Raw genomic sequence first — 144,179 nt, forward strand, 5'->3', positions numbered from 1 at the left:
CAGATGTGGGAACAAAACCCATTTTGCTTCGTTTCCAGGATGTCCAGCATTGAAGAGAGAGTGTAAAATCTGCAATAGTATTGGACATTTTAGCAATATGTGTAGAGACAGACGTGCACAATTCCAAAAGCAGGGTCCAGTTTCAACAACACCTGTATTAATACAGTCCAAAAGCATGGTTTTGTTGTATCTGTAGTGGGTGATGTTCCAAAGCACATAAGTCCTCCTAAACGTACTTTTCAAGTTTGCGATGTAGATATTTTGCTTATGGTAGATTCAGGTTCCCCTTGGACCATTATATCTCATGAATATTACATGTCATTATTGGTAAATGTGTTGCCGTTAGACACATTGGAAGAGCCAGACATTATTGCTGAGAGTTTTTGTGGGACAAGGATTGACATGATTGTTTTTTTTTCTGTTTGCTTACATTTCAAACACAGAGTGGCAAATGTCAAACTATATATTTCAAAAAAAGGGGTAAATGTGTTGGGATGGTTGGATCAATGGAAATTTGGTATCATACTTAATGCGAGATCTATAGAACCAGTTTCCTTATGTGAGGATCATCTCATGAATTCAGTATCAGTAGTTGAGAAGAGTCAAGTAGAAGAAACAAATGTTATCGTTAAGGATCAAGTAAGCAAACTCATCAGAAGTTTTGGGAAAGTTTTTATGGATAAGTTGGGTAGGCTCAAGGATTTTTCACACAGAATTGTACTTAAAAGTAACCATATTCCTGTTGTACAAAAACTTAGAAATGTACCCATTAACATCAGGGATGAGCTCAAGGAGATGTTAGATGAATTACTTAGAGAGGGCATCATTGAACCTATAGAGTCATCAGAGTGGGTTTCTCCCATAGTTTTGGTGCGGAAACCCGATAAAAAGTTGAGAGTGTGTGTGGATTTGAGAGCGTTAAATTCTAATATCATTGTGGACTGCCACCCTTTGCCACACATTAATGAGCTTGTATCATTTTTGCATGGTGCTAAAATATTTTCTACCCTCGATCTCAGATCAGCATATCACCAGATCGAACTCTCTGAAGATTCTAGAAAATACACTGCGTTCATCACTCCACAAGTGTTAAATGGTAGCGGCAGTCGTAGTTGGTAACCTTTCAAGTATTGCCCGGCGGTAATCGCCTCTTATACCATTCGATGATAAATCAACAGAGAGGCAGGCGCCGGAGACTGGAAGGCAGGAAACAAAGTTTTATTCTCCCCGGAGGAGAACACATCAGGTCAGACAGCAAGGTATCGTCACGAGGTGCTCTAACTGCATCTCAGAGACCTGGTCTCTTATACACACGTTTATGACTTTATTGCAGGTTTATCATACATGGCACATTCTTGAGATCACTTTGATGCATGAAAGAACATCCTCAGAATCCCCACTTTAAGCTCGTTCCCACACATATCTACAGTGGAAGTCCCCACCCCACACACAGTAGGAGATGGCTATCACACAGCTGGACATTCCGCCAATTCCCGGGGGTGTGTGCGACTGGTCGGGTCTCAGGGGGTGGGGGGCCTTGATCTACTGTAATCCCTTTGATGTGGGGTGTTTCCTTTACAGTAGGGGCAATAAAACTGCGTCCACAAGGCTAAGTGATGGCCTGGGATCAGTTCGGACGATCAGGCGTGGAGGAAGGGGTTACCGAAAGGATGTATGACCATGTAAGGGATGTCAGGCTTGGGATGTGGTTCCATGGCAGGGTCGCGCAGAAGGAGAGGGTTTTATGGCCCATGTATGAGAGAGCGGGGGTGGCCGGCGCGTGGGGGATGTTTGCAGCGCCTGAGGGGCGTGCTGGTGATCGGCGATGAGCGGGGAGAGAGAGTGGGGTGCCTAAAATGGCTGCCGTGCGTTTTCGGTGCGTGGCGCTGGGGAGAGGCAAGATGGCGCAGATACTGTTCAGTTGCAAACTAAATTTCCACAGTCCTCCCTTTTAACATATCTCGCCAGCTTGTCTGGCCGACATTCACCTTCGTTAACCTTTTAGCCATAATATCGTAAATGTTTTCATGCGTTCCTTAAAAGTACAGAGTCTTAGGACAGGCGGGAGCAATCTGACACAATTGTACATAGTTACATGTGGTTGACGTGACAGTCGAGGAGGTAGCGTATACAGAATTTCATTAGCTGCATCAGATATCAGACACGGAGATAAGTGGAGGGAAACTTGCCTGAACACAAACTCGGTACTTGAAAAAGGTTCGGTAAAACAAGGGATAATTACGCTCATTTACTTAAGGCCTAGACTTCACGTGGATCAAGCTAAACAGCATAGTCATGTGTACGGTTGATGCTATGCAATTGTCATTTATAATAAGCTAATGTTTCCTCATTTATTTAGTGTGTAGCTGGAAGCGACCGATAAAAGATCTTGGAAACTTGATTGGGAGGTAGTCAAATCAAAAAGTGGTTGGGAGAGGAATACAACTCAACATGGGTTACAGTCGGGGGGGGGCGGGTTCTGCTTTCCAGTGTCTTATTGCAGTGAGCCATCACTGGTAAGCTCTCTCTTCTTCTTTCGTTGGCACTGTTGAGCACCGGCGGTGGAGCTAAGGTCCAGCTCAAATCCAGATTATTATTTTTTTTTTTGCGTTGCAGGGTGTGATCATCCTTTGCTCTTGGATCACAGTCCTGTTCTGTCCTGTCCCTTGACTGGTCTTATCGTAGGTACCTTGAGACGGGGTACCCGCTTCTCATTTTTCTTTTGTAAGGTCAATGTCGAAAAATAGGGGTGCTTTTGGGAGGCCGAGGGAAGAGGGGGTGGAGTGGGATCGGATCAAAGGGCGGACCAAGGAGAGCAGAATCTTTCAGCATTGGGCCCATCAATCGGGCCCGACGGGTTGGGACTTCAGGCACGAGCTGATCAGCGAGCAGGGGGCTTCGGGATAGCCTTTCGTTCTATTGCTTTCCATGCTGTGAATGGTGCCTCGTCCCGCATCCCTTTGCTTCGTGGCTCCCCCTTGGTCGATGCCATAGATGTTCCATGGTCCGTAGCCAGGCTGTGCGTCACGTCCGACCCCTCTCTTCCGATGGCCGCAGGTTATCTTTGTATGAGTACAAGAAACAAAATCTTAGAGAGTTGGCAGGGAAGACATTTACACACTTCATCCTCTCTCCCAACCACCGAGTAGTTGGGGAAATGCTTTTATCGGTCGCTGTATGATTGATGTCTATTAACTCTTATGTCGGTGTGTGTTACTAATTTATTAATCATTGCTGTGGTGCAGGTTTCTGTGGGTGTTCCTGTTAATTTCCATCGTCTGGCCTGCTAGGTGTCGATTCCTGTGCCCTATAATCGTGGCAGGAAGCCTGACATCTGTCAACTTTCTGGTCTATCAAAAATTCGAACCGGCTTCTCCGGTAGAGACTCGTTCTTCTTAACACAAGTTCTGTTAATACACATTTTCCTCCGAGGACTGCTATGTTTATGAAAAAGTGCGAGGTGCTACTGTCATGGATTCACAGATATCTATTTCGGGGAGGGACACAAGCTAAACATTTTTCTTGCTGGAGACAATAGGTAACCCTCATCAGCTTAGGCGATGTACCTTTAGAAAATAAAGTCATCAGCTGTTTTGTTCGAAATACTCTGGGACGGCTAGTACAGAGCTGGGGTGATTCTGGGAGGACGGGGTGCTTAGACATTCTAGTTCGGAGCAATTGGGCGGGGGCAATTCTGGGCGGTGGAGATGGTGTCGTTAGAGCTCTAAAAACGAAAACCACTGACAAATAGTCCCCGTGATGAGGGCCAGATTGGGAGACATCAGTCGTCTTACCTGTCCTTTCTTTCTCAGCCAATTAAGTTCAACATTTTGCAGAAAGGAGAGGTAGTAACGTGGTAAAGTACGGTCGTTTTTGTTTCTGTCAATTTGTTCGAACACCGCAGTGTTTTAGGCCAATTATATATCTACTGGGGTGGTACAGTGTCGTCATTTATTTAAAAAGAGGGCAAGGGAGCCTTCAGCGAGGGAGAGAGAGAGAGAGAGAGAGAGAGAGTGAGAGTGAGAGAGAGAGAGTGCATCATTTATTGAGAGAGAGAGAGAGAGAGAGAATACATCATTTATTGAGAGAGAGAGAGAGAGAGAGAGAGAGAGAGAGAGAGAGAGAGTATATCATTTATTGAGAGAGAGAGAGAGAGAGAGAGAGAGAGAGAGAGAGAGAGAGAGAGAGAGAGAGAGAGAGGGAGAGAGAGAGAGAGTACGTGCGCATCAAGTAGGCTATTTGATAAACGTGCGACATAAAGAGAGAGAGAGAGAGAGAGCGATAAATGTGTATGATTATAGGCTACTTGGTGTGCACACAACGCAGAGCAGCACGGGTCAGTTTTACGTAAAGAAACATAGGCTGGAAAAACATAAATTCATCGTTCACGTACACACAAATACCGGATAGGACATGACAGTACACACACCAAGCGCAGAAACTGAAGACGAAGACACAGAGCTAATTAGGGAAAAGGGGGCCTTTCTTTTCCTGTCCCTTTTTCTACGTGTGCTGTGTATTTTTCAGTATTTTCCGTAATTCATTTTGGGGGGTGTCGGACTTTTTACTCCCCTCCCTTTGGTCGATAGACAAGTGTCTCAGTCCATACGACGACGTTCTCTCCAGCGACCCAGGCATATACAATACGTACACATTCATACCGTACAATCAGGGCACATACGCACAGTTATACCATACAGTTTTTCACGTTCCCAGTGGTGGTCTGTGCTTCACGCACCATCCCACAACGTTTGTCTATGTTTTTCCCTACATTGAGCACGGTGCGGTCCATGTTCACTCCATTCTCCAGTCGGAATTCCGATGTGGCCTATAGGGAAGAGAAGAAGGGGGGGGGGGTGCGCAGCATTCAAAGTACATTAGCGCGCGTAGACACGAAAAAGTTCTACTTACCACGTACCAGGCTAGCCGCAGGAGTGGGTAATACCACAGACCTATTATTCTTTCTTTCGATTATACAAAGATGCTCTATTTCATTCATCTCCTAAATTCGGGTTCTCTGGTCGTACATTTATTTCTCAATCGGTCGTATATTGTGGTGCAAGATACCGTACCTTCCATTCGGCATATACCTTAAGCTACAGTCGACCATTTTCTGACAACTCTTGGAAAAAGACAGGTGTGACGGGTACAAATTCCGTTAATCAAAAAATTCAGGCAAATAGGGTCTGCATTATCTGCTTTCTATTGCTTGGGAGTAACAATCATTTATTCAAAACCTTTACCAACCTAGATGATTTGTCATGACGCTGATTCCGTAATTCCTTTAAGAAGCCCTTTATTTAAAACAATGTCAGTATACAAATACGGGCCTACAACCGCTACAGGCTGGCCACGGTGTGAGAGGCGTCGAGTATCATGAGCAACACTACTTTAGCATAAATTCAGTACCCTCCCCGTCCCTCCGACCATCATGTGTGGAAACATCGCATACATATCTTTTTTTTTTTTTTAACACAAATGTCAAGTAACCGGGACGCCATAAGGAGTTGCAGGCCCCTCCTACATTGGCGCTATTTTGGGGCGAGGTCGGGTGGGTCCAGTGCACAGTCTAAGTCTTCCCACTAACTAGCTGCCGGACCAGAATCCCTTTCGGTAGTTCGAGAACTTTCATTAGCGTCAGCTTGCGTCAGCATGGCGTCACCGCGGTCTTGTAGCAATGCCGTGGTCCGTCCTTGGGGCGGGACAGCAGGCGGGTTCTTCCGCCGACGCCTTGAATCAGTCTTTCTTTTACGGCACCAAACGGAGGCAAGATGGCTGCCGCCCGGGGCAAAGACAAGTTAATGTGGAATAAGCAAGCAAATAGCGGCAGTTGCCCGCACCGGAAGTCCACGGGAGTTGAATGTCAATGACTCCCGCAGAATCTGCAAAGTTGAGAGGGTGTTTTTCAAGGGTGGGGCCCACGCCCGAGCAGACAGGCTTCCGAGTCCAGAGCCGTCTTTCGGTGGGCCAGGCCTGAATCTGAAGACCCGACCGCCAGAGTCCAGAGGCAGCAGCAGCAGCAGCTCTTCGTTACAGCCACCGGGGTGGGTCCCCCGATCACTCGGCTGCGGGGGCTCACTTCTCGAGTCAAACGCTAATGGCAATCTTAGTGGACCCGCGCCTGAGTGGTTGCCCGGCAGGCAAGACGTGAATGGCTGTCCTGCTGCAGCTGGCCGGTGAGTGCAGGGGCGCCTACTCATCTAGACGGCGAGTGAAACGGCTGGGTGCAACTCAGCTGGCCGGCGAATGAAACGGCAGGGTGCAACTCAGCTGGCCGGCGAATGAAACGGCAGGGGTGCCTTCTCTGCTGGCGAGCCTCCACCTGGGGAGGCGGGGGAGGCCCGTCCGCGTCGCTTCCCCCCTGCCAGGGCACCCTTCGCTGCCGGTCGAAGCAGAGAATGGGAAGACCAGTACAACGTGGTGGACTCCACCTTGGCGCTGCCAGGGCCTCGGCGCTGCGTGTAGCCTCCGGCCTGTTCGCACAATCGTCCGCCACTGATGCCGCCTCACAGGCCGATGGATTTTGCAGGTCTTTTATAGCCCAAAGCCAACTAAAAGGACCGCCCAAAACAGGCCAATGTTGCTATTTCGAAGAAGGAGGGGCGAGGACTGTCATGTAAATAGTTGTTTAAAAACATGTTTTAATGTGTTTACCCTGTTGGCGTGTTGTTATACCTATAAGTTATTAAAATGTTATAATTATACTACTTTGTTGGAGTGTTGTATATATTTGCAATCTGGCAACGAGCACGAGGATGTTACTGCGCAACCGGAAAATAACATAGCCCAATTGTGCGCGATCTAACCCAGTTCGGTGACGTCGATAGTGGGTACCAGCAGGCTTCCGTTGGTGCAGGATTTTGTCGCGTTTACTAGGCGGGGTGAGCAGTAAGGCAGACATGTTTTAGGCAGTGAGAGCGGCGGAGCCGAGCTACCTCGTGGCTACCTCGACCGTGGGCTTGGCTCCTCCTCCTAGTTTCATATTCCTCGTAAAGGGCTATTTCCTAGCGTTTCTTGTGTTTGTAGGGTCAAAAAGGATCCCATCAGCGGTCTACTGGTCTCACTAGATTATTTTTGTTTCTTTATAGCGATTTTTATGCCCTAGCTTGCTGTAAGCTACAGCGACTAATCCATATTTAGTAAATATGTCCTTATTAGGGGTGTCTTCCAGTGGAGCTGGATGGTTCACCTCTAATAAGCGGTCCGGGCAGAACCAACTACCAATCAGTGGGGAGAAGATAGGCATGACGGGATACAACGGAGACAAAAGTCTGCACTACCTATCTTTTCACTGCTTGCAAAGACTAGACAGAATATCTCTATTCCACGTTATTTGCAAGCAGAGAATACCTCCAAAGAACCAATATCGAACAACTAGTGTTCGGACAATCAATCAATCAATGGTGAGAAAGAGATAGGCACGACGGGTTACAATGGGGACAAATGTCTGCGTTACCTACCCTTCACTATTTGCAAAGACTAGACAGAATATTCCTATTCTACGTTATTTGCAAACAGAGAATATCTCAAAAAGCACTATCCTTCAAAACAATCAATGTTCGGACAATCAATCAGTGGGGAGATAAAAATAGGCACGACGGGTTACAATGGGGACAAAAGTCTGCGTTACCTACCCTTCACTATCTGCAAAGGAAGAGAGAGTATTTCTACTCTTCCCCGTTTGTAGACAGCGAATATCTCAAGGAGAACAATCAATAAGTAATACTAGTATTTTCAATCAATCAATCAATCGTGTCGCAATTTGTCGTGTTTCACGACCTTACCCGGACCGCATGGACAGTTTCTCGTCTTCCGCCTCCAGCGCCCGATCATCCTCTACTCTCCGTTATTGCCGCGGCACTCCTGATGGTTCCCAGTCAGGACCGTAGATCACTCGAGAGAGGTCTGTTCGGAACCAGTGAAGTTCGGATGATCGGCTGCCAGAAGAGGGTCTATCGGGCAGGAGCTCTCCCGATCGTTGCAGTTGTTCACTCTGTCGTCAGGACCTCTCCCACTGGATCCACGTGTCGCTGATGGGCCCCACGTTTGGGACGCCAAATGTTAAATGGTAGCGGCAGTCGTAGTTGGTAACCTTTCAAGTATTGCCCGGCGGTAATCGCCTCTTATACCATTCGATGATAAATCAACAGAGAGGCAGGCGCCGGAGACTGGAAGGCAGGAAACAAAGTTTTATTCTCTCCGGAGGAGAACACATCAGGTCAGACAGCAAGGTATCGTCACAAGGTGCTCTAACTGCATCTCAGAGACCTGGTCTCTTATACACACGTTTATGACTTTATTGCAGGTTTATCATACATGGCACATTCTTGAGATCACTTTGATGCATGAAAGAACATCCTCAGAATCCCCACTTTAAGCTCGTTCCCACACATATCTACAGTGGAAGTCCCCACCCCACACACAGTAGGAGATGGCTATCACACAGCTGGACATTCCGCCAATTCCCGGGGGTGTGTGCGACTGGTCGGGTCTCAGGGGGTGGGGGGCCTTGATCTACTGTAATCCCTTTGATGTGGGGTGTTTCCTTTACAGTAGGGGCAATAAAACTGCGTCCGCAAGGCTAAGTGATGGCCTGGGATCAGTTCGGACGATCAGGCGTGGGGGAAGGGGTTACCGAAAGGATGTATGACCATGTAAGGGATGTCGGTCAGGCGTGGGATGTGGTTCCATGGCAGGGTCGCGCAGAAGGAGAGGGTTTTATGGCCCATGTATGAGAGAGCGGGGGTGGCCGGCGCGCGGGGGATGTTCGCAGCGCCTGAGGGGCGCGCTGGTGATCGGCGATGAGCGGGGATAGAGAGTGGGGTGCCTAAAATGGCTGCCGTGCGTTTTCGGTGCGTGGCGCTGGGGAGAGGCAAGATGGCGCAGATAATGTTCAGTTGCAAACTAAATTTCCACACAAGGTTTGTTTCAGTACACTCGCATGCCTTTTGGGTTGGCGTCCGCAGCTTCCGTATTTCAAAGAATCATGTTCCAAATTTTCAAGGACATTGATGCTTTTGTCAAGTGTTTCCAAGACGATATCTTGGTCTTTTCAAAGAATACACAGGAGCATCAAACACATTTGCAAGAAGTGTGTAAAAGACTGGAACAAAGTGGTTTGACTCTCAAAGCGCATAAATGCAAGTTATTTAAAGAATCTGTAGAATATTTGGGACATACGCTTTCAGGGGAGGGTGTGGTGCCAAAAAAATCTAATGTAGAAGCCATATCCAAAGCCCCGTCCCCAGAGAATAGAGATCAATTACTCTCTTTCGCAGGAATGTGTGAGTACTACAGTAAGTTTGTTGTTAATTTTGCCACCAAGATGGAACCTTTGAGGAGACTTTTGAGGCAAGGAGTGAAATATGTGTGGGGTGAGTCTGAACAACGATCTTTCGAAGAGATCAAATATGATATTGTCAATGCACCCACACTTAAACCCTTTCGCATCAAATCTGAATGTGTCATCACGGTGGATGCAAGCCTTTATGGTTTAGGTGCGGTGTTGTCACAGAGAGAGAGTAAGGAGGAATGGAATGTGGCGTTTGCTTCAAGGACTCTTAATGAATGTGAACGTAAATATTCCGTTATTGAGAGGGAGTTGTTAGCTTGTGTTTGGGCTATTGAGCATTTTAGGTTATATGTGTGGGGTTCTAAGTTTGTTTTAAGAACGGATCATAAGCCATTAGTAAACATTTTATCGGTTGGTGGAGGGTGGAATTCCACGGCCAGAATTGCCAGGCTCATGTCAAAATTGCAGGAGTATAATTTTAGTACGGTATATGTTCCGGGCAAGAAGAATGTTACTGCTGACTGTTTGTCACGCTTACCGTGTAAACAGAGTGAAATTAATTCTGTACGTGAGTTTGATGTGGTAATGACTATTGATGATGTACCTCAAGGAGATTTTCAAGACATTTCTGAAACCCGTTGGAAGGATTGTGAGCAAAAGGATGCTAAATGGTTATTGCTTAAGGACTACATCAAACATGGTTGGCCAAGAAAGGATAGAATTGGTCCAGAGCTCATACCATTTTTTAGGGTTATTGAAGAATTAGAACTTGATGGTGATTTTATTTTTAAATCAGGAAAGTGTATTCCACCAGAAGGAATGTATGAAGTGATTTTGGCAATTGCTCACAAGACACACCCGGGCATTTCATCAATGAAGCGTTTAATTAGATTGTTTTTCTGGTGGCCAGGCATTGACAGATTTATTGATAAGACAGTCAGGGAATGTCCTGAATGTGTATCTAGTGAAAGGTCACTTAAGGTGTATACTCCACCGCTTAAAGTTGTAAAATGGCCGTCTGTACCGTGGAAGAAAATAGCTTTTGATATTTCAGGTCCTTTCCACATTCTTCCAGAAAATTCACGTTATGCTTTAGTGATAGTTGATTATCACTCAAAGTGGCCTGAAGTGAAATTTGTCCCGAAGGCTACCACTAGTGCGGTCATTGGATTTTTCAAAGATGTTTTTGCCAGAGAAGGGTGTCCTTCATGTTTAATTACTGACAATGGGGTTCAGTTAACATCGGGAGAAATGGGTGAGTTTTAAAAAAAATGCAATATCACTCATAGATTTACTTCCTTATATGAACCACATGAGAATGGACAAGTAGAACGTTTTAATAGAGTTCTGAACGGATTTGTCACGGAAGCGGTTAAGGTTGGATCAGATTGGATTAGCGCTTTGAGAGAACGTTTATGGACTTATAGGATTACACCACATTCTACAACTGAAGTTAGTCCATTTAAACTTTTTAAAGGAAGAGATCCGGCTTCATTTGTTTTACCTTGGTGGTTAAAAGAAAAGTCTCATTTTTTTGATTCAGATAAGGAGAATTTGGAAGTGGTTGCTAGACGTGTGGAAGCTAAACAGATTGTAACCAAAAGGCGGTATGATGAGAAATGGAAAGCAAGGCCTCATGAATTTCAAGAGGGAGATTGGGTGAGGATATTAAAGCAGGGTTTAATTTGTAAAGGTGACAATAAGTTTGGTGATCCTATTCAAATTAAAAAAGTTTTTGAGAACAGTGTTATGACACAGGATGGCAAAATCTGGAATGTGGGTAAGTTGGCGAAATGCATTAAATCTTATGTTGCAAAAGATGTATCACTCAACAAGAGTAATGATCACAACAAAGGTGATTCTGTGGCTCACAGAGTCAAAGACTGTAAACGAGAAACTAGATTACCCAAAAGATATGCAAACTATGTGTAATCGCTGTTGGTGTTATTATCATGTTTCATTGTTGTGTTTTCATTCTTTTGTTAAATAAGGGAGATATGTTACATGCTGTATAACTAGGTGCATGTATCTTTAAGTCAGGTTCTGTGTCGCATGCCACTGCATGCGACATGTGATGTTTTCAGTAGGGTTCCACATTCTAGTTAGAGACCTGGGGTTGGAAGAATAACTGTTGGGCAGAGTTGTTGGTTATCTGTAGCTGCTGGATTGATTTTGAATGTGCTGCCAATAAACTTCTATTATTAATTATACTACATTTGAAGAGCTATGTTTTCAACACCATCACAGCACTGCCTTCGCATCAGTGCATCACCACCAGGGAAGCACCAACTCAGCACCAGCGCAGCCCCAATACAGCATCATCGCAGCCCCACCACATCATCAGCACAGCACCAATACAGCACCACTTCAGCATCAGCAAAGCACCAGTGCAGCATCACCTTTGCACCAGCACAGCACCACCTCAGCATCACAAAGCACCACTTCTGCACAAGCACACTACCACCTAAGCACCATGTCAGTATAACTCAGCATCGCATGAGCATCAGCACAGCATTACCTCAGCACTAGGACAGACAAACTAGAAGACATTCTATGTTATTATTTTTTTAGGGTCGTTCAGTTGTACATAATGTCTACTTAGTTATAAATAAGGTAACAAGAACGCTTAACACTTAATTATAACTTTCTCAACATGCTGCACAGCAGCCACACTGCTCTACAACATAGCTTAAAGACATTGGTAAAGCCAATAGCTCTGGCAAAACACTTTATAAGGTCCCAGAGGCGAGACCTATTTTTGGCTATGCCAAGGCTTGTTTTTTTCCTGCGGTTTTAAGTAGCCCGAACTTGACTCGAAGGTATTGGAGCGCTTTACATGAGCACCAGTTCAAAATTTGCGAACATACGTGACAAGAATTTTCAATTCTATTAAGGACACGGAGGCGAGGATTATGCTTCTCATTTCTTTACTAGAAATTTGCTCAGCAGCCAATCATGTTACAATAAACTAAAAAACCACAATACCCATGAACCCACTGGGCATCACGTAACAACCATAGAGAATGCATGTATAAATAGTCAGCAAGAGAATATCACATCCTCTTTCTTTGGTAGATCGCAACAGTCAGAAGAAGGAAAAAGTGCAACAACTGGAAAGAGCTTGGAGGAAAACTTGGAGCTTGAACACTGCAACTGAAGACCAACAGGATGGAACAGTTGATTTGATGCTTGAATCGACATCCGAAAACTGGAACCAGCAAGCGTCCGAAAGATAATCCAAGACAAAGGGAGAGGAGCGCAGCTCACTTTGGATCAGAACCTGAAAAAGATATAAAGTCGTAATACACCATTCCAAAATGCAAGAAAAAACATAGGATACTTAGGGAGGGAAGAGAAAAAACAAGGAATTTATCCAAATATATCAGATCAATATATCAGAAAATATATAATTGAAAAGTCTTATATGCAAAGGTATATGTGCAAAATACATGACAGAAAAAATGGGTGGGATAATCCTCGCCTCCGTGTCCCTAATAGAATTGAAAATTCTTGTCACGTATGTTCGCAAATTTTGAATTCTATGTCAGGACCGGAGGCTCCGATTATGCTTGTTCAAAGCTGAGCCACCACAACAGAAGCAATATCCAGAATAGGCTTATAATAAAAAGTTTTAAACATAGAATCAGTTGACCAATCAGCTGCTTTCATAATATCTATTAAGGTCACACCCATAGAAAAAGCCTTGGAAGCCATAGCTCCACGAGCTGAATGTGCACCAAAAATAGTAACATCAATACCTGCTTCACTCATTAACCATCTGACCCATCTGGCTAAAGTGGCCGGGGTCACAGGGCGAAAGGGTTTTTGCAACGCAATCAACAATTGACCATGCATATCTTGTCGAAATTGAGCAGTACTTACCTCATAATCCTTAATGCATTGCACTACACAGAGTTTTGGATTATTGGGAAAACGTGGGTAAGTGACTGAAGCAGTATTACACTTAGTACGTCTGGAAATGGAAAAAGTAACCCCTTCAGGAGAAAAAGTACGACCTGCAAGATCTAGCGCGCGAACATCAGACACACGTTTGCAAGAGACTAGACATAAAAGCATAGTTAACTTAGCTGATAATTGTTTGCGGGATAAAGAGTCGTTGGAAGGCCAAGCCTCCAAGAAACGTAAGACAATAGACACATCCCACAATGCAACATACTTAGGACAAGGAGGTTTTACCAATCTGATACCTCTGAGTAATTTGGAAATCAAAGGATGTTCACCTGCAGGTTTACTATTAATAGGAATATGCCCCGCCGAAATGGCCGAACGGAAATTGTTGACAGTCCGATATGCAAGGCCTGAGGAAGCAAGGGAAGCTAAGAAATTCACAATCAAAGTGACATCTGTATTAGAGGGATCCACTTCCCGTTGAGCGCACCAATCACACCAACGTTTCCATGCGGCTGCATAACGTTTGTGTGTGTTGGGAGACCAAGCTTCGTTGATAAATCTGGAAGCGTCTCCCGAAAGGCCTGAGACTTGCCAGCGATCCCCGAAACCCGCCATGCCACTAGAAAGAGTTGACCCGACTCTATTAGAGGATGAGGATTGCCGAGGGGATCCAATAACAGATTCCACAGTTGGGGAAGAAGAAATGGCACTGCACAAGACATCTGCAGAAGAACCGGGAACCAAGCCTGAGCCCTCCAGAGAGGGGTGATCAGAATCAACTCCGTCCGATAAAATTTCATGCGAGCCAGAACCCTGGAGATCATGACAAACGGGGGAAAGGCGTAACACAGGAGAGACGGCCATTTCTGTAGAAATGCATCCGTGGCAAGAGCCTCCGGATCCGGACGCCAACTGAAGAACTGAGGAAGTTGAGTGTTGAGGCGAGAGGCAAAAAGATCGATCTGGCAGGGGCCCCACACACGAGACAGGAATCTGAACACCCGAGGGTGAAGTCTCCAGTCGCTGAAATCTCGAAGATGACGAGAATTCCAGTCTGCCACCAGATTGCTGTGACCCGGCAGGTATTCCGCAATCACCGTGATGTTTCTCTGAAGACAAAAGTGCCAAAAATCTTTGGCTATCTCTGCTAGAATCTTGGAACGTGTCCCCCCTAGCTTGTTGACATAACGGACCGCTGAGACATTGTCCATGCGCAGGAGAATGCAACAATTCGTCATGCGAGGAGATAGACAACGGATCGCAAAGGACCCCGCCAGAAGTTCCAGGCAATTGATATGGAGAGATAATTCCTCCGACGACCACCGGCCTCCCGTGGAGATTGGACCGCAACGGTCTCCCCAACCCCACCGACTGGCGTCGGATTCTATCACCACCTCCGGGGACACTCCGAACAGGGCTCGGCCATTCCAGGACTCCATGTGTTCCAACCACCACAACATCTCCCACCTCGCTTCCTCTGACAGAGGAATCTGATCGGAATACTTGAGGCCTTTCTGGAGATGACGGATTTTGAGTCGCTGAAGCGCCCGATAATGGAGAGGACCCGGGAAGATGGCCTGAATTGATGAAGCTAACAGACCGACGATCCGAGCTATAGACCTCAACGACACAAGCTGTTTGTGTAAAATCAATCTCAACTCCCGTTTGATTGACCTGATCTTCTGAAGGGGCAATAGCAGTTGGCAAGAGAGGGAATTGATCAGGAAACCCAGAAATTCTATCGACTGCGAGGGGTGAAAAACAGATTTCTGAGGATTCACTAGAAATCCGAGTGACTGTAAGAGATCTATTGACCATTCCAAATGGAGCACTAACAGACGGGGACAGTGAGCCATGATAAGAATGTCGTCCAGATAAATTATCAGACGAACTCCCCGAGCTCGCAGTGACTCTACCACAGGCCGCAGAAGCTTCGTGAAGCACCAGGGTGCTGACGAGAGGCCGAACGGGAGAACCTTGAACTCGTACCAGACACTCTGCCACTGGAATTGAAGAAACCGGCGATGAGGACCGTAAATGGGAATCGACAAATAAGCATCCTTCATATCGAGGCGGACCATCCAGTCCCCTTCCTGAAGAAGATCCCTCAAAAGATGGATGCCCTCCATCTTGAAGTGGCGATAGACAATCCAGCCGTTGAACTCTTTCAGGTTGAGAACTAACCTGGAACCGCCTCCTTTTTTCTGAACTAGAAAGACGTTGCTTGAAAAACCCTGAGGATGAGGAAAAGACCGGACAATAGCCCCTTTCCTCAGGAGGGAGTCTATTTCCGCGGAAATAATCGCCTGATCGTGAAGAGAAAACATCAAGGGAGAAGGAGGGAAAGGTTGACTTGGGCAACTGAAAAACTCTATTCTGAAACCTTTGACAGTCTCTAACACCCATGCATCGTTGGAGATCAAGAGCCAATTGGGAAGGAAAAACTGAATCCTGCCCCCCAACATGACCTCTGTAACAGAGATCAAACTCACCTGAAGCGGAGGAATCGTGATGTCCTCCTTGATGACCGCCGGCACGTCCTTTGCGGAATTGGTATCGACCTCTACGGGAGGGGTAGAAGGAAGGCTTGTTGGAGGCGGAGTTGGGGTCCTGACCTCCACCACGGTGGGACTGGAAACCACGTTGGTTAGATTGGTTAAAGCCGCGGCCGAACGATCGTCCCCTATATCGTCCGGCCCTCCCAAAAACCGGGCGAAAAGCCCGTCTAATAGAAGCCTGAGCCTTGTCCAGACCACTGAAAGTGGCGACAAATTTTGTAAGTTCCTTGAGAAAAGGATGTCCAAACAATAAACCCTGCGCCAAAGGGCCGGATTCAGATGAGGAGAGCTCAGCCAATTTTGGGTCCAATTTTAATAAAATAGAACGTCTGCGTTCCGAAGACATGGCACAATTGGCATTTCCCAATTGACAAACAGCTCTTTGAGCCCAACCAAGGAGGTCGTCAGGATCAATGGCGGAGGAAGACTCTTTGGCCTGATAACCTAAATCCAAAATTTTGGTGAGAGGTCCCAATAAGTCCAATAACTTATCTTGACAAGAGCGCCAAGCTCTATCAATGCCTCTCTTTGGGTCCTTGGCATATTTCTTAAGATATGTCACCATAGTCGGATCCACCTCCGGAGTGTCTGCTAATTTGTCTGCTAAATCAGGCCGTGGACATTCAGAACGGAGACGGGTACGCACATCCTTGTCAAAAGGTTGACGAATGTGTGCCTGGACGTACTCCGCCACCTCCTGAGACGGGAGCCAAGAGGAAGAATTAGGATGTATGATGTCGGAAGGATCAAAGGTTAGAACCTGGGGATGCGATGGCGCATCAACAAAATGTTCCTTCAGGGCTTTCTTACGAGGAGGAGGAGAAGTGACCCCATGATCCGAGGAGGAAGAAGTAGAAGTACTATCATCGTCTGTCTGACGAGCTGGAGGGGACGAAGGCTCCATGGGAGGCTGACCATAGGAATGTTCAGAAGAAAGGGCCTTGGCCAGTTTAACAAAATCAGATTTATGTGGATTGGATAGTTTGGAAGAGTTAGCAGACCTGGAGGACTGTGAAGATTTTGACGATTTTGAAGATTTAGAAGATTTAGAGTTAGGTAGCCAACCCTGTTGCACCGCATATTGGGCCAAATGACGTTTCAATGGTGTAATAGCGCGAACCAGCGCCTTATTCACGGACGTTTGAACACCCATGTCAAGAGCCTCTACCAAATCCTGCTCCATAGAGCCAGAGGCTTCCTCATCATCATAATAATAGTAAGCATCCTCCTCAAAATATTCAGCCATGGCAGTGCCTGGTGTAAATAAAGCCCACAAGAGGAAGGATATCAACAAATAATCACGTATGCCAAAGCACAATAAAGGGGGAGCGGCAGAACCCCGTAGGCAAGACCAAACAACAGGTTTAATGACCTGGAATTATTTAAATATTTGAATGTGGAGGGAGGGCTTGCCAAGCACAATAATAAATAGCCACTCTAGGCAGAGCCTATGCAAAATTATCCAGCCCCAACTGTGTCTGAAAACAGCAGGACGTCAACAGGGGCAGTAAAAACAGGCTGTGGGCATATGAGCAAAGAAGCGCTGCTCTCGCGCTGAATTTCTGAAGAGAAACGATGTTTGTCAACAAGAAAAAATGGCCGCCGCGCATGCGCGGTAACGACCGCCTGAATTTAATTAAAGAAAGAACTACGCGGCACGCGCGTAGCCTTTCAGCCCCGTTTTCTCCCTCTCCACGTGAATAATGAGGCGCGGGCGCTTAGCGCCCGAACCGGGGAGGTAGACACACGCTCCCTGCAACGCGCATACGCCGCCCATACAATTTAGCAATACTCGCGAAAATTGGAGTCAAACAGAAAACACGTACAGCGCTAGCAATACATGCAAAACAGAAATAACCAAAGCATTGCCATAAGTAAAAACAGGTTAGAGTAAGCAAAATGCACTTAACTGGCTGCGGAGCAGCAAAGAAAGAGGATGTGATATTCTCTTGCTGACTATTTATACATGCATTCTCTATGGTTGTTACGTGATGCCCAGTGGGTTCATGGGTATTGTGGTTTTTTAGTTTATTGTAACATGATTGGCTGCTGAGCAAATTTCTAGTAAAGAAATGAGAAGCATAATCGGAGCCTCCGGTCCTGACATAGAATTATGTTACACAAGGAAACATTCGTTTTTGGTAGGCACGGGGACTGGAGATTAAGTGATTTGGCAGAATCACGGGGTGTTGTGCCCACAGCGAGACACAAGCCTGGTCCCCTTGCTTCAAATCGTAAATCCTTATCTACCGTCTAGTTGCACCTTTAAAATAATCGTGCTCTTAAAAGCAAGATGTCGAAAACCTTAGGTAAACAAAGCAATACGGAAATTATACTTAATTTCTTTGGAAACACGAGCGCGATTTGAATGCACTCCAGAAAGTATTGTAATGTGTATATTATCGTGTTCATGAATATATATGTATTATGAGTGGGGTTTCTTTATAGAAAAATAGAAGGCATAGAAGGCTTTACCTATAGTGAAAAGATTAACAGTGATTCCGTATCTACACCCTTTTGATTTTTTTTACAAGAAAAAACGAATCTATCCCTTTGTTTTTGGTGACGGCGGCAACATTCTATTATGGCCGCCAGTTGCAATGTGTCTTTCTCCGTTTGCGTCCTAGTGTTTCACCCTTGTGAGGAACGTGCGTGAGGTCACGCTGTGCACGCACGTGGACCAGGCAGCCGGCGGGATTCTGTTGCTGTCCATTGAGTGTGTCACTCCTGTTAAGTTTTCAGGCACAGTCATAACCCAGCAGTGTGGAGTCATGCTGAAGGATAAGCAATGGAACATCCCGCCTAACGCGCCGGCGTGCATGGAGATGCATCTAGGGGCTGCACATTACCGGCCCGGTAAGTAAGGGTGTGTGGAATATATGCTGTGGCCAGGTAAATTACTGCCTGTGTAGGTATTGGTGCTCGGAGCTTGACGGGTTCAGTTCAGGCGATATGCTGTGTGAAACACAGAATTTTAGTTTACTTGTTTTTAGCCACGCCTATAATTACATCGGTCACATCTCTTGGAGTTCTAGGTACGCTTTTCTGGTCATGCTCCACACCTTTTTCATCACATTTAACATTTTCGTTAAAGCGTCACGTGTCCCGTAGTTTTCAAAGTCCCCAGTCTTAAGTCATTTTACTGCAAGGGAGCCTGTAGTGCATGTTTAAAAGCACATTTCTAATGCCCTTACTGCAGTCGCATTGTGATGGCTCTGGTCATTTGTAATAAAAGAAAAATGATGTAACTGCCTAATTGTTATACATTATTGCATTTGGGCTATGAATTCCCAAGACTTGCTGCCAATGCCATCAGCAATGTTGATAGGCAAGTCATGGTGCGTCAGTGCAGTTACAATTAAAAGTTTAGAAACTGACCAGCAGAAAAGAGATCTATTTGGTAACTTGTTTATTTTTTGTGCATATTTAATTACAGTTAAGACAACATCCCCCGAAGGCTTTAAACTTGAGCTACAGTATTTTTTAAATGTGACGTCTAAATTTGTCACAGATTCCTAACCGCTTTTAGTTGGGTTTCATTTCGGACTGTAGTTTCTAGTTTTATTCTTCATTTCTGCATTCATGCTTTTTCACATGGAAGAGCTTAGCATAGGAACGTCAACTCTGCTGGGGCAGTTTTGCTGTGTTCTTGGAAGCATCCAGATGTGTCCCTGGTTGTGGGTCCTACGTTTGAAGAATAAAGCTTCCCCACGTTCATCTTTCGTCTCCGACCTTAACCTCTTCCATGCTCATGACGTCTCCCGGCCGTCATGAGTCACGATGGGCGTGTGCGGACGACGGCTGGGAGACGTCATGACCACGCCCGCGATTGGAATGTCAGCTCTGCGGTAGCGCTGCGGCGGAATTTGCGCCGCAGCGAAGAGGTTAATTCTTTCCTACCCCTGCCACATGTTTTGGTACCAGGAGTGGGGTTTAGAAAAGGTCCGTTTCACGACGGAAAACGGAAAGTTTCTTCCACTTTGTGAGGAGCCAAGACGCTCGACCCACCGACATCTCTTCCTGCAATTTATTGCCTGCTTGAAGGTAACCTGATTTTTACCGGGCTGGTGAATTTCTGATGTAAGTCCAAACTTTACTTACTTTACATTGCTGCAGTTTGGCCTCAGACATTGCCTCGCACCCTCCGGCATCATTCAAACTTCCTCCTGCATTCTACATGACGTCTTCCTGCGCTCGCTTCTTTCCAGAATCTTGAAGTTGAAGCGCAGCGTTCAACAGGCGTGCGTCTGATTTCATCACGCACGTCCCGTACGCTGGCGGCCATCCTAATTTTCTTCATAGTCCCATTATGGCATCACACCCCACCCTTACCACAACAGAGTATGCATGCATAAATAAATACACAACACAACTTTTGTTTGGGAAAAATATTGCTGCAGGTTTATTCCATACAAAAGTATGCAATATGGTGGGTTATCTTACGGGCGATCCAAGGGCAGGCAGCTGTACCAACCTATGCTGCCCTGCCCGCCTGATGAGCCAAGCACTGTGGAGAAACCAATCAGCGCTACCCTTATGGGGGGTGATCCCCTTACTGGATCACGTGACACATTGGTCCCTTATTACTCACGCCCCTTTCAGGGCGGAGCGTAGCAAGGCAAACCCCCGGTTGTTCAGGCCTACAACCGCACGAAGGACTAACAGGGCGCTGACATAGTTGTTCCAGGACCCTCCACACGAGGTTCCTGTGATTTGGCTCTGGCACCCCTATTGTGCTCTTGCAGAGGTAACCTTTCTGTACCCATATGCTTCCAGATCGCCCTGTAACTCCGCCACAGCTCTGGAGGCGGCCACTGTCGCCTAAAGAGTCCCCCCCCCACCACCAAAACAGTTCCTTTCTCACTGCAACTTTACGGGCCGTCTTCATGTCCAGTGGGAACAGATCCAAGCCCACCTGTGCCAAGTGCACCCCAATTTTGTCAAAATAACCTTTGGTGTTCGCCCGGCATGGCTCATGCCTGATGAAGCCAAAGCCCCTTGCTCTGCGAATTTGCGCATGGAGCGGTTTATGCTTCTCTGGGAAAGGACCAGTGCCTCGCATGCCCTGCAAGGCTGTGATGGCCTCCCAGGAGGGGGTTCTACTCTTAAACATCGCTATCTTCCTTCAAGCTGAAGTGGCTCCCACCTCCTGAACCCTGTAGTTGCAGCTCTCTAGCCTTATGTACACCCTACCACCTGGTTCAATGGAACCGCAGCACACTCGTTTATAGGCCCGCTTCCACAACCAGCCTATATACTTGGCTATGTGGACGGGGCATTTCGTGCATCACTGAAGCAACCCGTAACCCGACCTGGGAGCAGAGTGCACCTCTTAGTTGAGGTTGACCCAACATGTGCACAGACCTTCTCTATAATAATCCATGGCGAAACAGACTGTTTTCCGCCTAGCGCACACTGTTGCAGTCACAACAACAATTTGGAGAGAACTTGCGCCTACTACTAGACTTGCTTAACTAACGCTCTATCACAGATGCCAACGTGCCTGCTAACCAGCTGAGATCCCTGATACTCGATAGGTCTTGCTCCCACTCTATTTATGCAGTTTCCTGCCATGTACCCTTCTGCCCTTGTATGGGTGGGAAAATACCTACGACATTGCAAAACCCACCGAACTCGCATTTGCAGGCAGTTCGGTGGGGGAGAGGGGTTCTTAGGATTGGCTCTGCTGCATTGCCTGGCCTCCCAGCCCGCAAGCACCCTCGTCTGGTAGCAGCCTATCTGCTGCGTTGCCCATGCAATATCTGCACCCTGGCGCAAGCCGTCCCGTTCTATACCTCTGCTAACAGACTACCTTCAGTGAGGCAAGGGTGAACGGTTGTATGTTGTGTGTCTGGCCATAAGAACCTTGGTTTTAAAATTGCTGCATCTGTCACCCCCACAATAGTGGCATGTGCAGTTCTATTGCCTTCTACACTTCAGGGTGGGACTAATATACCCCACGAGACCACAGAATCGTGTGTATCTTACCAATGATCCTAATAGGATCTGAGGTTCCCGGTGTCAGTTGGTGACTATCCCACTGGTGTGGATAGAATCCTTCTTACACATATTTACTGGTTTATGCCACATGGCACCCTGCTGGTTGGTGATCCGGAACCTCCTACCCAGCATAAGCTGAAAATCCTGCGTTGCCATTACGCCACCTGTGTATCTTGGGTCACACTCCTGTGTCACCTAACCTTGGTTCTAGAGTGCACTTAATCTGCACCGTTGGGCAGGTGATTCCACAGCCTTCTTTGATAGCTAGACCCTGGTGAACACATTAATGGTGTTGAATCTGGTTTGAAACAAATATGCATTATGCCCTCTATTTGAGACAACTCACCCCTTCGTGGAGAGATGGCTACACAGGTGCCTGCACAAGTCCCCCAACGGACAAGTTGGCCCTGACTACCTTGCTTTCTGGTGCCAGATTTGGAAAGAGCCTTGCCTTCAATTGCTGCCCCCTGGGAAAACCACAATGCCCGTGTTCGGTCTGCGACGCGGTGATGCCCTCATGTAGCCTCGAAACCCCTGTTCAAACAAGAGTGCCAACTCTAACTAATTAAACCCACACCTAGACAATGGGTGGAGTCTAGCTATCCCCAAACTTCTGATGTTGTAAACCACGGTCCCATGTCCTGTTTAGTTTAATGTAGTAATTAATGGCACTGACAACCACACTGGCCTAATACTGGGCTGTGTAAATGCGGCCCAGGGTGATCTTAAATAGTCTGCTTGGTGTGGAAGGGTGTAACTTTACCCGGCTGAAGTGCAATCCCTTTAACAATTACTCCTGACAAGATGTGCCAATGCAGGTAGAAGAAAGTTATCCAGCCCGCCTTACTTCCTGTCACCGTTATCTGAGTAAATTAGTGACAGAAGCATGCTTGGACTGGTAGCTGATACGGTTACTTACGCCTGCAAAACGCTCAGCCCGCTAGACAATTGTTTCCATTGGAAGGCGGTGCCAAACAGACCTCCAAGCACTTAAGGCGGTACCTCGGAGTAGGGCTCCAATCCACCCGATGCCCTTTGGCTACGGTACCACATCTGTCTGTAAGCCGCTCAGTGCTACTGATGCCTGGCATTCCTGACCCACACCCAGCTCTCCCTGATACAATCCGCTCATGGCTGGGACTCAACGGTGCGGCGAAAGACCGAGACATACTAGCCTGACCTTAGCTCTTCACCAGGCTCCCAAACCAGAGCCTTCCACAAACCTAGTGGCCTAACATTCTCCCTGTGGGGCGGCTGCGAATGGACTGCAAACAACTCCTAGGCATTCTCTACCAACAATGTAACTAGAGTTTCTGGTTGGTTAGGGTATGCACCAAAGCCTGGCTGAACCCGCCTCTCTAGTCAGGAGAAGGAAGTACACACTTAAGCTGACACCTGCCCACCCCGTAGGTGGTTAGGCAGAGATACCAGCTTATCCTAGCGGCAAATATAATGTGCCAACCGCACTCCCACAGTGGCACACTATGCACCCTACAGAAGAGACTCCATACCAGGTTATTTTAATTACCCATTGTATCGTCCATCCAAGAGAAACTTACTTCCATCTGCCCCTATTACCCTGTTCTATCAACCTCATCATGACATCACAGGGATTACCTAACTCATTGGGTCAATCGGACCACCATCCTACAGCTCAGTTAACACAACCCTGTAGTTGCTGCTAGGAACTGTCATTAGCAGAACACCTTATGCATCCACTCAATCAGCAGTGTATCCTACTAACACTTGTAGCAGGGCGCATATCATAAGTACCTCATGGCCATCTGAGACATCACATATCTCATATAACGCACGGACACACAGACCCTTCTGCGATTAGAATTACCACCTCGTGTGCCTAGCAGCGCCCGGACGCATCACGCAGACCAGCCAGTAGAAAAGCCGGTAATGACCGGGGAAAAGCCCAAAACAAACAAGTGTCACTGACACTAAGTCTAGCCAGTGTGCCGGTTGAAAAAGACTAAGATTTCCCTCCTCCGGTCCGAGGCCCAGCACACGTTGATTTCATTGGTCAGTTCCCAATAGTCTCTGAGCTCTCGGTCGGCCGTTCTGGTCATCAACCACACCCACTCACCCCATGTATAGCAGTCTGCGGCGCAGGACAAGCCTCACGGCCCGGCATAAAAGCTGCGTCAAAACACCCCGCGCTGCTGCTCCAATCCAGTCCAGTCACCCCGCAGAGATCGGCCCAAACTCTGCCTGGGGTGAGCCGAGAGCCAAGGTATGATGCCCCCTGGACATCTCAGATAAGACCCTTAAATTGTCTAGCGGCGCTATAACGCCAGCAGCTGATCAGCAGGGGCCGCACTATAAGACTGCCTCCTCTAAAGCCTGAGGCATAAGTGCATGCAGCTTGGTCAAATACATGACTGGTGGCCCTTGGCTGTATAATCCCCCCCAGAGTGTGGCAAGACCCATAATTTGCCTTCCCAAACAGAGAACCGAACAATGCCAGACTTGTGTTACAAACAGGCGAGTGTTCTAGATGTCCATTTCTTGAAATCAGGCAATGACAACTCCTGGGTGCCCTCACGCCGCGTTAAGATGCGTGGTAACCCATTCACTCTACGTCGTCACTAGACATTGCAGCCCACTCTTTGCCAATAAGCCGATACAAGAGTCATAAATGATTTCCTTGTCACTGTTGGCATGATCATTCTCGCTCCTGAGGCTCATGAATACGAATTCCGGAGAAAAGCAAGTGTGTAACTCTTTACTGCTCCCCCGTTGCATCTCACTCAGTCATGCATGCCTCAAGCACACATAGGCAGGGCAGCCTGCCCCAAAGGCACTGCCAGGGGCCTCTAGAGAAATCAAACTCCATAATCTCACAGGGGGTACAATCCCTGCTATAGGGAAACCAATTGACACATGTTGGCATCTGTCCCCCCTATGCTTAGTCTGCACTATGCACTAACCTTTCTCCATTACCATTTACGAGACAACCTGCTTGATTCCAGAAAGCCATTTACCCTGAGGGCAAAGATCCAAACCTTACTAAATGTGTGACTAGCTGGCACAGTAGCCTATAATGCAGTGAAATTATGTAACAGCACCAGCTGACTGATACCACGCTACAGGGATACTGCTCCCTGCCACAGACCAACACATAGGTGGCGAGCATGTCAGGAACCAGGGCATCATACCTGTCCTGCACCAGCGACAATCTAACCAAAATATATACCAAGCGCAAGGCAGCAGGCGCGCACAGCTCACCGCTAGGAACATTGCCCCTTCAGGGCACACAAGCAGGCCCACCCGGCGAGAGCATAGCCAACCTCACCAACGACCTCAGAACTGGAGCGGCGCCCTTATACAAGTGCAAGCATGATACCAAAAGCGAGGCCCAAGGTGCGCCTTTTAAATCATCACAGGCCAAACCCATTAAATAGGGAACACCGGAGGGTACTTATATGGTGCAGGGCAGCAATGTCCTCTAGTCCTCTTACCCTCAGGTGACGCACCATGAAAACACGCAGCCACAGGACGCACAGAACCCGAAACACGTCTGTCCCAGGCTCCAGCAAGCACGCTTCGATGTCTATTCTCAATTATACTGTGCTTTCAATCCCCTTTTCAGGTAGGCACACTCAGCCCTAGCACTGTTATCCCGGGGTACAACTCGTGTCTTGAGCTCTATCCGCACTTCAGGGGGCCCATCCTCACCCAGACTGACTGCATGTCCTGCCATACCCAGGCAGTGCTGGTCAATACGCTGAGGGACTGTCGTTCATTAGACTTGCAGCCAGACGCAGGGATGTGATAGGGCTTTGTGTTCGCCTGTGGGGCAGTTGAAACAGGACCGGTGTCCACTCCTGGGCATTCTCTAACCATATTGTATATGGAGTTTCTGGTTGGCCAGGGTATGCACCCAAGCCAGGCAGAACCCCCCACTCCTGTCAGCGGAGCCAGCGAGGATAATCTGCCGCGACTGAACACTGCAACACAGCCTGTGCTGCCACGAACCAAAACATGCCTCAACAGGGCCCAATGGCCAGCCTGACCTAGAGCAAAGGAACCTGCATGTGCATGTCCAGGGTAAAAGGCACCAGTGTAGCACCAGTGCGCACATGGTGCACTTGTGTCACTGCCGACAATTCTAGGGCCAAGCGCCGCGTTGGATTCCCATAAATGCAATCACTTGCCGGTTGGGCGAAATCATAGCGAACGAACATATCTGTTGAAGGCTAACAAATATGCATGTCACCGTTGTAGAGTACAAGGCACGGCGTTGAGAAACCGGAGCAGTGATGCCCCCAAAACACGAGTGTGATTTCCACAATACAACGTGACTGAGCGGGAGGGTATGCCCTCAATAGCCGATCTGAAGAGAATGCTCGCCTAAAACATGAGGCATTGCCTGCTTCTCGCTCTGCCAGAGCTGCTCGGAAATGACGCAACAGGCCATAATCCCTAGTGAAATAACATCCTGGCTCCCAAAATTCCGTGCGCGACCCCGCCCCCTCACGCTGGCCCTCATGTTTCCAGCCCCCGGCACCCTTATCAACCATGTGCCTGGCGGTCACTATGTTACACCCTGTGTTGAAGCAGAGGCCCCACCTGGGAATGGTTCCCGTGCAAGCAACCTACTGGGACTCGAGACGGCCGAGCCGAGCGCCACGATGTGCTGCTGCATCGAGTTCCCGTCTGGGAAGAAAGTTGGACATGCACAACTTGCTCGCAAATTCCCCCCCCCCCCCCCCCCCCCATAGCAACGGAAGTCAGCGGAAAAGTCCCAGACCCCACACGACCTGGGGCATCTGTTTCTCTGGGAAATAAACGCAACGTCGTTGCATGATAAGCCACACCGAAAACACCGCACTCCACGACGTGATATCTTTTGATAACAGAATAATAACCCTGCCTCGGAGCTGCAGCTCCAATGCATAAAGTGTGCCACTCATACCCATAGCGCCAGGCCTGAATCTTTGCAGACAGCCTACAAACAACCTGCCAGCCCTGTCCGAGGTGCGTTTCCAACAGGCTTCCTGGTTTACCCCCTGGCCGAAAGCCTCATCCTGCCAATGTACAGCGTCCTGCCTGCCAACCACGTGGCACCTCACAACGCTCAGTTCGCCCTGGCTACTAGATTGTTTGAAATCAACTCCTAATCCTTATGTATTCACGCATTCCTATACAACAAAACGCCTGGCCTTACTCGCGTCCCCTCGCACCGTAAAGGAAGCGCAAGCCGGTGAATCTACCCCCTTGCACTCAGTCTCGGCAGTGTCGCACCTTTTCCAAGCAACCAGTACACCCGGGGGAGGGGGTGGCTCCTTCCCGGTCCTCCATGCTGTGCCCATCAGCACCTTACAGTGCAACAGCTCTAAATTAGGAGCATAAACCGGCCCGCAGGAGCACATAACACACAGCTCTGGACCCGCTGGCAGATAATCAGAAAGGACAGCTGTGAGTTTTGTGGGAAAACACACAAGGACAGAAGAGTCCCGCCCGCTCCCTGCATGCCCTACACCACTGTCAAATCAACACTGAAACCTGTGGGCCATGTGTCTTGAGGCCCGATGCGAAAACTCGAAGGCAAGGGGCCTCACTACTCACTGCTGTCAGTGGAGGGACCTTAAGTCCTCCTACAGTTTGGCCCGTGCTACCAACTATCATGACCTTCCCTCCCCCTGCCAGGCCCAACGATGTGAACCATACACACCTCCTTCGTGCAGGCAGGAGCGGTTGGGGAGGATGAGCTGCCAATCCCTCCTTCATACCTCTGTCTGAAATCAAAAGCCTGCATCCCATAACATAATGACAGGGCTTAACAATTACATTGGAAGACATTTATACGACTAAGGGACAGGGACACGGACCGACCCCGCAACAGGGCGTGACACCTTCCCCTGTGCTGAAAACCGGAGGAACGCTCCACAGCACCGTGTCTACCGACATCAGCGCCCGACCTTGCTGGTGAGCCACAACAAACAACTCACGCTTCCAATCATTACTGAAACCGTGAACATGTGGACATCGCAAGGTGCAGGGCAGGGGCTTTGCGCACCCGAACCCTGTTACCCTACGCTCAGGGAGATTAAGTGATTGCAGCATCAGGGGCTGTATGCGCCTCTTGGCAGGCTCGAACCCAGGTCCCCAGCCTAAAAGCCGACCACCCTAGCCACTAACTCTCTGTCCCAGTTCTGCGGCCTGTGCTACAGCTGCATCTGCGGCTGGGGTGCCAATGACCCGCCCAGCAACGACGCAGGGAACGATCCAAGGAAGAGGGGGGGGGGGGGGGGGGGAGTACGGAGCACAGGCTAGCTCACCACCCACTATCCTGCCCTCCATCAAAACAAAACGCAACCGCACAAGCGTGTCCGGCGCAAAGAGCAGACGGTATGTCAATAGGAGGTGGAAACAAGGCAGGCAGCCTTCCCACTATCTAACTTCGCAGCGAGTGCCACGGCCAGGAACCACGGCCCCAGGGGACACCAAGGCCGAGCGGAACCACATCGCGGGCCCTCCGCATGCCGGCCCCCTCACAAGCAACAAGACACAACCTCTGTCCCCGGGGACTGCAGGTGGGTTGAGAGACAACGCCTGGGCACTAACCCCAACAAGCCAGCGTATCTCGCGCACAATGGCCCCCACAAAAAGGAGGGGGCGGGTAACTCACCGCCACATGTGCTGAAGGCACCCATAAATACCCCGACGGGGTGAGCGGAACTAAAAGGCCTGAACATGCGGCCCGATGCACACTCCCGCGCCGCCAGACCATCCCAGTGCATGTCTGGAATGCCGGACTGGCCACCGGCCCAGGTGCTCAGCGACAACGGAAAGGCCCCAAAAAATCCTCCCTGCTTCCGGAACTCACTGCGCATGACAACCACCACCATGTCCTTCGTACACGACACCCGAGGCGCGGAGACTGCACAACGCCGACCACACTTCCCCAGGATTCGGACCAGCAAGACGGCTTGTCCTGCGCAAAGAGGACGCCAAGATGGCTGGGGGAGGCATAAATACCTCCCCCCTCCTCTACGTGCCGGAAGTGACGCGTCTGGTAAGGGGACTCCTCCTAGAGTCCCCTATTATTAGTGGGGGTGGGGAAATGCCCAAATGGGACTAAGAGGGGCTGCCCGTTTAGGGTGGCCCCCTGCGGGGGCCGCAGGCAGCCGCAGTTTCTTCTCCTCAGCTGTCGCGGCATAATTTCTTCCCCACAAATGATTGCCGCATCGTGATATCGCTTTCCGATTGCCGCAAATTTCATTTTCTTGTCATTTTAAGCGGATGCAGTTTACCCAGGTGAGACATTTCTTTCGTTTTCAATCAATACAATAGTGTGTTAAAAAATTTTTTTAAAGTCCATATGGTCTCGCTTCAAGGTGCAGTGCAACCGCCTCCCTTTCTTTAAAAAACAGGAAGACCTGATGTTAAATGGAAAGACTGGTTGAGGATCTTTGAGAACTACATCACAGCTATTGATGCTGTAGATTGCTCCCCTACTAGAAAAGCAGCTTTACTATTTAATCATTTAGGACTCGCTGGTCAGAAATTATTTGATAACTTGCCTATGATACCTGCTCCTGGAGAAAACTCAACATGGAATGTGTATATTGAAGCTAAGGAAAGTATGCAATAACAATACACAGACTAAACAAGTGTTTTAGTGGAGAGACACAATTTTTCAAAATGCATGCAAGCCTCAGACGAGACAGTCGAAGAGTACATTGCCACTTTACGTGTTCTAGCTGCGAATTTGAAAATAACATTGATATTTTCATAAGGGACCAATTTGTTTTTCCAAGAAAGTACAGGAGTGGCTACTGACCTGCAAGAACCCTACCCTCAATGAAACAATTGATATTGCTAGAAGCATAGAGAGGTCAATTGTAACATCCCAGGCTATGAATTCTGAATTATCCACGCATACTAATGCGCTTTATTCACCCCCTGTCAGTATAGTTTCTGATGAACCTATTGTAGCAGTTATTCCTAAAGTACTTAAGCAAACAAGGGGTGTTTGTTATAGATGTGGGTCAAAAAACCATTTAGGCAATCATCCTACTTGCCCAGCCTTAGGCAAAAGATGTGTGCGTTGTCGTAAAATTGGACACTTTCAAGGTGTTTGTAGAAGTGTGCCAACCAATTTTAACAAACCCAAAATTAATTATGTTGATGTCTCTACACCTTCTGAAATGGTGAATGATTGCAGTGAAAGATTTTCTAATGTAATGCTTACTGTTGATGTCCCGGGTAAAGAAATGGTCGAGCCCGTCTAAGGCCCTTTTTTCAAGCCTTGATAGATGGAAAAGGTTTGTGTGTGATGGCTGACTCGGGTGCACCAGTTACCATTTTAGCAGATATTACATTTAATAGACACTCGCCTGCTGATACCATTCTCAAAACTGCTAACATTTGCCCTAAGGCCTTTGGGGAACAAGATATCAGTTTGACAGGTTATTTTGAAGCTGTACTTGAAATTTTAGGTCGTCAAACCATTCTAAGTTTATGTTGCAGTTAAAGGCAGAGATATTGTTGGCTGGATGGACTTAGCAAGGTATTTACTTACGTCCTGGTCATGAAGAACCTATTGTCCTTGGTGATATGCCTGTTTTAGTTATTGAGAACCATGAATCAGCCTTAGAATCTCTTGCTTCAAAGTTCCCTACCGTTTTTTCTGATAGTATTGGTAATGTCAAGGGCTTTGAGCATACCATTAAACTCAAAAAGGATGCCATTCCTATCATACATAAAGTACATCCCGTATTTTTAAGTGCGAGAGAAGGTTTAAAAGCTATGCTTGATGATTTGATTTCCCAAGGTGTCCTCTCCAGAACTGATTCCTCGGAATGGGTTTCTCCGGTTGTTTTGACCAGAAAACGTTCAGGAGATTTGAGGCTCTGTGTGGATTTGAGATCCCTCAATCAGAACATCATCGTAGACTGTCATCCTCTCCCTCGTATTCAAGAAATGATGGCTAACATGAATGGAGCTAAATTTTTCTCATCAATTGATCTACACTCGGCCTATCACCAGGTGCCTTTATCTCCAGAATCTCAAACTCTCACCACCTTTGTGACTCCATTGAAGCCTTTAAATATTTGAGGCTTCCCTTCGGACTTGCCTCCGCGGCAAGCGTTTTTCAAAGACTGATGGATTCTGTTTTCAGTGAAGTACCAACGTTCAAGCTTTTCAGGACGACATTTTGGTCTTTACTAAAACTGAAGAAGAACACTTGTACTGAATAGTGTGTGTGAACTTTTAGGTAAACATGGCACGACTGTTAAAAAGAATAAATGCAAAATATTTGTGCAAGAAGTAGAGTATTTAGGCCATACAATTTCAGCTGATAAAATCCAACCTAAAACTTGCAACATTGATGCTATTCGAGCGTCTCCACCTCCTTCAGATAAAGATACTTTAAGGTCCTTTTTAGGACTGTGTGAATATTACCCATGCTTCATTCCAAGCTATGCGTTACAGGTTCAACCTTTATGTTCGCTCTTAAAAAATGGTGTAACATTTTCTTGGACAAATCCAACAAATTAAGTTTTTAATGAAATTAAACTCCTAGTTTCGAATGCTCCTGCACTTCAGTCCTTTAATCATAAAGGAAAATATTTCATTATGGTTGATGCCAGCATTTAAGGAATTGGAGCTGTTTTCAAACAAATGGTTGATGATTGTGAATATACTGTAGCTTTCGCCTCACGCACCCTCACTCCTGCTGAAATTAACTATAGTACCATTGAGCGGGAGGCTCTTGCTTGCGTCTGGGTTGTGGACAAATTCAAGACTTACATTTGGGGCACAGCTTTTGATTTATTTACTGATCACAAACCATTATTGTATTTGAGTGGAAATGGTCTTGGCAAGGCTTCTTCACGCCTTGTAAGACTTTTTTCCAAATTGCAAGAATTTCACATGACAGTTAAGTATATTCAAGGTGGTAAAAACTTTACAGCTGACTGTTTGTCTCGTATGCCTATTTCTTGTGAGGTTGATGTTGGTGGGGATGAAGAATGTGTGAAAGCCATGATTGATGTTTTACAAGCTTGTGACGGAGTCCTAACCGAGGATGAATGGATTTCTGCAACTGGTCAAGATGAAAATTTGCAAAAACGTATCAAATTTAATAACCAAGGTTGGCCTACTGGTAAATTACAATGAGAAGAAATTCGCAGTTTTGCTAGTTTGGCTGCTGAGATTTCTTGTTCAGGTCAAATTTGTATGCATGGTTGTCTTTTTATTCCTCCTGCTGGATTGCGTGACCGCCTGTATGGTTCTAGGAACGTCAGCTCTGCTGGGGCAGTATTGCTGTGTTCTTGGAAGCATCCAGACGTGTCCATGGTCATGGGTCCTACGATTTGAAGAATAAAGCTTTCCTACGTTCATCTTTCGTCTCCGACCTGAATTCTTTCCTGCCACATCCGGTCATCGGTCAAAACAATATTTTTTTAAGTTGCTTTGTAATTCTATAACCTTTCAAAGGAACCCTGTCTGCGGCCTCATTCCTCTCTGTGGTCATGGAACTCCTTGATTACTTGCAATCTCCTTATAGTTACGGCATGGGTTAATTGTGTTTATTGACAGTCCATTTCTAATATTGAATATAAAAAAGGTGGTCTAAATTCGAACATCCAAATGCAGTGGACCAGAGAAGTATTTCAGAGAACACACAAAGTCATTTTGTGTTAATATGTGGATCACTTGAAGAATCAGAAGCTGTAGTGTTGATTTATATTCCAGTAATCTTCAGATATATTTGTGGCAAAAACATTTCCATTCAAAGTTTATATTGGCTTGCATTTCAGTACAATAGTATTTTGTTTATACTTTTGGCAGGTGAAGTGGTAGAGGAAAATGTGTATGTGAAGCATTGCCTTTATTTGGAGGACTGCAGCCTTTATAACCCCAAATTCCAGTTTAGAAAGGTGCTGACTTTATGAAAGTATTTCCATATTATGTACATTCAATTAAGCTTTCAAACCAAAAAAAGAAAGATGCTGAAGACTTTAGAGATGATTACAGACTCTGTGTGGTCGGTACAGTGGATTATGCATCTTACAGTATTGTTTATGAAGCTATCCTGCATGTTGTGTGTGTTGGATGGGGTACTGCTATCTTGTGGTATGATTACATATGGGATAATATACCCAAGTTGTACATTCTAGTGCTATTGCGTGTCCTGGAGGAGTTATGTTTCTCTGTAAAGATCTAAAGCTGTGGTCGAGTGCCTTCAAGTGTTCAAGGGCCTCTGAGATACCCTGAAATATCTTGTTTAATATAAAATTGAGCAAGAACTCATTCAATAAGTATCTGTTGCCCTCTTTAACTTGCACCTGGTCAAGCATGAATAGATCATCCCGTTCAGTTTTTCTGTTATTATGACTTGAAGGACAACAGATCTCAGAATGCACAGAAAAGTGTGAGCGACGAGAGACCGTGCTGACATCTAACCAGGGACACCGACTTGTCATAGATTGCTTGGGTTCGGCATTTATTTTCTTTTGAGAGCCCCCTTCATCGATTTTTAATAGATTTGTTCCAAGAAAAAAACCTAAGCCAATTGCAAGACATTGGGCTTTTTTGAATCTTTGTGACTCATTTGTTTCTGCCAGTTTGGATAACACAGACTACTGGAACAACCATGAGGAAGTGGAAATTTCTATCCTCGAAACATATCAGATTTTACTCGACTGTTAATGAAAAGAAATGATCTTTGGAAAGGACTGACACCACATTGTGAACAAGCTGATCATCGTCAATAGCAGCTCATAAAGTGTATTTATGTAAAACATTTTTTATCTAAGCAAAGTGTATGACGTTTTTCTGCTGATTTGTTTTGTTGAATACACTGCTGAATGGAAATTCACTACTTGTGTCTACATAATTATTTGGACAGATTTGTGTTGTGATCGTGAATCATCACTCTCCAGTATGTTTGCTTAAAATATTGGATTGGGTTACTAACGTAGAGGATAGGTGTTTTGGAGAGCCAATGGAAATAGCATTTCCCTTTATTCTAAATTAGCCACCCAGGTAGATGACCACAGGTATTGCTAGAAATCGTATACATGAAACATTAGTTTCACAAGTGAGTGTTCATTGAAACAAACTTTATTACATAACAAATATGTATTCAATATAATTGTGGATAGGAGAGAATAGAGAGTAGTTTTTAGGAATAAAGCATGGGGAGACAAGTTAGAGCAATTACAAGAACGGAATAACATTCTCAACCTCACCCATGCAAAATAGTGCTTATTCCTTAAGAGATATAAAGTTTGTCAATAGAATTATATAGAAAGTTAGGGGTCTGTAAGTAGACAGAATAATTATCCTATTCCGTGATCCTACAGTAGTCCTGTATTTTGTTAATATACAGTAGTGAGGTTCTGCTGCAAGGAACATTGCCTAATCAGTTGTGTTACAAGCCTTTTTGTTTGCCCTGCTACCCTCTGATTAATAGATGGTTTTGGTAGTGGACTTTGCCATATAACATTTAGTCATAAACGGTAGATCAATGTAGTCTTTATGTGGGTGGCTTATTCCGTACTGATTTTGCTTCTTTACCAGATGCTTTAAAAAAGTGAACAAACTAAATCTTCCCAATTAATTTTACTTTGAATCATTTTTTTACAGTGAGTCTGCAGCTTTCCAGCCATTCAATAGAAGTTAACATTAATTCTCAGCAACCACTTCTGGCCATGTAAAGAGGCAGCTGATCAATTTGAGCATACTGATTAATGGCTAGAAGGTGCAGAGTGATCAACCATGTTCAGCTGTTGTGGGTCCTAAGCGAGTGGTGTAATGAGAGGTTGATGCTTAATGCGATGGGAATCCGGTCATGAGTAGGCCTAAAAAAGAAAACGGTGTTCTCACAATGCATTTTTACTGACCAATCTATTGTATACTGGAGCTCAAAAGTAAAATCCTAACTCAGTTCTGCCCATCGCATGTCTGACCTTGCGTGACTTGATGGTAGTCTGTTTGGCATTCTTTGTCTCAAATGGCGGCAACCTATTGTTCTCATGTACATTAGGTTGTACTGTGTGTCATAGCGTTTTGCTCTTGTGCCAGTTTTGTTAGTTATTAGTCTATTGGGAATGTGTAGAAAGTGGTAAGTTGTCTGTTTTAGGATCTGGGACCTAAAATAACAAATGTTCTCGTTTCCCCAGGCATATTTTGTTGTCGGAACCCTCCTACTAAATTCACGATTCTCAAGTTTGCACTAGAAATTCTGTACAACTGTTTTTATTTGGGCTCAGTTTTTATTTAGTGTTTAAATAATGCCATCATACCTGTGACTATCTGCGATGTATGGTACGGTAGCAGGAGGCCATCAGGAAGCGCTGACAAGACAAGGAAGATTTAAACAAACTGGACTTATTGGCTGGAGGGTGCCTTTGTTATGTTATGTTATCAAGGATTTGTAAAGCGCTAGTACACCGGTTGGTTTCTTGGCGCTGAGTACTACAGGGTTACCGACCCGGAAACAGTTCATTCATAAGCTTGGATAAATAGCCAGGTTTTGAGAGACTTTCTGAAAATCAGTAAGTTATCGCTAGACCTGATTTCCAGGGGGATGGAGTTCCATAGACGGGGGGGCTAATGTTGCAAACCTGCAGCCCCCTTGGCGCTTCAGCTTGAAGGTAGGGACAGTCAGAATTTGGAGCTGGGCCGAGCAGAGGCTACCTGAAGGAGTGTAGTGGGAAATGAGATTGTTTATGAATTTAGGGCTCTGGCCATTCAGGGATTTGAACACCAGGCAACCAACTTTGAAAGCGCAGCGCTGGGGATCCAGTGCAGCTTCCTGAGAAGGGGGAGGCATGTTGCCATCTGGGTTGTTTGTATACCAGTCTAGCCGCTTGGTTCTGTACCATCTGTAGCCATTTTGTAAGGCCGAGTGGTAGACCAAGGTACGTTGCATTGACATAGTCTAGACGTGACATTATACCAAGGCTATCGGGACCTGTACCAGAGCTGCCTGGGTCAGAAGCCTGCTTATCTTCCTGATTTTGTGCAGCTGAAGGAACATGTGGAAATCACTGCGCCTACATGCGATTTTAGGGAAAGGTCATTGCCTATGGTGACCCCTAAACTTTTCACTGAGAGTGAGGGATCTGGGGGGGACCTAATTTGCTTGGCCAGTACTGTGGGCCCCATTGATTATGGGCACCACCTGTCGGAACCAGTTCGGTTTTACCTGGGTTTAGTTTTAAGTGATTGTGGTCCATCCATTGACGGATGAATGTCCTGGTGTATTGTAAATCCGATATTGACTGGGGGGAGTTGTCAATAGTGAACAAAAGTTGGAGGTCGTCGGCATAGTTGAAGGTGCCCACCCTTCTTTCTCTCAAGCATCTGATCAGAGGGAGAAGGTAGTGGTTAAATAGGTGCGGGGAGAGCGCAGAGCCCTGTGGGACCCCGCATGTGGTTTGAGTTTGGGGGCTGTGAACAGGCCAATACAGACTGCCTGAGTGCGGTTTTCCAGGAAGGAGATGATTCATTTAAGGGCGAGGCCCTGGATGCCTGCCTCACTGACACCGTCTGCCAATATATTATGGTCGACCGTGTCAAATGCGGCCGAGAGATCTAACAGCACGAGGGCCTGCGGGGTGCCTCTGTCCGCCTTTTCACCTACGGAGTCCTGTACCGCCAGTATCACTGTTTCTGTAGAGTGGGCTGGACGGAAACCCGCTTGGCGTGGGTCAATGAACTCCGTCTGTTTCAGTTAATTGGACATGCATTTTGCTACATGGTCTTCCAGTAACTTGGCCAGAAAAGGGAGCAGGGAGATGGGGCGGTAGTTTGCCAGCGTCTTAGGGTCGGCACTAGGTTTCTTTAAGAGGGGGACCACTATATCCTCCTTGAAGGCATTAGGCACACAGCCCTGGGACAGGGAGTTGAGAAGGGCGAGGGCATGGTCCGGGACGGTGGTGAAGGCTCCTTTTAAGACATCAGGGGTGCATTGGTCCATAGGGGAGACAGATCTGACTTTTGCTAGTAGGTCACACATGGTCACTGTCAATGGGCAAAAAAGAGTTAAGGGAGTGGGGATTTCTGGGCATGGGGGAGACGGCTTTGGGGGGCCTTTGGGGCTGAATGCCTCTACACGGCAGCATGTAGCTCCCTGAAACAGTACAAAGGCACTGGATCTACCCACCTGCACTTGGGTAGCTGTAGGAAGGTGGAATCTGACTGCATGGTTGCCCCCACTTTTTTCCTGGTGTTTGAATGGTTTTTGACTAGTCTGGCTGGGATCCTGCTATCCAGGACCCCAGCCTATCTGCTTACTCCCTTAAATGACTGGTGTGCATATTAGATGCACTAGTGATTGGATACTGTGGTGCCGTATAAGCCCCTAATAGAAGGTACCTTAGGTACCAAGGGCATAGGTACTTTACAGGTCTACCAGGGGATGAAGCATGTATTATGCCACCCCTGGGAAGCAGACTAAATCTGACACCTCAGGCCTGCTACTGCAGCCTGGGTGAGGTAGTGTTAGCACTCCTCACTGAGGTATAGGTTCCTATAACTCACCATACACACACATATAAACCTATCCGTCACCCCTAAGGCAGGCCCTGTCAATCCTGAGGGCAGGGTGCTTGGTTTACAATGTGAGGGGGTGCCTCTGCCTGAGCAGGGCCCCTCTGCAGCTGGCAGGGTCTATTCCCTGTGGCTGTTTGTGGATGCGGTTAAACCATATACTCTTAAGTGCATTATAACCTCCCGGTAAATGCTAACTTTGGAATGACTGCATCAAAACATGTCGTGTTTGGTGTCAAACAACTTGGAATCATACCTCCACACCAGTAACTGGTGTGGGAGTATGATCCCACCCTTCTAGAGGGGACGACATATACCCACTGTGGAAACGCGGTAGAATCTGAAAGAGCCCTGGCATCACAAAATGGATGCCACCAGCACAGACACTGGGCGGCCCTCCTGCTGCTGACCGAAACTCGCAGTGGAGGAGGCCCAACAATAGGCATCCTGTCACAGGGAGGTGTCACCACCTTCCAGACAGGATTTAATGTATTGGAGCTGGGTGGGTGCACTCTTAGAGTGCTTTGAAGTCCTGCACTGGGGGAGCAGTAGGCTCCTCTGTGCATATGCCAGCTCAAACCGGTTCAGGGGCTACCTGCCCCTGCTCTGGTGCAAAACTGGACAAAGGGAAGTGGGTGTAACCACCCACCCCCCTTACCCTCCTAGAGGAGTGGTCATAGAGCTAGTACCTCCCTTTCTTTCACTATAAGATGGGTACACCTTGCCATTGCAAGTTAGATAACCCTGGACGACGCTTTACAAGAAGAATCCTGGTCCTTCGACGTTCCAGTACCTTTGGAAGACGGAAGAATGTCCCTTGGAGTCAAGGAGTGACTCCCCTGCTTGGCAGACACCAAAACTTTGAATCAATGGTCGCAAACTTTCCCGCTCCCGCCGGAGTCCGAAGTCCCTGCAGCTCCGGAAGTGGATTTCCTGACTTCTCGGTGGCCATTGTAAGTCCCCAGCAGAGCTGAGGTGAGTGGACCCCACGAGTGACGAGGAACCGCAATACCTGGGTACCGTGCACTATTGTCGAGTGCAACCCCTTCGCGACGTTCTACGAACGTGTGCTTTGGACCATTTGTGGCCCAAGCCTCCAGCAGGTTGTGCACCGAAAATCAGAGGCCTACCCTGTCCCGAGTGACCGTGGGCTCCTGTAATGCATTTCCTCACGAGGTGTCTTCGCGATCCCTTGCCCGTTGGCTTGTGGGTCCCATGAAGACTTTCTTATCGAACCAAAGGGCTCCCCTGGTTACTCCAGGCCTGCCCTCGCTCACCCTCGCTGGTTGAGTCCCTCAGACCTTGCTAGTCTGCACCATTTGACTTTATTCACTTTTCACGAGACTTGCTGTTGCCAAGGCTTGTTGGCTCCAATCCGGTTGCTGACACCTCAGTCAGCTGCAGACGTCGTGGGACACTCCGAATCCAGCTGCTGGTCATCGTCAATATCTCCTGGACCTCGTGAGCGAAGAGTCAAAACACCATCAAGCACCTGAAATCACCGACATCCATGGGCATCCATCTTCCTGGCCGGGTCACTGGCAAGTGACTGAATACTGTCCCTTCTGCTTTCAGGTCTTCTCCATCGTGAATCCAGCCCTGGATTCTACTGGACACTTCTTCAGTTTTCGCAAGCAGCAAATCTTCTTTGGCTTCCATAGAAAACAGCGACGCGACCCGACACCTATGCACCCGGCTTCCCTGGGTGAGATAACTCGTGTACTCTGGTGCCCTAGTGTGTGTTGGCCCTCGAATTACTTACCTTGTAAGTGGCTTGCTTGTAGACTTCCTCGAAGTACCCTAAAACTTTAAAAATCCAACCGCGACTTGCTCCATTGTAATCAATAGGGAACCCGCGGCTGTGTTCTCACACTGCACGCATCCCCCGTGGGACTTTTCCTTACCTGCCTTGGGTGGATTCGTGAAGCCCCAGCGATTCTGCAGGCCCTAGGCCTTGTACCCTTGCAAGTCGAGTTTCCTAAACCTCTTTTTAGGTCTCAGCTAGCGAAGGCTGCGCTTGCGCAGTCTCGCTCGCGAGATTTAATGATTTCAGTACGGGGCTTGAACCCGCCCCTCTTCTCCATTGGCTGGCTTCCTAAACGGAGGCCAGCCATTGGAGGAGAGGGGCGTCTGTCCGTTTAAGCCCCGTCTTTTTCGGATTCGGGGGCGTGTTTTTTCGATTCTTTCGGTCCTCTGGAATGTAAACATTCCAGCCAATGGCAAGAGGAGCGAAAAGAAAAACACGTCCCCGAATCCAAAAACGGCGCTGCGTTTCTCCGAGGCATTTCTGCTTGACCTCGGAGAAAGGCGGTGGTGTTAATGGCGTCCTCTTCCCCTGCTCTCGGCTCCCGTGTTCAGCTGCTGCTCTGGTCTCCTCCCCCCTGTCCTCTCAGGCTGGCCCCTACTAAGTGTAAGCAAAAAAGAACATATTCAACACGGTGCATAAAATACTGCTGAAAATGCGATACAAAATAGAATTTCAATACCTTATTCCTGTACGCTCACTTTTTATGTTGTTTTCAGCAGCCTCATAAACTGAGCCATTCTTACGATTCCTTAAACAGCTTTTCAATAAACCGGGAAAAAATCTGGCATTGGTATCTAGTTGATGTAACAATGAGGCACGCCCTTACCTCAAGCCAGCGAGGCATGTTTTCACAGAAGTATTTCCAGTACACGAGAATTGCTCGATGTAAAGTTGGAGACAGTCCAGCATGCAGGGCTCGTCAGAAGCTCTCCAGCTCCCAGTCGGGTCACGTGTCCCACCCGATGTTACGAAACTCAAAAAAGTTTGGACTCGTGTTTTTTGGCAGATGCCATTTATTTGACTAAAGAAAAAAAAAATATTTTTAACCATCACATGTTCTCAAATTTGAAGCACTTCTGAAGGATTTTCAGAGATGGAAACGCTCTTGGAAAACACGAGTCTCTGGGGTAATGCCAGCTCATAGGAAATGTGCATAACAGGCATTTCTAGGTTTCTTAAGGTCTGTATTCAACACCAGGAGCTGCTTTCACTTGCAAGATCACAGCGAACTGCTCTGTTTTTCGAGGCTGCAGGACACAACATAATGACCGAGCCTGCAGGAGTAAGGTATTGTCATACTGAATTAGCATATTTTGGAGTGATGTTGCATACGTTTATATATGGCCCAGCAAATACAGCGGAAATGTTAGCTATGACTGGGAACTCGGTTTTATAGACTTGGGAAGTAATTTGATTTTCTCTTTCAGTTAGCCGAGGTTATACCCAGTTTATTCATCTAATCATCCATCATCAATAGAAATCCATTTATTAGATTGGGCATTTTTGACTCATTTTGTAATAGTTTAACGAGCTGCACGGTACTAGAGAGTTACCATAAAAAAAATAAACATATTGTGTCTGATAAAACTATCACCCTAAGAAAAGCAAGATGCATGTATAGATTTGAAAGGTATTGTCTGGATTACCTATATTGCAGAGTTTTATTTTATATAACGCAAACTTGACCCGAATCCAATCCGGTATCAGAACGCTGTTCAGTGTCATTACCGAGACTCCAACCCAGTTCCCCAGGTCCGAGTTTGAGCGCCCTGCCGTTAGGCCAACTCCTCTCCCAACTCTTCGACACCCACATTTGCACTATGCATACGTGTAAAAAAAATTGTACCTGCCAGTCAGTGCATTCGTCGATACAAATGTCAGTGAGCAACGTCATCAGCATGGAGGCAATTCGTGGAATCTGGAAATGTTTCAAAAATATCATCGATTCTGTTGCGGTTCAATTAATCGAGATCATATATTAAAAAAATAAATACATTGCATTTCGATTGTGCCTGAGACTGTGTAGCTAATGTACTGGAACTGTTTTAGATTTCGAATACATATTGTAACCACATCGTGTACTCACATTTGGTTCTATTTAAACTTATTTCAAGGTGTGCAGACAAAATAAACATTTCTTAGATGTATTTGAGTATTTTTGATAATTTGTAAATTAATACATTAAAGACTGCATGTGTTGCTAATTTTCAATGCACAACATTTATCCTGATAATATTTATTTTTAGGCAAAATCACACAATGTTCACCGTTGATAAATCCCCCTGTATGTGATTGCTTCAATTGCTGTAACTTTTGACTCTTCTCCTTTGAAGGTTATACTTGAACCTTTCTAATTGGTAGAAGTAATTGCTAATTATGTTATGTATTTATTTTTTGAAACCCTCCTTCCGTGCACTTTTGTACATCTGACGTATTGAACCGTATAACTTCAAGGCGATGATTGTTTGCAATGCCAAACACCCACATTATTCGTTATTGTCACTTGGAAGTGGCAAGATGGAAAAAAACCAAGAATAATTTACTAGGAAAGGAGCGGGTGGGACAATGAAAGGTTGCACAGAGCTCCCAGACCACTGACAGCAGAGCTGCACAGATTTTAGAGAATCTAACAGCAGAGCTAATGCTTAGATTATTAAGCAGTATGTTCAGACAGAAGACCTTTTACACCAAACGTTGAAGCACAGGGCTAAGATAATAATATTGATAACTTCCTTGACGGCTTTTTTAATGTGTGCAATGAAAAAAATATTCACATCGGAATTACTGACATGACTGTAAAGTACTCTGGCATCAAGGAGGCTAAGAAGAAACTACTGTAATATGAAGTTTTCCTTTCAGACGTTTGTGAAGTTAAACTGCCACTTTGTGGACCAATTCCTTTTTAGGTCTCGGCTAACGAAGGCTGCGCTTGCGCAGTCTCGCTCGCGAGATTTAATGTTTTAGAAGTGGGGCTCTAACCCGCCCCTCTTCTTCCCTCTTCACCATTGTCTGGCCTCTTAAATGCTGGTCAGCCATTGGAGAAGAGCTTTGTCTCTCCAAAGAAGCTGCTTTGGGGCGGAGCGGTTAGTCCGATTAGCCTAAGGCCGCCTTCTGGTGATTTTGATCACGTGCTTCGATTCTGTTCACACTATCAGCGAGCCGATTCAGACAGACGGGCTGAAAGAGAGGCTGATCAAGTCCTGATGCGAAGCAGCGGGGAGTCCATCTGAAGGAAGGAGATTTGCTGTACTACAGTGGAAATTTCTGATGCAGGGTACGTAGACGTCACAATACTCAGCCAATAAACAACTGACATGCGTTTATTAGGCCAGTGGCGAGCCACTGCACAGCTTCACAGGCCTTGTGTCCAATGAATGACCAACAAGAACTCCTCTTTCTCCAATCATATGATGAGGGGTTCCCTAACCAATACAAAGTATGCACACATTCCGATGACTAATCCGATATGTTTGCTCTTGTATGATTGGTTGTGAGTACCTTGGTGTCCCCAAAGCTGCGGTTCTTCGCTCTCCCGTGAATACGAACAGAAGTCTGTGAAAGGAGTATTAACGGAAAATTAATTCCAGTCTCAAATAAAGGGCTGTCGAGTTACAGAGGGTGGGAGACCTATTATTAGGGTGCAAACCTTGCAGGGTTTCCATGTGACTGTTAAGAGCAAGGTGAGACTTTAAGTAGGGGATGCCAGATTGCTGAAATACAGTATACTGTATGTCATGAGGACTCTGGTGTTTAATGTTCTTCCTAGAGAGAGATCGGAGTTTTGTCTAGTGGAAGTTTTGACTCCTGGAAAGGTAGCACATAGGGTTAATGTGCCTGCAGCAAAGAACATGTACCATGCAGATCACAAAGTGCACATAATGTAAATAGGTCAGTAGGCTACTGCGTGTGTTTGTGTAGGTGGCTCTGTGGGTGGTTCTATTTGTGTGTGGGTTGCTCTGTGAATGGCTCTGTGGGTGGCTCTGTGTATGTGGGTAGCTTTGTGTGTGGCTCTGTGTGTGGGTGCAAATGCAATAGGTCTCGCATTTGAGAGTGATTAATCTATTGACATTGTAATAATGCTGTTTCTTTAAATGTTTTAAAAACAAAAACATAAACAAAAATAATGTCATGAGCAATGCCAATAGCTCTAACTTTAACAATACTGAGACCATTGCATTGTAAATGCTTGTTTAGTGTATGGTCTGGTACGCCCCTAGGGCCCCAGCCATATTTGTGCTTAACTTATTGTGAAACGTTGATATTTGAATGTGTTCCTGGCTTCTAATCTCATAAAGAGATTAGTAGAGTGTGTCTAGAAATAAATACATATATATTTGATATATATACCTGTGTAGTGTCCTTTCATTTGGTAATTCAAGAGATTATAAGGTAAAACAAGCTGCTTTACATTCCTCTGAGACTTAGCCTGAAGGCTGCTCTCCACAGCTACCACTAGGATAGCTTTCTTTAAAAGGTTGTCTTAAACTATCTACCATAAGAGTCGAATTGGACTGGTGCAAGGTGGCCACTATAACTAGTGACCAGCATATGCCAGGCCAACTTCTCACAGTAGCCATTTCTGCAAGGTGACCGGTCTCTCCTGTGGGTGAGATCACATAAAGTGACGTGGAGAAGGAAAGTCTTTTCCTAGCACTGCACATAGAAAGTGTCTCCCTGACATTATTTCTCACTCCTAATAAGTTATTAGAAGCGAATAGTGATGAGATTGTCTTATTTCAGGGGCATTCTGATGGTTAGATTGCACCTGTAATAAGAAAGTAAAGTAAAATGCCTTTGAGGCGGGCATAAGTATCTTCTTGTTATTATAACAAGGATATCTCAGTCAGTGAATGCTGTTAGTATTTATTTGTGGTTTCTTATATAGCACTTCTCAGCTCCGCGCCAGAGCACTTTACAATACAAGTGAGTACAAAAGTGCAGTAAAGAAAGTTCATGATTTAAGTATAGAAAGTTAAATCATAAAGTAGAGAGAAGTACAAGTATTATATTATGTAGTATACTAAAGCAGAACAAAGTAAATTCAAATGAACGTTTTGCTGATTGGGTCCGGTATGAAGCACATCGGATTCAAAGAGTCATGTTGCATAGTTTCAAAGAGGAATTAGTATAGTGGAAACTGATAGAAGCAAAACTGAAAACATTTAGAAACTACTATCAGGAATCTATTTAGACAGACCAGAATCAAGCACGATTTTGAAGTGGGGAAACCTATTCTATTCTTGGTGTACCCCTATAGTGTGGCCCTTATCTCTGAAAAAGGAAAGACTTGGAAATGACTGCACAACTCTGGACATTGCACCACTAAACTCCAGCCACATAAGCTGTACGATCTTGAACACAGTATGAAACACGGTGGCAGCTGTCTGAAATCTGCATATTCGCATTGCTGTTTGTGTACTGGACGACATTGTTTTGCCGTTCATTATTTGAGGGCATCTTTTGACTATTGATCATTGTAATTATTTACCTATAATGTTGGGTCGTGGGAAGACAATTTTTATAAAATAAAATTGAGTGGCAATCCTCCTTAAAAATAATTATGTTGCATTGTAAGCGCTAAAGAGCATAGATCCCCCCCGTCTATTATCTTCATGTGTCTGTAGTACATTTCACCTATCGTTACGTCTAGAAGTGTTTCATTCTAAGCCAAGGCTTTGTACTTTAGTTTATAGTACACCGTACACTTAGATGTGATTTTATGACTGCGCCAGATGGGGCAAGCCAGTGATGAAGGCTATACCTAATTGGTTTATTGGAAAAAGTTAAGTACAGTGTACACATAAAGCTGCACGAATGCTAACACATCATTTAGGCATCAGTCGTGTACTCTGAGAGCAATCTATACTATTATAAACAGCAATTACATGTTTAAGCAAGCATTTGCAATGCAATAGGTCTCGCATTCGCGAGATTTTGAGCTCTTGGCATTGTAAATGCCAGTGCCTTTTGTTTGTGTTTAAAAAAAAAAAAAAAAAAAAAAAAACCTGCAATAAAAAAATGCTGATTGCATAAAATCTATTGCATTACAAATGCTTGCTGTTTAATATTATTTGTTCCATTAATAAGGGTTTCCTATAAGAGCTCTACATGTGAAAGGGTGAAAAACCCCTTCGACTGTTACTATTAAAAAAAAAAAAAAAAAAAAAGTTCATGAGAGGATGAAGTGAAACATGGCTGGGGCAAGGGGACAGTGGTGGCAGACTGCTCTCCATTGGGTGGAAACGATGCCGAGAAGGCGAACTGAGTAAATGCAGGTACGTTTCATGACCTGTATCCCAAGATCTTAGGCGACCCCTTTAGTGGCTGAGAAGAACTGTTCACACGGAGGAAGAATGCATTCCATTACAAAATGCAGGCACGTGCACCGAAAGATTTTTTTACCTGCAGCGAAGTGCAGTCGACTGGACCGGCGCCCTGCCGTGTCCCTCCTGCTAACATTTTCAGTCCGCAGGTAGATTTCCGGACAAAGTGCCAGGGACTTGTGAAAAAGATTGCTTCGGCTCTGCCTTACATAGTTGACTCCATCTCATGTTTTAACAGGGTGAGTCAACTTTCTGAACTGGGGCCCAGAGGCTATTTAGACCTTTTTCCTGAGAGTAGCGCGCCTTCTTGATGTATTTGCTCCAAGCCCTCTGGGTGTCATAGTGCCTTAGCTGCCTCCTAGAAGGTGATGCCATGTTGAAAGGAACTTTATGAGCCTGATCACCTAGGGGACTGTCTGAGAAACAACTGCATATAAAAAGGAATTGGTCAAAATTATTCAAAGAAACTAGCCACTGGAACTGGGAATTTGTCAGCGTCTAGAAATTCAAGTTATTTTCAAGCTCTAGAAATCCTCTTTCCTGAACCCAGTCCATGTAAGCCAAAGTCATCAAACCAGTATCATTCTACGGTCATATTAGGTACCTGTTTACAGATGTAGAATTCTAGACACCAGCCTACGACCTTAAGCCTCCTGCTCCCAGGATCCATTCACCTTTAGAAGCCGCCTCTCTAAAACAGGGCCCTCATTTGCAGCGTTTTCACTCACTGAATGAGAATGACGGCCCTGTCACCAAGCACCACTGGGGGATGGTGCCAAAAATAACACAAGTAGGTACATTAAGGCGCATGACGTGTCCTTGCGCCTTAATGTAACTACTTATGTCATTATTGTATGTGTGCTTGTGATGAGCTGCTGCTGCCTCATAGTTTGTGATCTGGAAGGTGGCTGGTCTGGGAAAGAGGAGGGCTTGAGCCTGCCTAAGGCAGGCAGACAGACCGAGGAAAGCAGCCAGCTGAACTCCGCCTCCGAGTGCAGTGTGTATATTGAGGGCACTTTGCAACTAGACACATCAAGGCGCCACCACATGTGGTAAAATTGCACACAGGGCACAAATCAGCCCAAAAATCTGTTACGCGGCAGGTGAGTTTTGTCCCGCACAAATGGGAAAAAGACCACCCATTTGTGCGCGATATAGCACAATCTGACAACTCTGATGCTGATCCCGTTATGCCTGTGATTAGCACGGGGGAAGGGATCAGGCAGAACAGGGTAATAAAGAGGATCTGATGTAATGGCTGGAGCTTACTGTCTTTTAAAGGACAGCGTGTAAAGCCGTCAGTAAAAGATCCATTCCCGGAAGGCGTGGCCTAAAGAGGACAGGGTGGCAACCAGGAGTGACTAAAAACCCTCCGGTACAATCAACGAAGTATGCTCAGAATAATCACTGACGACAAACGATGCATGCCAATGAAAATTGCAGGCGGAGCTGACACACGACTTCTGGAACCGTATTGATTCCCAAGATTCTTTTAATCAGGTTGGGAGACCTATTGATTAAAATTGTTTTCTTTGGTACTTCCAAACCTGTTTTAAACTTCCTTCAGGTTACACACCTCAACCCACTCACTCTTCTACACTGGTTAGGCCCCTCACCCACACGGCACTGTTAGAAATGGTATCTCTGGTTGGCTAAGGCTTGCGCCAAAGCCAGGCAGAGACCACCACTGTAGTCGGGGCCAGGGAGTTACACGCCGACGATAACCCCTGCTCACCCCCTTGGTAGCTTGGCACGAGCAGTCAGGCTTATCCCGGAGGCAATGTGTAAAGCGTTTGCACAAGACAAACACACAGCAGCAACCCACTAGGCACACCACAAAAGTTACTCCACACAAGGTTATATCAAAAATAGCCTTTGTATTATCATAAAACACATTAGATGGTAATCACGCAATATACACTGTGCCAACTTGCACTGGGCAATATTTACAGGGGATTATATACACATGACTGGGCCACATGGACCACTGTCAGAATCATCACTTAGTAGAAATAGTCAAAGTAAGATTTATCATCAACGTAGAGCACAACCAGTAATTGTAGCACAAATAGTAAGTGTAGCACAACCAGTAACTACTGGCACAATAATGACCTCCGCATTATCACACTAGGCATAAAAGGCCCCAAACCTCATTAGCATAAACACATTACGCACTAGGTACCACCTTCAGGCAATAACAGTGAGCATAAATCACATCACGCAGTAGACTTCTCATTAGGCCTTACATTACGCATAAATCACGGTGCCTAACATTACCCAACAGTCCCCAGGCCAATCTGGCCTTCCACTGGAGCTCAAATGGTTAGGGCCTAGCTGCAAATACACAAGCGCTCAATTGCGCTGGACAGAGGAGTGCATCTCACTCCTACCTCACTCAGAAATGCCCCCAAGGAATGCTGGCCTAAACGTTCTAACCTAGAAACAAGGAAACCCTACTCACAAGGAGCCTGGGTGAAAGATTATAAACGGAAACAATGGCTCATGTGGATTAATGCTCAATAATGTGATTTTTGTAAAAAGTCACAATAAATACAAGGGCTAAATATAACGTCAGAAAGAGAAGTTAGCCTCACACATCAGACAGTAGGTAGAAAAACAATTTTTATATATGTATTTACAATAAACGAGCACTTTGAAAAATGCAAAACCAATTTCACAATATACAAATAAGTCTTAATAAAAAAAAGAAAAAACAATCTCAATACACATTTTATAAAAAAAGAGAGGAAGAAGAGAAAGGTGTCCCAATGAAACCAGTGACTAAACCCAAGAAAAAATTACAGCAAAAAATTATAACGTACAACGGTTTCAATTTGTCATTACAAAGGCGATCAAAAGAAAAGATAGAATAATCAATAACACTTGTTCAATTCAAGTGTCAAAAAATATTTTTGATTCACCTGTCTCGTCAACGGCGTTTCGACCCTGTCTGAAATAAAGGGTCTCTTCAGGACAATCTAATGTGGGAACACTTGGGGCCATATGTATGAACACATTTTCCCATAGACACAGAATGGGTAAAACCCTTTGATACATCTGGCCCCTAGTCGGCAAGCGTTTCGAATATTGTGAATATCTCGTGTCACCGTGCTTAATGTGAAAGAAATTACTCACAGGGCGCCCAGGCTGGGTGCCCTATGACGGACGACTCAAATGGAAGCCGGTAATTAATGTCAGTCTTGTTTGCATAAACAGACTTGGCGTAACAATCAATGCGTGTGTTGGGCGAACACGGAGCCTGCACAATAGCTGTCTTTTGGTTTGGTTGATTAGAATAAACGGTCTCTATCTGCTGTTAACGAATAACTCCACCGCCTAAACGTGGCAGCTGCCCACTACTTGCTGGGCAGCTGTGAAATCACAAAGATGGGCACTGGCACCCTCTGTCCTCCACTGGGACTCTAACAAAATAAATGTGCCCCAAACGTTGCAGCTGCCTGTGCTTCGCAGGGCAGCTGTGGGAATGCCCCAACAGTCCTGGCACTCACTGTACTGCTTGGGGAGTTCCAAGATTAGCCAACCGTTGCAGCTGCCCACTGTCCGGCGGGGCAGCTGTAGAGAAAATGAGCCCGGGCACCACGGTGCCTCGGGGAGCCCCACGTCACTGGGCTCCTCTGGTGCCAATCCCTGCACCTGAAATACGTTTAGAGCCAGCCCCACTCACTGAGGTGGTTCCAGACTCCAGCGTCTTCTCCTCACGTCCGGTTATCTCTGTGTGGCACACGGGGCTTCCCTCACTGATACGGGAGCCCTGCCTCACATCTAGCACCGTGTCTGCCTCTTTTCTTCACCGGCTGCGGGCTTCCCTCCGGCCGCCTCTTCACCCGCGCCCCCTCCTGGGACCCGGGACTTGGATGTGGAGCACGCAAGGCTCCTGACTGGCTCCAGTGCACGTCCCAGCACGGGGTGGGCTCCCGCTTGGGTCTCGGGATGCAGCACCTCTCCTGCTTCACCGAGGCCCCCTCCTGGGTCCCGGGACTTCTTTTCTCAGCTTGAGGAGGCGGGGTAGGCTCCCGTCCTCCTTCCGGACTCCAAGCTTCCTGCTGCTTGCAGATCGCCCCGCCCACAAACGGGTAGCTCCGCCTGGTTTCCGGGTTGCCGCGGGCAGCGCGGCGGCCCCTTTGTGGATCCTCTGTGTTCTCGGCGGTGGCTTCACGCAGGGGGGGGCACGAACCGGTGGGGTGGGCTCCCACTTTGGTTTTTCAATGGTATAAGAGCGGGGTGGGCACCCGCTGCCAAAAACAAGCTCATAAGCGGGGTGGGCACCCGCCAGCAATCACAAAATGCGGGCTGGGCTCCCGCTCAGAAGCCAGCAATGCGAGGGAATTCCCACGTCGGGATTCCCTAAATCTTAACGCAGCACAGCGCTGCAGATCACACAAGCCTCTTCCTTTTCTGGCAGGATTGGAGTCCCCTTCCCTGGGGCTCCAGTACTAAAAATATAGCGCTTTTCAAAATGAAAGCAAAGCTCTCACAGGCGCTGAAGTCCAAGAATCTAGGGGGCAAAGGCTGGGCTCGGGCAGGCCAGAACACAGGGAGGCAGTCCCTAGTGGCGGTTCCTCCTGGAGCCCAGCAACAACAGGTTCCCCCCCCCTCCTCCCCCCCCTCCCCCCCCCTCAAATCAAGAACAGCACAAGCACAACATTTCAACATTTTCATGTGGTCACAGCCCCTTCTTTTATAGGACATTTTCCTTTGTCTAAAAGCATACGGCTGGGGGGAAAACCAGATGCAACTGATTCAGGGGGGGATTTGGAGCACTCTGTTTACCCAGCTCCTTTTCCTCTTTGTGAGGTGGGGGCTCCGTGATCAGACACACCACAGGGGGCGGAGCCAGCATTGTGGAGGGAAAACACAGCCAAGCAGAGACCACCACTCTAGTCAGGGCAAGGGAGTTACACGCCGACGATAACCCCTGCTCACTCCCTTGATAGCTTGGCACGAGCAGTCCGGCTTATCCCGGAGATAATGTGTAAAGCGTTTGCGCAACACACACACAGCAGCAACACACTAGGCACACCACAAAAGGAACTCCACACAAGGTTATATAAAAAATTGCCTTTGTATTATCATAAAACACATTAGATGTTAATCGCACAATATACACCGTGCCAACTGCCACTGGGCAATATTTACAGGAGATTATATACACATGCCCGTGGTCCATGTGGCCCCGTCATGTGTATATAATCCCCTGCCACCTGACCACGGCCACAAAAAAGGTATATTTCAACAATGGTATGACCTGGGAAATTCGGAACTTCACCAACTGCAACACATCAGGAGTTGTATACATGATCACCTGCACAAGCAATCTGCACTATGTAGGAATGACGACCAGAAAAGTAAGCATAAGGATTGTAGAACACCTGAGTAACATCAGGTGCAAGTGGGCAATGACAAAAATGACATCATACTTTATTGAGCAACAACACAGCCCCAATGACATCAAATGGGTGGTACTGGAACATATTAAAAGCAGTGACAATCTTGAACATAGACTCCTCGAGAAGGAGCAACGTTGGGTATTCAAATTACGCAGCGACAGACAAGTTCAGCTCCTTAGGTAAGAAACATGAACAAGTCAAGGACCGAGTTACCCTATTTCACCTGTAAGACACCACAATGATGACGCGCCTATACCAACAGGCTAGAACCCCCCCCCCCTCTACTTGATCAATTAGAGATACTACGTTAGGAAATCGTATGTATTAACCGCACATGCTTATTAGTTGCAGCACGATTCTCTATCCCTAATTTAGGTCACTTAAGGAGTGGTAGGCACAAGGCTGGACCCTGTGCCTGTGCCTGTCCTGAAGAAGAGCTTAGGGGAAGCTCGAAACATGTTGACGTTCACTAGGGACACCTGACTCATTGTACCCAGGCCCCCTAGAGACTCACCCCCTTTTTAGGTCTCGCCTGAGCCAGCGCTTATAGCGCTGCTCTGGCGAGAGTTATAGTAAGCGGGTTTTGGAAGTGCTAACCTAGTGCCTTTTTTCAGGCCTCCAGCTTGCGTTTGCGATGTCGTGCACGCGCACAGCTGCTATCCTGGTTTCTAGCATTCCTTTCCTCTCATGGCCGGCTTTCCTTCCCCTCTATCACCCCTGTAGGAAGGTGGAATCTGACTAGATGGTTGCCCCCACTTTTTTCCTGGTGTTTGAATGGTTTTTGACTAGTCTGGCTGGGATCCTGCTATCCAGGACCCCAGCCTATCTGCTTACTCCCTTAAATGATTGGTGTGCATATTAGATGCACTAGTGATTGGATACTGTGGTACCTTATGAGCCCCTAGTGTATGGTACCTTAGGTACCTAGGGCATTGGTACTTCACAGGCCTACCAGGGGCTGCAGCATGTATTATGCCACCCCTGGGAAGCATTCTCAATCTGACACCACAGGCCTGCTACTGCAGCCTGTGTGAGGTAGTGTTAGCACTCCTCACTGAGGTATAGGTTCCTATATCTCACCATACACACACATATAAACCTATCAGTCACCCCTATTGCAGGCCCTATCAATCCTGAGGGCAGGGTGCTTGGTTTACTATGTGAGGGGGTGCTTCTGCATGAGCAAGACCCCTCTGCAGCTGGCAGAGTCTATTCTCTGCTGCTGTTTGTGGATGCGGTTAAACCATATACTCTTAAGTGCGGTAAATGCTAACTTTGGAATGACTGCGTCAAAACATGTCGTGTTTGGTGTCAAACAACTTGGAATCATACCCCCACACCAGTAACTGGTGTGGGAGTATGATCCCACCCTTCTAGAGGGGACGACATGTACCCACTGTACTACACGGTAGAAATCTTCTAGAGCCCTGGCATCACAAAATGGATGCCACCAGCTCAGACACTGGGCTGCCCTCCTGCTGCTGACCGAAACTCGCTGAGGAAGCCCAACAAAAGGCATCCTGTCACAGGGAGGTGTCCCCACCTCCCAGACAGGATTTAGTGTATTGGAGCTGGGTGGGGTGCACTCTTAGAGTGCTTTGAAGTCCTGCACTGGGGGAGCAGTAGGCTCCTCTGTGCATATGCCAGTGTAACTGGACAAAGGGAAGTGGGTCTAACCACCCACTACCCTGACCCTCCTAGAGGAGTGATCATAGAGCTAGTCCCTCCCCTATCTTCACTATAAAATAGCAAGCATTGCCAATGCAATTCAGATTACCCTGGACGACGCTCTACCAAGAAGAATCCTGGCCCTTCGACGTTCCACTATCTCTGGAAGACTGAAGAATCTCCCTTGGAGTCAAGGAGTGACTCCCCTGCTTGGCAGGCACCTATAACTTCAATCAACGGTTGCAAACTTCACCGCTCCCGCCGGAGTCCGAAGTCCCTGCGTCCCCAGAAGCGGATTTCCTGACCTCTCGATGGCCATTTTGAGTCCCCAACGAAGCTGTGGCATCTGGACCCCACGAGTGACGAGGAACAGCAATACCTGGGAACCGTGCACTGATTTCGAGTGCAAACCCTAAACAACGTTCTACGAACTTGTGCTTTGGACCATTTGTGGCCCAAGTCCCTAGCAGGTCTTGTTCCAAAAATCAGCGGCCTACCCCGTCCTGAGTGACCGTGGGCTCCTGTGAAACTTTTCCTGTGAAGGCGTCTTCGCGGTTACTTGCCTGTTGGCTAGTGACTCCCCCAAGACTTTCTAACCGACTTCAAGGGCTCTCCTGGTTGCTCCGGGCCTGCCCTCACTTACCCTCGCTGGGTAAGTCCATCAGACCTTGCTGGTCTGCATCACCGACTATCTTCAGTCCACACAAGACTTGCAGTTGCCAAGGCTTGTTGGCTCCAATCCGGTTGCCGACACCGTCCTCAGCTGCAGACGTCGTGGGACACTCCGAATCCAGCTGCTGGTCAACGTCGATCCCTCCTGGACCTCGTGAGCGAAGAGACAAATCACCATTGACGGCCTGAAGCGACGCAACATCTGTGGTCATCCATCTTGCTGGCCACCGGTCACTGGCAAGTGACTTTGAACACTGTCCCCTCAATTTTCAGGTCCTCTTCATCTTCAATCCACCTTCGGATTCCAGCGGACACCTCTTCAGTCGTCACAAGCAGCAAGTCTTCATTGGTCTCCATTGAAAACAGCATCGCGACCCGACATCAAAAGACACCTATGCACCCGGCTTCCCTGGGTGAGGTAACTCGTGCACTCCATTGCCCAAGTGTGTGTTGGCCCTCGAAATACTTACCCTGTAAGTGGCTTGCTTGTTGACTTCTTCGAAGTGCCCTAAAACTTTAAAATACAAACCGCGACTTGCTCCATTGTAACCTATAGGAAACCCGCGGCTGTGTTTAAACACTGCACGCGTCTCCCGTGGGCTTGTTACTTACCTGCTAACACTGCAGTAGTGAAGCCCCAGCGATTCCCAAGGTCCTAGGCTTTGTCATTTTGCAAGTCGACTTTGTTAAACCATTTTCTTAGTATATGGTCTGGTACGCCCCTAGGGCTCCAGCCACATTTGTGCTTAATTTATTGAGAACTGTTGACATTTGAATGTGTATCTGGGTTCTAATCTCATAAAGAGATTAGTAGAGTGTATCTAGAAATAAATACATATATATTTGATATATATACCTGTGTGGTGTCCTTTTCATTTGGTAATTCAAGAGATTATAAGGTAAAACAAGCTGCTTTACATTCCTCAGAGACTTACCACTAGGATAGCTTTCTTTAAAAGGTTGTCTTAAACCTATCTACCATAAGAGTCGAATTGGACTGGTGCAAGGTGGCCACTATAACTAGTGACCAGCATATGCCAGGCCAACTTCTCACAACCCGCTCCTCCCCCTCCCTTACTGCACAGAAGAGTTTGTCGGTGTCTTGTTTCACTTAGATCCTCAATATGCAATGCAGCAGTTATCTGGTGGAAATGGATTTTCCTAATAAATCTGCTACAATCATCTTTGAATGCATTTTCTTGTGCTTTAAGTAAATGCATTCTAAGGTGGCGGTGCCATTTAAAAAAAACTTTATTATTCGTTTACCATTCTGAGATGACAAACACCCGTCGCAGGGGCCAGGGAGGCATGGCTGATGCCCTCGGGATAATAATGGCTGCCTTCATCCGTGGAAATAAGGCATCACTTGAGAGGCTTGGCGCCCTCTGTGCCCATCACCAGGGACCCGCCCCCTGTGACCCGCGAGACGCAGCTGCTAGAAGTGCCTGCAGGATCACACCAATTTCACCACTACCCAATCCCCATACACACTCCCTTCTCTCCTCTGCCCCCGTCCTCTCAGCTCATTTTCTGACCCTCTCTCCCCACTTCCACTCTCCTCGGCCTTCTCTTCCCCTCCCCCATTCTCCCCCTCCTACGTACCAATACATTTCCCTTCCTCTCTCCCCCATCTTCCCCTGCTCCTGCTCCTTCCCCTGCCCTCCCCCTCGCACCCCCACCACCCCTTCTCGTTCCCCACACCACTCTCCTGCCTGCTCACGCCTAGTTTTTAAAGGAGCTGCTTTGACTTAAAGCCCTTCTATTTTGGCGCCAGGATAAAACTGAACAAAGGTATGGCTGGGAGGCAACACCAGTGGAACCCACATATCCATCCTTTTCCGGTTTTGAATTCCTTTCTCTTCTCCTTTTACAATGAACGCTCCTTGGTTCAGCCTGACAAAGTGCGCATGTGCAGTTTAAGTTCGCTCAGTTTAAACACCGCGCTGTGGCCTGCTTCGACCGAGTCTCAAATTGGTCAAAACAATTCCAAGCGTCTATTTGCATGAATGGGCTGCCCTCCCCCTCGCACCCCCACCACCCCTTCTCGTTCCCCACACCACTCTCCTGCCTGCTCACGCCTAGTTTTTAAAGGAGCTGCTTTGACTTAAAGCCCTTCTATTTTGGCGCCAGGATAAAACTGAACAAAGGTATGGCTGGGAGGCAACACCAGTGGAACCCACATATCCATCCTTTTCCGGTTTTGAATTCCTTTCTCTTCTCCTTTTACAATGAACGCTCCTTGGTTCAGCCTGACAAAGTGCGCATGTGCAGTTTAAGTTCGCTCAGTTTAAACACCGCGCTGTGGCCTGCTTCGACCGAGTCTCAAATTGGTCAAAACAATTCCAAGCGTCTATTTGCATGAATGGGCTGCGGCAGATCGCGATCTCTTGGAGGACGGAGGTGGTGGCAGCGGTTTCAACATCGCCTTGCTTTATGTGCACGCTCTAGTCTTTTATGCGTTTTTTATGGCTCTAGGATACAAAGGGGGTTCCTGTTCATTTTAGTGTGGCACCGCCTTTCCATATTGCAAAACAATGAAACAGTTCTAAACAAGCATTGGCATTGCCGATGAGTCTCGCTTTTGGGACCTTATAAGTATTTAGTTATGCAGCACAATATCCTTGGTGCAACAACATCAACTGTTGCTTGGCTAAACACTTATAAGGTACAAGGTTTAGCCATGCAACAGCTGATGTTGCTGCACCAAGGATATTGTGCTGCAAAACTAAATACTTATAAGGTCCCAAAAGCGAGACTCATCGGCAATGCCAATGCTTGTTAATATATCAACTAGGAGCAAGAATAAATGTTAAGCCCAGTAGTTAGATATTTTTAAACTCACTCCACACACACGACTACACCACACATAGTTTCAAAAAACAGTGCACCTACGTATTTCCGCAAGTCATAGCACGCCCCAACCCGCAGCGGGTTGAGATGGCCTCTATGATGAAGCATGTCACCGTGGGGAAACCCTGGTGAGTGAGGGGACTCAAGAAAGGACATTTTTCGTTTCTCAGCTAGATTTTTCGCCTGCATCTGAGCGATTATCTCCTGCTAGGTTCTCTATCTGAGATTTCAGGTTTTGTTTTACTACATGTGACATAGGAGGGTGGACCTAGCATATCCCTCTGCCTTCCCCTTTTTTGATTTAGCAAATCATAATGGACATTCAGCCCAGTACCATTCAGCAAAAAGTTTCACATTTACATAAACAGATCATTAAGTCACTTCTTCACACATTACCATGTTTATTCATGCAAATTAATTTATTTTTTCTTAAAGTTTTATTGGCATTTTTGGTAACCGCATTGCATCTGAGCGATTCTTACAGCATTTACCATTTACAACTGAGGTTGCGTCCTTGGTCTGCCGCGGCAGCTGCCTGCCGATTGAGCGGAGGGATGCAGCGCCTACCACTGATTGCACCCACTTCCTGCAGGGTGATGCGCTTGTGGTTGCATGCTCCACTAATTAACCAGCATGTTGCGCCGGACGCGCAGCACACTAGAAGCCTGTTATAGCACGTTGAGGGACCTTTATAAAAAAAAAAAAAAAATACTCTAGATCAACCGCTTAGCATATACGAATTTTAAAAGCATTATTGAATTCAAGGTATTTTATTGAACTGCACAGTTTTAGCTTGCAAGTTAGGGGCTACAGATACCTGTTTTAGCTTTCAACGGCTGACTTGCACTTTGCACTTTCCTTTGTCTCCTCGGTCCGCCGCAGCAGTTTCCTGCCGATTGAGCGGTGGGACGCAGCTCCTCTTCAATCGTTCCCCCCCCCCCCCTCCCCTCCCCCTTGGTTGCACCCACTTCCGGCACGGTGACGCGCCAGTTTTTGCAAGCTCCACTACTTAACCAGCATGTAGCGCCGGACGTGCAGTGGGCGCGCCACTGGTGCACCAAAGGCAAGCCCGTTTGCGCCCGGACCGCGCCCAGCGCCAGAGATTCTGGCTGTCGTCTCAGCTATCAGACTGACCGCCTATTCTATACAAGCAGAGATCTGCAGACTTTAAACCATTCTCCACTACTGTTACTGGAAAATGCACATGCCTTATCTTGGACAAACTGTCCATAAAAAGGCAGTTAAAATGTGCCAATTGCGGCTTTCTGTTGAATCATAGCCTAACTCCACGTAAACATCACTCTAACAATAGGCCTTGCATGAAAATCACCACTAAGTCCAAGCTAATACCTCGAGGAGCACTCTTTAATGCACGATCTCTGCCCAAACATAAATCTGACATTGCTGAGTTTATAGATGCCCAGGGCCTAGACTTGCTCTTCATCCCTGAAACTTGGGGCGATCAGGCACCAGGTCCTGATTTCTGTATTGCTGTGCCTTCGGGCTATACAGTATTTAGACATGATAGGAAGCACACAAAAAGGGGGTGGTCTTGCTATAATTTATCAAGACCCGTATTCAGCCTCCTTTGAGACCATTTCCACTCCAGACTGCGAAGCCTTATCTGTCAGTTTTAAAATAGTCAACCATCTCTCATTCAAGGGACTGCTATTATACCGCTCCCCTAGGACTAAAAATATGTTCCTCTCCTTCCTTAATACACTTCTTGAAACCTGTGCCTTAGAGAACAACTTTATCATATTGGGTGATTTAAATTTTCATGTTGATGCTGTCATGGACTCAAGCACTATCTCCTTACTTGACACCATGACTTTGGCAGGTCTAAGCCAGAGGGTCAAGGGCCCTACACATCAGGCCATCTTGGATGGAAAATTTACTAACTATGACTCATTCGAGATTAAGGAGATTTTACCACTGATCTGGACTGATTATGGTGCCATCTTTGAGCTTGATAACTTATTTAAGGGCCAACCAAGCCTATCCAATCCGTCAACTAGATCATACCGTAATTGGAAACAGGTAAACAACAACCAGCTCAATTTCCATCTCTCACGCTTATAAACATAACCACCTCAAAAAGCAGAACACGCCTCGATTCATTTCAATCAATGGCTCACATTGACGGCCAATAAGATGGCCCTCCTTAAAAAATCTTCGTGCAGTAGGATAACTCCGTCAGCCCCCTGGTTTTCGGACACCTTCAGATCGAAAAACAGGAGTGAAGAAGACAGGAGAGATGTTGGAGAATAAACTATGATGAACATGAACTTGTAAAGTACAAAATCCTATTAGCCGATTATATATATATATATATATATATATAAAAAAAATAATAATAATAATAATCTGATCTGGTCGGAAAAGGGCTCCTACTTCTCTAATTAAATTAAGAAGGCAGAACACTCCTCCAAAGAGCTCTTTCCGGTGGAGACTAAATTGTCCACTCCCCCCGAAAGAAAGGGGAATGATTATTCTCAAATTCTGTAACTCACTAGCACAGCACTTCAAAGCAAAGTGGAGCTAATGTTCACCACTCTTGATAATAGGGTAAAATCGGGTACTCCTAATACCATAAGTCCACAACACCCGAGTGCCCCCCACCTTCTCAGAATTCATAGTGGATAAGATAACTACCCATATTTTTAAAAACAAAATCAGGCTCTCCCCATGATCCTTTCCCTCCTTTGATATTTAAACAAGCCCCATAGACCTTAGGCTCAAGTTTAACCTCCATTTTTAACTCCATGTTCACAGAAAGTGTTTTTCCCTCTATTTGGAAGAGGCCTCGATTTCGCCCCTGCTGAAAAAATCTAACCTTGATGCACTTGACCCAGGCAACTATAGGCCCATCTCTCGTCTTCCATTTCCAGGTAAGTTGGTAGAAAAAGTTATGAATAACCAGCTCATAGCATATTTACATGACAATAACTTGCTAGATGAGTCCCAGTTTGGATTCAGAGCAGAACATAACATCGAAACAGCCCTAATAAAGGCCACCGATGAAATCAGAGCAGCACTGGATGCAGGGGGTGCTGCAGCTCTCGTCCTGCTTGACCTGTCGGCGGCCTTCGACACGGTAGACCATAAGACACTGCTTAACCATCTGAACTCTCTTAGCAATTCTGAAAAGGCACTGGCACGCACTGGTCTCCTCTTTTTTAGCCGATAGGATACAATCAGTTGCCCTGGGCAACTACACCTCTCCATCCTTCATGCTCCAGTGTGGAGTACCAAAGAGTTCCTCTTTGAGTCCTACGCTCTTTAATTAATATATATATATATATATATATATACACACACACATACACGTATCTGAACTGGCGGTATTAATAAGATCCTTCGGGATGGCACTAACATCCTACGCGGATGACACCCAAATCGTCGTATCCATCTGTAAAAACACCCAACCGCCAGAACAAAGATTTAGGGACGGTATGATAGCAGTCAACTCATGGATGAGATCACACTGCCTTAAGTTGAACTCGGGGAAGACCGAGGTAATACTGTTCGGTAACTACTCCCCTTCCTGGTCTCAGATTTGGTGGCCAGATGACCTGGGAACAGCACCGATCCCGGTCTCTAAAGCCAAAAATCTGGGTGTGATGATAAATGAGGTACTGGACTTCGAAGCTCACGTGAAGGCCGTTTCATCATCCAGCTTCTTTATACTCAAACCGATTAAGAAAATCCTACCTTTGATTGCAACAGAAAGCAGGAAAATTGTAGTTACATCTTTAGTCCTTTCCAAACAGGATTATTGCAATGGGTTATATCTCGGTATACCCATGAAGCAACTTCATAGGCTTCAGATGATCCAAAATGCAGCGGCAAGGCTCCTCCTAGGGATTCCCAAATTTCAGTCAATGGGAAAGCACCTTCAGAGTCTGCATTGGCTACCAGTCAAAAGTCTTATTAAGTTCAAGACCCTGTGCATTACATATAAGGCACTACACGGTACCGGTCCTCAGTTCCTGAAGCGGTCACTGTACTGGTACTCTCCAAACAGATGCCTCCGATCACAAGGGGCAAAATTGATACTTTCTCGGTGATTTAAAAAAAAAATTTATGTTGTTTATTTTTTTTTTTTTATACATCAAACTGGGGCGGTGGAAGTTTTGTGGTGGAGGCTTGAAGCTCTGGAACACCCTCCCTATCACCATCCAAAATCTTCCCTCCTTGACATGTTTCAGGAAAGCCATTAAGACCTGGCTGTTTGTTGAACAGTGCTCCAGCTCGCTTCTTGATTGCTAGCGCCAAGGCACTGTTTGATATTCGTGCGCTGTATACATTTATAACATAACATACAGCTTTGATTCCCACATGCTCGTTTTCGAATTAACAAAATACAACATACCTCTGTACCTTTCTTGGTCAGTCCACATCAAATTATATGATCACATACACAGATCAGAGGTATATCTGTGTTAAACCCTATTTATGTCCTAGGCAGCTTTGCACACTTATTCTCTGCTTCGGGAGGCTTCCCCATCCGGGGCTTCCTGGGATGCAGGCACCTGGTCTCCCTGTATATCTGGCATCATAGAGGCCTATGCCAGCAGATCCTCCTTGTTTATTCATGCAGTTTGTTGTAATATTTCAATGTTGTTGATTGATGTCTGGAACGGGTGATTCATGTTGCACTCCTTGCTCAGACCTGCACTGTGTATGTTCAATCATGATTTATGAACCCTCATTTATAGGCATCAGAAAAGCAGCAGTGCAGGAATATTGTGACAGTTGGGTTACCTAACGCACGTTTTACCCTTTCTGCAGCTTTACGGGAATATGAGTTTACCTTGGCACTCTAATTTAGGCAAGATTTACCATTGACAAAATGCCAGTGGTCAAAATGCTAAGCCATCTAAGTTTATCAAGTTCCTCACCATGTTTTCCGCAATAAGGTAAAGTAATTAACACTGCAGGGTATTGCCCTTGAATTTGGCTTGTGTGTGTAAATGTGGCATTGTTTGTATAAAGACTAATTACACCTACACCTCTTCTTGTAGATGGGACATTGCTTCTGAGTGCCTCTGGTCTGAATGGCCGTTGCTGGGGTGGTTCCATTTGGATATTTAAGGACCCATCCCAGGCTCCAAATGAAGGCTTCTGCTCTGCTGGGGTTCAAACTGAAGCTGGGGTGGCAGACGTCACTTGGGTGTCTGAAAAAGGCATCCTCGTCGCCTCTGATTCAGGTATGTAAACTGTACTTAAAAATGGTATCTCCTAGAGCGCCATTTCATTTAGTACTCCTATTATTGCTTTCTAGTAGTTAATATTTTCTCGCAATTTTGCATAAATACAAATGCATGGCTTGCTGTACAGATTGATACAACTATCTTGGCTCCAAAATGAACCATCTAGAATTTTCAAAAGGGTTGTCCTCCAAGGGTTGTGAAGTCTTCTAAAATATCTTATTGCCTAAAGCATTGAATGCTTAAAAAACAAAAAGTAATTGTCCTGTTTTAAATTCCCCATGGCCCTTTTGGTGGCAAACTTTAAGGTGACAAATTAGGATGGCGTTCTCCTTAAATTAGAGCCCAGATAACCCTCTCAGATTATGTTAGGGCTTTTATTATGTCAGGGTTTTGGTTTCAACAAAGCTCTGTTTATGATCGATTTTATATCTCACTCTGAACATACCAGAGTTTATTTTATGATCAACCTTTTTAATACTGATGGGTTCAGTTTATGAATTGATTCTGTATAGTATGAAAAGTCATGGCAGTAGGCTTAACTAATTCATTGTGTTACGCAGATGTTCAAACCAATAAGCCTTTAATTGTGGCTTGTACACTGTTAATGCCTGTAGACAGACATATTGTTAAACTGAATCTCGCTAGTTACTGTAGGAGGCAAGGATTTTGGTGTTGGTTACATTATGTGAGTTACCCTGTGGGTGAAGATTTGCACCTGATAATCCTTGCTAGACCATTTTGGGAAGGCCTGGAAGGTTTAGTCTGCCAGGCCCTTTTATTGAAAAAAGATGATCTCCATACATACATTTTCATTCACAAAGGGTCTTTGGGAAAACCCTCTTCTGTCTGAATTGTTATTCATATTCTGCTTCTCCCCTTGACCACATATAGGATTTTGCCTGATCATGTTTGCACATCTGTCTGAAAATGACTGCATGTCAATGTCTGGGGTGGTGGCCAATCCTTTAGTTCTCTATTGTTCCTTGAACAGTCCCACCTCTCATTTGTTTTGGCACCCTGCAGCTCCTTGCAGTCTCTCTGGACCGCTCGCGTGCTACTAATTTCTTCATCAGTGAGCATCATCCCATTTCTAAACTGGACGGCCAACTTTGAATGGTATTGTCCATAGTGTATGATTGTTTACCGTTCTAAGATGCCCATTAAAAGCATTATGTTGGCTACATTGGATCATTGCAACAATGATTCAGTCTATACACTTTAGCATTCAGAGACGGCCGCCTGGTGCGATGTTTACTGAGCGGGCAACTGGGATGTATAGCTCGTACATGGCCAAAATATTGCTTCTACAGTTGTAGCTAAGATGGAAGTTTAAAATGGTACACTATGTGCAATTCCATTCCAAGATGGCTACCCTCTGCTATGTCTAGTTTTATTTTTGTACTGCTGGTAAATGCCTGCCAATTTTTGGTGCCAGCATGTTTATTTTATACTTTTATTCTTTAAATGTATCGCCCATATGCTTGTTTAGTTTGTGTTTGTTTTACTGTGAATGAGTAAGTGGGTAAATGCAAGAATGAGTCAATGGGTGGATGTATTAGTACAAGTATGTGTGACAGAATGCTAATGTGATGACATTGAGTGCTTAAACTCATTGGTGGCTCGAGGCAATTGTACTTATAAGCCACAGCTATTGGCTTTGCGAATGCATGTTTCAAAACACTGGCATGCATCAAACAAGATGCGTTTGATTGCTGAATTTTTTAGAGTCCACCTGTGACCTACAAAAGGCCCATTTTTACTGGCAGTGCATTTAAATTGAAATTCTAAGATTCAGTTTAGAAGCAATGAGTCAAGAGTTTGTATTCCTCTGTGACTATTTGCATATCTGCCAGTGAAGTGGTGATGAATAAACTGTAAGCAATGTTTCCTTTCCATAGCAGACTGTTTAATGAAAAACGTGCTCATATTTGTATTCTTAATACATATTTGTTTACAGCACCAGGTGATGCTGAAAGCTTCTAAAGTGACTTTGGCACTAGGAGTACGAAGAGCAAAGGCAAAATGTTTGGGATTTGATAGCATGGGTGTTAAAGCTGAGAAAGTGTTTCTCAGTTTGAGAGGGAGACAGTTTCTTTATAAAAGTCAAATATTTTTGTTCAAGTCATGAAACGGGCCTTCATGGTTCCTCTGATGTCAAGGATTCTTCACTTTGTGCTTTTGGCAAGAGTGGTGGCAAGCTACTTTAGGAGAGATTTCCTATTGCTCCATAGTTAGCAACAAGTTTGCCATGTACTGTCTGGGTGCCACGCACCAAATGCAACCTGATGCAGTAAAGTGATTTTAAAAGACAAGATCACATTAATTTTTGTTTTCCTCTGAGTGTTTTGGCACCAGTGCTGGTTAATATGAAGACTAATGTCAACTCTATGGCGTTTGCAGTATTTTCTACCTTTTACTGATGAGGACTTAGCTAGAAGAATTTGACATGTTACTGTATTGGTGATGATTGATTAAAGAGAGAGTGTTTTCTCCCATGATGATGCAGCAATGTTCCAATGTGTGTTAGGTGCATTGGAGACTTTTTAAGGACTGGTCCATAATAGCTGCAAACACATTGACCTGGTAGAAAAAAATCCAGTGTTGATCGGCACAGGAGTTTAGAATTTTCTTAGGCTTTGCAGGGAAAAACGGAGCAAATTTTTTTTTTTAATAAAATCAATGTCTCCCTACCTCTTTTATTCCTTTCCCCCAAATGGCATCTTAGTTTATAGAATAAGCTTTATCGTAAAAGACGTTTGCCAACTAATGTTCAAGAACAGAAGTTCTATTTCCTATCGTAGGTCTTTGGTCTTTTCTCAACACTTCAATATAGAGAAAAATCGTTATCCTTAGATGCATATTCATGTGGCTTGAGTCGCTTGTGTAGAAGGTGGAGTTATTCACCTTTGACACCACTGTAAAATTTCCACTAGGTGAGTTCAGAACTCCTGAGTCTTATGACTTAATGAAGATGCAAGGATCTATTGATTAGCTCAGTAGAAGTGCTAACAGATTTTTATGTTCAATCCTTGTTATGTTTGTCCTACAGGTGCTGTAGAGCTGTGGGAGCTAGATGAGGATGAGACCCTAATAGTGAATACATTCTGCAGATATGAGCATGATGACATTGTCACTACATTGAGTGTGCTTGGCACTGGTGCACAGGCAGTGAGTGGCAGTAAAGACTTCAGGTGTGCTTCCATTTAAAATAAGTTTGCATGGTTCTGTATGCCTCTGTTTGCCATGAATAGATTTAAACTGTTTGCTTGTCTGCTTCCTCACAGTGTTAAGGTTTGGGATCTTGCTCAGCAGACTGTGATAACTTCCTACAGAGGTGAGTTTCTTAAGAATGCTAGAATCTGTGCTAAAACACGGATTACTGCTTTTCTTTCTCATTTAAGAGTTCATAACATGCAGTGACCTGGTATTCCTGCACCCCAAAAGTACTGATTCCCCCACCATATTGAATTTTTTAGACGCAGGATACCAAAGCAAGAATCACTCATAAATGGTATGCAAGGGCTTTGTTGTCTTTGTAAGGTCTTGTGAAAACTTTGTTTTATGTATAATTTCTCAACTTTAAAGTAACTGTTCAAAAACTTGGACTACTCATACTTGTAAAATTTGTAAGTGGGTCTAATTCCTAGTACTAATATTACTCTTACAGTTGCTGATTTTAACGTAACTTTACTATGTTTTCACAGCACATTCGAATCAAGTAACATGTATTGCAGGATGCCCGGATAAAGAGACTGTCTTCTTGTCCTGCAGTCAGGTAAATAAAGAGAACACGACAAATATATTTTTAAATATTTGTTCTTTTGAATGCCTTAACTTTATATTTCGTAATGGTTTTAATAAGCATGTATTCTAAAATCATTATTGACATTGCACTCAGAACAGCAATTTCTTGTGAATATGCTTCGGATATCTGCTCTGAGAGCTTGATACTGGGTTACCAAGGCCTTGCTGTAAATAACTGAAGTCTTGAAGTTTCAAACACTTGTGGTGTGTTCAACACATGCAAGAAACTGCTTTTGCCATTTTCCATCGTTTTCATTTGTATTGACCTGATAGAGCTTTTCTGAAAGTACTTCAGAGAGTTGTCTTTGCCTCCCCCCAACACAAGCACCCTAAGACTTTAGGTTGGAAAACGTACACCCTCTCTGCATCACTTTGGGCATTGACATCCACTACTTTAACAAAAAGAGCTTTGCAAACAATCTTTTTAGAGATTCATGTGAAATGGATTTCGTTTACACAAAGGCAGGGCCGTAGATCTCCCTGAGTTGTATGGCTTGGCACATGGGGGCGTGTGAAAATTGGAAATGACAACCATTTTATTGTTTCTGCCCTGATCTCCGATAGTGACTACACATCTCTGAATGTTAATCAACTGTGTACATATTCACTACAATTTTATTTCTAAAACCTGTTGTGCACACGTTTGGTTTTTGAGCGCTACTTTGACTGAGTCTACTCCCCAATGTTGACACTTGCAAAATTACTTTCTTATCTCCAAGGATACTTTATGCATTGCTTATAATCCTTCTGATCCTTAGTACAGCAGTGCTTACAGCTAACCAAGCATTGCCATTTGCTAAGTATGAAAATCCTATCTATTTGTTTGTTTATTTATTTTTTGGTTTATTGCTTGTGAAGGCAATTCTGTTTTCAAGTTACTATTTAAGAAAATATATTGTAAAGGGGTTGAGGTATGCGTCCTTAACGCCATGTAGGCTCTGTGTTTAATAATCTGGGCACAGGATGCCTAAAGATCCTGCATGGACTATATTGTGCATCATGCATCTTTAATTTTCATCATAGGGGGATTTGGTTAGATTTGATTAGAATTATTCTAAACTTTCAGCCATCCCTTTTTTCTGAGGGAGTAAAAAAGAAACCTGTATACAACATGAATTAAAATGAATCGTAAAAAGATGTCCCTTGTTTATATGTTTTAGTGGTGATCACTAGAATAGAAAGGGAGCTAGGGCAAAACGAGAGGAAGGAAATGGCAAAAGTCAAGCCAATGAAAGTGGAATATACACCGGAGATTAAATCTGAATAGGAGCCCAGCTGCCTCTGAATAGATCCACCACTTGTGGAGCCAGGCTCTATGTGCCTTTCCAAGAATCTACATATCTCCTTCCAAAACCTCAGTTTCTTCACGGTCTTCTTTACTTGCTCAGGGGACCAAAGATCCTCTGACAGTAATCTCTTATGGTTCGCTTTTTTATGATCGTGCATTCTATACAGTTTAGTTAAACTCTGATGTCCTCTGGATGCCATATAGTGTCAAAATATGTCATGTGTATAAAGAAGTGTTGTACAAATGACCGCATCAATCATTCATGTGTACCTTACGCTGGACATGATGGTTTTCGCCCGCAACTCCGGCAGTTTTGTCATTGTGCAGTAAAGTCACCCAGTGGCATATCCGTGATGTGCTATCTTTGTTGTAGTAAAGCAGTCTTTATTTTCTTTTATCGTTCATAATGTTAATTGAACTAAATCTTTCATACAGGATGGCAGAGTTCTGCTGTGGGACACAAGGAACTCTAAACCTGCTTTTCGGATCGGTGAGTCTAGCAATGATGCCATAAAATAGCAAATGTTTTGTTCTGAAACAATCTTTTTCTGCACAGGTTTTTTTAATGGCAAGATAAGGTTTTGCCGCACTCCGGCAATATTTGTGTTCAACCGTGAGAGTTATTTTGAGTCCAGCAGGATATGACATGCAGAGCTATAACTGTGGAGATATAAGCAATCTGGCTTTATAGTTCCCACAACACACTTCTTACACACAACGTCAGCTAGAGCATGGGTTCGATTTTATGTACCTATTCAGTTCCATTGCATATGATTAAATTTGTCATGAGTTGTGTCCAGATTTTATTAAATATTTGCATTCCTCCCACAGACACCAGTTGTTCGACCAGCTTTCCCACTTCAGTCACTTGGCATCCAGAAAAAAGCGATACCTTTGTGTTTGGTGAGTAATGTTATTAGAAAGTGTTCTTCTGGACAAACTGGTACTTTTTTGGCAACCTGACTAAGGGTGCAATGGTAGGTTTAAGAGGCCCAAAGCAATGCAGCATTCTTTTGAAAATCACTAACTTTAAAAATAAGTCCCATTCAGGTCCATGTTATTTATATATATTTTAAGTGAATATCCCGAAAAGGTGGCTTGCAGCCAGCCTATATGGACCAACAATGGCCACCCCTGTTGTAGGCATTAATTGTCTACAAAGTGTGACAATTGAATTGTCAATTTAATCTTGAAAGGTAAAGAAAAGGTGGTAGCATGCTTGTATTGTTTCTTGGTGTCCATTTCTTTTCTATTAGACATTACATAACTAAGCTGACGTTTACATTGTAAACCTATTCATGTTGTTTTTGAGTTTGTGTTGGGCATTGGTACAATGGATGGTTCTTTTGTAGTTTGCTAAAACCACTGATATAACAAATACCAATATCTAAGTAGCTGACACAAATGAATGAGGTGCTGTTATAGGCACGTTTTGTCTCCTTGTGCTCTTCTTTAGAGTTTGTGTATACTGGTTTTGGCGACTAAAAATGTGGAAGTATTAATGGTAAGGGTTATTGCTGCAGCAAACGGAACTAAGATGTCAAACTGGATCGATCTAGCTCTTGAAGTTTAGTTGTGTAGAATACAAACTGAGCTTTCTAAAGAAAGGACAATGTAGGGTGCGGTTTATGTATTGTTTGAGCTACCATGTGTTTTGAAGAAAAATTATAGAAAATGCGATCTCGTATTCCTGTGCAGTGAATGTTTATGTAGCTTATTCAGATTTTCAGTGGCCATCAACAACTGTGCAATACTCTTTTGATCCTACATCACATTGAATGATAGTACACAAAATAAATCATGCTTAGTAACCCAGAGATTCTGATTTAGGTGGGCCTTGCAACTCCACAGTTGGCAAACTACAGATATTGCACACCTCAGACACACTCCTAATGGGAAAACAAGCATTGGCAAAGCCAATAGGTCTCACCTTTAAGTGATATATTGTATTTGGCAATCGAGTGGGGGTGGTGGACACAGCAGGGATGGCAGGATCAATGTATGGCTGGAGCTCGCAAATGCGGGTCATTGAAAATAGTAGCCCATGTGAACCGGCCGAGGTGTCTCCCAGTTGTAAATAGCATTAATTATGAGTGTGAAAGCTGCGGATGTAAACTTTCATTACTATTTAAAAATGTTATTTACTCCGAGCTGGAGTGTATTGTGCTGTTCTCCCAAATCCCCTGTTTGGAATTCCTACTTCACCCCACTTCCACACACACAAGATGAAGTATAGGCAGACTGACATAAACTTGCACATATGAAAAGACGATCTATTTCCATGCACACGATGCTGGGTGAAATACAGGCCTGAAGACCTGTGCAGCTATGAACTAAACACAGATACAGGCACCTTTTCTTTTCAGCTCTAATTCCACCGGTAACAAACGCAAGTGAGTTATCGGAGCCCTGGTAGAGGTAATGTTGTCAAAGCAGAGGACAACTCTCTTCAAGTTCACACTGGGGTCGAATTCAAATGTGTTTACATGTTCAGCGCAGCAAACAAAACAGTGTCTTTGAGTATATGTGCTGTATTTAATGGGCAGAAAAGTGTATTTGTTGTTGAGCTGTAATTTTAAACAATCATGTTCAGTTGCTGATATATTTCCCATGAAAGCTTTAGTGCATAATCCATTCAGAGCGGTGCTATATTTCATTGCTTCATGTCTGATTTGCTTCAAACTATTTGCATAGTCTCTGCGAAAAGCCAATTAAAAAAGCTAGGCACGCAGGTAGGTAAATGTAACGTTTTCCAAAAGTGCGAAGTGCTGTGGATTCATTTGTTTTTTAGGCACTCATTGTGGAGAGGGTGAGGGAGACAAAAAAAAGAGGCACAAGGAGCAGTTCTATCATTGCGGTCTCAGCCGTCACAGTTAAAACCAGTGCTGCAGTCGGCGCTTCTTGTGAGGGGGAGTGATGGTGTAATGAGGGGCCTTGCTGCTTCCGGAGCAATGACAGTTCGTCCAGCCGAGGGCTAGCCAAAACCTAAAATGTGGACTGTCCGTCTCGCGCTTCCGACTTGTTTGCGAGGAGGGCACCTAAAGTGAGAGGAAACCAAGCTTCGTGTTTTGAAATGGCACCTCCCGCGGCCAACCAGGCACATGCGACTCAAATACCCTCAGCCTGCATACTTTTATGACATTGTTATGAATCCCCCTCTCCCCAGCTGGACTGAAAAGTGTGGGGGGGGGGCATTGCTTACTGCACCCTTGCAATCTCCCAGTGCAAGCTGAAAGATAAATACTAAAACGAACTCGATGCGCATGTCTGAGGTATTAAGGGGTATTTAGGTTCAAGCGGGTGGACTGAAGTAGAGTAACACACATTGGAAACAAACAGCCTTCAAAAGATGCCCTTGTTTATTAATTTATGCCAGCTGTGCAGCGCTGCATGCTGATGAGGCAGTTACGGGGCACCACAGAGTACGACCTACAATGTCTATGTAACTAATGGCCAGCAGGCAGTGAGGAAGCATATTCTAGCTAGTCTGTTTTTTAGGTCTCGCCTAGGCAGCACGCATGTGCTGCTCTAGGAGGGCCTTTAGCCATCTGTCTGCTCCTTTTCAAGCACACTCGTGCTTGTGCTGGCATCCACCTTGCAGGAGCGAGCAGCGGCGTGCATGGTAATCGAAAACATATGGCTCTCGCGCTGCCACTGCTCGCTCCCGCAAGGCGCATGCCAGCACAAGCACGAGTGTATTTGCCTGCTCTTTCGGGGCCACGCCACGCTCCCTCACGCTTGTTCTGATCATTGTTTTGCAGTTTAAACAACACCAGCTGTTTCACTAAATAGAGGCAGTTACGTTTGCACTTTTGTATTGTACTGTTTATATATTTAATTAGGAACTGCACAACATGTATTTGTAGCAAGTGTGAGAGATACTCAGTTTAACTAGCCAAACAAGTCTCTTGAAGTATTGATGGCGTTTTTCCCACTTGCCGGATTAAACTCATCAAACTCTTCACAAAATATGAACAATCATCTTTTACGCCTTTAAAAATGGGAAAGTAAATGACACTTGCTGTACTAAAGTTTGTATTCGAGTTGGTAATACTCTCACTCTCTTCGTCTCATTGCAATTGTCCTGCCCCCTCCTTTTGTCTCATTAGCTGAAACAGAAAATCTCTCATGTAAAAAACACTCTGCAACAGATTGTCACTTTTCTGGGCGCTTCAGATGGCCATCTGTATACCATTTGCGAGTGGCTCTTCATTTTCTAGCTGTAAATAGGAGAAAAAATGCGAAGTTTTCCCGTCGTAGGATTCGAGTTATGCCTTCGAGAACTAAGAGGAAGCAGCCATGTTAGTAATGCTGAAGGCAACCGAGCGAACGTTGCATTTAACTGCATGGTGGTAGAGGGCAGTGTACTTCTGATTATTTCGCACAGCGTTTCAAACGCTTCCTGTTTCTTCTAATTTCTCCCACAAAATTCAACGCTCGATTTTCTCCCCCCCCCCCCCCCCCCCCACACCCAACTGCAGGTATTTAAGACATTTGTTTAATTGTGTAATAGGAAATCCATGATCTGACTCCATGCTTCACTGTCCGAACGCAAAATCTTTCACTGTAGCTGAAGCACCGTGTTTTGTGATAGAACGGCATGTTTTTGTTTTATAGCTGCACATGTTAAGGACATACTATTTACTATTTATCTTTTTATTTGGCAAATGATGGCTGATAAATTTTTGCAAGTGGTTCTAAAATACCGATGCTGTTTAGATAAACTTTGCTTTCAAACCTTTGATGTTTAAACCGCTCTGCTAAACGCTTTAATCTGGTAGCAGCACCCTTTCAAAACTGTCACTTGCCTTCTTTCAGCTTTCCGCATTCTTGGTGTATACTTTCCATGCCGTCTGACGCATTTTTAGGTCTCGCCTGGCGTAGCTGCGCGCATGCGCAGTCTCGCCTGGCGAGATTTAATGTTTTGAGGGATTTTCTGTAAGGGGCATTAAGCCCCGCCCCTCTTTACCATTGGCTGGCGTCGCCGTTTATGCTAAACGGTGGCCAGCCATTGGAAAAGAGGTGTCGGTGACGTATTTGCTTGGCTTTCTGAGCCGTCCCATTTGGACGGCCTGGCCTGCTTTGCGTTCGTCGCAAAAGGTTTCTTATCTTTATGGGGCCAAACACATGGTCCCATAAAGACAAGAAACCTTTTAGCAGGCGAGAAAGCCGAGCAAATACGTCATGGCAAGCGCTTGTTGGAGAGGTGCCCGGGACCAGCGCGGTTTCAGCTGTCAGGGGTCTAATTAGAGCTCGCCTCGTTCCAGACAGGTTACTAAAGAATGATAGGCCCGACAGCAGGGGTGGGGCACGTAAAAACGGTAGGTTGTCCAGATAATAGTGAGGGTGTCCTCGGTCACTTGCTCTCTGGCCAAGCTTTTTTCAGTCAGTTCTCGCTTTTCATGCCTCACTTCTTTCTTCCAGTAACCCCTATCTTTTCCATCCTCGTCCCACTATAACTATTCCCAGAACCACCATCTCCCCTCGAGTCTCACCATGTTTCTCCTCGAAAGTTACCCTCGCGCCCTGTCTTCGTCACATCTGGCTCCTCCTCCTCTACCCGCTATGTTTCTAGCCTTACCTCTGTGTCGGTCATTCCTCATCCTAAAACACCCCCACTTGTAGTGTAACATAAAATTAGCCCTTCCCCCCTTCCCCCCCCCCCCCCCCAGGCCACAGAGTTGTAGATGGGGGCCACGAGTATCCCATATCTCACAGTTATTCTTATTCATTGACATTAAGTTGAATGGGCCCCAGGAAGGTTTGGCGGTCCCGGATGATCGGGGCCCCATTGCGCCGCATTGGCCTGCGTTACCTCTCTGCCCTCCACTCAACTTTCTCTTGCCACAACGCCTTATCATGCTGTCCCAGACCCTAATGTATGTCCCTACCGCATTTTGGCCACTATTCCTTTAATTCAGTTGCCTCTTTGTCAGTGCCCTCTTTCCGCATTGTGTCTCAGTCCTCGCTCTCCCTCTCCGCTCATTGTGTCTACTTTCTCTGTGGGTTTTTCTCGGCACCCCTCTCTTTCGGACTTTCCTACCCAGCTGTCCCTTTGGGGTTCACTGCCATTAGACAGCGAGGCCCTGCTGTCAGTGCTCCATTCGACAGAGCGCCCCCTGCTATCAGTGCCAAACTTGGTCGAAGCGCCCGCTACTATCAGTGCCACCCTTGGACAGAGCGCCCGGAGCTATTAGTGCCACCCTTGGACAGAGCGCCCGCTGATATCAGTGACATCCTTGGACAGAGCAACTGCAATGCTCCAGTGTCCCCGCATACAGTGCGCCCCCAGCTTTTTTCATCCTGCTCACTGTGGCCCTGCCGCTTGTCCTCGCTGTACCAGGGCAGACCACCCCCACTGCTCCCAGAGTCCACCAACCCAGATCACATCCCGAACACCTCTCCCTCCCCCCCCCCCCTCCCCCCCCCCCCCCCCTCCCCTCAGTGCTTCCGGCAGAACCTTTTGTAGACAGCACCCCTGCTCTTCGTACACTCCCATCTTTCTTGCACGCGCTCACCGCCTGCTCTGTGGTACAGCGCCGTGCCTCATTGCGCTCTCCCCCAGGTCCTCGAGGCACATGCCCACCCCTCGCTCATCCATGACATTATTCTAGTCACAGGAAGCCCCCGCTCTCCAGAAGCACCGTCGCCCCTGATTGGCTCCGGAATCGCCGCAGACCTTGAATGCCAGAGCTGGCTACAAGAAAATCAATTATTAATAGGATGGCATTAAATATACCTCTGAGGAGGGGCCTCTAAGAGGATAGAACTGGGTGGCGGAGCCCGGTGGGGGCAAGGGAGGCTGTCTCCCCCACTGAAAAAGGAATTGGGAGCCCATGTACTTCGGGGACTAGCAGCGGCTGTCGCTCCTACCACCCAAGAGGTCTGTGGCTACTTACTTCATTTAAGAAGTGACATAAGGCAGGCCCCTGCGGCTCAGGATGGCTCCAAACCTTCAGGGACCTCACTCAACCCAAGCACAACGAATATTTGTGAGATAAAAGACAGCGTTCCTCATCGTATTCTGTTATGGTGCCTTATCATGTGGCCTTACGACCCTGAGTTGGGGACTTTTGGAAATAACATCTGAACGCGCATTTTTACAATTGTGCGTCCCAGTGGGGTCCCTGATTCCATCTCCACTCAGTTGCAATCTCCGTTTTAGAGTCACAGGAAGAGATGGTGGGCCGAGAACATTTAAGACACATGAAACATCTCTGAGAACTATGATATGGCACCACAGTAAATGTCTTATTATTAATACATAACTGTAATATTTGTGAATTGCTCACACGCTTGTATAATAGGCATTACTCAATAGTACAGTTTTTACGATCCAAAGGATAATCGTGACTATTGGCATCCTACACTACATTTTGTTTCTAAGGGCTGTAGGGCACATTATTCGAGCCCTGCACTCCCCTGCCTGGTACTCTGAGTGCATGGATGCGGCAGAGACTGGGTTGCCTGGTGCAATGGGTTGTGTCCACCCAAAAAACAAAATGACGCACCCGCACAATGTGATTAGCTGCCCCTGAGTCACGTATGTGTCAGAGATAGATATTCATTGCCCTTCAGCAAACGGGGGCCCCTTTGAAGGGTTTAGGGCCACCCTACGCCACTACCGATTTCTTAAAGGCTCCGAGAGGCCTTTCAGCTGGCCTGTCACTCAGTACCTTTGTCCGGTAAGCAGTCCGGTAGCGGAGAGAATGTGGCCTAACGGCTAGAGCAGTTGAACTTGAAGCTGGGGAACCGGTTTCGAGTCTCTGCAAGGACGCTCAACATCCTGTGATTCTGGGCAAATCCCCGTGCCCAACAACAGCAAAAAATGAATGTGCATCTGGTGCTTCGGGTCAAGTTCGAGCTATATAAAACTCCGTAAAAATATTAAAATTCCCTCCCTATCACCAACACACAATTCGTCCCTGCCTGTAGAGGACATTCCGTTTCAGGGCTAATTAATCAGTGACTCTCGTAGCACGCATTTCACTCAAGCGCAAAGAGGCCTTTCGAAATGCAGTGCTAATAATTCGGTACTGCTCAACATCATACGCTTACCAGACAAGTGCCTACGGTGCACTGAGACTGCACTGCAAGTAAATCACTATTTCTCACCAGCATCCTGTTCATGCAGGCGCCTAGAGGCTATTCAGTATGCAGTGCTAATAATTACTTATCAGCATCACACAATCATCATACAAGTGCTTGCAGTACCATGAGCAAGACCTCTCACCAGCACCCTGTTCATACAAGCGCCTAGAGGCCATTCCATATGCAGAGTTAACAGCAATGCAAGCTCAATGACCTCTAGGTGCTTGCATTGCCCCCACACACACCTCACTAAGCACTACACCAGTTTCAAGCACACACTTGCCTGACTCGCGCTCCTAGCTTCCCTTTACTCCCACACTGTACATTTACAAATATTTCAACAGAGCACTGAAGAATTTGGCGAGGAGGGACGGGGTTATCAGAATTCTTGGGGGGATGGGCGCACGGTCTCTTTCACTTTCAGGCTGCGCTTCCATGTTTTTAGGTCTCGCCTGGCGTAGCTGCGCGCATGCGCAGTCTCGCCCGGCGAGATTTAATGTTTTGAGGGATTTTCTGTAAGGGGCATTAAGCCCCGCCCCTCTTTTCCATTGGCCGGCGTCACCGTTTATGCTAAACGGTGGCCAGCCATTGGAAAAGAGGTGTCGGTGACGTCTTTGCTTGGCTTTTTGAGCTGTCCCACTTGGACGGGCTGGCCTGAATTACGTTGGTCGCAAAAGGTTTCTTATCTTTATGGGGCCAAACACATGGCCCCATAAAGATCAGAAACCTTTTCGCAGCCGAGGCCGTCAAAGTGGCTCGGCAGGAAAAGCCGAGCAAATACGTCATAGCGGATTGCTTGTTATTGCATTCTGCTGTCTGTCTCTCATTAAACTGATGTGGCTTCTACCACACAAAGACTTCCAGCCAATGGATTAAAAGATACAATAGTCACAATAGTTTGCCTCTCTGCAGGACCGGATGAATTCCGAGCAAATTGTGTCCGTGTTGAAAGAGCGTAGAAATGACCAACCTGCGGCATTTAAAGAAGCCGCGTTACCAGTTTCCTCCACTGTTCTGAACGACGCTTGTGCGCCTAGCTGGTACTTTTCCAAATGCTTTTCTGTCATCCAGACAAATTAAAGCATACCGGCAGCCCTACTGGTTTAAAAAGCAGGCTGCTGCTTTTCGGTTGAAAGAAATACGCCCTGCGGATTGAACCTGTAGCTCGTGCCCAAAAAGATGTCGAAATTCTCTAGTTTGTAACCTGTAATTATTATTATAATGACATCACAGCAAATCCAATTACCTGGATCATAGGAAAGGGACATGTGACTTTACAGCAATGGCATCACGAGAAATGCGTATATGATTACATAAGTTGAGTGATTGCAATGTACGGATGCCAATGACGCATCTCTTGAACAGCAAACACACCCCTGGAGTGAGTGCAGTGATGTACAATAACAGCACGAGCGTGCGTTCCGGAGTAGTATGCAGCTTTCAGAGACATGTTGGTAATTGTTCTTCCGCTCAGGGGGCCGGGCCTCACTTCCGGCAGCAGGGTCAAAGACGTTTTACGCGCTAGCTCTGCTGAAAAAAGCAGCTGGAGGTGTGACACGGGCAGGTATGCTGTTGAGTGGCAGAGATGGAACCCAGCTCCCTTAGAAGGACAATTATCAACAAGTACCTAAAAGCCTTTTAGAGTTCGACATCCATGCCTCTGGACCGCACTGCTGTGGATGAAGAGATGTGTTAGTGAGATTAAAAATGATCAATGTGCACAACAGTCAATCACCTATAACCTAACTTTTATTCCTCTAAGTCACAAGCCACGTGATCCTTTTTTATCCGGATCCCGTAGCAAGTGATGTATTGACCTATATGCCTAGCTGTTGAGCCCTCATAAGGGCGAAATAGTTTCCCGGTTGCATGTGTTCTGGTTCAGGGTGGACCTGGCTTGGCACTAGGGCTGAATTATTTCAAATGGAGCAGGGTCAGGATTTATTTGCATATGTCTGGGTCCAAAGTGAGGTGGCATGATGGGTGAAAAACGACGCTATGGCCACACTGCGGACTTTGGAGTTGGGGAACCAGGTTCGAGTCTCTGCCTTGGCTCAACATCCCGTGATTCTGGACAAATAAACTTAGTGTCTCCCCATGCCTAAAACATTAATGTGTCCATATGTAATGTAACTTGTGCCCTTGTAAAGCGCTCCTATAACTTTGGTTCGAGTTATATAAAAAAAAAAAATGCAGCCGTCCTTTTTGAGGCGGGACCTGGCAGGAATCCGCTTGATTTCCAGTAGGCCGGCCGACCCTGACAGTAAAGCATTCCTATTTCGCATATGAAGCATCACACTGCAACACAAAGCTTACTGTTTGCAGCCCAGTGACTGGTATTGTTACAGCGGTAGGAGCTTTGTGGATAACAGCTTTTGTAGTTAAATGTTAAGGTTATGCTGCCCCTTTGAAAGACAAATGGAAATGTATTTAAATGCTGCGAAGATAAAACTGCTGCTTTTGGAGACACACAAACATCACTAACACACGCTGTTACTGCCTCTCAACAATTGCTGTTACTAGTATTCCATTAGTTGGAGGTAGCAGTCGCCAACCCCCTAGGTTGCTGATTGCAGCCCGTTTGACTTCACTACACTAAGCACACTAAAAAGCCCTTGTTTGATTCTGTACCCCTCCCTTGCCTAATTTCCATCATAAAGGAATGTGCACAAGTCAGGTTCTCTGGAAACTTCGTCAATGCTTTCCTCCCATTTGGACTAGGGAAGGGGGCAATCCCCATCCTGTACCAGGGCTGGACTAAGAACCAAAAGCAGCCCTGGCAATTGTTGTCAGACCAGCCCCCCACACTGCATGGAGAGAGAGCGCAGTGAAAAGCGAGACTCATCAATACATGGCAGGTTTGAGATGTTATAATAATACCAGTATTTGTAAAGCGCAAACAATTACCTGAGGGTGTCAAGGCGCCGGGGGCCGTCGGAAAGATTAGGCGAACTATTACCCAGAGTCACATGGTGCTGGGTTGACCTGCCGGACCTGCCGCCGGGGATCGAACCGTGAGCCCCCGTGTTTCCCGTAGTCAACCACCCTGGCTGCTGCGCCACACCTCTTTCTCACTCGCCTTTTTAAATTGGGGGAAATCTGATGCATTTAACAACATATTCCTCATTTACTATTATTTTCGCAACTCTTTTCTCTCTCAATACTCCTTTCTTCTGCCTGCTCGTTCCTTCTCTTGATCTCTCTGTTCCTATTCTCGAACTGCATCTCAATGATTACCCTCTGGCCCCTCCTTTCTTTTGCTCCCTCCTAGTTACTATTGTTGTCCTACCGCCCTTGTTATTACTTCAATCTTACTTCTCTCCTTTTCTCTCTGCGAGTCTCCTTTTTATTGCTCGTCTCCATGTCATTCCTCGTTTCCTGAGTAATTCTGTCTCCGCCTTTGCTTTCTTCATCTTTGCTCTTCCTCCTTTCTTTCTTGCCCCTTTTTCGGTCGAGCCTAAGCAGCGCATGCGCTGCTCTGCGAGGCATGCTGTATTGAGGTAGGGACTTGAAGCTCCGCCCGCATTTTTCATTGGCCTGTGTCATTGTCCACTGTAAACTGTGGCTGTTCATTGGTCAAAAGGCTTAGTAGTCCCTCCTTAGTACCACTTTGTCTGATTTTGTAACCTCCCATGGCAACACCCCCTGTTACGTGTTGTTGTTGCTCGGTAGGCTTTAATTAGCGCCTCCAAGCAATATTTTCCCAAATAGCATTGTCTGCAGGACACGCTCCCTCCAAATGCTTTTTAAAAATTTTATAACACCCATTTGCAATGCAATAGGTCTTGCATTTGCAAGAGTTTAAACTATTGGCATTGTAAATTACAAAGCCTTTGTTTTAAAAACAATACATAAATAAAAGACATTGTCATTTACAATGCCAATAGCTCAAACTGTCATAAATGCGAGACCTATTGCATTGCAAATGCTTGTTATCCATTACCGACATGGCTTTGTAGTTCAGTAAAACCATTGTTTATACTCCGTATGCACTTTAGAACCTTCATTTTATAACAGTGTCTATCACGAAACAATCACCACGATGTTTATGCACACTATGTACTGTAAACCGTATTCCAGTGACAATCTCCGTGACATTACTTTGATTCATAGTGCAAGGCGGTGGAAATTGATGGGGGATCAGGACCCTCTACCTCTGTAATTTGTCAGTGTTTTAAAGCCTACTTGTAATGTTGTTTTCTTGCGTTCCGTTTCACGTAAGGGAGGTACCCAGTTAACTTTTGATGAAGTGTAGGTTTGAAGTGTGAAAGGTCTGAAACATCTCATGTTACTTTGTGATGCATAACATCCACGGAGTTGTAGCTCTTGTTTACTTTTCATATCTGTTCTTGAGGCGACTTGAAGTTCCTGTGTTTTTTATTTCATAGTGCTGGCACCTGCATTTGGCAGGAGGTTTTGGATCAGTAAGCATCTATCGTTCCTAACTGATTGTTTAGATCTACAGTGGATTGGAGAGCTAAAGTTTTAAAATTGAGTTGTTATCCAAGAATGTCAAGTCACCTGTCTGTATTCCAGGTTTATTTCTCTTTTTTCTTCTTTTGATGCAAGGCCCCTCTACTAACAGTATTTAAATGTGTGTATTAACTGGATTAATAAGACTTTATATGAATGTATTTTTAAGCTTGCTGGACATAATAGTTACCAGTTTGACAGACTTTCGTACTAAGGTTGTGGTTAGAGCATCAATGAGTTTGGATAAGAAGAAACAACAAATGGAGTAAGAGGGGCTTGGAGTGTTCACACAATAGTATTCTTAAAATGCAGCATTTGATGCATTTTTGGTGAGTATTTATTCCTGATCTCCGACTGCAACTGTGTGTTTGGAAGTGGGATTGCTTGCATATAGATACAAACTGCAATTTGCAGCCACTCTTCTCCCCTGTGCATCATATCACAGTTATCATTCACACTACTTAGACAATAGCAAATTTCCATGTACAGCCACAATTTGTTTTACGTTTTTGCATATGCATTAGCCTATGACTTGCAAATACTACTGTGAGTTTTAGCCAAGGAAAATGTGGGATGTCTGGATAATTCAGGGAACTAGAGGCTTACAGCTTTGCTTCTGGGCAGGCTGGTGGCCGGAGTGGCTGCCCCATCATTACACCGGATTCAGTTTGCTGTTAGTTGGACAGAACTGAGAGTAGACTGGGTGTCCGTCCATTGTCCTAAAGAAGGGCCTTGCCTCTGGTATCCTTCTTGCTTCATCTTTGGGGCTGAGATTTAACTGATTGGGAGGGTAGATTCAGGGGCAGTTCATTATTTCAAAGAGTGCCCTGTTTAGAGGAGTGCTTAGGAAGACCATGCCTGATATGGAGTTGAGTATTAATGTAAATAGCAGACTTGGTTCCCTGACACACATTGGACCAGACTGTTTGGGAGGGTCTGATGGCCTCAAGAAATAATTCCTGCATTGAGAGAGGCTTCTTCCAATTTAAAATAAGTGTTTTAACTGGAGGCATTCTATTCCGAGTTGTCATTGGCGACTTCTTTTTCCGGGATTTACCACCAGTGCTGGCCTTCATGCCATGCAAGAGAGGGTATGTAGGTTATGATTTATTGTCTAGATTAAATCAGTTACGCTACAATACATCCACTTCAAAATTACAGAATTCATAGCATCATTAATTTGATGAGTTTAAACAAGTTATAAAAGTACGGCTAAGTAGTCAGCCCTCAATGTAACAATTATCTTCACCAGTTTCATATATTTATACAACTGGTACGTCTTTAAGTTTGGCCGTTAGTTTGCTAATGCACACTCTATGGTTCTACATCCATACATAGAAAGCAAGGGCATATCGGTGTTTGCTATAGTGGAGCTAATTCAGGACATGTATAGATAATGTTCATTTGTTTCCTGTGCCTTTTCCCTTACAACTCGCTCTGTGGCAGGTTTTCTGCTGACTCCTATGTGCAGTCTTGTTGGCTGTGCCATACGTGGTCTCACTAAGATCTGGCTTTTTAGTTCAAGCCTAGAGTCAGCCTTGCTCTAACTAAACACTAACTGGAGCTTCCTTCAAGTGCTCGTACTACAGACTGTGCCACTACATGTTGTGCTTGCCCTTGCACAGGGAGCAGATCTGTCATCGCAGTCTCGGCCTTAACAGTTAAAACCAGCTCTGCAATCAGCGGTTCACGCTAAGGGGGCAGGGAAGTGATGGTGTGATGTGGAGCCTCGCAGCTCCCGGAGTAGTGACAGTTCCTGATTGTGATGGGAGGCAGGCAGGCAGCAGACATGGCATCTCGGCCCATGACTGCTGCCAGAGAGCTCCCGGTTGTTAATGATGCCCTGCTCCTCCTGCAGGGGAGCAGCATGCAGTGCCTTGTGAAGGCTGCGGGAATAAATCCTCTCCCTTAGAAGTGAAAGAAAGGAAAATGAACACGCTCCCTCTGGCAAACAAGCATCTGACATTTGTTCTCGGTGTTTGAATGCTCAGCAAATGTTATTAGATAAGAGCAAGATTTACAGGCATATTTACGCAGCTAGGAGCCAGTGAAGACACAAGCACTCTTGTTAAGTGCTTTTCAACAAAGAAAAAAGGAGTTCCTAAAACCGATGCTAAAATGAGACTAGTGGTTGGATTGACTGCTAAGCTAAGGAAGAGGCATGCCATGGACAAATTGGGGGAAAGAATAGGAGAGCAACGATGGAACCAGCAAATGAATCGCAGTGAGCCTACAAAGTATGTGTTGAAGAGACAACGCAGATGCTGTCTAGCCGAGACCTAATAATTGACTCAGCGATTACATTGAGATCGCAGATAGCAGATGTTTGGAATTTGTACTCAGTAAGAAGAATCTGGTACAAATGCAATATTGCTTTAAGCTTCAATGGCATAGATACTATTCTGTCTAAAGCTGATAACCATTACAAAAAGGAATTTGACTCTGCTTACTAGGCGGTTGGGGTGGGGCGAGGGGTTGGGGTGGCGAGAGGTCAAAACAAACCCAATACTAGAGATAAAATCGGACTTAAGGCCTTGAATATGTGTTCTCAGGTATGCACCGCCTTGTCGCCCTTGTTTTGTGAAGCTCTCAGTTACTTCTATTCACCAAGCCATTTGTTATTGTACTTAGAATCTATCCAGAGAGTTATGGCGTAGTGGCTAGGGCTGCCAACTTTGGAACCTGGGCACCCAGGTTCAAATTCCAGGTTCAGCACATAGCTCAACATTTTGTAATTCAGGGCAAATTACTTAAGCTCCCTGTGCCAAAAAAGGGCTATTTAAAATGTGAAATGCATTTGTGGAATCCCCACTTGATGAGCACGATTTTGGAGATTGTCTCCCTTCCCTCACCCCCTCCATAAAACGTGCGGAGCACCGTTGCTTCCTAGCTAGGTTTGAGCTTTATAAAGACCAATACATATAGATGGATATAGATATATTATATACATTTATATATAGATAGATACATTTGCTAAAGGCGGTGTTCATCAAAGTTACTTTAATCTTTTACAGATCAAGCCAGTTGAAATCGTGAACTAGAAGTTAGCAAGCCAAAGTGGTAGAATGTGGTTCAACCTGGCTGAAAAGAATGACTATAGAGCCAAACTATAGAAGCAGTGGTGGAAAACTTTGGAAGATGTCATCATAAAATGTGATGCTACCGTAAGGCAGCCAATAGGCCTTAAAAGCATCATTTAACATCCTGTATTATTAAAGTGAACAACTAACCGGTGCAAAGCCTTTACTAAATTGGGAGAACCTACAACCAATTGGGGACTTTTTTTTTTTTTACATGTCCTGAACGCTACAAAAGCTTGCTGACTACCTTCTCTGACGACAAGATCAACAAAATCTCCGAGGACATCCAAGCCAGCTCAAACAATAGCATAGACCGTTATTTTGCTAATCTTCTCTGATACGTTTGTAGAACTACATCCCCTTTAACCATTTATCTTGACTGAAAGCCTCTGGAGTCACAAAAACAATCTTAGCTGACATCAGGGACATACCTGATCATGTCACTCTGTCAAACAGTAAAATTCCTGAGCCTCTATTTTTTTGCAGATTATGACATGGCTAGCCTTGAAATAAAGTAGGCGTATGTGGAATAACCTTGACGAATGGCAGGTTGGGCTAATTCCTGAATGACTGCAAGCAGTATATTAAAAAGTGACACCTGCAGCATAATCGAAGGGTCTTTGCTGTTGCAGCTGTGTTTTTTCATATTTGCATGTTGCCTCATACAGTTAACATAATCCCTCCTGCATTGCATTTTCGGATGTATGTTTTTTTTATCTTGCAGTATATGAAGTGGACTCCTTAATGACATTCAGACAGCGGTCCTGCTAATTGGTGACCCCACTTTCTCTAGCAATGCTATGGCCTTCATTGATTGGACAAAGATTGACCCTTACACAGAATCTTAAAACTGTGTGGGTTATTTAATCATTCAACTTCTCTTTCCTCCTCTGATGTCAGTCTCTACTCTAACTCATCCTGCTAATAATGGTTCTCCCATTCATCCAGGAAATGACCTTTTATTGTGCTAAACTGGTTGGAATTCTGCCAATCTAGCCTACCGTGGCTCCAAGGAAAGGAACTAAGAAGACGTTCTAAAGATTTGACATTGAAGATCTTTTGGAATTTGAAGATATGACATCGCTTTGGCCTTCAAGAACTAGACTTGCTCCCGTTAGCTCTAAGAATACATTTCAAATTACTGTGTAACATATACAAAGTCTTCCTGGGAAAAGGCGGAAAATATACCTATAGCGTTTAAAACTCGGGTGCACCCTCAGTGCTATCATTTTGCAAATTCAGATTTGCCCAAAAGTGGTACTAGGGAAGAATCCTTAGTGCATGAGCCCCTTATCTCTGGAATGTCTTGAATCGATGCTAGAGGAAACAGCACAGCCTGACAACCCGTAAGAAATGCCTTGAAGACATACTAGTCTTAGGGGGTGCGTTCACAAGTAACCAAATCCACTTTGCTACCTATGATCACTCCCATCTCTTTTGCACTGTTCAAAAGGGATCAGACAAACCACCACATGACAGATGACAAGTAGCCTTGTAATGTATTCCCTTTTTCTGTGGTGCACTTGGCTAGGTTCCTTTCTTTTCAGAGTTTTGGATTTAGCTATCTCTTCTATAAAGAAAGGGGAAATGGGTAGGTACCTCTGATTCCAACTCGAATCATTATGGCTAATTAGCAAAATCCTATACTACATTGTGGTCCTATCTGCTGAGTTATGTGAAACTTTAACTGCAATACCTTAATGTAGACTAAGACGAGCCACTGAGTTATTGATCGAAAAACAACCTAAGGACCAGTATGGCTTTCAAGAACATAGATATGGTCCTTCCCTTCATGGGAGAGATGAGGCTGTATAGTTTGTTCCTGATTACGATAATTGTCTAGCTGTAATGTGATTGCCACCCTTTGGTGTGTGCGGGTGAATGATAAGCTGATGATGGGTAAGCACACCTAGTAATGTTACTGAATTCCGTCGCATAGGGAGCTGTGGCTGAACAAGTTTGCATGGCAACTACATGGTCATTAGGGAGGAAGGACAAAGTGAAAGAGGTTAGAAATCACATAGCAGCAATGCTCAATGTTTTTTAGGTCATGTGTGTATGCATTTCTCTTTGAGAACTCTTTGGATTAGACATTCTATATTGTTAATGACAATATGCGCACAATAAACATTGTTGAGCTCTATAGCGGTGCTTCCTAAACTTTTTAGAACCATGACCCAATTTTGAGAACCACAAACTTCTGTGACCCACCTTGCTTCAATGGACATGAGGCGGGGAGATTATGTAAACGTCATAAAACCAGTTGTTTAAGTTCACAACCTTGACCTCACCTTTCATTATCGGACTGTGGTCAATATATTGATGTACCCATAAAAGTGGAAAATGGTGAACTGCACTGAAGTCTTGAGCTTGAACATGTTTTAGAGGGGGTTGCTGGCCTATGAGATCTCTTTACTAAAATAACAAGGTTTCTGAAAAATCTTGGTGTTGATACCAGTGATTTTAGCAAATTTGAGAAACCTCTGCAGCAGGGTTTTGGGTAGGGGCTCCTATTCATTATTGTTTCAAATGAGGCTCAGTGCGGTATAGTTAGGTTAGCATTCCCATAGGAAATGCGTTTTTTGTGTTGCTAATAACTTTGGCACCTTTTGTCCAATTTCCACAAAAATGTACTAAAAAGTGCTATTTTATTGCCTGGTTTGTGCATGGAACACTTCTGGGTGATGAGTGAAGTGGGGGGGTGGGAGGGGGGGGGGGGGGTATTGAGAAATTCGCTCCTGCAGGAGTCAGACTCCTGTGGGAGCGAGCACTTTGAATGTCTGTCTCAGTAACCTTAGAAAAAAAAATGTTGCTGGCAGCCATTACAGGACTCGGGGACTTAGTCCCTCATCCTGAAGATATAAGTGGACAGGCTATGGTTACCCTGTCCTCCTCCCCCCCCCCCCCCCCCCCCCCTTTTCCTGGCAATGTTTTTTTTTTTTAAAGTGCAATTTTTGCACGATTCCGCAGGATTGTAAAAAAAGATATGGCGGCCCGGGTGTGTATTTTTATGGGGAGGGGGCATGCGGCCCCCAATCAGGAGTCATTCTAGGCCCCAGGGAGCCCATTCTCAGTGCCAAAATGTGCACAAAAGGAGGGGGGCTTTCAAAGGCCTCGGGCCATACCTTGGAGGGGAGCTACACACCTTGCCCTCTCCGAGCGTGTTCAGACCCCAGAAACCCATCCCCTGGGGCCCATCTTAAATCTAGATGGGTGCCCACGTGGGGCACCCACCAAGTGCCATGTTGAGGGCTGTGGGGGAGGCCCATGGACCTACGACCCCAGGCGGCTCCCCATGTGGTGTAGTAGTCTGCATTGCTCTGCACAGAGGGAGCAGCTGTTTTTTGCATGCTCCCTCTGTGTGGGAGTGGAGAAAAGTGTCCCATTCTGACATGGTCACCACCACTTTTTGCCTGCTATCTGATGCAATTTTGACAGAAGTGCACTGGGTTCCTGCTGTCCAGGTCGCCAGTGCCAGATCTTTCCTTAAACTGTATGATTGTTCACCCTCAGTGGCAATATCTTTTGCACCCCTTGTAAGCCACTAGTAGATGGAACCCCTGGTACGTAAGGCAAGGAAGCTAAAGAAGTTCCCTAAGGGCTGCAGCATGTATTGTGTCACCTTAAGGGACCTCTCAGGACTAAAATGCAAACTGCCATTGCAGGGTGCATGCTATGGTGCTGAGAAAAGTAAAGATACAACATGGCACACCCCCTGTATGCCATACCTGCAGACACTACATGCAGTAGAGCTAAGTCACCCCTACAGCAGGCCTTACAGCCCTAAGGTAGGGTGCACTATACTAAATGTGTGCTCATTTCTGCATGAGCAGAAGGCCCCTGTGATATCTAAGTTGATTCTTAGATATTACTAGTTTGCAAGGAAGCCATCTTAAGAACATGTGCGGTACACTGGTGTTTGAGTTCCCCAGCTATGTGATGGCTCTACTGAAAATAAAGAGGTTTGGTATCAAACATCTCTTATTAATTAGACCACAATGACTCCGTGATGGATTTATTAATATATGCACCCAGAGGGCACCTTAAAGATGCCCCCGGAAACTCTACCGACTATGTGTGTCGTGGCTGACTGTTGCAGACCAGCGTGCCACCACAGTTGGGTTTCTGATTCCCTGCAGATGATGGCCCACACGCTGAGTGCAGGAACAATGCCTGCTTCGGCCAGAAGTGTTGTCATCTCCTCCAAGTGGATGGTTAACTAAAAAAAGTAGCTCAATCAAATCAAAAGTTACTGAAAACGTGGTGACTTGAGGTGTAATGCATTAAGTCACTCCCCTGCAGGGATGAAAGCCACACCACAACACAATGTCAAAAGACTAGACAATTCTGTTCTCTGGGCTGCTACAGAGACTCCTTACCCCCAGCATTGCCTAGCACCACAAAACTTGCACAAAAAGACTCTTAAACGATACTAAAAGGCCACACACTGGAGACCTCTTAAATTTTCTTTGGTGCTGATCCACTACAAGATATTTGAGCACTTTACAAAGAATAAGTGTAAACAGATGCGGGATATGAATACATACAAATAACTTGTTGAATTAAAAGGAAAGGGAGGAACGAGACATAAGTGGTAATGTATGAGGCGAAGGAGAGTGACAGAGGAAGATAATGTAAACAATGTATTCTCATTTTGCATGGAAGCACGTTCTAACCAGCCCCTCAGAGGGAGTATTTTATTGAGAATGGATTTCTTTTTAACTTTTAGGGGCACATGCATCAAGCATTCTACCGGTCCTAAACTGGCCGATTCTGCGAATCGGCCCGTTTGCGACCGGTAAAATGATATTTGCATTCGCACAACAGGTAATCGCAATTTTTGTGTATTTTGCAAATGCAGTTGGGGAAGTCCAAATTGCGATTCCCTAATTGCGATGCAGTATGCATTCGCAAATTGCTTTTTCGCAAATTGGAATCACAAATTACCATCAACTTAAAGTTGATGGTATGTTGCACTTCCTTTGAAAAATGCACAAAAATGCATTTTTCGAAGTGCAATGTGGTGCATACACATGCCCTTAGGGCATGTGTGTGCACCATATGTGCATACTTACCTTTGTTGGGGGTGCATCAGGGTGGCCTTTTGGCCCCCTTGCACCCTTGAGATTGCATGCGCAATTTGGGATTACCTATTTGGTAATCGCAAATTGTGAATGCTGACTCATTCATTCCTATGGGCCTTTAGGCCGATAGGAATGAATGGGAAGGCGTTCCTTATTTGCCCATCGCAATTTGCGATGCGCAATCAAGGAATGTGTAAGAATCGCAAATATTTATGCGCAACTTACATGCATGTGGCCCTTAGTATTTTAATGCTCAGGAATCTTTTTTTCCATCAGGCTCTAGAATATCCTTAATTGGTTCAGGATCTGGCAGAGTAGGCTTGTTTGTTAGCATAGAAGACCATATTCGGACAGACCACTTCGAAAAAGAAATAAGATACTTGGTTCTAGTCGTTGCTTTAGGGCTCTGCTTGCAAAGTCAGATTATCTTGTTCACACGAAGTCTAACAGGCAAGATTGTTGGACAGCTTTAAGAGCTGTCACAGAAGATTTATGAATAGGTGTTAGATGGCATCGCTTCGACTGCAAAACCTAAATTGTTTGAAGGTTTGCGTTTCTTTGCTAATTTTTCTGTCTGATGTAGGGCATCCTGGTGAGTTTTGGGTGTGAGATTAAGCTAGAACTCTGTCGTTATGAGACCTGTTTGTAGTGAAATGCTCAAACGTTTGTTTATTTACCCATGCTCGATCAAAATTTAACTTTTTGACGGATTTTGAGGGTAGAAATTTGCTGTTCAGGCACTTTTTTATTTGCAAAATTTAAGTTCAGTGATGCCCATGATGGCTAATCTTTGAAAGTACAGTGGAGTATCCTCTCCACAACTAGTGTTGTGACAATGTTAGTTGTTCCCATGCCCAATAGTATTTATTTTGGACCGAACAGTAAATAAAACTTTCATGCCTGAAAGTCATTTCATTACGAAAGTGTACCTAGCAGTGCATGCTTTGAATCTTCTGATTTCCATTGACTTTTTTGTATATTTGATATATCTTCGAAAATGAAAATGTTTCAGTATTCTTCCTTGCAGATACTTACATATATTGCATCACAATAAAGGTTTGTTGCAGTCCGAAACCCATTATTTCCCTCTAAATAGACCTGGTTCTTCATATTTTGTTTCTTTTTTGTGTGAAATGGATTTAGTTTTGACATTTACAGCGTTTCTGAAATTTGGTCAACTCCCCATCTCTCCATTAAGTCACACAATGATGTATTAGTTTGTTCATTTTTCCTTTTGCATTTAAATCAGGAGTATTATCTGGACATATTAAACTTTGCTTTTTGAGATGATTACAACTTTTATTTTCATCTAACACACCATATATCTGCCTGGCTGCTGTTTCTTGTGTTGAACTGTTAATTTTATTTCTTATCTATCAACAGCTGATGACATTGGTACAGTTTGCATCTTGGACCTCAAGAATACTAAGGCTGTCCAAAGTGCTGCACTGCATTCTCACAGTGTCACTGGCCTGGCATTTTCCAAGGGCAGGTGGGTGTGCTGTAGAAATGTATTTTTGCGCTGGAGCGCTTAATTGCCTTTCAAGGAAACTATAGCCTTGGTGATACAATTAACGCACTAGCGAATGATGTTGGAGGTAATGTCACACCTCCTTGCTCTATCGTAGAGTGTAGTGCATCCATTACAGTGTATTTATGGAAATGTTATGCACATTAATGCTTCCTCTTGGAGGTTGAGGCACTCGTTTGAGCGAGAGGAACTGACGTTGTTTTAGTGTAGGTATTGTTCCTTGTGTACGGACAGTGAGTGTGCACGTGAAACTGATGATCCAAGCAGCACATTTCAGGGATTGATGAAGCCTGCTTGCTGATGCTGTTTAATGGCCATCTAAGAGTGGTGGTGTTTTGGGTTTCCTTAACAATGGAATTTCTAGAACTGTGAAAATTAGTTTGTGCCTACTTGATTGATTGCTTTCCTATAACATTTGTATGTTTGGTGGATTCTAAAGTCAGATCTGTCTTGGGGGAGGCTTGGTCTAAATTTCTTATTCATTCAACTGACAACATATCCATTCTTTAAAACCCTCGACCAAGTCTGCTCCATAATTGCCACAGCCTGCCCCTTTGTTGATGCCATCATCACATGTCTTCGAGGGAGTATTTAAGCAGGTTTAGATTAGTTCAGTTCTAACCTCTTGCTCGCACCTGCTGCCTTCTCATTCTGTGCCAAAGATTAGCTTTTCCTTTGTCTGGATAAGCATTGGAAGTACGGTTCTCCATGTTATGTGGAAAAAAATAGTTTGCGATGTCTGGGTTGCTCACCTTAATGTACTCTAGTGAATAGGACCGCTTCTGACTCCTGTACTCTGGATACCCTGGCACTTTAGCGACCAAGGTCAATGTCATTCGCCTGCAAAACATGATTTCAAAACCTTCCAGTATTTTGTCAGTGGGTCCAGTTGTCTAGTATCAGGAGAAAAGTAAATCCAGAGAAGCAAAAACGAAGAGGCCCATAGGATTAGAAGGAAAGATGGGATGAAGGAGGAAGATGTTGAAGGAACAGATATATGAAAAATTAATGGTTCAATAGAAAAACACTCGTATCGAAAAGGGAGTTATAGGAATGTGTAAGCAAGACTGTGAAAGAAATGAAGGAAAGTGTGAAAGAAGGTAGGGATGAAAGCAAGGACAGAAGGATGAAATCATGAATTAAGAAAGCAAGGGGAAGGTTTAGTACAAGAGGAAACAAAGACGGGCAGGTAGGAATGGATAAATTCATGAAGAATGAAACGCTTGAAAAAATGAAGATATAAGCTATCTTCTGAAAGCTTGAGGAAAAAAGTCTTATTTGGAAGGAAGAAAGGATGGAACAACTAAATAAATGAAATGGGATAAAGAATAAGTGATGGATGGGTGGGTGGATAGATGCAAGGTGGTGTGGTAGTAAGCAGGAACATTAGTGAGGAAGCAAGGAATAATGGAAGGGTGAGGAGGGAGAAAAAGGAATACATGCATACAAAAAGTGGAAGAAATTTAAAGGTAACGGCAGTGAAAAGATGAAAGAAAGGTGATGAGTCGAAAATAAAGGAAGAAATGTGGACTCATTTGTAAATTATCATTTTGGAAACGTGGAACCTTATCCCAGCTCAATAGGAGCAGAATAGAAGGGCTTTCGACATGAGTTTTAAACATTATATGAAAAAACACAGAGGACAGGAAAGTTGTACAGAGTGTAACATTTTGAGTGCATGTTCATATTTATAATTTGATTCTGCTCTGTACAAATGAAATTGGGGGTGGAGTAGAAGTCTGTCCCCTCTTTCATTTCTCGTTGTCAGATGCTCATGCGCTCACCACTTTCCTCCCCTAAAAGTGGCACTAACTACAAAGATTCAAAGAACAATCAGTTTGTTCCGATGTGTCTCAATTTTAATTCCATGATGCTTACAGATCTTTGAGGAGGAAGTTAGTTGTAGATAATTGTTTAACAGATCAGTGTTAGCCAGTAAAACTAGTATCAACCTCAGTAAATGTTGTTAGATTCTACCATTCATGGTCTGTCTCATAGATATGTTATTTACGTTCAGTTCTTAATGTTGTAATTGTTTTTCTCTATAGTTTGCCCCTTCTTGCCTCAGTCAGTGAAGATTGCAGTGTAGCAGTTGTTGATTCTAAACTTTCAGAAGTGTAAGTATCCTTTTGTGTAATGCAGCCTTTGTTGTATGCTTGCAACACGTATTCATGGTTTTGTTTTTTATTTAAAATTCTGAGGTAAGCTGTGTTTTGTCTTCTCTCTCTGTAAGATCCATCAACTGCAGGTCAATGCTTGAAACTTGCCATTGTTTACTAGAGGTTTATCTCAGCGTTATGGCGTGTGTTTAGAATTCCGAGGGGCTCGTACAAGTTGCATGAAGTTGTGCTGCTTATTAATTGCTCTTCCAAAGGAAATTTTGCTACTCCCATATATACCGTGTGTCAAATTGAGACACAAAATAAGCTATAGAAAATGGGGACGTCAGAGTATTGTGCACATACAGTCTGTGCTTGTGTGTGCCCGTCTGTCTTTTTCTTGCATTCTTCACCCTCCATTGCATTTCTTCTTTTAATCTGACAATTACTCAAACCTGACAGCCAGATCAAATTTTTATTTTTAATGCTCAATGAGGACAGTTCTTCTCTGCACATTAAGAATTTCCTTTCTTGCCTGGATTTAACAGATTGTGTACGTTTGTATTGTTTATTTGTTTGGTATCCCCCTCCCTCAGTTTCTAGTCACCCACATAGGGTTTCCATTTAACATCGGTATACTAAGCATTTGATCAGTTAAAGCATTCTGTGGATGCTATAGGATATTCTCTGCAAGTCTGATGAAACCTAAATACATTTATCCTGTGGAGAGTGTGTGTACTTTGTTGTCAAGTGCTGTAGACTGTGTGAAATGGCACCACTCGCCCACGTCGCCCGACAGCATGACCTAAACATCATCTCCTACGCCGACTACACCCAGCTGATCCTCTCGCTCACCAAGGACCCCCACACCGTCAAACCCAACCTCCATGAAGGAATGAAGGCCGTCGCCGACTGGATGAGGAACAGCCGACTGAAGCTGAACTCGGATAAGACGGAGGTCCTCATCCTCGGCTCCACCCCCTCAGCCTGGGATGACTCCTGGTGGCCGACAGCACTAGGAGCACCCCCTACACCCACCAACCACGCACGAAACCTAGGGGTCATCCTCGACTCCACACACTCCATGACAAAGCAGGTCAACGCCGTCTTCTCCTCCTGCTCAACACCCTCCGCGTGCATCGCAGGATCTTCAAGTGGATCCCCACCGAAACTAGGACGGTCACCCAGGCCCTCGTCAGCAGTAGACTGGACTACGGCAACGCACTCTACGCAGGAGCACCCGCCAAACTCCTGAAACTACTCCAACGCATCCAGAACGCCTCAGCTCGCCTGATCCTGGACATCCCCCGCCGCAGCCACAACACACCCCACCTGAAAGACCTGCACTGGCTCCCCATCAACAAGAGGATAACCTTCAAGCTCCTCACGCACGCACACAAGGCACCGGACCAGCGTACCTCAACACACTCCTCAGCCTCTACACCCCGCCCGCCAGCTCCGCTCCGCAGACCATGCCCTCGCCACCATCCCCCGTATCCGAAGAGTGACCGCCGGCGGCAGATCTTTCTCCCACCTCGCCGCCAAGATGTGGAACACCCTCCCCATCCGCCTACGGCAGACCGAAGACCTTCTAACCTTCAGGAGACTCCTCAAGACCTGGCTCTTCGAACAGTAGCAGCATCCCCCCCTAGCGCCTTGAGACCCTCACGGGTATGTAGTGTGCTTTACAAATGCTATGATTGATTGATTGAAATGAATTTGTACATTCTCTCCTTTCTATACCCTATAGGTGGGGTTCACTAAGTATTATGTATAACGTGCCCTTGCTGCAGATAAAGGGCAGAACTTCACGGCCTAAAGCCCATCTGCTGCCTAAGGGTGGAACAGTCTTTTACCAAAGCTTGTTCAGATGTATACCTTACAGCTGCCTTTAATGGGACTCTAGCTCCAATTGATTGGTCACAAGTAATACCCTCTTTCATACTATTTCCCTTTATGGCCTATGGTTTGATTGTTGACCAGGCTTGGGCAAATATTTTAAATAGATATCCAGAACTAATGCAGGAAATACAGTGGCTTATCATGTTAGAAACAAATCTTTAAAGTCCTGGTTTTGCACAAATATGATAATGGCGATTTTTAATATTTTTTTGTAATTTATTTATGCAAACGTGGGTAGAGATCACAGTCTCCCTATTTAACCCATTTTGTCACCTGGTATTTTCTTACAGTAGTAAACCCTACCTTTGCCTCAAAGCTTGGAATTATACCTAGTATTCAAAAATAAGGATTACAACGTTCGTTTTTGCTTCCCTAAAATTGCATTTTTTGTGATTCAATGAGCACATAGGCACTTCTGTAAGGAAAACAGGATTACTCCTCCTTAGATGTTTCAACACTGAACTATATACTGGAGTAAAAAATCTGCTTTATTTTGCTGGGATGTTCTGTAACTGAACAAAGTTTCCTTAATTTATTTTAGAAAATCTTATGGATAACCGTTTCAAAACGCTTTAAGGATTATATTACATTGTTTGTGCTTTGCTCAGCCACAATTCCGTCAGGAGGCATAGTGAGAGACGATTGGGTCAAATATGTATTTGCTTTTATTTTTTCAAATTTTGGTTTTAGAATATATATTCATTAGCATTGGATCTTTAATAAAGTCACATGTTTGAATCATTTCCCTTAATCAGGTGGATTAATTTACAAGAACAGTAAACTGTATTAATGTGCCTCGAATAGTGCTGATTGAGTAGTGCCTTCACCTCATTGAAAAACAACCCAGACTTCAGCCATTTGTGTGTATGTGCTCTGAATTATCTGCTCTCATTGATGCCACCACAGGGCAGATTTCGGCCACAGGTCATGTGTGAGGGAGTGCCTTTAGAGAGCTGCTCTGGTCAGAATACGGAGATGTAGTTCAAATTTCCTCTGGGATTGACTTTACTATTCCTCTTAGCACCTTTTCAGTTGTAGGCTGTTTTGGAGCAGGTGTAATTCAATTTCCAAGAGGTGTCGGGGGGGAAGAGAAGACCTTTATGCATCAGACACTGTGCCATCTGTGGGCTGGAAATTATTTTTTTATGATGTATCGGGAATGCCAACACTGGAATAAACCAGACTAGAAAAGGTGACCTTTATCTTCCCCTCTGTGGTTGCCAACTCCCTCTTCAGGCAAGAATCTGATCTGTGAGAAGTGTTCTGCAGGCATCTTCCAAACAGTAACTGAAAGACAAAGAGTTGGATACTGATAAAGTATTAGAGAACGCAGCTTATGCAGAGGACATGCTTTCCATGTCAATGAACTTACCTTCTGAAGTGCCCAGATAGCAAGACAGATATACTTAACCTTCTAAGTCCACAACTCAACAACTGTATCAAGCAGCAAGGCATCATCAAACGTTTTGTCCTCATCAAGGGTGCCACTGCTGAGTTGTCAATGTTACCACTGTCAAAAGGATGCTTGGAAGGCGTCCTCATGGTTTACCTCGGTCAGAACCTCTTCTGCCACCTGTTTCACCAGTGCCTGCCTTGTCAACATCTATATCTTCTTTGCTTGTCTAGTTGGCATCCGAAACAGATTTCTTCCATCACGTTTACCTCCTCCACTAATGTCTTTGCTGCTATCGCCTTCTTAGAGGCAATGTATAAAGTATTTATGCAGCACTTCAAAAGGTAATGAAGTGAAACCACAACACAATAAAAATCCCACACCAATTTAGAAAAATAGAGTAAAATTTAATGAATAATCCAAAACAACAAAAATCAGTAGAATTAGAGATATGCAATTTGAATGATTTATGTGACACTCATGGCAATCTGGTATTGCAAGAAAGTCCTCAGTTAAGGCCGACTGCGATGGAGTGCGGGTCGGATACAGGGACCAGATTAGTCCCATTGAAATGTTGCCTTCTCGATACAAGGCAGAGTACCGTTTGCAATGGAGAGGGCTGCGAGGAGCAGAGAAGTGTTGCAGAAGTTCAACGTAGAGTAAAGAGCAGGCCTAGCATCGCTATAACTCAAAGATCCTTTTGCGAGTAGGCAGGCCAGAGCTTCGAGGTGGTGCCCCCTGCGAGCGGTCGATGCTGTGTTGCAGAGAGTCCGGTTGACAGAACTGTGCGTTGGCGTGCTGTGCAAGCAACAGGATTCAATTAAGTATCTCTGAGGCCAAACCAATGACCCAGGACCTGAGGGGCACCACAGAGTCAGCTGGATCTGGGTGCTGGTCCAGGTAGTTGTGTGCCTGTTATGTTCCTCTGGCTCAGGCTGGAGTGCAGAAGGGAGCAATGCAGCAAGCAGTAGTCCAGCAGGACCTCAGTCCAGCAGAGGGGCAATCCTTTCAGCAGCACAACAGTCCTTCGCCCAAGCATAGTCGCCACAGGTACACAATTGTACTGGAGTGTTGGTGTATAAGGTCCAATATTGTTATCAGGTGCCTCCTTTAATGTGGGAGAAGCATCTAGAGGTTTCCCTCTGAAGTGCACAGGTTTCCTGCCTCCCCTGGCTCCAGACTAACTACAGTGAGTATGCAGCCCTTTTTGAGGAGGTAGGACACAGCCTATTCAAGTGTAAGTAGGGCTGTGCCAAGCTCCTCCCTCCCATCCTGCCAGGGATGTCCTATCTAGACACACCTAAGGTCTCTATTGTCTGTGGCTGTGTAGGAGGAATACACAAAACACGCCTATCAGCAGCACCCAGGCATGTGACCTAGAGACAGACCACAGGCACTAAATGGCTAAGGGAGGAAAATGCCAACTTTCTAAAAGTGTCATTTTCAAAATTGCAATTCAAAATCCTATTTTGCCATAATTGAATTGAATGAAATATTTCTATGGCGCAGGGCTACTCGAAAGAATGTCCCGGCGCTTTTAGGCATGCAAAAGGAGAAAAGACAAAAAGATTGTTCTCCCATACTCCCCACTAGAGTCTAAATAAGAATATTTTAAATTCCTTTTTGACTTTAGCTTCTTCCGGGCTAAGTCTCAGATAATCCCGCAGTTTATTCCACTGGTTTGCCGCTTTAACAGTGAAGGAGGAGCCTCCTCTCCACTGTTTCTGAAAATAAGGAGTCCCAAGATCCGCAGAACTAGAATGCAACTGCCTCCCGCGGTAATGTGCCTCCACGCGATCATTTAGGCACATAGGTCCCCTATTGTGGAGGGCTTGGCGCCTGATGCGCTGATGAACTGGCAGCCAGTGAAGTTTATCCCGAAATGAAACTAAGTGTAGACCAAGGTACAGGACATTAGCGTAGTCCAGCATAGATAACATCTGGGATCTGACCACTGTAGCTTGGGCCTCATGGGGAAGGAAGTGAAGAAACTTCCTCAACATGCGAAAAATACAGAAACAGGATTTTACCACTGCTGACATCTGTTCTCCAAATGAAAGCAGGGTATCAAACAACACACCCACATTTTTCCCACCGCCCTTGGAGGAGGCGGTGGGGGACACTATCAGGCCAGGCCCCAACCCAGCTAGAAAGAGGATCCGGCCCAAACAATAAGACTTCAGTCTTATCAGGGTTGCACTGCAATCTATAGGCCTTCAGCCAGTCCAACAGTGCAACCATACAGTTGGCGAAGGCTGCACTCGCAGGCTCCCCATCATACGCATGCAGGAGTTGGTTATCATCAGCATATGATATGATCTTAATGCTATAGGATTCCACCAAGTATGCCAAAAGAGACATGTAAATGTTGAAGAACGTGGGACTAACGGAGGAACCTTGCGGCACCCTGCACTTCAACTCTTTACCTTCTGAGGCATATGGCTTCAGCCATACCACCTGCTCGCGTCCTTGGTGGAGGGAGCCCAGCCAACTCAGCACAGAGCCTGTTACTCCCAAGTGTTCTAACCTCTGCAGCAAGCTGTTATAATCCACAGTATCAAATGCTGCTGACAGGTCCAACAGCACCAAAGCCACATTGAGGCCCGAATCCAGATTGAACTTAATGGTCTCTGAGACCTCTAATAATGTGGTCTCGGTGCTATGACGGGTTTTGAACCCTGATTGAGAGGGGTGAAGTAAGTTTTCCGTAAAAAGGTGGTGAGTTGCCGGTTTCCCAACTTCTCCAGCACCTTTGAGGCTGCTGGCAGCAACGAGACGGTCCTAAAATTAGCTATGCATTCAGGATCACTGTCAGCCTTTTTTAGTAAAGGAAAAGAGTATTTTTCATTACAATTCCAAAGAGACCAAACATGAACTGGTTACCTGTTCCCATTGGGAAGTTGCAGATGATTAAATGTAATAAAGTAACTCCAATGTTGCCCCATGAGAGGCAGGCTTTGCAGTAGTGAAAAACAAATGTAGGTGTTTTTCATTACCAGGGCATGTAAACTTAAACTTGCATATCTAACTTTTTTAATACATTGCACCTTGCCTCTGGGTGGTTCAGGGCCTACCCTAGGGACGACTTATATGCATAAGAAGGGATAGTTTGGTCCTGGCAAAAGGTTTATTTTGCCAAGTCACAATGGTAGTTCAAAACTGCACAAACAGGCAGCAGTGGCAGACCTGAGACATGTTTAAAGGGCTACTTAAGCGGGTGAAGTGGCAAAATCAGTGCTGCATACCTACTAGAAAGCATTTAATTTACAGTCCCTGGGAATAGGTAATGCCACCTTACTAGGCATATGAGTAATGTAAATATGCTAATTGAGTGTAATCCAATTTCACCATGTTTTAAGGAGAGAGCTTATGCACGTTCGCACGGATTAGGAGTGTCAAAGTGCGGAGGCCAGCAAAAACAAAGTCAGCAAAAGAGGAGGTGTGAAGGCTAAAAGTTAGGGGGAAACCCACGCCAAGGATGCCTGGTCTAACAGTCAAGATCTTTTCTAAGGTAGTCCAATTATAAGAAATGTGTCAGTGTTACAAGCGATTAGCGCTTTCAAAACTAAATGACGGAATTCCCGATGTCTGTATATAATACCACTGGGTACCTCTTACCACATGGTCAAGTGCGGTAGTAAAATCGATGAAGGCTGTGTATAACAACTTCCCCTTTTTTGGCATAGTATTCTCAATCAGTGTTGTGGGCCACAACTGTGGTGGATGAGATTGTATGTATATGATGTCCCGGCGTTCGTCCTACTATGGATTTGTAAACTCAGCAAATGGAACCTCTTCAGCAGTTGTGAGTCTCTGTGGTAATGAAGGCAAGTAGTCAACTGCTTCTCAGGGAGGTAGTATAGGTGCACAGACTGGGACTTCAGCAGTCCATCATACACACTAAATCAATGTCCAGCCCAGTGCTTGTCTTAATAAAAAGAGAAGTACTTTAATAACAGCAAAACGAGATACAGCACACTTTAAGGATTCAGCTACATGGTTCTATGATCCTCTCTAAGGGCTGTAGCCAAGCATCACATACTCACTAGAGTCGCTGATGGCTTTGTTCCCAATGCAAGTTGGCTATTCTAGATGCTGCCAATGCTGGGAACATGGTGGGTCCTCTCTTGCAGAGCCAGGCTCTCTCCTTCACTCTGAGTAGGCAGACAGGCTTAAGGTGCTCAGTGGACCCACAGCTTCTTTAACATGTTGCCCAGACTTCAGATGATGTTCCTCCACCTTTGGAAGACTGGAAGTCATGCAGCTGCGTGTCCTTGTCTCACATAAGGTCTTCAAGTTCTTTCAGGAGCGCTCCCGTCCTTCCTTAGTCAAGAATTACTTGGAACCAGAAAAAATAGAGATGGTCCGAGCAGTTTGTTGATCCACTGTCTGGAACCTTTTTTGGGTGGTTCCCTTTCAAATGATATTTTCTGGCTATAGTGCAGATGCAGCGTTTGCAATGTGATCACTCTTAGCAAGTAGTGATGAGGCTGGCTCCAAGCAGGAGTATCCAAACCATGGGCGCAATGAAGTGTGGAGACCCTGTTACTTCACAAAGGCTTAGAACAGCCAGGTGCAAGCTGGCAAAGGTAAAAGGGCATGCCATGCCTAGAAAATACCTAGTCTTTAACATAATCTCCCGACTTACCTCCTGGTGCATCCAAGAAATGGCAGTACCCAGGAAAGCTATCTAGCAATCCCTTGCTAAAAGGTACTCTTAAAATTCTGAAGGGTAGCTCTGTCGCCATCCTTCATCTTGTGCCGTGCTAAACTAGAGGCAATCCAAAATGAATCTTAGTTCCAGCGGTCATACTTGCGGAAAAACTCAAATACCACATTCGCATGTAGGCCACTCAGTGAAGTGGTACACACCTGTTTCCCATGCAAGGGACATTCCCAAAACAGTGCTTTTCTGAGGAAGGGAGAATATACTTCAGTGGTAATCGGTGTATGCCACAGACTACCCTGTACTGGATTTCGGGAGTTTTTTGGTACAGCGTTCCTCCTTTGCAGGCAGAGATTGAGGTCTAAATATTTCTGATCTGAAGTACAAAAATAGTGAGATAATTTGGGGGTCCTTCAGTTTTGTTACACAGAGCCCTTTCATAATGTACAGGTTCCCAAGTAGCAAACCACACAAGGAGACTATCAGCAATGTCAAACTGGATTGTAACTGTTAGCCTTACTACCACAAAGTTGAGGTATACATATTTGACATAATTAATTTAAAGAAGTGGAAGTTCTTACCCTAAATCCCAGGATACCACAAAGAGAGCCTGACTTCTTCCTGAGGCAGACATGGCTTTTACAATTTCCCATAGGCCTGGGAGATGTAGAATTGTAGCCTACTTGAAACCATGGCATTCAGTAACTTTGAACCGTTGGGTCTCAATCCAATTAGGCCATTTTGTGGAGTTTTTCAAGGGACCACTTGATGTTCCTATGTTCCTCTGCAGAAGGACAATCATAAATATCTTCAGCTTCTTCAGACTGATATCCTATCTCTTCTGCTGAAAGAGTCATAAAATCTGCCTCCAGATCCCAATTAAACAAAAGATTTTCTCCATAGAGAAGAAAGTGAGAGTGTGACACCCCATTGATTTACATCAGCTGAGTAAATGACTTTCAACATCTTGAAAATGCCCTGAAACATGGTGTTTTGGGCCAAGTTACAGTAAAGCAAAAAATGAACTACTGAAAAAATGGGTATGGTTGGCCCGGGAGCTTTTACCCCTTAGGCTTGGGAGTGCCTATGAGTCACCCCCACCCTCTAGCTGGGGACAGGAATAAATGTGGCAAGCCGAGTGTGAGAAAGTGCCCTCTTTCTGCATGGTTGCCCCCACTTATTGCTGATGTACTTTGACGGAGTGTGCCCTGGGCTCCTGCTAATCAGGCACCCAGGGCCTATGTCCTTTCCCTAAAACTGCATTGAAGCCTAAACCCAATTGGCATCTCTGGCCATAGGTCAGTCCCTGGTAAATGGTACCACAGGTACCCAGGGCACTGTGACCAGAGAAGACCTCTAAGGGCTGCAGCACTTATTGTGCTACCCTTAGAGGTCCTGTACCAGTACACTCGCACTGCCTTTGCAGGCTGCGTGTTTTGGTGCAGAACAAAGTGAAGAGTCGACATGGCACACATCTCTGTGTGCCATGCCTACAACCCACTGCCCTGGCATAGGATAGTCACCCCTTTAGCTGGGTGCACTATACCAGTGGTGAGGGTACAGGTGCATGAGCCCTGTACCCCTACAGTGTCTAAGTCCATTCTTAGACATTGTAAGTGCAGTGCTGCCATTAAGAGTATATGGTGCTAGGAGTTTGTCATTACGAACTCCACAGCACCGTAATGGCTACTCTGAAAACTGAGAAAGTTTGGTATCAAACTTCTCAGCACATTAAACCCACACTGATGCCAGTGTGGGATTTATTGAAAAATGCACACAGAGGGCATTTTAGAGATGCTCCCTGAAACCTAACCTACCACTAGTGTCCAGGCTGAGTGGCTGCTTTCAGCTGCCACCACCAGACATGTTTCTGGACGCCCTGGGTCGAGAGCCTGCTGCTCTCTGGGGCCAGAAACCATGCACATCCTGGGACGAGGTGACAAGCCTTCTCCCCCAGGATGGGCAGGGTTCACGAAGGGGGAGCTTCAAAGGCTTGTCGCCATTGTGAGCTTCCCCAGGCCACTTGCTGCTTTCAGCAACTGGTCCCTACTGGTTCTGACCCCCACTTTAGGCGGGAGAACCCTGAGAAAAACAAGTGAAGAAGAGAGGTGGGCCTACCTCTGCCAACTCTACCTCTCAGGTGGAGGAGGCGAGGTGAAGCACTACTCGAAGTCCATGCCATCTTGAAGATAGGGGACTCAGCCAACCAGGGACAGGCACATGCCCCCCTCCCAACGGAGGGTGGCATAATAGGGGGGGTACCCACCCCAGGAAAGGGACCCGTTCGTCCCCTGTAATGCCCCTAAATCTAGTATTTAGGGGCACCCCTGAAACTTGCTTCCTCAGACAAGAACCTGCAACAAGAAGGACCGAACAGCCGTGCAGCAGCTAACCAGAGGAAGACTCCCACTGACTTGGCCCCAGCCCTACAGGTCTGTCTCCCCCTCGAACCTGCTCCTGCGAAATCCCGGTGTGTTCTGCAGCCAGCAACCTCGAAAACCCTGGAGGACCCGCCTGCCTTCAACTACAAAGACTTTGTCTCCCGTGAACACCGGATTTGTTCACCTGCAACCTCTGGCCGGACACCTCCAATCCGCCCCGCTCTGCACCCGCCGTCCACGGCCCGAGCTCTAGTGGGCAAACACCACGAGGAGGTCACCCCGGTGATCCTGACCCATGATCCGGCGACCCCTGACCTGCCTCAAGCCTCCAGCCGATGCTTGCAGCCTAAATCCAGAAGGCCCCCTTAACTGTGACCAGGAGCTGGTAAGAAGATCTGACCCCAGAAGGCACCCCTGCACCCGACGCCCCACGGCCATGTGTGCCCAAACCAACAGTGCCGAACCAACCCCTAACTTCCCAACTTACCTCTCAAAGTTGTGGTTGCACCCATATGACCTTTGTCCCCAAGCCTGCAATGTCTTTCCAAACCGGAGGTTCTCCATTGAAAACAGGGCGTCCGATATCGAAACAGCACTCTGCACCCGGCCACCCTAGTGCCGCTAAGGGTGCACCTTTGGTGCTACTTTGTTTCCCTATTTGCCCTGAGCTAACGTCCAGGAGCTTTGCTCCCACAGACAAGTGGGCTGCTAGTCAGCAGCCACCAACTGCAGGCCACCTATTCCCCATTGGATAACATTGGGCCTCAGCACTTTGCACCCGGCCGCCTTAGTGCTGCTGAGGGTGTAACTAGAGTGCATCCTTGACCCTGGGGGACCCCCTGAGTATACCCCCAGAACCTCAAATCCCACTACCAAATACTTACCTCAAAACCGATAACACTATTTTCCTCCATAGGATAACATTGACTGTTTTTCTGTGAAAAGGTTTTAAGTGTGGAGTTTGAGAAACTAAAGAAATTCTTTAAAATTGCGTAATCTAACAAAAACGATTTTACTTGCCTGTTTTCAGGAAATGTCCCAGACTAGTATCTAGGTTTACTACTCTGTGTAAGCCTAGTAATGCCTAAAGTTACTTACCTGCTATTTTACTAAAAAGCCTATTCAAGTCTTCGTATTGCATTTACTAAGTATTGTATTCTCTGCATCCATACTGTAAATCAAACCAAAGTACATATACAATTATCATTCAAACTGTATTTCAATTGCATTACTACTGTAAAGTATTTGTTGCTTACCTGTGCCAGGCTTGCTTGGTTCTAGGAAATAAAATAACTAAAAGAATATTTTTATACAACTTCAATTGGTCTGAAGTTCAGTCTTTGAGTGTGTGAATTCATTTGCTGACTGAGTGTGTACAACAAATGCTTAACACTGTCCTCTGATACTGCCTTACTGCTCGACCACACTACCACCAATAGAGAGTAAGGTTCTATCTACCTTTACCTCTGCCTACCTTTGGGGTTCCACTGGACTCTGTGCACACTATACCTCACTTTGGTATAGTATATACAGAACCAGCTTCCTACACTGAGGCATCCACTTCTGAGAGGAGCCTTAATGCACTGTACTTGCTCCCTCTTGTATCCAGAACAAAAAAGTGGACTTCAAGGGTCAGTTACCTAACCTTGTGTGGAGCTACCAGGTAAAAATAAGCTGCAAGAGGCTTTTTCCTTGAAATACCCAGCAAATCAGTGGCAACTTACCCATACTGAACCCTGAGATTGGCCTCTGTGCGAACTGCTTGCTGGAGGCATATAGGTGCTACTCACACGAACCATAGAAGAAGCACTATTTACGAAGTGTAGGTAGATAGAAATGAGCAATGGGACGTGACTAACCAGTCCTACTGAATGAAAATCCAAGCTTTGAGGCGGTCTTCAGGTGAGAGGGCAGTGTGTTCCAAAGTTTGGCGGTGGCAGAGACAACTTTTGCAACACCTCCAGCCAGTGCTTTTGGATTTTGACCAGGTTAGCTGAGGAGGATCGAAGGAGTGTACCAGAAAAAATGGCTTAAGTAAGCGGGGCCAGCCCCAGGTAGGGCCGTAAAGACGATACAGAGGGCCTTGAAATCAATCCTCTTCTTCATAGGGAGCCAGTGAAGATTGAGAAGCGCTGAACTTGCTAACTGGGAATTTTTAACAGTAGTCTGGCAGCCGCATTCTGAAGAACCTGAAGTCTGGTCAACAGACCCTTCTGCAGGCCAACAAAAAGGGCATGGCAGTAGTCCAGCCTTGACAGGATGAGGGCGGAGACAACCGTTTTATGCAGGGTCTCCAGAATGAATAGGCAGATTTTCTTAACTATTTTTAAGATGGAAGGGAAGGTAGTGTTAATGTGAAATTTGAATGATAGTTTTGTGTAAAAAACGACAGCTAAGATTTTGGCCTTTGTGGCTAGAGTCGGCAGATTGCCCAGTTCTTGGGGCCACTAGTTGGGTGCCTAAAATGAGACATTAGGGCCAAAAAGCAGAACTTCAGTCTTCTCCGAGTTCAGCCTCAAATCGCTTTCAGCATTTATTTACTGATCTGTTGCATGCACTTGTAAAACCTGGATGCAGTATCTTGAATGTTGCTGTTTGAGACAATAATCTGGATGTCATCAGCATATGACACCATGGCAAAACCAAAAGATTTAATAAGTTGTGCATCTAAAACGATGCCCTCAGTATGCATATCAGTACTGACCCAGATCCTCAGGAGTATAATCAATCCCAAACTACCAGGATAGGCTGCCTTCAGAGGATAACACAAACAGCCAGTCCTACATCATTATCTTGGCACTTTGTTGCCACTTTTTCAGGCATTCTCGCTAGTTCCAGGTTTTGCATTAAGAAACTAGTAAGAATTTCCCAATTCATTCATAGGTGGGGTTGTTGCTCTGGATCTGCGCCATAAGCAATAATATAGTCTGATGGAAGATGATCTGGAAGATGTCTGGAACAACTGGACCAATGCACTTGGCAGAGAAGTGCTAGAATAACATGAGTAGAAATTCCTTTCACTGTTAGCTCAAAGTGTTTTGCTGTAGGGGTAAACCAAGCCTGGTCCTCTTTATCACAGACAGAACTCAGAAGAGTATACATGCCATTTAGTACTGGCAGCCAGGATTAAGCAAATGAGGGAAATACCTGTTCGATGAACTGGTACATGAACTTCATTTTTCCATTGTTGTCCTTCATCTAAACAATCATTAGCAAAGTCGAGAGAAAATTTTGCCGTGCCTTTCTTATTAAATTTGCTTGTCAATGACCGTATTGGATCATGGATGCAACTGGCAGTTGCAGCTGAAATTCCACTGTCATCTTTTTTCTAGCCACGAGTTCTCCATCGTGACCCTGTCTGTATCTCTGAATTTGAATGCCTGTTTCTCTAACACTTGGGCACCTAGATGTCCTGCTCAGCTGGTCCCAGCAAAGGCTTGAGCAACATGAACTTAAACATTTAAAGGTAAATGCAGGAGTTTCTGTGACGGATGTGTTCGCTTTTGTAAATATCCAATCTGAGTGGAGGTGCGAATTCTGCCTTATGTACAGCTTGAGGTTCCACCTCTCAACAATATGCAGATTGCGGCATTTGTCAGATTGTTCATCCTGCTTCTTCACCGAATTGTTGAAAACCAGGAAAGGCCTCATTGAAACCTTCTCACCAGTGTGACATCCTCTTGCAAGGTGATAGCCTAATACCATAGTGTCCCAGTTGGTGAAGAGCTCTATCATACCAAATTATAGGACTGATATGAAGTATTTTTCCTGGTAAGTGGCTTTGTTGCTAGTTCTCTTGCCACCTAGAATGATCAGCGATATCCAGGCACTTACCATTTAAAGAACAATTTTTGCATTGTGATTGGGACACTAAGGTTTCCACGTTATTACTGAGGACTTAATCGGATTTCCAACTGAACAACCAATTGTATGGAGATCATTTCTTTCTTCCAGATCATTCCTCATGGGTACAGAGATCTGTACGCTTGCTGAACATTCATTGATTCATCATGTTATGTGTGGTAAGAACCAAAGTATTCAGGCTTACAGAGAAACTGTTCATGTATTTTTGTGAACCGGAGAAAGCCCATCCCTCTAGCGAAGCAAGGGTTTGCTAGGGGGGGTCACAGCAGCTGTCCCCTTCTGTCATAACAAAGCCAACAGGCCCCTTGAAGGAGGGGAAGCAGCTCATAAGAGAGATCACAACTACGGCAGCCATTTATGCAAGTTGAAAAACCAACATACTTTCAAGAAACTGTCAGTATCCTGAGAGTCCGCTGTGGGACAGGTCATTTGTGAATCTTTCGCAGCAGAGCCTGCTTTCCCACATACCACTTCATGTTAGTTATATTGTAGGACATGTATCGCTTGCCATTTTGATTCAGTTATATGAATATATAAACTTAACAATTTTCTTAAAGAAATAAGACACTTATCTGTAATGGCAGTTCTACGGTGTTTGTATCCTTTTAATAAATTCAAATCCGCCCATTCCTGCTCCCTACTCGGATGCTAGGTATGTTATCCTTATACACAAGTGATTTGAAATATAAGCTAGGATGGCCTCTTGGGGTAGTAAAGGACGTAGTACATTCGCCTCAATGGCATACACTTTATGATGTTTTCAATGAAGTGAATGGTCTAATAAATAAACCTTACTCTGATGCCTTTCCTCTTTGGGGTGATGTTTACTGCTGTTTGGCATGTTACGGAGGACTCCCAGCTTGACCACTAAAAATCATTCAAGCATGTGAATCTATGAAATCTACTAATACAGAACTGTAGTTAAAGGTAAGTATCTTATTTCTTCATGGTCAGTGAGCCTATTTTTATCCTGTGGGAATATGTTGGTGACCATAACATAATAGGTGGATGCAGTATGCGCCTGATATTTACTAGAAAAGTATATTTCTCTTAAAATGTGCAGTTGGCAACATTGTGCTTTTACATAGAAGCATGATTTAAAAAAAAAAATAGGTTAAATGTTGGCAGGCATTTGGTAAGTGGACATATTCAATTTTTCATTTTCTTAATTTGAATGAACTGTTAAAAAAATGTACTAAGCAGGCAAGAAAGGGCCACAGAACCAAATGAACAACCTATTTATTGACTGTGGCTGTTAAACAAAGGGTAGATCTTGTGTTCTGCAGTCAGGCTATAAGGGACCCGTGCTGAGGTCCTTTGACAATTGTATGTGCGACACTAAGTATTTTATCTACCATCTTCTCAACGTAGCCTAATAAACAATACCAAACATCATTTCTGTGTTTCATGTAAGAGCCAGTAGTTTGCTCTTTAATAAAGTATAGTAGTTGGAAAGTTAGAATAGTGACGTTATTGCATTGAAACTTGTGTGTATGTGTGGTTTAACTTTTTCCCAAACTACTTTTCTTGGTTACCTCAATAGTATTGGGATTTTTTTTCCATTTCAGTTTTTTTCCGAAAACCACACCAAGATACCTTCTAAAACGAATCATCAAAATGCTGTAGGTTTGTCTGCTTTGAGATTTTAGAACTTTACAGCTTCCTCTGCTACCTGTTGCAGCTAACTTATAGCAGAATGCCTCTACACTTCTAGTGGTATCTCTTTTGTAAGTGTATAATTTAGAGAATTCTTCTGCAATGCTTTCCATTAACAGTTCGAAAGATTGACCACAGCCATGCCAGAGACCTACTTGAAGTCAAGTATAAAAGACGTATGATTTGCAGCGAGCTAATTAAACAAAACCAGCATGAATAACACATTTTTTATTTGCATGTGTTTCCCAGATATTACTTACTTTCCAGAAGGGCCCTGAAGAACGATGGAAAAATGCACAGAGATTGTATTTTATGAAATATGCTGACAGTTTATTGGTGATTGTAAATTGTATGCCTTGTTTTGTTATCTGTACTTTTTATGTAGTAAGAATGTGCATAGTATCCATTTAGAGAAGCTCATTTTAATGAAGTAGAGATTCATGTGCGTCTTTAATTTCCTCTTTCCTAGTTTTCGAGACCGATCCCACCAAGACTATGTGAAAGGCTTATCATGGTCGCCTATCAATTCTCAGATTCTAACGACGGTGGGATGGGACCACAGAGTAATTCACCATACTCCTGAAAGCAAGGCGAAGACCCCGATTCCTGAAACAAACTGTTGCTGATTATATTTGCAGACATTTCAATTTGGTGACTTGTCACAGCACGAGTCCTGTAAGCAGAGGACAGGCAATAGAACATCATTAGTATCTGGGTCCTAGTTAATCGGGATCAGCTGACCGCCTGACCCAAATGGATTTTGTACTATCTATTCATGTGAAATAATACTGCATGCTAACCACATCCTGTTCCGTTGAGTTGGGTAAATTTGCTGCTCCTAAAAAAGAGTAGATGAGGTTAGTGAACATGAAGTATATGAGATTTAAAAGATTCATTTTTGTCTTCATAGCTCACTAGAATTTTAAAACGTGACTAGTCAGCTTAGAATGCATTAGAAAGAGGCAGTGCATTGCGTTTTTATACAGCCTATCTGTTGAAGGGAGTCTCAAGTTATGGTTTACAGGTTACCCAATATTGTAAAAAGAAAGTAAGGCTAAGTTGAGAAATCATGCTCACGTGCTTTAATTTCCACTAGCTGTAATTGGCTTCCAGAAGAAATTTTAAAAAATCGTCTGGATAATAAAAATGTGAGTGGAAGAAATCATTTGACTGTACTCCAATATGTTGGGTAGAGAACTGGCCTGGATGTGAAGTATGAGCATTCCACTTCTTGTCGATGTTAGTGCCAGTCGAACAGGTATACAATACTGGAACATCGATGCGAGCAGTGTAACAATTAGCAATATTTGACCACATGTCCCATTTGGCTATGAATTCTCTAATAAGGGGCAGCTCCAGGACCAACATTAGAAAGGAGAAGCTGGTGGACATTCTTGCTGAGCGCAGTGTTGACCTTGCCGCTCAAAGAGCCCTAGGATTTAAAAGTGTATGGCAAGGAAAGACATTGAAATGAAGGTTGGATTAAGAAAGCAGTTACCAATAGATAAATAGCTTGGTTTCCAACTTTTATTTCTGTTGTTTCGCTCTCCAGGAACAAACTATTACTTTCACATATGATAATTCATTGTGATGCTGTTTTTATTACCTTCCTGTTCGATAATAAATTATTTTGGCCATTAACAATTTTACTTTAAGGTTTATTGGCACAGGTGATTGAGCACAAGAGACAGCTATAAAATTATTAGATACATACTTTTGTATTTAGCTGTTTTACTACCAAAATTCATTGTTTATACTCCTATGCCTTCACTTGTACAGTTTGTTATAATAACTAATGGGGTCATATTGTATTATAGTTCAAAATACCACTGAGTGTCTGTGTGTCATGTGATGTATCTTGGGTGACAGACTCTTGGCAGCCAGGCTCATTGCTACCTAGCAGGTCTTTCATTGATATCCTGTCATATTGAGCCGATAAACGTATTGGTAACCCACTGTTAATTGTGCTTTAGAAAACAAACCAAACATTGGTGAAGCCAAAATTTCTTGTACTAATATGCAAACAGGCATGTGCAAACGCGTTTTGCTTGCTTTAGCACATTAAATCCAGACCAGTTGGTTTTGCACATGCTTTCTTGTTATGGAAATCTGGTCCCCAACTGTGCCCTGACAGCCCTGCTCATTATACCAGAGCTAGAAATCTGGGATCTAGCCTTAAGGTGGCTACCTTTTGATACAGTTTGGCTTTTGTTTGGAGCGATGACTACTGCTGTAACTTTGTTGTGCTTAGCCACAACTAGCCACTCATCTGAGAGTGGAGATTGCAGGACAAGCGGCTTTCTCTGAAAATTTTGCCTGATAGCACTAGAGTTCTTGAGCCAGGAGGGCTGAGAAATGTATCATATACTTGCTGGGGACTGGTGAAGACTTCAAAGCTTTGACAATCTAAAAGGTGGACGCCAAGGCAATAGGTGAATCTCATCGAGCAGCAGTATTCAGAATCTTTGCGGCCTCGCTTGCTTGAAGCTAGCTGACATCCTGGTCAGTCTAAGCTCTTGGGAGAGAGACGTAATGCAAATGAGCCTTCAATATCTGCAAGGGATAATATCAAGAGACTGGACATTTGCAATGGAGCTCTCACATCTTAAATCGGGTTGGACTTACTATTGGCACTTTGTGGTGTTGAGACTTTGTGTGCTGGCACAGGAAAAGACATCCAGTCTATTAGGGTTGAGAGGCAGCTGATGTGTGCAGAGTGAAATTTTCTTGGAGGAACTCGCCCATATTCCATTTAGGCACCAGCACTTTTTCCCAATGAAGCACTCTAGCAGTAATACTGAACTAAGGTACCGGCCATGATGGAGCTATGATGCAAAGTACACAGCAACATTTCCTTTTCACTGTTGGGAGCAGCAAGCCTTTTTTAACTTGGTGCCAGTGGAGTGTGATTGCTTATGAAAATACTTTTACACCAATAAAGCTGCATTCTCCACCCAGCAAGCCAACTATGTTAGAAAATACATTTATTGAATTGATTAGCAAATCTAGACCACATATTCTTCACACCAGCCAAAGTCATGAAATGACAGTCCACGCATCAGCCCTTGAAAAGGGATAGAAATGCTTAAAGTACAGGAACATAAACCATTCTCAAATGCAGCCTCCCACAATGTTAGAAAGTGTGGATACTTCGTCTTTACTTGAGCACGCTGTTAACTTGTTCCCATGAAGAGATGCTTCCTCAACATTAGAAGTTGCTTATGCTACAGATGTAAAAGATAGAGGAATGATTGCAGAAAACTATAAGATCTCAAATGCATGACAAATTAGGGTTTAGTCCTTCTCTTAACCTAAATAAACCAACAGATTTAAGCACATCAGTGCCCTATGAAGGGAGCTAAAGATGTCACTGATAAGTCATTTTTTTAAAGGAGCCTGGCTCTCCTTCCTGGCATGAAACCAGTTGTAATAGGGATTTGATTGATTCTACTGACATCCAAGATAAATCTGTTATTGAAGGCTTGAATCTGGAAGCGTTTGAAGCCACTGGCATCTTTCCAATTCTTATGCTCCCTTAAAACCAAAAACAGACGAAGCAAATAATATCCTCATATCTTTAGCAAAAAAGGGACATGTCAAGTGAAAAGCAAAATTCTAGTGAGATTTTGTCTCTAAAGCAGAGACTGGTCTATCTTGGGAACAAATGCACAAAAATACGCACTTTTTTTTTTCATAAAGATCATTCTTTAAGCATGGTTAAGGACTCTGAGCCGAGCATCCAGAAGCATCCATAATGACATAGTCCCTGTCTGTAGCATAACAACATACAACTGAAAGCTTTGCCAATGCATTTAAGGTACAAAGCATAGTGCTTATAATTCCTGTCAACTACACACTGGTGCCCAGTTTCGGGAGGGGGGAAACTGCTTATCCCTATAAAGAGGTTTTGTACGTCTCGGTCACTGTCCATGGCGGTCGCACCCCCAGTGAGGTACATAGTGTCTCAACCCCTCACAGCAGGACCATGGGCAGTCCCCCATTCAGCGCCAATGCCAGTCACTCTGCTCTGTGCCTATCCGTGGCAGTACACTCCGCAGCCCTGGCTACGACACACTTTTATGGACGTCCCACTAGCCTCATCACAGGAGCTGTACCGCCCCATCTGGTGCCTCCGCATTCGAGGCATGTGGGCTGCTGAATTCATATTTGTGCATAGATCGCCGCCTAGTGTTGGGTCCGGATGATTGCATATTGTTGTCCTGGAAGAGTCTTCGAAGTATCACGAGATAGGTGGCTCCTCCCCTGGACTACAGTGGGCATGGGCATCCCCTCCATCCTTAGATTGTTTTTTTTCCGCCATTGGGTTTGGATGTCCTAATCTTAGCTCTTTGAGTATTTAGGAAAACTTTATTTTTGTCAAGCCAAAAGGTTTTTAAACTCGTCGGTATTGTTTTACGTTTGGCGCCAAGTATTCTTCTACAGTTGATTCTTTAGAAAAGCATTGAGGTTAGCCGTTTGCCCTTCGACGCCAGAGGCCCGATCGAGATCGACGAAGGAAACATCAAATTACCCCTTTAAGCGTTGCCCTCTTTGCAACGCTAAGTATGCTCGCTTCGACGTGCACCCCGTGTGCAATAAATGCCTCTCTCCAACACACGACGAAGCCACCTGTATGGCGTGTTCCAGGTTCCGATCGAAGAAAACTCTTCGCATTCGTCGAGCAGCTCGGCTCGAGGGGCAGAAAGCGGTGCCAAACCCGGACAACATCTTCGGGACCGAAGATGAAGAAGTCATGGCCCTTGAAGTTCTGGAGGGACTATCGGATACGGATTCGGAGCGTGAATCCAACTAATATGCCGAAGACGAGCGTATCGTAGATGTCGAGGAAGATAATGCCGTCGATAAGGTAGGAGATGACGAAGAGGCCCTTGGGGCCGAGGGAGATGGCTCGCAAGATGAGCTAGGCCCACGTGTCGGTGCAGGGCCCGAAGAGGCACCCGATAAGGCTCAGGTCGAGGGATCGCCACATGGCCTTACCCGAGATCTTTCCTCTCGTTCTATAGCCCCGCTTCAAAGCCCGGCTTCGCACTATCCTACGGAGCCATCGGTCTCGAAAGCGCCATCATCCGGTCAAGGAAAACCGAAACTGAAGGCACAGGCACCGAAATCGAAACCGAAAGAGAAAATTACTCTCAGCGGCGACAAGGCCTCGAAGCCGTCGGAGCCGAAGACACAAAAGACGGCACCTATGACCTCGGTCAAGGTGGTCGACCCGTAAAAATCGGCACTGAGCATCGTCGATACGGGAAAAAAGGGCAACTCTCAAGAGCCAAACCCTCCCACTTCTCGTGCTGAGAAACCACCGTCTGGTATGGGGCTCGATGCCACACCAAGGAAGGTCTCGAAGGACCATGTCAAGTCCACGACACCGTCCCCCTTCGTAAAGAAGACGGTGTCGGAATCGTTATTATGCATCCAAGACCGGGCTTCGCTGCTCACCGCGACAACAGCCCCGCAGCCGAACACGGCCTGCACGGTTCAGACCGTGTCGACGCACATCAAGTTCGGATTACCACCGGCGGTGCGACCAAAGATATTCGACGCACAGAAGGGTCCCGCACCAAAGAAAGGTATCGACACGAAGAACGCTGTAGAAGCGCCAAAAGGGGTGTCAATGGGACAAACAAGTGTCGAAGTACCTCAAGAGGATGAGGAGCCGAGGCAGTTTATCTCTTCAGGGACTGGTAAACTTTCACTACATAAAAGAAAGATAGTGCCAGAGAAACCTATGGAACCATACAGAATTCCATTAAAGAAACAGAAAACCACATCACCAGTTCTTCTGGAACATGTTCAAGATTATGGACAGGAGCCTCACTCATTCTCACCCACACAGTCTGATGTGGATGCAGGAGATTATGGTGCTGATGATAGCACTTATCCATTGACCACTGACCCTGACGACCAAAACCAACCTTGGGTGGACACTATTGGTGCGGGGGACCCACATACTGCTCCAGACACACAAGCATATGAGGTGAAAACATCTCCAACAGAAGATGCTGCTGCCTTCAATGCATTAATTGAGAGAGCAGCTGAGAACCATGATGTACAGCTCCACACTGATCCTATTGAGGATGATTTTCTGATGGATACCTTCTCTACCTCAGAAAGATCTGTTAAAACTCTGCCCATGCTCAAGGGTGTCCTAAAACAAGCTAATGACATTTTTAAGGAGCCCACGAGGGCAAGAGTGCTGAACCCTAGGATTGAGAAAAAGTATAGGCCAGCTCCTGTGGACCCTACCTACATAAGAGGCCAGCTGCCTTTGGACTCTGTGGTTTCCAATGCTCGGAAGAGGGCCAACTCACAGACAACGGGTGATGCTCCTCCCCCTGACAAGGAGTCTAAGGTCTTAGAAACATCTGGAAAGAGTTGCTGCACAGGCAGCTAACATTTGGAGAATTGCCAACACTCAGGCACTTCTTGCTAGGTATGACAGGGCGCATTACGATACCCTAGAGACACTGCTACAGCACCTCCCAGATCAATATAAGGAAGGAGCAGAGTCACTGATTAGAGAAGGGAAGCTCATAAGCAACGCTTCCATTAAGTGCGCTCTTGACGCAGCTGACACTGCAGCTAGGGCTATTAACACCAGCGTCATGCTACGACGACATGCTTGGTTAAGAATTTCCGGATTCAAACCAGAGATACAAACAACTATACTCAATCAACCTGTCAACCCTCACTCCCTCTTTGGCCCAGAGGTTGACACTACCCTAGAGAAAATAAAAAAAGATACAGAGACTGCAAAGTCTATGGGGGCTTTGCAATCACAGCAGTTTAGGAGTGGGTCCTTTCGTCGCTCTACCAACAGGGGACCATCTAGAGGTCAGAACTCACAGCAGTCGCAGTACACTAAACAAGGTACGCAGACCAACTATAATAAAAACCACAGAGGTGGATACCGTGGCAACAACGTCAAGGGTAGAGGCCGAGGAAACAACAGCTCCAGGTCCTCCGCCACCACCAAACAGTCACGCCTTGTCACTGCCCCCCGACAACATAACACCTGCCAGGGGGAGACTCCAACAGTTCCTGCCGGTCTGGAAATCCATCACCACAGACAGGTGGGTGAGAGAAATTGTCCAGAACGGTTATTGTCTAGAGCTCACATCCACTCCGCCAAACATACCACCAAGACACCGTCCTATGTCCGCAGAGCACTTGCACTTATTGCACCAGGAGGTGCTCAGTATGCTCCACAAAGGAGCCATAGAACTAGTGCCTGTACAAGACCAAGGATCAGGGATGTACTCACTTTATTTTCTGATCCCCAAAAAGGACGGGTCTCTCAGACCCATACTGGACCTAAGACCTCTGAACCGTTACATTCTGTCAGAGCATTTTCACATGCTCACCATGCAGCAGGTGCTGCCGTTGCTCAGTCAGGGAGACTTTCTCGCAACACTAGATCTAAAAGATGCGTATTTCCATATACCCATACACCCATCACACAGAAAATATCTCAGGTTCACTCTTCAAGATCAACATTACCAGTTCAAGGTCCTCCCTTTCGGAGTAACAACGGCACCAAGAGTGTTCACCAAGTGCCTAGCAACTGTGGCAGCACACTTAAGGAGACAGCACATACACGTCTATCCTTATCTGGACGACTGGCTTATCCAGGCAAAGTCCGCCCGGCAGTGTGCCAGCCACGTATCCCACACCATTCACCTTCTTCACAGCCTGGGATTCTCACTCAATTATCCAAAGTCCCACCTTCAACCCGCCCACGTACGGCAGTACCTAGGCGCGACCATAGACACTCTGGCGACCACGGCACAACCCAATTCCATGAGGATCCACAGCATGCAGTTGCTAATAAAAAAGTTCAGACCTCAACACTCCCTACCGGCCCAAGTGTTTATGCAGTTGATAGGCATGATGGCTTCCTGCATCTTCATAGTCCCGCACGCAAGATTACATATGCGCCCGCTTCAGGAGTGCTTAGCACGTCAGTGGAATCAGGCTCAAGGACAGTTGAAAGACCTAGTGTTGGTCAGCGGTCGGGCATACAACTCTCTGCATTGGTGGAATCCACAAAACCTTACCAAGGGCCGACTGTTCCAAGGGCCTGTACCAAAAATAATACTGACGGTGGACGCGTCTCTCCAGGGATGGGGAGCTCATGTACTCAATTACACAGTGCAGGGACTATGGACAACACAGCAGAGGGGGATGCACATCAACCTACTGGAACTGATGGCAATCTTCCTAGCAATGAAGGCATTCAAAGTACACTTGTGCAACAAAGTCGTGTTGATCCGGACGGACAAAATGACTGCCATGTACTACATACAGAAGCAGGGAGGAACACACTCTCCACAGTTGTCTCATCTGGCTCAGAGCATGTGGAAGTGGGCCATTCAGAGAAACATCTTCCTCATGGCGGAACACCTCCCGGGCAAGGACAACCAAATGGCGGATCTGCTCAGCAGACACAGCCACCAGATGCACGAATGGGAGATACATCCATCAGTACTCCAACCGTACTTCCAGCAGTGGGGTCATCCAGAGATCGACCTATTCGCCACAAGGGAAAACACAAAATCCCAAAGCTTTGCCGCCAGGTTCCCACATCCACAGTCGCAGGGCAATGCGATATGGATGAACTGGTCAGGCAGATTTGCGTACGCTTTTCCCCCGGCACCATTGATACCGCTAGTGGCACGCAAACTGAGGCAACACTCAATGACTCTCATCCTGATTGCTCCAACGTGGGCACGCCAGCCATGGTACACCACGTTTCTAGAACTCTCCGTGGTACCGCATCAAAGACTGCGGCTAACACCCAGGCTTTTAACGCAGAGCCATGGCGAGATTCAGCACCCAGATCCGCAACAGCTAAACCTGGCGATCTGGCTCCTTAGATCTTAGAATTTGGCTACCTAAACTTGCCTGTATCAAAAAAGAGAAGAGGGGGGACCTAGGAGCTAATAAAGGTCCAGTGTCCATGCTCCTAATGCCTATATAAACAACAAAAGGACACTGTTCCTATAGCAGGGTGCAAAAAGTCACCCATGCTTCGGGGTGCAAAAGTCACCCATATAAAATTAGGGGAAGAAAAAGGAAAGAGGAAAGAGAATCCTAGGTATGGAGAGTCCGTAGAAAAGGGGAAAAGAAAAATCATTCTTTGTCCTTTTAGTGCCCTCACACACCCCAAGGGGTGTCATGCTTCATCATCGGGCAATTGCTCCTCGTAGGGCCAGCGCTGCAATTCCCTATGGGTCCCCCGAAGGGTCACTTTGTCGGAGATCTTTTCAGGACTGCCGGATGGTGCATGAGGGTGTGTGAAGGGAGGGGCTTCTGAGGGTAAGAAAGGTGCGTGCAAAGTGATACAAAATAATAATAATAATCAAGGGTAAACTTGCAGCGTAGTTGTAAACATTTTACCCTTTGTAGTAAAAATATTCATGCGTATGCCGAAAAACATTTTCGACATACGCATGGACGGGGTAGGTTCAGAGGAGGGAACACCCTTATGAAATTCCCGGTTATATGCGGGCATCCATTGCTCTTGCCAAGGGAAGTTACATTTTTACAGTGCTAGGCACGGTCAGGAGCAGTCTCGACCACACAGCTGTAGCCACAATGAGGGTATACAGATTTCTACACTGCCCTGACTGAAGAAAAGAGGGTATTTTAATGTAATGTATATTGGTTCACGTGCACTACACTTTTTTGATGATTTTGGTCCTGAAGAAGCGCCACTGACCTTTATGGCGATCTAGGCGCGAAACATGTTGACCTATGACCTCTGACACCCAGGCATAGTGTGCCTTTGGGGCGATATTTTTACTACAAAGGGTAAAATTTTTACAACTACGCTGCAAGTTTACCCTTTATTATTATTATTTTGTATCACTTTGCACGCACCTTTCTTACCCTCAGAAGCCCCTCCCTTCACACACCCTCATGCACCATCCGGCAGTCCTGAAAAGATCTCCGACAAAGTGACCCTTCGGGGGACCCGTAGGGAATTGCAGCGCCGGCCCTACGAGGAGCAATTGCCCGATGATGAAGCATGACACCCCTTGGGGTGTTTGAGGGCACTAAAAGGACAAAGAATGACTCTCCATACCTAGGATTCTCTTTCCTTTTTCTTCCCCTAATTTTATATGGGTGACTTTTGCACCCCGAAGCATGGGTGACTTTTTGCACCCTGCTATAGGAACAGTGTCCTTTTGTTGTTTACCTAAACTTGCCTCCAGAATGTATGAATATCATCAAGGAGGCAAGGAGACCCACGACCAGAGCATGCTATGCGGCTAAGTGGAAAAGATTTGTCATTTATTGTAAAAATAATGACATCAATCCGCTGGATGCATCAACTCAGAACATGATCTGTTATCTATTACACTTATACAGATGCAATCCGGCATACAATTCCATCCGTATACATTTAACCGCACTGGCAGCTTACCTTCAGAACAGGCAGCACCTCTCACTGTTCAGAGTGCCTGCCATCAAAGCCTTCTTGGAGGGACCCAAACGAGTGATTCCCCCCTACACACCCACCTTCACCAGTCTGGAACCTAAATGTGGTCCTCACCAGACTCATGGGACCACCTTTTGAACCTCTACACTCCTGTGAGATTCAATTTCTAACCTGGAAAGTAGCTTTCCTAGTAGCCATTACTTCACTCAGAGTTAGTGAACTCCAGGCACTAACCATTCAAGAGCCATTTATACAGGTTCATGCAAACAGGGTCGTTCTACGCACCAACCCTACCATTCATGCCCAAGGTGATATCACAGTTCCATATGAACCAATCCATAGAACTACCCATGTTTTATCCTAATCCTGAGAATGTAGCAGAGAGAATGCTCCACACACTTGATGTCAAGAGAGCTCTCATGTACTATATTGACAGAACACAAAAATTCAGAAAGACAAAACAACTGTTTGTTGCCTTTTCTCCACAGCACAAAGGCAACCCCATTTCCAAAGCAGGAATAGCTAGGTGGATCGTTAAGTGTATACAAATTTGCTATCAAAAAGCTAAGCGCACACTAACGATTCCTCCAAGAGCCCACTCCACACGAAAGTTAGGGGCCTCCATGGCTTTCCTAGGGAATATTCCTTTACAGGAGATATGTAGAGCAGCCACATGGTCCACTATACATACATTTACAAAACACTACTGTGTAGATGTACACTCAAGACAGCAGGCAGCTGTAGGACAGGCTGTTCTCAAAACTCTTTTTCAGTCTGCTGCAGCTGGCACGGACAGCCGCCGCTAAATGGAGGGACTGCTATATAATCAATGCACAGATATGAATTCAGCAGCCCACATGCCTCGAACCGAATATGCTACTTACCAGTATGCATCTGTTCTTGGCATGTAGGGCTGCTGACATTCATATCGCCCACCCTCCTCCCCGGCGCCTGTGGCAGCTGCAGCATTCAGTTCTTACTAGTTAGCATGGTCATCATTTACTGTATTCCACTCCATTTCTGCCACAATGGCGAAAAACTATCTAAGGATGGAGGGGATGCCCATGCGCACTGTAGTCCAGGGGAGGAGCCACCTATCTCGTGATACTTCGAAGACTCTTCCAGGACAACAATATGCAATCATCCGGACCCAACACTAGGCGGCGATCTATGCACAGATATGAATGTCAGCAGCCCTACATGCCAAGAACAGATGCATACTGGTAAGTAGCATATTAGATTCTACTTCTACCCCTCTGCCTGAGTTATTTCATATACCATACGCTCCCACTCTTGACAATCATCCTCTAGGTGCTCGTCCGTGCGGGCTTTTCTCATGTGTTTCCGTTCCACCCCGGCCCATTCCACTAGATTCCTAGTTCTTGCCATGATCTTGAGCCTAGTAGGAGACACCCATCGAATAGCAAACCTTCTCTTAGCCAGTAACAAACCCATTTGGGCAAACCTATAACGCGACCTACCTTCCCTGGGGCATGGGATAAGGCCCAATAGTAGTCCTTAACTGTGGTTTCCAGGCGGATATTAGTAGCACATTTCAAGTGATCAATTACCCCTACAAATGCTGAGTCACTGCCACAGCCCCATATCATGTGTAAACCGCCTCCCCTGTATCTCAGGCACTTTTCCGTTTTGGTGGGGTAGACTTTAATGAGTCTCGTAGGGGCCAAGTATGTGTGGTGAATCGTGCTTTCCAGGACACCTCTTTCACCAAAGTGCAGGTCCTTTTCCATTCTACATCCATGAGGGGCTTAGGTATTTCTGCCTCTCTGCCATTGCTAGCGCAATAGACAGCCTGTGGCCGGTCCTCCCTCATGGCCTGAAGTATGTGGACCACCAGTCATCTGGAGAAGCCAAGCTTCAACAGCACTCCCAGCATTCAGGCCTCCTGTGGCATGGCTGACAAGTTAGGCCACAATCTTCTTGCAACCCTGTTCAGGGCCGCAAATTGTAAGAACTTTCCTGTGCCCACCTCAAACGACTCCTGCACCTTTTGGACGGTGAGACTTATCAGCAGAATATAGGTCACCATGCAACTCACATCACCCGTCTCTTCATCCAGCCAAGGATACCTCACAACTAAGGTCTGCAAACTGAGGTATCCATAATATCGGGAGCTTTCTGGAAAATGAAGGTGTTTGAAACAGCCTGCTGATGGCGCTCCCCCATGCCCGGGTGACTTGTTGAACCACAAATGGGTAAGTTCTATTTTGCCTTGATCCTGCCAGCAATGTAGACGGCAGTGCGCCGCTTCCAGGGCCCCAGCCAAAAGGTGTTTCTCCCAGTTATCTCTGTCTGAACACCATCTGGCCCCATGTTGTAGCTGCGACGCCAGGTAATACAGCTCAAGGTCTGGAAGGCGGAGTAACCTTCCCTCCTGCACATAGGGTGAAGCTTAAGAATAGGGAGGCTCACCCTGCTGCGCCTACCTGCCCAGACCAGCTCCACAGGAGGCTATCAAGTTCCTTGAATGTGCCACCAGGAATCAGGCACTAAGAGTTCTGCAATATATAGAAACATCTCGGAAGGTACACAATTTTAGCCTGTGAGATTCTACTAGGCACTGATTTCGCAGCCCAGTGAGCACCCTGCCAAAATTGAGGGAGTATTGTTTCTCTTCTGAGTTCTGGGTTCTGCTCTCGTTTAGGCAACATGATGATGAGTGCCTCTGCATTGACCACAGCAGGGTACCCGACTGTCTGGCTTTCTGGAACACTTTCAAGAGTCAGTCCAGCAACAGATCCGAAAAGGTCTGATTAGAACTCTGGAGTTAGGCCACCCATGGCCGGCAACTTGCATCTGGGCATACCCTTAATGGCCTCTACCAGTTTTATTGAGGTCCACATCCCTTGCCTTCGCCTTCTCCCCACTAAGGGTCGGCAGTATCATGCAACTCAAGAAATCCGTTCCGCCACACCTGGTCTCTTATAGAGCGCAAACACATGTCATAGCTCGCCATGAATGCTGCCTGTGTATGCACCAATTCTCCCCAACGATCTTGTACTGCCATGATTGTGGGTGGGGTACTCACGCCATAACCAGGCCAAAAGCTGGCCCGGCTTATCCTTCTCTGGGTGCAACCTCTGCCTATAGTCCTCCCAAGAGAACTTATCAAGATTGTCCCATATATTCCCTATGGTGCGCCGAACTGCCTGCAGCTCCGGTTCAGAGGATAGACTACCAGAAGCGTCCCTTTGCATGCAAAATAATTTCTGCTCTTGTTCCCTGAGATCAGTTTACAGTGTGCGTTTGACGCTGAATATCTTTGTTAGAGACTCTCCACGTAGGGATACCTGAGCACATCTTAGTCCTGCGTTCTCGTAGAGGCTGACCCCCAGTTTTCAGCAAAGTAACCAATGAGTAAGTCCCGTGAGCTAGTCGGGCGCTAGCCCAAGTACATGTAAGTAGCACTGGCATGTAGTCTGATTTATATAAAAAGAAAAAAAAAAATCTGCCCAGGCGTTCCACAGCCTGTATTCGTCCCCCATCGCTCGGTACACCAACATCCTATCCAACCTACTATGCATATGATGGACCGCTGAGTAGTAGGTGCCACATGAATTCAGTTAATTCTTCCTCCATGCCTGCCTTGGCTAACTCTTGCAGGGGACTTCAGTCAAACTGTCCATTCAAGATGCAATTAAAATCTCCCGCCCAGATCAGAGGTATGTCCAGTTATGGGGTCAATAGGTCACGGAGCCTCAAATATCCCTTGTCATGATTTGGAGCATAGATTTTTAACAGGCATACTTGCATGCCATCCAAAAGCCTGTAGAGCAGGATATTTCACCCCTCTAAATCAGCCTGGATCTCTCTAGGCTAAACAGTACTCCTGGGGCAACCCATATAGACACACCTGTGGCATATGTCGAATAGGTATTTTTTCTTAAGCTTAGTGGCTTCCTCATCTACCATGTGAGTCTCCTGCAGCATTGCTATGCCCCAACAAACTAAAGGAGGAAATATCTTGAATATCATAAAGTGCATGTAAATGGTCTTTCCGAGACCAGTAAGTAACGACACCAGGTAAACCGGTGCTCACCTTACATTTGTCTCGGATTTGTGTGAGATTAAAGAAGAGTTTTTATGGATATATACCTGGGCGTGTATATAGATATATATATATCTCCTCACCACATGCGGCTTGCTTCATCATTGGACCCTCACTCACACACACACAAGGTGTGTGAGTGGACTTAACGCGTTTGTAAGCGGAGTTCTGTGATTGAAGGCAGGGGATCTTGGTGAGTTTTTTAAAATAGCTCCGAAACCCAAATAGTTATTTAATGGCACATGTTTAGGGGCTTGATTAAAAGTATGAAAAGTGACACTATATTAGGATATAATGGTCCCAAGTGTCTAATCGGTCGACATGTTTCAGCCACAAACTGCCCCGAAAGGTCTATTGGCTTTCTTCAAGACCTGTTTTTTCCATGCTAGTTATGATAAACAGCCTATTGGTTTGTACATATCACATCGTTTTTTGAAAAGCATGCACATTTACATACAGACCATACACCAAGGACCTTTTCCTTGTATGGTCGTCTGATGTATAGGTCAATTTACCGATATCCATGGGAAATGTCAGGGTTGGACCGTCCCTATAGTCACACATTCGTCAAGGTTACCCGTCTGCTCAACCCTCGGAGTGCCCCTGACTCCCTGCATTGCTATGCCCCCATACCACCTTAGGTAAGTTTGTACTCTATCGTTTGGTGTAGTCCCTGACATTTCAAGAGATGGGTTTCGCCCCCCCCGGCCATGTGCTCGAGCGTCCCTGCCCCCACAGTCCCCTCCCACTAAGTCAGGTGTCACCGGAACCCCCCTCAACCTGATACCATGCATGTTCTGCTGTGCTTTCATTAAGATGTGTCGCAACAACATAGTCACACTGCTGAACAAAACAGAACACAATCCCAACTAAACCCCATTCCCTCCCCCTGGGTGAACATATAAATAAAACAAAAACCGATCTCTTCTCATATCAATACTAGACGAACACCTCACCCCCTCCCTCACCAGCTATATCACATTTTGCAACTCCCAACTGTACAAATTAACAACAAAGGTTTCTCAGTTATTAATGTATAAGACATGAAATAAAAAAACAGTGATGTATTATATAAATATAATAAAAACAGTACAAGGTTGAGGGTGTCCTCCCTCCCACCCCCCCGCACTCCTCCGTAGGGTCGCACCTAGGCAGGAAAGAGCCAATCACCCCAACAGTCCCTGTAGTGTTCCCACAATAAAGTCAAGGACGGTCAGGTGTCACAGTATGCATCCTTCACACACCTTACCAAGATTTTACAGCGTCCCTGCTGTCAGCACTCCAGGATGCATGCCAGGACACGGGACTGTCTCAACCCCAACCTTAAACAGCCCTCAGGCCCAGACTCCTCATAAGTCTGGGGGTCTAAGATGATGTCGGCGAGCGGTGATTTCCAAGATGTTCTGGGCACTGTCCCCAGCTATGCCGTGGGTGCTGTTCGACTGCATCTCTTATGCGCTGCACCTCAATGCTGTGGGTCATTCCCCATCACCTCTCAGCCGAGCCTCCTGGTCTATTCTTGAGCCTCGGCCCTCATGTATTTCCTCCCGGGACCTGACCAGACCCAGAGCTGTCCCTCCGATCCAGCTAGTTCCAGGTCTCCACCTGGGATCTAAAGATGTGGTAACTAACACCCCATCCAGAACCTTCAGCTTGGCTGGGTACAGGAGCATGTAGAGTTCTTTGAGTATTCGCAGTTTGTTTGGCTGCCAGAAAGGATTTTCTAAGGCCTGAGCCCTGCATGTATAGTCTGCGAAGATGCGTATCCGGCTTCCTTCAAATCTGGTTGCTCTGTTTTTTCTGGCCCATTGTAGGACGCAGACCAGTGCCCGATGGGCTCTTTCAATCACAAAGCAGTCCAATAGGATCCCTGTCCCAATCAGCCGGTAAGCCAGCATTTGAGGAACTGCTCGGGGGCATCTCCCTCCACCTACTCTGGAAACCCCACACAATGCAAGTTACAGCATCTGGATCTCTCCTCTGCATACTCCAGGCGCTCATCAAAGACAGTGCCCCATGAAAGCACCTGATTCACCACTGACCTCCGAGAATCCAGACTCGCCTGCAGACGTCTCGAGTTTATGGAAAAACACCAAAACCTCAGACGGTCGGACCACCTACAAGAGTACCACCAACACATTAGATCCACCAAAAAGACCTTCATCTAGGACAAAATCCTTCCCAACTCCAGCAACTCGAAGGAATTCTTCCACACCATCGAGGAATTCACCTGATTCCCTAGCGAAGCCTCGTGCGTCATACCTTCCCAGGACCTCTGCATCAAACTCTGATCCTACTTCCATCTCAAGATCAAGTCTCTCTACGACCATTTTAACAGACACCCGATACCAAAACCACTCCTACCCCCAGCAGCGCCAGACAGCCTACTGTCACAACCTGGACCCCGATCACCACCGAAGACACCGCCTCGACCATTAAGAGCGTTCACCTAGGAGCCCCCACGGTCCTCTGCCTGCTACACATCTTCTACAAAGCCACCACCATAGCTCCTGAGCTACGACACACCAATAACGCCTCCTTCGAATCCGGCACTTTCCCCGACCACTGGAAATGCACGGATGTCAAGCCTCTCCTCAAGAATCCCTCTGCAGGCCCTGCAGACCTCAAAAACTACAGACCCATCTCTCTCCTCCCCTTTCGCGGCTAAAGTCACCGAGAAGATCGTCAACAACCAACTCACAAACTTCATCGAAGCCAACTCCACCCTCGACTTCCCAATCAGGATCCCGCAGCAACCACAGCAAGGAGACCGCCCTCCTCGCCTCCACAGACATCCGCACCCTCATCAACCAGGGCCACACAGTGGCCCTCATCTTACTTGACCTCTGCAATCGACCAGGCTGCGCCTCCCCTTTCCAGCACCCGTCCTTCTCCATGTAGGCCTTTCTCCGTGCCCCAGAGGCCTCTTCTCCCCGCAATTTCAGATGGGGCCTTCCCCGCCCCCTGCAGCTGCAACATGGCCCTCTGGATCAGGCCTCACTTCGCAGTCAAGGCCAGCATTCAGTGCTCCCAGCCCGATGGTCCATGCTGGCTGAGGGGTCGTGCAGCATCCTACAGTCGCCTGCAACTGCACAGGCTGCGCTAGCTCAACTTTCCGTCCCCTGCAGGATCACTTTAGGGGTCACTTTCCAGGCCCTGGCAGAGTGCCCTGTGTCACGGGTGGGGGGGTGTGACATGGCCTCCAGGCAGCAGTCAGGTGCCGCCAGACTCGCGGAACCCACCCATCAAACAAAAGACCATTCACTCCCCCTCGCCAGGCAGGAGTCCGGGCAATGAAGCAGGGTGTTATTCTGGCAGATTGCCGGCCAGAGTACAGCGTAGTGCCATGGAGCTCCCCACTAGCACGTCTTGTCAGCCATCTTGCTTAGCCATGTCCCCCACCCCCAGGTTCAAATTGAACTTGACAGACAGAACACTGAAGTTTACTTGGCAATATTCTACAAGAAATCTGTGAACCGTAGAAGGCGCAAGATGTTTGCGCTCAAACAGTGAAGGGTTATTTTGAAACCTAGACATGTCTGGCAGAGTTGATAAAATGGAGCAAACTCTCATACCACGAAGACCAGTAGTTGTCCAATGATAAACCAAACTCTATAAAAGGTAGCAGAAATGAGTGCTAAACGAGATTTGGAGACCAGGTCCGGACATTCCAGTGTAGGTTTCACTTCAAAGATGTCTAAAGTCGAACTCTGATGCTGAATTAATTGAGCAGCTAAGCAATACATTTTGCAAGACTTTCAAGCAGACTTATCAATTGCGCAAACCCATAATGTTCCTCGGGAAACCTTTAATCACTTAGAGCAAATCCTGTGAATTTTGCTGTGATACATATTTAGATTCTGTACAACATAGCCCAGAATGTGGCTTTCTAGATCACCTGGTACCAAGGACCATGTCCTTGTGCCAGTCTGAAACAGCCTGCAGCCACCCCACAACCCACTGAGCAATATTCGAGTGTGATGTGTTTCAGGTATCGTTCAGTCATGTGAGACATTACAGGTATAGTATGTGGAATCCAGAATAGAAAAGAGCAGTCAACTCAGATTAAATACTGTGAATATATTCAAGCAAACTTGATTATCACGTTTCAGAAGAAGAAAAAAATGAACATGCATTCTATATTCATCACTATATTAAGCATGATGAGCCTTAATGAGGAATACCTCAGAGAAAAAAGCATAATTATAATAGCCTACTTCAGAATAAAAGAACTTATTTTGCAACGAATTCAAAACGGACAACGATCTACTTGGCTTTGACCTATGAATCTTCTAAGGATGTAAAAAATTCTCGCTCTTAATTCCTGAATTCAGAACAGTAGGCCCTCAAGCATATATATACCTCAACAAGCAACATTAAAAGTGTTACTTGAACAGGAATGTTTGATTTACCCATTCGTTTCTAAAGCCAGAGAGTTTTCGAATCAACCATTGTAATGCTGTTAAAAATAATGTAATTTGAGTTTTAAGCCGAGACAGACACTCCAAGTTAAATAGTGATTTTTCTCTCTATTGATTTACAATGAGGGTATGGCAACAGGAGCACAACATGGCGTCAATCAATTCTTTGGGTAGGGGATTCCACAGTGGGATGGGTGTCCTGGTTCCGGAAGTGTTGAGGGAAATCGAGGTGGTTCAAGGGCACATGGGTGGCTGGGTTTTGTATGCTTACGTAATTAAAAACCAGGAGTTAATATATGTTGGCGTGGAGTGCTTTATTGAGCACTTTATGAATATGCAATATATTTCTCATCTAAAGAGCAGTAAACTTTTAAGCATGTATGAATGAGATACTTTGGAGATCCAGGAACTTTAATATCCAGCATTTTGTTCTATTATATTGCACTCTCTGAGCCTGCAGTTAAATGCAGAAATCAGCTCATATTGGTGGGTTAAGAGTATGCAATCTTTTTTTTAGCCAGACACAGTAAATCTATTTTATTTATTGATTGCTTTTACTAGGTTTATGCACTTTAATATTAAGCATTTTAATATTAAGCATTTCTAAAACTTACAGGCTATCTGTTGCGAGACATATTGTGGGTTTAAAAAGGGCTTGGAGCCTGCCCATTACTTTCCATTACTTACCATTAATTGGCGTTCCAGTCACTCGTTTGCCTGTTTCTTATTCATGTCCTAGCTTGACAATCTTGTATTTGTCCCTCCATCTTTACGATTTCTCTTGATTGGCTGGCTTCGAGGCTTGCGTTTCGAGCACTACTTTTTTCTTTTTGGTTAAGCACTCAATCAATAAATGAGTAGTTTGATAGGTTAATGAAAGCCATTACAATTTAAATGCAGATATCAACACTTCATAAATTCTACCCGTCCAATGTGCAAATAAAGCATTTCTAAAAAGACTGTGCAAAATAGTCAATTTAAATTGATCTACTTTAAGGTCAACCTTTTTAAAAGGGGTATATACAAGGAACACTGCTGCCAGATCCTCATGGGAGGCACACTTCTGCCATATCCTCCCAGGAGGCACACACCTTTCCTAGTTAAGCACTCAATGAGTGCATGTTTTTTCCAGCTGTCTTCCTTAGTGTATTTCTGTCCCCCAAACTCTGTTGATTAATGTCGTCCATGTGCTTCTCCTTGCTCCCTCCACGTTGCGCTCACCCTTGTGTACTTCCCGCCCTTGCTTTGTCTCCAGTGTGCTTCTCCCCACCTGCTCCACGTTGCTCTCTCGATTGTTGATTGTACTCCCCACCCTGCCTTCTGGGTAGCTCCCCCCCCGCACCCACTCCGTCTTTCCCTCGCACCTGTTGCTTCTCCTCTCCACCCCATAATACTTGTTGCCTGCTCGCAGTGTGCTTTTCCCCTACCTGCTCCACATTGCCCTGGAGCTGGTTGCTTCTCCTCCCCCCTGTGTTGCTTCGGGCCCACCTGGCACTCTGCGCTTTTTCTACCTCCCCACTTCCCTGTTGCTTCCTCCGCCCCCCACTTTAAAATAAATTACCAATGTAACTGTTTATCTGTAACTAAATACAAACGAGCACCTGTGTTTTTTTGTGGGAGCGTACATGATTAGTGCACATGCCTACAAAATGATGCGAGCAGCTGCGTCAAAGGCTTTTAAAAATAAAAAAAAAAGGAATCATGAGTCATGCTGTACAAGCATTGGCAAAGCCAGTAGGTCTGGCACTTGCTGCCAGCCTTTTGGCTTTGGCAATTGTTTGGTTTTGTCATGGGCTTTGCAGAACCTTATTGCTGTGGGCTCCTCCTCGGTCTAATAAAAAAGAAAGCATTGGCTAGTGTAGTGTGGGTTGGCCACTCCCTATTTACAACACTAAGTTAGCATAACCGAGATAACTGTTAGGAAAGCCAGCTTGCTGTTTCAGATGCTTTGCACGCGACACTGTTGTTATATGTTATTCATTTTAGAAATGCTTACTCGACTTTGCCTTACAGGATAACAGTGTATTGTTTAACATTCTTAACAGTGTGCTGCGACCTTCGTCTGTACATCATGTAAAGAGCAAGTCTAGGACACTAGACGGTGCAGAGTGTTGTCTTCAGATTGATCGTACCACTTTTTAGACATATCATGCATGCAGCTGCCAATATCTGAAGGACAGGTGCCTTTAATATTACAAGACAGAATGTTTTAGATTCATTCGAACAGAAGAGCTGATGCATGAGAGAGCCTAGCTGATCGTGTGATGTGATTCTACTAAGCTGATCTATACGGTATGGGGTTCCCCCTGTTAGCCTAAGAGACCTATTAGTATAATAAACCTATTAGATACTAGAGAAAGGAGTGTGGCTATTTACCACCGTCATTATTATTATGATTGCTCCTTTCATTGTATATGGTATTGTAACAATGCTGATGGTTCTGATCTTAACCATTTGTCTGCTAGTGTTAGCCAAAGTACTGCATCTTAGGACACGAGGTTTATAAAATAAACTCTTTAAACTTTACCGTGTCTGTATTATTCTGTTGTGGACTGCTAAATAAGTACAAACAGGTATTTCGGATTCCCACCACTCCTGAGAAATATCTAAGTCGCATGTTCTGGGTTGTCTATACATTGGGACCGCCTAGCTAGATCTAGGCTAACGAATGGGACACTAAGCTAGCCGGATATGGGGTTCTTGGTTCTGAGGGGAGTTTCTGGTACACCACAATTCTCTGAGGTCCTGGTTTCCTGCGCATAGTTCTGTGCATACGCAGAATCCCTGCAACATGGTGCCCAACGTGGTTAAGTTCTGATACGCCTTACTAGTACTTTTATTAGTCCACAACGCCCTCACTCTGGTTTCCAGATAACGAGAGTGACGGCTTAATCTACCTGACTTTCGACTAAAGGTTCGTTCAAGCTTGACAATTAAAAAGATTAGTTTTTACTGAACCCAAGTGCTACTGTAGAACTTGTCGTTATTCTTTAGTGTGTCCTAATGGCGGTCGATATAGCTGCACATAGTCGGGCTCCTCTACGTCAGCATTTGCGGACGTATGGGGTGCCTGATGACGGGCTGGCTGTGGTCTTTGTGGTAGCTGCTGACGCGGCACACCCTTCTGAGTTGTTTTACTCTTGGGTGACTTTTCCAGAGGTGAATGCGGACGATGATACGTTCCACACCTACACTGCCACACAAGTACCTGCAGCTTATGCTCCGTATAGGACACTAGAAATACCTATATCTGCCTGGCAGCATACCATTTGGTTTAATGGCGCCCTTCCCCATACGGTGGCACCGCCAAGACTTGGCCCTTTGTCCATTGGCTGATTGACCGGTGCTGGCCGGTTTTACACCCCATCCCAACTACATGACAGTTGGGGTGGCAGATTTACGGGTACTACACACTGCCCTGATTACGGTCCATAGGGCTTTGGTGCAGTACGTGTCGCGCAACGTGCAGGGGGGGGGGTACCTGCTGTTGCGGGTCAGACGAATGAACACCGAGCCGTGGTCATTAGTCCCGTGATGGTTAATGCGGTTGTTGGCAAGCGCCCCCAAAGTAAGGATGAATTTCCTTACTGGCTTGCTGAAAAGTTTGATCAACTGGAAGCCGTGTTTCCAAACACTTCTTCTGTGGATAAACACAGGATACTCACCATTACTTTGCCGAAGGATCTGGTACCTGATATTGTCGATTGTAACAATTGGGGCACGGTCTTTGCTGCGACCTATTCGAAGTGCTATGGCACTCCGTCTATGTCTGTACTACCCTCTGTCATCAAGAAGGTTCAGGAAAATCATGGTGCAGAGGCGGCCATTGAATTGGGAATGAGGCTTGTCGACAGCTTCGATGTGGTTTCTTCCATGGTGATGGGGAACCTAAAAGGAGATGCTCTGCCGTTCCAAGTAGGCAATATGCTGGAACTTGTGGCTCCTGCCGACAAACCCAGGGAATTTGCAAAAATTATTGCAAAGGCCTACAGAATGGTGGGACGTAGCGCCTTAGGCGTGAAACCCACCGTTAAGGTTCCTGATGTAGTACAGCAGACTAAGGTGAGTTCGTCTACAAAAGACGAAAAGCCCAAGTTTCCGAAAGAAAGTTGGCGAACCAAAAAACAGGGAAAACAGCAACAGAAACGTAGGTCGCGTTCTGCTTCGCTAGTTCAGTCGTCTACTGAACGTAAATATGATTTGCGCGATCGTGCTAATATTAAGTCACCTGATAGATTTCAGGTTTCTGAACGCTCTCCTCGTTCTTCACAGGAAACATCGGCTTCACAATCCGGTGGCGGAGACTGTGGAAGAGGAAGGGGTGCTCAAGGTCGTGAGCAACCCCGCCAGACTGACGTAAAAGGCAAGCAGGACGACGCTGCACGTCAAAGACCTCAGTTTCAGAAAAAGAAGGTTGCTGCTCTAACTGCGAGATATGCCTCAGATGGTACGGACAATGCTTCAGAACCGGACATGGGCTCTAACGGTGTTAGACAGCGCGGCGGAAGTTACAGTAGTGCGGCAAGCACTGCGTCCGTATCTGGAGGTGACAGCAACTGATACATATGTGAGTGTTGAAACTGCTGATACTCGCGTAGCTCCCCCTGAACGGATGTTTGACATAATCCTTAAGATAGAGGGTGACATACATCGTAGAATTAGAGTCGTCTTTTGGGATAATTTGTCCTCCACTTATGACATTCTGTTAGCGGAGGAAGATTGGCCTCCGGCTTTCATTTTAGATGTTCCTAGAGGGGAGGTGGTGATCCTCCCCGCCTTTGGGCACACAGTGCCTATGGAACATGCTAACAGGTTGGCCGGAGAGTGGGCGCAGGCGCAAGCACCTGCGTTGTATCGCAATCAAGTGGGCTGGGACAAAATTTCTCCTGATCATACGATTCCGTTGCGGTCCGATCCCCAGCCTCAACCCCAATATCCCATGCGTCGCGAGGCTAGATCGCACGTCGCGACTATCCTTGAACAATTGGAATATCAGGGAGTAATTGAAACTTGTGTGTCACCTATGAATAACCCTTTATTCACTGTGACGAAGCCTGACGGTTCGTACCGCCTAGTTTTGGATTACCGGCACTTAAACTCTCACTGCCGGACGTGCGCGGTACAGAATACTCACGGGTCGGCTCTCGTCGATAGTCTTGTGAGAAAACGGTTTAAAACCACACTTGACATTTCCAATGGCTTTTACAGCCATAACCTGTCCCCTCAGAGTAGTGAGTGGACGGCTTTTACCTCGGGCGGTAAACAAAGAAAGTTTAAAAGGCTTCTGATGGGCTATAAGAACAGCCCTGGGGTCTTTGCTGCTCGAGTGGTCTCACTCCTAGAGTATATGGACCCGGATGCATACTCGTATGTTGATGACATCTATCTAACAGACGACGAGTTGCTTCCACACCTTGCTCGCGTGGATAGCATAATTACTATGTTTGCAGACTTCGGATACAAATTCAATTTTGCGAAGTGCCACATTGCCGAGCTCACAGTGTTGTTCTTGGGGTACGAACTCAACAGTGAGGGTCGCGGCTTGGCTCCGCACTTCCTTGAGAAGTGCGCTCGCCTTTGTACTCCTACAACGCTGAAGAAATTGCAATCATTGCTGGGTTTTCTGAATTTCGGTCGTACCTACATTCCTGATTATGCCCAGCGTATCAAGACTCTTTATGCCTTGGTACAACCTACTTTTACCAAATCATGCTGGCTGCCAGAGCATACAGCTGCATTGCAAACTTTGCAGTCTGATCTTCTTGCTTCAAAATACTTACAAACTCGTGATAACCACACTAACCTGGTCATTAGAATTGTGCCAGGCCCAGTGGGTTTCACATACTTAACGTTCAATGAGGGCGACACCGTTCCCATTGCTTACAAATCTCATCTGTACACTTCAGCTGAGCTGCGCTTTTCCGCTGTCGAAAAAGTACTGACAGCAGTTCAGATGGCGATCCTGAAAGAACGAGCGCTATCACAAGGAAAGCACATGCTGGTGGTAACACCGTACCCTGCCCTCGAGGCAGTCACTCTGCTCTGGTGCTTGCGCTGGAGTACGCTGATCTTCGAATCCCCACTCTTGTGGTGTGTGATTCGTTCTATTGTGTTCAATCTTACAATGACAACCTACATTTTTGGATTCAGAATGATTTCCATGATTCCAAAGGTAGCACAATAAAGCATAAAACGCTTTGGGTTCGAGTGGCGGCACTTAAAGAACTGCTGCCTCTCGTGAATGTAATTCACTCTCTTGGTCACCAACGAGTTGGCGTCCATGCTGTCGGTAACAGTCTGGCTGACGAGGCAGCAAAAACAGCAGTGGCGACATATCTAGTAGCAGCAGTTACGAGATCAAAAAGTAAGATCGATGATGAAATCTTGGCGTTATTGCTGCTTCCGAGACCGGGAAAAACTTTCCAAAGGGTTTCGCTTCTCGCTACCATTATCGCTTAAGTCCTGATAACGTCCCGTTAGTGAGGATTAACGACGTTGGTGACAGATAGATTCCCAACGCGGACTGCAGACCATCTTCGATATCAGCTGCCCACGAGGGTGTTGCATCTGCGCATGCCGGAGTGTCGGCAACTATATCTCTTTTGCAACAACGTTACTGGTGGTACGGTTTGTACAAACAAGCGCGGGCATACGTTCTTGATTGTGACATTTGCCAACAGATTAAACCTTCTTCTGCAGCGCGTCCACCACAAACACAGTTGCATATTTCTAATCAACCACTTGCGTGCGTTTATTTAGATCACTGCGGTTCTATTACCTCTGATACTGCGTACAAATGGATCTTGGTTGCAGTTGATTCGTGCACACATTTCCTGTGGGTATGGCCACAAAGGAGTGCTGATGCCAGAACTGTCATCAAGGATTTGCGTATCTTTATAGGGAGTTTTGCATGTGGTATCCTTCATTCTGATCAGGGTCCTGCGTTCGCCTCAAAGGCGTACAAGGAAGCCATGAGAGAACGGGGGGTCCAAGTCAAATTTTCGTCTCCATACCGGCCTGAGGGCAACAGTGTTGTGGAGCGGATGAACCGTGACCTAAAGCAATCTTTGACAGCGAGGGTATTAGGTACAGGCCGGAACTGGCTCCCACTTGTGTGACGTACAACGTGCACTTAATAATCTCCCTAGAAGGTCTCTGGGTGGGAGGACCCCGTACATGATGCTCTTTGGAGTAAGAATGTTTGTCCCGGACCTTGATGGTCTAGACACGGCGGCAGCAGCCGCCCCTTTTGACCTAGATGACCACTGTGCTGTATTGCAGAATCTACAAGAAGCCAGAGACACTCTAGCGAAAGGACACGTACCCTCTACATCAGAAGCTGCGCTCCAGATTCCGGTAGTCGGCTGGCTACCTCGAGTTGGTGACCTGGTCCGTGAGAAGGTGGAGAACAAGAAGGAGTTCGGCCCCTTTTATCGTGCACCGGTCCCGGTGCTTGGAGTCCTGGGTACGCGTACAGTTGTTTTACCTCCACTTCCTGGTCGGAAGGATAACAGGTACATCTCGATTTACAATGTCAAGCTACAGCGGGTGGCCGATTCTCCCTAGTATGACACCTTCAGTTTCTTGCCCTTCGATGCTGAGAAACTCTGTTGTGGTACCACCCTCTAACATCTTGCCTGAAGTTTCCGTTGAGCTTGCAGTTGCTGCTCCCTCTATGCCATCTAATGCTGGTGGTTTAACTGATGATCCTGAGTATGCTTATCCAACAGATGTACTTTTGCCTCTATTCCATTCAACAACAATTGCCCACTCACATTCTTCCTTTGAAACTGAATCATTGACTTCCACTGCCCCTTCCAAAATTTCTAAATTTTTTGCCTGGTTCAAGAGACATTGTTTGGTTGCACCTTGGACTTACATCTGGCTGGTGCTAATAAGCATTGTTTTGTTCATGTCCATTGGCTTTGTGGTAGTGTTTTTTAAATTGATCAATGGACACTACCTGAATGAACGATCTACAATTCACTTAATTGATGGAGCTTTAGCCCCCCATTCTTCATCACACATCATGAAAAGGGACCAGACTTTTGTGAACATCACCGCCTGGCCTGTACGTGATGGAATTGCTTGGGATGCTGTGAACTTTCAAATTCATGGTCCCTTCGAAGTGATTAATGTGCCCACTGTTTTTCGTGTTTCTATGGGTGATGTAGTTAAACAGAACATCCGATCAGATGATTGGGATGTGCAAGCGATAGAAGCACTGTTTTCTGATTTAAAATATTATGCTGCATTTGATGCTGATGATTTGTATTTGAATACTGCAAATTACGATGAACAATTTTGCTATCAATATTATGGCACACATTTCCTACACAGAGCAAATACCTTTCGAAATTTTGTTAATTTCACTCAGTGGGAACATTGTCCTGTCCCTATGCCTGGCAGCTCTGCCACTTTAGTGAAAAATTCACATACTTTTCGGATTTTAGTGTGTCTCACCCTGCATCTTTTTATTTTAAGGTAGGAGTGGAACCAGCTTCTAAGGTTAGACTGACACACACCAAATTATTATATTCCAAAACCTTCATGGATGAATTGGCTATTGGAGGTTATGACCTCTGGAAAGCTACTGTCGATCTTAAATCGGTTTGGGGAACTAAACCGTGGCAGGTACAAGGAACAGAACTTTTGCATCGTGCCTGTCTTATCCCAAATCATATGTTATTTTTAAATTCAACTATTTTTCAGACCACCTGTTTTGGATTGGCTATATCTAAAAAATTGAATTCCCCCACAATCCCGGATCTGGGTGCTTATCCTAATTGGACGAATCACACAGATCTGTCCCTTACTATGTTGCAGTCCCTCGTCTCCAACACCACCTTCAATATTTCAGCAATAGATCCTGAAGGATGGTTGATATGACAGACGGGTTCAGATTCCTGTCAACGACGGTTTCTGGACTTGACACCAGGGTATACACGGCTTAGAGTAGACCCTAGTTTCCCATCGTCGCACACGGTAACTACCTACTCGGTAGGTAAGTTATGCCAGTCATGGTTGCAACATTCCACATTAGCTTCAGTTAAGCTTCATTTATCACGGTTAAATGACAAAATAGATTTAAATAATTTTATTAAGGGTCCTGCGAGTGGCAGGTCCAAGAGATGGGTTTATGCTATTTACAATGAAGTTTGGAAGTTGTCGCAAATTGAAGCTGCTTCCAGGCTACGTGCTATTGACCAGGCCAATATGGAGAAAGTATTGGCTGTTATAGATAATAGTATTAACACATTGTCTTCTAGAATTTATACGTTAGATAATATTGTTTCATCTGTCATAGACATTGTGCAAGATGAAGTGTCTGTGTTATATCATGGTCAGAATCAGTTGCGTTCAATTATGCAGTTTGCATGGACCTTGCAAACGTTAAAAGCAGGGAAAGTCCCTTGGGATTACATGAATACGTCTTCATTATTCCTTCCTTTTAATTTGACCGAAAAACAGCAGTTCATGTCCATGAAAGACGCAACTTACGCATTACTACACATTGAAAAACTAGAACCTTTACCTTTTTCTGTTGCTAAATTGAATTCAGCTGTGTGGCTTGTACACGGTTTGATCACGTTGCCTTTTTCACGGTTTAAGTTCAGTTCGTGCATGAAGCATTATGCCATTGGCAGATATGAACAGCTTGGTAATGCCTTCCTGCACGAAGTTTGGTCACTTCCTTTCACATATCGATGCGTGAGGGATGGCAAGGAGGTTTACTTAAAAGGTGAAGAATGCACTTCCGCTCCTAATCATTCTGTGGTTTGTAGACGTATACAATTACATGGCGCTTGCAATATACACGCTCCTAATTTAGCTTGTGTCCTAAAAGGTATTCCAATGCCAGTTATAATGTCTTCTTTTAAGCTGCTTGCCAACGGTAGTTATTTGCTTTTAAATAATGAAGCTTGCTGTGGGATGCTAGTGGGTATTCCTTACATAGTCACCGTTTCACAAAGGGTGGTTTGCTGTAATAACGTCCTTTTCCCACCCCCGCACGGCAGGCTCGATATATCCATCTGGCCGGCGATTCCAACCTTGACGCAGAGTTCAACAGGATGAGTAGAATAAGAGCTCTTTTGTCTCAAAAAGAAGTTTCTTTGACTTCGTCCCGTGAAACATATCTTCTTCACATAGCAAACACACGTACTGAAGTACAAGCTCTTTTAAATACTGACCGCCCCCTACATTTTGGAACGTTGATACAGACTATCTTTAATGCTTCGTCTACGACTGGCCTTGTTCATTTTTTTAAAATTGTCGTCTCAGGCCTCGTGACATCTTTCCAAACTATTTTTGGTGTGATCCCCGCGTTTTTACATTCTATTTTTTCGAGTGTTTTCGGAGGGTTTCCCTTGCTCCTCGCTCTTGGGGCCGGGATCCTCTTGTTGATCTGCGCATTTCGTTATGGCTGCACGCCTGGGGTTACAAGACAGAATGCTCCACCTGCTCCTTCTTCGTAGCCGGATGCTTGATTATTACGGCACTTTACCTCTGGCGACCTTAAGCGTCCAGTATGGATTGTCATTCCAGTTTGCTCATTTTACCTGTGTGCAGCCCGTCTTTCATTGCCTAGATTGTCCCTTCCAATGGGCTCTGAACTTGGGTCTGTCAAACTTGGTGTCACCTGACCCGGATTTTGATGAACTAATGTGTCCATTACTGGATCATGAGTTTGCTTGTTCTGGAATTGGGTTCATGGCTTTGGGTGCTACACAAGGAGTCCTTGGTAACTGGGATATCGGAGAGGCCGCTATTGAATTCCTTGAACGAAGTTATCTTGAGGATGCTGACAGTTGTCCTGTTATGGTGCTGGATGCTCCGATAATTGAACACGTGTGTTCCTTTCCCTTACTAAATTGGATGGCAGATACTTTTGCGGAACGCTCCAATGATTTCCTCTTGGAAGCTGTAGCAACTTATGGTGCATATACCTTGATGGATTGACTGTTTCACGTAGTCAAGACAGGATGCATCCAGAGATGTCATTTTTTTAAATAATTTTTTTTAATGGTTTTTTCTCTGGGACATCGTTTTTATTTTTTACACGATTTTTTTTCTTCTTTTTTTCTCGAACTTTACACTTACCTTATATGGACTTACAGTTCATGCCCTTGGTTCTGTTCTATATCACTTGAACTCTGCGTTCTTGATAAGTGCGCCCCTAGTGGTTAGTGATTCGATCAAGGGGGGGTGTAGTGTGGGTTGGCCACTCCCTATTTACAACACTAAGTTAGCATAAACGAGACAACTGTTAGGAAATCCAGCTTGCCGTTTCTGCTGCTTTGCACGCGACACTGTTATATGTTATTCATTTTAGAAATGCTTACTCGACTTTGCCTTACAGGATAACAGTGTATTGTTTAACATTCTTAACAGTGTGCTGCGACCTTCGTCTGTACATCATGTAAAGAACAAGTCTAGGACACTAGACGGTGCAGAGTGTTGTCTTCAGATTGATCGTACCACTTGTTAGACATATCATGCATGCAGCTGCCAATATCTGAAGGACAGGTGCCTTTAATATTACAAGACAGAATGTTTTAGATTCATTCGAACAGAAGAGCTGATGCATGAGAGAGCCTAGCTGATCGTGTGATGTGATTCTACTAAGCTGATCTATACGGTATGGGGTTCCCCCTGTTAGCCTAAGAGACCTTCTATTAGTATAATAAACCTATTAGATACTAGAGAAAGGAGTGTGGCTATTTACCACTGTCATTATTATTATGATTGCTCCTTTCATTGTGTATGGTATTGTAACAATGCTGATGGTTCTGATCTTAACCATTTGTCTGCTAGTGTTAGCCAAAGTACTGCATCTTAGGACACGAGGTTTATAAAATAAACTCTTTAAACTTTACCGTGTCTGTATCATTCTGTATTTCGGATTCCCACCACTCCTGAGAAATATCTAAGTCGCATGTTCTGGGTTGTCTATACATTGGGACCGCCTAGCTAGATCTAGGCTAACGAATGGGACACTAAGCTAGCCGGATATGGGGTTCTTGGTTCTAAGGGGAGTTTCTGGTACACCACAATTCTCTGAGGTCCTGGTTTCCTGCGCATAGTTCTGGGCATACGCAGAATCCCTGCAACACTAGAGCCAGAAATATTTTTGGGTCTCCAAAAATCACACCTTATCATAGTAGTTCCTGACACTAAAGAGAACTGCTTTGTATGTGGATGTGCTCCTTGTGAAATGGCAGCCTGCCATAACTCATAGTGAAGCCAGCCAATAGCCCCATGATGCATGCTGGAGTGGGTGGAAGAAAAATATGAATTACACAACAGATTAATGGATAACGCCTGGCTGAAAATTCCTATAAATTCAATGTTACACACACAATTTAAACAAAATTAAAAGGTCTTTGCTGACACTACACCTGCAAAAGCCAATCAGTTTGGCATTGGCCTTCAGCCTTTTACCTTTGCCATTGCTTTATTTTGGTAATGTTTTGTAAAAGTGTTTTTTTTTTTTTTTTTTACACAAACAGAGAGGGTTGAAAAGATAGAGAACCAGAAAGCCTTGCAATCAGAGCAAGTAGAGAAGGTTGTACAAATATTTGGATTGTTTTACACAGCTATAGAGATAGATTTGCAAAAGCAGACAGATAAATAGATAGGCAAAGAGAGAGGCCGCGGCAGATAGGCTGGTAGATAAAAAGAAAAGCAGACAGACAAACCTGCTGTTTGAAAGGTAGACCCACAGACCAATAGAAATAACTGTAATAGTTACACAAATGGAGATGGTTGCATAGATAGCTAGATACAGAGGGTTGCCTTCATGGAGAACATTGCATAAAGAGGGTTGCTTATCTAGAGCAATTGATCGATCAATAGATGGATACACTGGAAGATAGACAGGTAGATAGAAACGTGGATAGGCAGACAAACAGGAAGACTGGTAGATAGGTAGACCGACAAATAGATCTGGTTGGATAGATGGATGTATCGATAGGACACAAAACTGGAATAAATGGCATAGCTTCAATTAGTACTATAGTATTTTAATATCTCTTTAAGCACGACATACAAAAGCACTCAAAGCAAACTAGAAAGCTATACAAGCAGGCCATACATACTAAATTGGTTTAGTAGTATAACACTAGTCCTCAATCAAAATACCTACCAGCATGATGTATAATAGTGCAATTATAAACACCTTTATTTTGTGCGTACTAGAAAAATAATTATTTCATCAAGAAGAGTTTGAAATGTACACAATCCGATATGCTGTGAAATAGCAGCAGTCAGATAAATAAAGGCCACTTTAAAAGAATTTATGACTGCATAAGCAAGAGGGAGCAACTGATAAAGCTAGAACATACCTTGTGCTCATGTCAAAAGCAGTTGCCTGAAAGTATCCTGTTATCACATCAGGATCTAAACACAAAGGTCACACTAAAGTAATAATAATCAAGCGAAAACAAAAACACGGACACTGAAAGGAACTACCTTATGTGCATATGTGCTCTTTGTGAAAGAGCAAAATGGAGTCAAAGTGATGTTAACTAGTGGCTGAAGTAAGCTGAACCACTGCGCCATTTTGTATGCTGTAGTAGACGAAAGCAGAATGTGAATGGCAACAACAACAAAGCAATGTGTGAAGTGAGCTGGCTGAAGCCTCTTTGAGTTAGTATAGTATACATCTAATTTTGGTGAAATCAAAAGGTCTTGGCAAACATCCGGCTTAAAAAAACAATTGGTAAAGCCAGTATGCCTTTTAAAGGCAAGACCTGCTGGCTTTGCCAAGGCTTGTTTTGAATTGAAAACTCGTTCGTGGATTTGCTGACCTGTGTTAGATCTCTGTATATGTCTTTTTCTTCCCTCCTTTCTCATTCTTCTTTATCAATTCTACATTTACTGTGACCCCCCTCCCCTCCCAATCCCTCAACCTAAGCTCCCCTGTACTCCTGACCACATGGCGCCCCTCCCTGGTCACTTCTTCTCAGATGCAGAGCAGGCCTCGCGACACGAGAGAACATGTGTGTGATTGTGTCTTTGTTGACCTTAAAGCCATTTTGAATAGTGGAAGCGGACTGCGCCTCTTGCTGCTGCATTAGCTGAGACAATGGATGCAGGGTAAATCACCTTTCATATTGTTAAGGTTTTTTGTTCTTTTTTCTTCCATGAAACGTCATTCCATATTAGCAATAAAAAAAGGAAAGTTGTCTGTGAGGGAATTGACAGAAGGGCTGGAATATACCTCCTCATCTAAAACTAGAAAGAGCTGTGGTCCATGAGATCTAAGAAAAAGTAGTAGGCTTGCATGGCTAGTTTAAGATCAAAGGGTAACACATGGCAGGGCAATTCATTTCTTGTGGTGGTAAGTCAGCAACATACCACTAGCTTCATCCCTCGCCCTAGCATGTGCAAGGTGACAGTTTAGCTAAGGTCTGCACCATGACCATACTATGTTTGACCAAGCTGGTGCTGGTCTACATTTATGAACCTTCAAGTGTATGTCCAGAAACCCTTATCAAAAAGGTTTGCCCTCTGTTAGACCAGACATCCTTGGTGTGGTATGCTATCGCCCCTGTTTTTCTGAATCAGTTTTGTTGGCTTTAGGACTCTGTGCAGTTTACCACTTCTAACCAGTGCTAATGTGCTTGTGCTCTCCCCTTAAAACATGGTAAAATTGGACTACACCTAATTGGCCTTTTTAATTTACTTGCAAGTCCCTAGCAAATAGTACTACATGTGCCCAGGGCCTGTAAAATAAATGCTAATAGTGGGTCCGCAGCACTCATTGTGCCACTAACTAAAGTACCTCTGTAAAACTTGTCTCAGCCCTGCCACTGCAGCCTGTTGTGCAATTTTAAACTGCCATTTTGGCCTAGCAAAATAAACCGTTTGCTAGGCCTGAACCTTTTTAATGCTTGTAAGTCACCCCTAAGGTAGGCCTTATGGGCTCATAGGGCTGGGGAAATGGTATTTAAAATGTAGGGCATGTGTACTTACGTTTTACATGTCCTGGCATTGAATACACCCTAAAGTATTTTTTCACTGTTGTGAGGACTATCGCTCCCTTTGGCTAACGCTAAGTTACCTTAATACACTTAATAAGTGATAGCTTTGGATTGGGAGCAGATAGAGATATGCTGTTTGCACTCAAACAAATTGTAATTTAAAATCATCTTTGATGGTGAAGTCTGATTTTAATTCAGAAAATGCTACTTTTAGAAAGATGGCATTTTATTGTAACAACCATTCGTGCCTTCCATCGGTGTCGTGTGTTACATGACTGTGAATGGCTCTGCTGCCTGGGTTTGTGTATTGCTTCCAGACAGTAAGACAAAGAGGACTTAAGTGTGGACAGGATAGGCAAACGTGGCAGGATAAAAGGGGAGGGGTTTACCCAACCCCACTTACACTTCAAAGGGCTTTGCTTCCTGCACACACAAAGGAACCTGCAATCAGGCCTGGCCTGTCTTGTCTTTTGTCACCACCAGACTGTTGGGAGCCTTCACAGGGGGGAAGAACATTCCAGAACCAGATGTGGGGGTAGGATAGTGAGTCCCCCCACACACAAAAGATGGCACCAGGTATAATTATTGGACCTGAAGAGCCACTGATTAGGACACTTCTGGACCTTTTGTAGTGACTGTCGCAAGCAGATGTCTGTGCTCGATGCCCATCAGGTATACATGTAGTGTCTGTGGTAGGATCACGATTCCAAGACCTGCGGAGTTTGCGTGCTAGTGAATCACAAGCTCATCTGGGAGTGCGAGGTGAAACTCTACATTGCCAAGCACATAAAAACATTACATTGGGCCGGTCCAAATCCTGCTTCAATGCCCATTTCCAGAGTCACCAGCAGGGGCGGCTCCTCTGTTAGGGCAGAGGGGCGTTGACCCACTGCTTTCTCGCAGTGCGAGAAGCAGAAACATAAAATGGTAAAACTAGCTAGCAGAAGTGCCTGCTTGTAGACAGGCGGGTGGGTGGGTCTGCTGGAAAGCAGCGAAGGTGTGGCTAGCCCACTGTTGTGGACCCTGACTGTTTGGTCGGCCATCTGGGGCCGACCAAAGCAGTCATGCGCACTTTCCTTTTTCTCTATGTAGGCTGCAGCCTACATAGAGAAAATGGTCTCCCATTAGGCGCCCGGCTGGGCGCTGTCCACACCAATCACAACGCTGCCATTGCAGCGTTGTGATTGGCGGAGGGGAGGGAGGCTACCTGTGGGTGGCTGCTGCCTGAGGAGAGCTGCAGGAGAACGCAGGACCCGGGGGAAGGTAAGTTTTATTTTAATTAAACCCCCTCCCAATTCCCCCCACACCCGCCCGTATACTCCTGCGAGAGATGAAATAGGCAGTGGTACTGGCCTGTAAGCTAGCATGCTGGAGCTGATAACAGTGGTAACAGTAATGCTGTTGAGAGAGATGACCACAGGGGTGTTACTGGCAGTGACGGTGTTGGCACTGGCAGTGACGGTGTTGGCTGCGACAGTAGTAGAAGGGAAGCGTGCTCTGCTGGGAGTGGTACTTCTGAAAGAGAGCAAAAGGGCAGTGGTAAAGGTGTTGCAGCGTGGAACATCAAATTCCCCCTTCGTCACAGACCAAATACCTCAACAGCAAATTCACTCAAATACATTCATTGGTGGGGCCCATAACACCAATACTCACACTCCATTGATCTGCTTCCCTAGAGGAATAAGCTTCCAAACGCTGACATTTAAGGAATACCTTTACCTTACTCTAAATACGTTGACTCCAGTCCTAAGATATTCCCCTCATAAGACAATGAATCATTTAGTTGTTTTTATAGGTTTAGTGTCACAATCCTTTATCTACTCTTTACATACTAAATCATATTCTCTTCAAATAATCAACGCAACGCATTTGTCAATTAATCAAATATTCTTTATCTAAGAAATATTGCTAAGTCGTTAGAAATCATCATCAGCATTGCAGAACATCATATTTACCTAATCTGGCTAAAAGTCGTCCTCTAAGTCAGTCAGGTCGGGGAAAAATCTTTATTCAGCAAAGTTAGGCCGCAATGCAGTCTCTCAAAGATTCAGGATAACCGCTGTCCAGCAGTGTCACCGTCCTCTCCGTCAGCATAACGTCAGGAAATTGAGTTCGTCAAAGAAGAACGAGTTTTTTTTAGTTCAATTCCCTACCTACTTTTATAATGAAAATAATGTCAAAAAGTATCCAGATCGGGGTTTTAGAAAGTCCTGATTGGTTGACTTGGGGTCGCGGGGTAAAGTTCTCATGGTGTCTGTGTAATGAACTCATCGCATTTGCTGGTTCCGGTTTTTAAATCGTCCATTGTCTTTGCTGCTGGCGAAGTTCCCGGAAAGACCTTGAAGGGTACATGTTCTCCCGGGGTCAGGTCCTGGCCACTGCTGCTGGCGGTGACGCCTGCGCACTTCACCCAGAACCTCGTGTTGTCAGGGGCAGTCACGTTCAACGTCACGTTCAGCCATCTTGTCTAGGCGGAAATGGGCAACTTAAGCAAAAGAAACACAAAAACGTAATTAAAACATAGAAATGGCTAATAAAATGTTATCCCTTCGCTAATACCCATATGTGTGTGTATTTATCTAGCAGAAAGCAACACTCAAAGCGCTTTATACTCACTTAATAAAGCACAAATTACAAATACATCACCAAAGCAACATATATCATGCAATATTCTAATTTTCTATTAGTATGCATACACAAGTTAGTTTACAATTAATATAGCCATGCAAAATGCAATTCCCACGTGTAATTCTTTTGGTAGTATGATTGATAAGTATTTGACTGCAAACCAATTAATAAGATTACTATTAGTTGATTATTCAGATTAATATAAACATGCAAAATGGGGTGGTATACAACATTTTTGTTCTACCCGCTCCAGCTATCCCACCCTTTGGTGATTATATCACCACACCAACCAAAAATTTTGTATCCCTTTTACGGAATTTTTAAATTGATTTTTTGTTTTATTCATATTTCAGTTTCCCCTGGTTCTTCTCTTTTTGCTGTTTTATACATGCTTTCCTTTATCTCTTCTAGTTCTATTTCTTCAAATTCTCTTTCTTGTTCCTTATCCCGTCTCCTTAAGTTTTATCTTTTTATTCTTTTCTGGTTTTTATTCTTTGTACAACAAATACAACCTAGTCTAATTATTAATACTAAGGAAATCACACATGTTAATGGAAATAATCTTACCTATAAATGTACTACCTAGTTTTACTACAAAGTCTTTAATAGCTGATATTTTCTTACCAATCTTCTCCCAGACACCTTCAACCTCCAGTGGTACAATTTCGTCATTCAATTCTGTAATATTCTTAATATGAATTTTCAAATCTCTACTTACGTCAGGAATGTAAGTACAACAATGTTGAACTTTCAGCATTCCACAGACTCCACCCTCTTTTGCCAATAAAATATCAAGGGCAAGTCGATTTTGCATTACCATAGCATGCATGGCAACCATTTCTGTATTCTAATTTTGTTTGCATTCAGAGATATTTCCACTGCGGGTATTAGTGCTCCAAAAATTTCACCCACAATTTCAGTCCAAGATTCTCTCTTAATACGTGCTAAATAACTACCTAAGCTATGTACACCATCTTCTCCTCTGCCCATATGAAAAATCTTTGGAAAAATCAGGCCAACATAACATGTGCCATACCAATGGTCTGGCAAACGATAATATGCCCTG

General features: G+C 45.3%; 1 protein-coding gene across 3 annotated transcripts; it reads left to right on the plus strand.

Annotated features, from left to right (window-relative positions):
- Positions 1-18,414: 18,414 nt before the first annotated feature.
- Positions 18,415-108,187, plus strand: WDR77 (WD repeat domain 77). 3 transcript variants are annotated; one of them, XM_085630823.1, is made up of 11 exons: positions 18,415-18,618; positions 61,043-61,228; positions 64,281-64,422; positions 64,516-64,565; positions 64,936-65,006; positions 66,759-66,813; positions 67,155-67,226; positions 88,435-88,543; positions 90,631-90,699; positions 104,356-104,489; positions 107,013-108,187. In XM_085630823.1, the coding sequence occupies exons 1-10, from the start codon at positions 18,534-18,536 to the stop codon at positions 104,462-104,464; spliced, it is 948 nt and encodes a 315-aa protein (XP_085486949.1). In that variant the 5' UTR covers positions 18,415-18,533; the 3' UTR covers positions 104,465-104,489; positions 107,013-108,187. The 3 variants fall into 3 exon arrangements, with proteins under 3 accessions (XP_085486949.1, XP_085486783.1, XP_085486864.1); XM_085630657.1 differs by lacking the exon at positions 104,356-104,489 and adding an exon at positions 106,456-106,509; XM_085630738.1 differs by lacking the exon at positions 104,356-104,489 and having other exon boundaries at positions 18,416-18,618.
- Positions 108,188-144,179: the final 35,992 nt, after the last annotated feature.

This window comes from Triturus cristatus, chromosome 1_1, assembly GCF_964204655.1.
Source record: "Triturus cristatus chromosome 1_1, aTriCri1.1, whole genome shotgun sequence".
Classification (NCBI taxonomy): domain Eukaryota; kingdom Metazoa; phylum Chordata; class Amphibia; order Caudata; family Salamandridae; genus Triturus; species Triturus cristatus.

Bases quoted from the DNA above. Each gene is read 5' to 3' on its own strand.
- WDR77 (XM_085630657.1), top strand. From the start codon at position 18,534: ATGCTGAAGGATAAGCAATGGAACATCCCGCCTAACGCGCCGGCGTGC. The intron at 64,566-64,935 runs GTGAGTTTCTTA...ATGTTTTCACAG, and splicing joins TGTGATAACTTCCTACAGAG to CACATTCGAATCAAGTAACA. The intron at 67,227-88,434 runs GTGAGTAATGTT...ATCTATCAACAG, and splicing joins AAGCGATACCTTTGTGTTTG to CTGATGACATTGGTACAGTT.